The sequence below is a fragment of the Festucalex cinctus genome, chromosome 19, assembly GCF_051991245.1.
Source record: "Festucalex cinctus isolate MCC-2025b chromosome 19, RoL_Fcin_1.0, whole genome shotgun sequence".
Lineage (NCBI taxonomy): Eukaryota > Metazoa > Chordata > Actinopteri > Syngnathiformes > Syngnathidae > Festucalex > Festucalex cinctus.
The window spans coordinates 6797506-6941684 of NC_135429.1; the positions used below are offsets into that span (position 1 = coordinate 6797506).

At 39.6% G+C, this 144179-nt stretch overlaps 3 protein-coding genes across 3 annotated transcripts; 2 read left to right on the forward strand and 1 right to left on the reverse strand.

Annotated features, from left to right (window-relative positions):
• Positions 1–1345: 1345 nt before the first annotated feature.
• On the forward strand, positions 1346–57405 carry col16a1 (collagen, type XVI, alpha 1). The gene is made up of 70 exons (XM_077506686.1): positions 1346–1504; positions 7145–7254; positions 15430–15498; positions 16211–16328; positions 21268–21391; positions 23775–24056; positions 26073–26153; positions 27504–27569; positions 27989–28021; positions 30405–30455; positions 30604–30636; positions 30758–30793; positions 31201–31239; positions 31364–31426; positions 33979–34023; positions 34124–34219; positions 34341–34379; positions 34455–34499; positions 35773–35808; positions 35886–36008; positions 36455–36490; positions 36860–36886; positions 37441–37560; positions 37784–37828; positions 38245–38280; positions 38372–38425; positions 38884–38934; positions 39023–39166; positions 39275–39310; positions 39757–39864; positions 40030–40152; positions 40226–40279; positions 40360–40401; positions 40628–40663; positions 40733–40786; positions 40881–40949; positions 41534–41587; positions 41891–41917; positions 43036–43092; positions 43170–43214; positions 43292–43363; positions 44023–44076; positions 45697–45747; positions 45842–45961; positions 46052–46084; positions 46156–46227; positions 46304–46348; positions 47408–47452; positions 48563–48613; positions 48691–48747; positions 48887–48940; positions 49015–49059; positions 49152–49205; positions 49287–49322; positions 49410–49472; positions 49550–49621; positions 49715–49768; positions 49885–49929; positions 51462–51506; positions 51705–51758; positions 51856–51909; positions 51995–52045; positions 52207–52296; positions 53401–53436; positions 53508–53552; positions 54298–54495; positions 54600–54663; positions 55706–55882; positions 55968–56045; positions 56438–57405. Exons 2-70 carry the CDS (start codon positions 7179–7181, stop codon positions 56629–56631), a joined length of 4782 nt encoding a protein of 1593 aa, XP_077362812.1. The 5' UTR covers positions 1346–1504; positions 7145–7178; the 3' UTR covers positions 56632–57405.
• Positions 57406–57625: 220 nt separating this feature from the next.
• On the reverse strand, positions 57626–73144 carry col9a2 (procollagen, type IX, alpha 2). The gene is made up of 32 exons (XM_077506687.1): positions 72953–73144; positions 71739–71813; positions 71361–71396; positions 71201–71263; positions 70542–70595; positions 69920–69955; positions 68200–68223; positions 68079–68132; positions 67911–67964; positions 67268–67318; positions 67133–67189; positions 66572–66625; positions 65292–65345; positions 65128–65181; positions 64635–64688; positions 64494–64547; positions 64336–64389; positions 64201–64254; positions 64062–64115; positions 63208–63252; positions 63047–63100; positions 62914–62967; positions 62789–62842; positions 62646–62717; positions 62347–62382; positions 62219–62263; positions 61133–61165; positions 60891–61037; positions 60763–60817; positions 60498–60686; positions 60335–60412; positions 57626–58757 (listed from the first exon to the last, which is right to left on the reverse strand). The coding sequence occupies exons 1-32, from the start codon at positions 73022–73024 to the stop codon at positions 58552–58554; spliced, it is 2076 nt and encodes a 691-aa protein (XP_077362813.1). The 5' UTR covers positions 73025–73144; the 3' UTR covers positions 57626–58551.
• Positions 73145–84251: 11107 nt separating this feature from the next.
• Positions 84252–97031, forward strand: angpt2b (angiopoietin 2b). Its single transcript, XM_077507042.1, has 9 exons — positions 84252–84978; positions 87533–87688; positions 87923–88044; positions 89350–89582; positions 90011–90135; positions 92242–92343; positions 94384–94550; positions 96079–96209; positions 96558–97031. Exons 1-9 carry the CDS (start codon positions 84661–84663, stop codon positions 96716–96718), a joined length of 1515 nt encoding a protein of 504 aa, XP_077363168.1. The 5' UTR covers positions 84252–84660; the 3' UTR covers positions 96719–97031.
• Positions 97032–144179: the final 47148 nt, after the last annotated feature.

Genomic DNA, 144179 nt, shown 5'->3' on the forward strand with positions numbered 1-144179 from the left:
CATAATCATTTATTGTTGGAACCCAAGCCAGAATTCCTTATTTAGCATAAGGTGAATCAAACAGTGCAGTGGTTCTAATAAACCTGAGTTTGAGAGAACCCCAGGGGTTAAGCAGAGGTCAAGTTACACACCTGACAGAAATCACTCGTGATGATACGCCCCGCTTGGCCTGTCTGTGCTGAAGGGAATTCGGTTTGCTCAGTAGTTTATTTGTGTCTGTTGTAATGGTACGTCGTGTGATTTCTTTAGTATCGTAATCCCTTCATACTATGTCGAGCAAAAAACGAAAGTGGTCGGACTAACATGCCCAATATGAATTCACATGTATAACGGAACGTTTGGTGTTCCACAGGGCTCAGTTCTGGGGCCTCTGCTGTTTTCATTCTCGCTGCTTGCCGCTGGGTTCCATTGTAAGAAAACAGCTAAGGTTGTTTCAAAGTTCTCTTTAAATATCTTTAGCATCGTAATCTCTTCATACTATGTCAAGCAAAAAACGAAAGTGGTCGGACGAACACGTGCAATATGAATTCACATGTATAACGGAACGTTTGGTGTTCCACAGGGCTCAGTTCTGGGGCCTCTGCTGTTTTCATTCTCGCTGCTTGCCGCTGGGTTCCATTGTAAGAAAACAGCTAAGGTTGTTTTAAAGTTCTCTTTAAATATCTTTAGCATCGTAATCTCTTTAAATATCTTTAGTATCGTAATCTCTTCATACTATGTCGAGCAAAAAACGAAAGTGGTCGGACGAACATGTGCAATATGAATTCACATGTATAACGGGAACGTATGGTGTTCCACAGGGCTCAGTTCTGGAGCCTCTGCTGTTTTCATTCTAGCTGCTTGCCCATGGGTTCCATTGTAAGAAAACAGCTAAGGTTGTTTTAAAGTTCTCTTTAAATATAGAGTTGAGTGATGGGAGTCAGCGTTCTAACTTGCACTTACACAATACTTTCTGAAATCAAGTTGAAGAGAGACAGATTTGATGAAAAGACTACTCTCCCTGTTCATTGTATGTATGGAATTACAAAAAAAAAAAAAAAGGTGACTACACATAGGAAACTGGTTGGGTTCAGTACCTCCAAAACGTTTAAGAACCACTGAAATAGTGTGAGGGAGGGAGAGAGGTAAAGACAGGGCACAGGCCTGCAGGAAAGATGCTCAAAAGATTAGGGTTGCACGGACACAATGACGTCATCGAGGGATCTCCCTCCTGACAAACTTTGAAGAAAAAGAACCAGAGCCTCGCAGGGGAAGATTTAGAGACACAGAGGGGAAAAAAAAAGAGAGGCAGAGACTTGGGAATTAGCAGCGGTAAGAGAGGGGAGGGGAAAAGTTTGGACACCCACTCTCGCCGTGACTTTTCCTCTCTTCCTTTTCTCTGTGCAAGACGCCTCAAGATAATAAGTCAGCAAAAGGAACCCAAAACACTGGATTACTTTGGATTTATGCAAATACTCACAGATTCATGTAATTACAAGTTGGTGGATTTAATCAAAACTTCAAGGTATGTATTTAATACCCTGTTAACTGCATGACACTTGAACGGAGCAACAATGGAGTTGTTGGGGAACAACTGTTGTTGTCTGCAGTAAGTTTTCAACTCAGTCATCCAGCTCTAACTATGCAACTAATATGGAATAAATACACTCATTGTAAATTTAGAGGTGCATATACAGTATTAAATGAAGTCTTTCTGACCGTGTATTTTGTAGAACTGCTGGGTGAAGTGATGTGGGTGTATGCTTTTCTATTTCTCTCTCCTGAAAGACAAATTTGATGTAGCCAAGACGCATGTGGCTGTTGCTGACTAAGGTTTGCAACCAGGCCATGGAGGCATGGAAAAAAAAAGAAAAGAAAGAGAGACATTCACACTCACGCTGTGGTGTAGTAGTACGAGGCTGTGTGACGCATTCCAATGAACAAAGAGTATCGTCACATCTGTTTTTTTTTTCATTTGCTGCCGCCCTGCCTTGAACTTGCCCCAGGTGTTGAATTTTCAGCATTTGCAGTTTCTACTGCTAAATTATCCCTAAATATGAAAAAAAGTTCCTATATAATTCAGTATCATCAGAGATTGTTAACTCAACATGACACATGAAGTAGTACATTGAAGTCATGTGACTCGCTGTTGGCCATGTGCAAATGTGGAAATCGGTTCAGTAGCTTCTGTATATTGACTGTTTTATTTATTCGGGTCAATAGTGAACTGAATATATCATCAGAAATCAGTGCAGAAACACTTGATGAGGCTGACCTAACCATGCATATTATGGGGCTGTGGGCCAACCAGCTTATGTCATGAGAGTTTTGTTGTTTTTTCTCTCTCAAATTGTAAAGTGTCCATGTCTTTGGTAACTTGAGACGGTCTAGAGTAGACTCCCGCTGAGGATTGCCTGCGATTAACTGTCCTGCCTTCCCCCCCCCCTTCCTCTGCAACTGTTTCTCATTACTGAATATTCAAGCTCTTGGACACTGCCCAAAATGTAAGACTCGTGAAAACTTGCCTCGGCATAGCACACTTTGGGATATTGCCTCAGCTAGTTTGTAAGTTTCTATTGCTCCAACTTATTGCTTATGTAGAGGATCTATCATAGCTTGGAGGTATCTTCGCATTAGTTTATTCCACCTCCAGTGCATTGGAATTGGAAGTGTGCAACATGTGGTGAGTCTGGTCAAGGTCTGTTAGCATTAAGCCTGGCATTTTTTTTTTGTGAGACCCTCAAACGAGTACTTAAAAAGATGTCTTCTCAAGAAACAGCCCATAAAGTCAGATCCTTCTGCGAGACCGTGCAAAGAACTGCGATCCATCTGAAGTCGAGAAACAGCTGCAAAACACGTGGACCTGTTCAACTATTACCTATTGCTGAACCCTTGAATACGTGTCCAAACTGCTGGATACCAGTTCCTTGAGATTTACTATTGTAGCCTATGTTCCCCCCCCAGCCCCAGTGTGTTGACTCCTGTTATAAATCAGGAAAAATATTTAATTCTGCGTCTAAAATTGACAAAACACAGTGGTAGTGGATATTATTAGAGAACTGGAAGTGGGCTGTTGGTCTTGGGTCTAAAGAAATATGTCAATAGCAGGTGTCAGGTTTATTATTCATTATTCATTCTTCTTCATCCATCTCACTGTGGATGAACTCCTCCTGGGTGCCTTTCCTTACAGGGTGCTTCTGTGCCCCGCCATGTTGTGGTTTTCATGTGTTTGTTGGGTTTTGGGTGTGTCTGTGGGTACGATCATGGGGATGGGGGGGCTTTTTCTTTCTTTTATTTTATTGTATTATGGATGTCCAGCACTTTGAGTTGCATTTTAAATGTATGAAAGGTGCTATATAAATAAAGTTGATTGAAGTTGATTGATTGATTATTGGTCGTTGAGCTCCTTTTGACTTTGCCTCAAAATAGACATTTTTTTTTTTTACTCTCACTGTATTGACTTCTCCTGCAGTGACCTAAACATTTGGTTGCTTTCATAATGTGCTGAGGGACAGCTTGGCAGCCAAGTCCAGTGGCCCAAACTTTATCTCCTCTGGCCAGATTTGTGGCCCCGAAGCTGTGGCAGTCAAAGAGAAATAGATGTCATTTGCAACACATATCACGAAGCTTACAAAAAAAATTACAGCAATGAGCAGTTTCGTGTGCATCCGTCTCAATTCTCTGGAACATGATGCATTATGTATTCTGTGAACTTATTATTATGATTATGTGGTATCTGGCTGCCTATATGGCTGCAGGTTTCGAGTGCTCAAACAGCCCATCTGAGGCTTTGATTAACCTTATGCCCATCCAGCCGCAGGCGGGAATGCATTTTTGTGTTTCCCTCACTGTTATTTTACAATAAAATTGTTTTGCACAAGGATGGATTGCGCCTTAGGATCACTGTGGAAATAAAGCACAGCGACCAAACATTTCATTAGGCTTTAAAAAATGCAAAGCCGCCCTTTATAACGTATTAAGCAATAAAATAAACTTGAGTTAGCATCAGTCAAAACTGAACACGTAATTCAGAATGTGGGCCACGACAAGCTGGTGACATCACCATCGACTTAGTCAGTATTGAAGATATTGTTGAGGGTAGCAATATTCAGAGATGGGAGTAAGTACATATGTGCAAGTCTCAAGCATGTGAAATACAGTCGCCACAAAATTTCAAGCAAATTACGTAATTTAAGAAAGTCACAAGTCAAGAATTGGAGTGCTAAATGTATTTCAGTCATAACACAAAAAAAAGTACATTTATAGCTCTCAAAATGAGCACAAAAAGTAGAATTACATCGAATGTGGTGTCAAAAAAATGTGCATATTTCAAAGCTAAAACCACAAGCACTTTTTTTTTTTGCAGTAGCATTTCAAGATAACTTCCATAATGTCAAGTCTATCACTTTATTGTCTTCTCAAGTTCTCACATTATACTTGAATCGGAATGCATTTATCTTTGGAGCGTCCTCCGTGACACTTGCTTAACAAGGCGGCCCCAGCTCACACAAAAATATGTTTTTTTTCAAAAACAAAAAAGGGACACTATATTTAAAAAAACAAATATGTACACAAAGTCAAGTTGAGTCTCATAAAGGCTCAATCAAAGTCTACTCGAGTCTTTCAGAAGTTTTTGCCAAGTATGTCGCAAGTCATAAAACCAGCAACGAGTCGAATGACTCGAGCCCCCCCGCCCCACGTCTGATAATTTTGAATTTGAAGTTGGGCATTTGTTCCTCTTCGTGTTTACTTTTATAGCAGCAAACAGACTGATTGGTTCCACATAAAACATTATTGTATTGATTCTAATCTCGATCAAGCTTACTACGCAAAACACATTTGTATGACCGTTAGACTGGTCCAATTCTACACTTGCGCTGCACCGCATTGTCAGCAGCACACAGCCGCATTGCAGTAGGCGGGCAGGTCATGCTAAATGGTATTCACGTTGTACCCTCGGGGGAGGCACAGAGGTGGAGGTCATAGCTCCTGGAAGACAGGACAGGTGTGTCGACGGGAGGCAATTTGCTCACTCACCTGCCTGGAGGGCTCGGCTGGACTTGTAAACACTGCACCGCTATGAGCCTCTCGCACATGCTGAGGGCAAATGTGGGTCAGTCGGTGATGTGTTAATGTGAGTCAGCATGGACGGATGGGGTGTTTATGGGAGTGTGTTGTCATATGTTTATCTGAAAGAAAAGGTAAGGGAACTGTGGGTGATGAATATGAGTGGTTTTGTAGAAAATAGCATGAGCGGATATGGGCTGTTTGTTTGGTCGCAAGCAAGCATCTGGTGTAACAATTTCATGCCTCTTCCAGATGTGTTCTTTTTTTTGTGTGTGTGATTTGACTACAATGAGACTGGAACAACCAGTGCAAATAAATGTGCTCATTTTATGATATGAAATTTCGTCCACAAACATGCACGCTGAAAAAAAAACCCTGTAATATAACAGAACTTTACTTTTTATTTTAAGGTTTTTTCTGCATTTAAAAAATATTTAATTTACAAAAATAAACTCATTTTACATATTTCTATTTTACAAAAAACAAACTCAATTAAAATACAGTTTGTTTCTTGTTTTTTGTTTGTCAAAATACAGTGAAAATAACTAAAATTTGCATTCATTGTAATATTTTTTTGAAAGCACATCTAATGAAATATAGGTAAAGGGGAAATCTTGACAGGTTGAATAATGAATAATATACAAAGCAAAGAATTGGACTTAAAGATGCCACGTCTGCTGGTGTCAGCATTACCAAGTATACATTTTATGAGATCTAAAATTATAAACAACGGTGGCAGGGTGAATCAATGGGATAGTGGTCGCCTGGTATCCCTGAGCTTGTGGGTTCGATCCCCTTGAGGAAGATCTTGAAGTATCAGCAAAATACGAAACTCCATCAGAAGGTGAATGACTTGTCAACATGTGAAGTGGTTTGAGAGCCTTGTAAGGTGGAAAGATGCTATATAAATGAATCATCCTATAGCAGGGGTGTCCAAACTCTTTCCTCAGAGGGCCACATACAGAAAAATAGAAAGCTGCAACGGCCACTTTGATTTTTTTTTTTAAAGTTATTTATTAACACATTCATTGCCATACCAGCAAAAAATTTGACGTCTTTTTCCGTCAATGGCAGTGAATGAGTTAAACATGGTAAAAATCAATGAAGCAATTATAAATTGTTGATATAATATACAGATACTTGTTGAAAACTGCTAAAAGTCACAAGGCAAATAGTGACCCCTGTGTGCCACTATAATAGATACGCCTCTCCACTGAGCAGCAGCTGATCCCAACTTGACATTCTGAACCACAACAAGAACAATCGGTCGTCAACTGACCACATTTAAGAACCATTAATCTAATGTGATGTTTTCACAAATTGGACCTTGACACTAAGCAACAAGTGGATGAAATTATTTTTATTTCTGAAACAGAATTATTAGCTGCAAATTTGTGTCTTTGTATAGCTAGAAATGTTTAATCCACCCTCTTTTTTTAATTTTTTATTTTTTTTTTAAACAGCATTGAAAAATTATTTTTAGTATTGGCCGTCAAAAAATGTATGGCGGGCCGCAAATGGCCCCTGGGCCGTAGTTTGGACACCCCTGCCCTACAATAAAACAGTTGCTATTTTAAACCAATATCTATTTTTTTAACATTTATTGGCCATGTTTTGAAAGATTAATCACGTTATTTTTTGTCATAAATCTGTTATATTACATACACGTTAATTATGTGGATTTGTTTTTTTTTTCTGGCACCCAGAACCATTTTTTTTAAATGATTTTTTTTTTTTGTACGCAATTTCGTCCACAAACATGTTGTAGCTCTACAGATGCACGCTTATGTCATGTGTGTTTTTACGGCGCGCAAGCCCACTGAAAAGCCAACCAGGTGGATGGGATAATGATGATGATCAGACCTGATAGACTTACACTCCTTAATGAGCGACATTGCGGCTAATTCATATGCCACTAACAAAGCCTGCATCATAGTACATCATTAACACATTGACTCTGACTGGCTCATAAATAAACATCAACATCTATTCGAGACTGACAGACTGGAGCGTAATTTTGCAGCTGTAAACATGCAGAAGGGTGCGGAGGCGGAATACTGGGAGGAGTTTGACGGTTTTGTGTCCGTTCATCCATCAGGTGGTGGCTGAGGTGAGGCGAGCTGTGTGAAACCATGTGGCTTCTTTGCTCCTGCCTGACACTGCTGACCATCAGCCTCAGATCATGTGAAACGCTTCCATCGGAACAAGGTGAGCCTCCTATTATTTTTAAAGAATAATGTGGGACTGTGTTCGTAATTCTCTCGCCAGACACCTTGGGGCGGCATGGCTCAGGGGTAGAGCGGTCGTTTCCCATCCGTGAGTTTGTGGGGTTGATCCTCACCCCTGGTCATCAACCCTGATTTGCTCCCAGTGGACCTGACAGCATCCTGTATGGCAGAAGCCGACCACTGCTGTGTGAATGGGTGAATGCGAGGCTTCAATGGCAAAGCGCTTTGGTCATATGGTGAAAACAAAAGCGCTATATAAAAAAGCAGTCCATTCACCATTACCTCTGTCTTGAATAGTCTCTTGGGGTTAAAATGTAGGAAAATAATAATTAACACATTCATTGCCAGACCAGAAAAAAAATGCATCATTTGACGTCTTTTTCCGTCAATGGCAGTGAATGAGTTAAACATGGTAAAAATCAATGAAGCAATTATAAATTGTTGATATAATGTACAGCAGGGGTGTCCAAACTTTTTCCTCTGAGGGCCACATACAGGAAAAATAGAAAGCTGCAAGGGCCACTTTGATTTTTTTTTTTAAAGTTATTTGTTAACACATTCATTGCCAGACCAGCAAAAAATGCACCATTTGACGTCTTTTTCTGTCAATGGCAGTGAATGAGTTAAAAAGCACTGCATCAGCGCCGAAGAGGCCAGCCCACCGGGCATCTGCCCTGTATGCCAGATGGCCAGTCCAGCCCTGATGGAGTCCGACATGACCTGTCTTCAGGACCGGAATTTGTAGCCCATTTAAATTTAGATTTCCAAACAAATTATTGCCAAAAATATCTACACATCGTCATACTGAAATCAGATACAAGCCCCCTCAAACAAGATTCTCCTGTAGCAGCACATGGAACAAAAACAGTAATACAATATATTGACTGTCCCTACTGATTGTTTCTCTGCTAACTTCATTAAAAGACAAACTCACGACATTTTAACAAAAGTATCGCTTGAACTACTGGTTGATCTTTACGATCCCTGAGCCGATGCGGCTCAGTGCTTCCTGTTATATAGAGCGTAATTATGGCTTACTTTATTTCAGCTGCTGGCTCTTAGTGGCAGGGTGGTCAGTCTGTGGCTGAAATACGCGGTCGCCACTCTCCGCAGTAACCCTCAGTCATTCCCGCAGTGTGCTTGATTGACTGACATTTTTTCATACAATGAATGGAGTCTGTGATAGGATGTACATTTTCAAAATTAAAAACCTGGACAATTCATTTTTTGCTGAAAATGAATTATAAAATAAATTCTCAGTAGGAATGATCGTCATTCTGGTGACCGGCGGTTGTGTTTTTACTTTAGCTAATGCTAAAAGCTATCTAGGTTGACGATTCAACAACAGTCAACAATTCAATGCAATCACCATTATCCAACCATTTTTTTTTTTTGATAGGTCCCAGACCTTGCTGTTCCACATTGTAATATTGATAACGTGCTGCCGTAAACACTCAGCTCAAGTTTGGTCTGACTAAATTTCCCATGATACTTAACTCATTCACTCCCAGGACATTTTCACTATTTTACTGGATTTTGACTGATTTTGTAAGACCCATAGAATATTGTGTCCTATTACTATAAAAACATGGAATCTACCAAAAGAAAGATTAGAGCCTCTTCTTTCATCAAGTAAAAAAAAAAGTATATTTTTATATTTTTCCATTTTGCATCAATTAGCATTAAAATATGGTTATGTTTCATCATTATTTACAAATTTGTTTAAAACTACGGGGAAAAGAGCTTTTTGATCTCTTATACTCTGCTGCCATCTACTGGCCGTTTTTGTAATAACTACCATTGCTTCAAGCATTCTCTTCAGTTCAGAGGCTGCATCAAAGCCAAAACGTATAAATACATCTTTGGGGGCATGGTAATATTTAAAATAGAACATATTTATACGTTTTTGGGAGTAAATGAGTTAAACACGGAAGCAGGAAGTAGATCAAGTTCCGGTACGCAAATGTGAATGTGAGAATAAGGCTCCGATCTGAGACTGTCCCAGGTTTTCTGTTTGCGAGTGCATCGTATGCAGGCAAAGGGAAAGCTGTTAACATAATCACTTTATATTCCTCAATGTATTTATTTAGTTTCTAAACAGTCTCACTTCCTCTTTGTACTCTCTGCGACAAACTCGTGATATCACTCGGATGCAATGTCAGTCTCTCGTAGCTCCATAAGAAGTTTTGAGGAGACCCTCATCATTGGCTAGTCAGACAAGACTGTGCCAGCTTGCATGTCCCTTGAGTGTTTTGCCGCAGCGGTTTGTGAGAAAGTAATGTCTCAAGTGCTACAGCACGCTACACAAAAACATCGTCCCAACTGTTCCTCTGACTCATCCAAATCTCAATTTACTGGTAATTTGCTGACATTACATCTGGGGAGCAGGTTTAATTAAAACCGGTGTTGAGGAATCGTGCTGCAGAACTGCGGCGTATCAACCTAAGAGACTGGTCCTCTCGGGCAAATCAAATTGCTTTGCTAAGGTGATATGTTTTTTTTGTGCACCACAGACTCTCTGCAGTCCAAAGTTATGATTTATGTTGGAATTATCCCTTTTGTCAGTACCTAACCTACAATGCATTGTTTTCTGCTGCTGTGTGTGCCAAACATTGAATTACCAACACAGATATAAAACTAAAGTCTTAGTCATGATCTTCATAAAATGCTGCATTTACAACCCCTGAGGTGCTTTTACTGTCATTTTTTTTTCCAATAGCTGCTCCATACTGTGACTTTGTGCATTGTGAAATGTGAAAAGCTGCTTATTTGGAATCAGGATATTTGAAGAATGTTTAATTTCCGTGCATGAGGGGGTGACGGTTTGCTTTGGCGGCATTTCTCGGATCATTATCAGTCTTGTTATCAGCTTTTCAGCATTTGGCTGAATGTGAGCTCTGGACACTTTCACTATTCATTCTTGTACTTCCACCAGCATATATACTTCATCAATAGACAATGGTGATACAGTTATCCACTGGCAGTCGTACATACCTCAAGTCGGACGTGAAAACAATACTTTGAATGATCTTCTCCATAATCTTCTCTACCTCTTTTCGATGCCAGGTAATCATGGTTTTAGTTGTCCAAAGAATACAATAGCTTTGAAGGACATTACGCCAAATCTAATCCAGACTTTCCATTCTTGAGTGTGACCACTGACCAGTACTTTGAACTCTGTGGTAAATCGTGTTTATTTTAGTCATGAAGACACTTCTTGATTGCAAGCGTGATCTTGACCTGGTGAGATGATTACGATTCCTGACCATTTGAGTATTGTTGATCCCACCAGTAATGGATTTTTCAGCCAAATGCTTCCCTTTCACACATTTCTCCTCCGTTCTGATCGGATTGCGTTGAGCTTTCGTGACACCACAAGTTCACACAGAGGTACTGATCTGATGCTCAGTCGACTTCACAGAAATAGTAAATACTGTATGACTATAATCATCTTTTGTTTGTCAAGTACTGTAGTCGTCCACCTCAAGCATACACATAATCAATTTTGAAATATGCCTTTAGCTGTGCAAACTAGCAATATGTCCCAAAAATCACTGTCTCGACGCGTATTTAACTCATTCACTGCCACTGACGGCAAAAGACGTCAAATGAGGCATTTTTGCTGGGCTGGCAGTGAATGTGTTAAGAGCAAGTTGCATGGTGTGAATTGTTCAATTCGGCCTCTTTATAATTAGACAGGTGTCTTGAGCGAGGCCGTTGTGTTGCTGTGACCTGTCCTGGCTCGGAATCTTCCTACCTATGTGCACTCTGGCACACATATCTAGTTGAAAGCAGATATGATCATTGGGTCATAGGTTGAGAGTAGAAACCATTTTGGAAAAATTAGACCTTCTCCCGCAAAACAAAGAGAAAAAGGATCTCCAGCTGTGCACTTGATCTTTCTGGCATCCAATAAATAGTTCAACTTGAGAATATGTGGTCTTCTGTTTGTATAATATCACAACAAATGACCAGGTTAGGGGTTCCCAAAACTTTTTCAATTGGTGCCGTAACCCGGATAACTCTATAGTCAAACTACAATTTTCCAATTTTCCCATTTCCAACCTCCATACCATCTCTAAATCTTGATAGAAATGCAGACGAGAAGTCCCACATATCAACTAACATGTTTACAGAGCTCTCAAGGCTAATGTTTTGCATATCCTAATAACCGCATAATAAAATTAGGCCAGGGGCCCAAAACAAGGACGCTCACCCCTCCAAAAGGGCTGTTTTATGTCTTTACCTCTGTAAGGCAATTTTGTCTCTGGAAAACAACCAGGAATGTTCACTCGTTCTCATTTGCCTAGAAGCACAAGTGTGAGAAACTCCACACGATAGATTCCCATCCTAGTTCATCCTCCATTTTCTCTGTCTTTTTCGTCTAATGTAGGCTGTTGTATTAAATCAACGATAAATCAACGCATCAAACACCTCTTTTTCCTTCGCCCCATGTGTTGGATGACTTTAATGGCCCCGGGTACTGGAAGGCTCTTAGAGAGAAAGACTTTTTGCTGATCAGCAGCCCAGTCCAATTATCTGTGAATGCCACACTGTAAAGCTCATTCAATAACTCAGCACGCCCCCCCCCCCCCCCCCCCATTAAAAAAAAAAACACTGTGCGAGCACACTTCTGACCTCCTCTCCCTAATGAACACTTACTTACCAAGTGTATTATCTGAGAGAAGCTCACAGAACCAAGTGGGTTTCAGTGACCCCTGAGAAGAGAAGATAAGGCCACTCCTACACCTTTACAGTTGTTAAATGTCACACAAACCCAGACATAAAATGTGTCAGATTTGAATTTTTCGATATTGTTGTCCACGTGGTTAAGATGAATAGAACGCTTGTTTCATTTAAATTCTCAGTTTGTTGAACGCAATAGACATTCTAAAAAAAACTATTAAAAAAAAAATCGAAACAGAAAATAATACCCATCCATGCATTTGTGAATGGCAGACGTTCCATGTTCAGTAAAAAATCGGAAATAACAATTGTGTCTCTCCCCTAAAAGACCTCAAACACATTGTTGTGTTGCACGACTGTGAGTGTTTCAATACCCGCTTTGTCAAGACGTTGCCACAACTCTTTAAAAAGAAACAAGTCAAGTCTGTCCCATCCCTTCAAGGCTGCATGTTGATACTAGCAGAGGAGAGTGCCCTTCCTAATTTCCTCTATTAAGCTCGCAAACAGGCAACTGCTTTCCTTTGATTGCAGCTTGAATGGAAATTTAAGTTATGCCACATGTCCTCCAATTCTCAAATATGGTCTAATGGCAACTTCAAGAAGGTAAAACCAAAATAAAGAAATGAATTCAGATTTTGTACAATTTTGATAAATTTAAGTACAACTGTCAGGATCATAAGCATTGAGAAAATAAAACGTCGTTTCTAACGTTGTCTAAACTTGGAACTCAATTACAGAATTAACACTTGGTATGTAATGCCTGAGGACTTTGACTCATTCACTGCCAATGACAACTATAGACGTCAAAATCCAAGCAGAGCCAGTGTTTTGGAAAAAAAAAAGAAAAAAAAGAAAATTTCAAATTAAAATTTTAATTAAAAAAAATACATAAATAATTTAGTTTTAGTTATAGTCTTCTGACTAAATTTAATTAAAGCCTTAGTCATAACTCAGTCACCTGATTGTATTTTAGTTTTAATCCAATTTTAGTCAACAAAAATTGCATCCTCATTAGGATATGGAAGGAAGGCAAAATACCCATACAAACAGGAAAAAGCTCAAACCAGGTTTCAAAGCCTGAAGCTCACAACTGTGGCAATAGATGGAAAACATTTTGTTTAATGTTTGGAACATTGAAGGTGGATGGGCACGTAAGGCTTTGGAAAGCTCGGAGATTGGTGATCGGTCAGAAAATTATGATTGGTGTTAAGTGACAAAGAAGACAGGGATGCAAAAAAAGGAGCCACAAGCGCAATCATTATAGTAGAAAAATAGAATCACAATCTCAGTAAAGCTGGACAAAAGTCATGATAGAAAAACAGCTGAATTTCAGCATAGCTGGTAAAAACTAGGAACAAAAGCTACAGCAGAAGTTTTTCCTGCAAGCTGGAGGTAAAAACATACTCAGGAAGCACAATAAACAAAAGCATATATTCTTGGTAGGCAGATTTATAACAAATGCTGGTTCAGGACATGAGAGAAGGGCAAAACTGTCTGACAAAGGGGACGCCAGACCCAGACTATTAAAGATTGGGACACAGGTGGAGACAATCAGCATGACGAGGTCAATGGGCAGACAAACAAGGAAACAAGAGCAGGAAGTAAAGCTTTTTGAAAGGAGAGGAAACAATTACTACAAAATAAAAGTGAGCATGACAGCATTTAACAACATGAATTACAGATTACCAGAATTTTTACTGCGAGTGAATATTTTAGATTTCTCATCAATTATCTTTGTCCAATCACACCACATTTCAAGCGTAGCTTTATTTAGAAAATAAAGGTGGAGGCTCATCTCTTAAAAGTTAAAAGTTTGTATTTTTTTTTAAATTTTGACGCCAATATTTTTCCGTCAGTGAAAATGAATATTGGCTCTAAATACCGGTTATTGGCCTCCTTGATTACTAATAATCGGGCTTGGTATCAGCCCTGAAAAAAAAAAAAAAACACATCAGTCTATCTCTTGTGATCATCAACTCCACCTCGCGGTCTCTTCAGCTGTTATTCAGCTTTTTGTGGTTCCGCTTGCCTTGCTCGCCTCTAGTCATGATTTCTCCACAGCCGACAAGGCTTTCATCTTGACTCCGCGATGGGGGGTGAGCCGCTGATGAAAAACAAAAGAATAAAAAAAAAGGGAACTTCTTGACATCAAAATGCCAGAGAGGAGATGATACTGAATGAAGATATAGACTTGTGTTTATGTATGTTATTCTTTTTTTGATGACAGTGTTTGAAAGGCTGCGGAAATTTCAGTCGGCGCTGACGTTGCAGAAGCGTTTTGATTCTCTCTCTATCCATCCTTATGTGACATCTGTTCCCCTGCACCTTGATTTGCGCATGTCGACAACAACAACACAACACGCAGAGCATACAGACGCTACGTTTTGAATCATCGTCTTATGGCTTGGCACCGAGTCGCGCAGATGCTGCTGCAGGGTGTCAAGATGAATAGGTGATGACTTATTATATTTTCTTTCACCAGCGGGCTTCTGTGAAATTAAATTCCTCAATCTTAATTACGCTATCATTTCTGGAGTAACGTTTAGACCACTGGCGTGGCGTGGCATGCTTGAAAGCAGCCATGGCCCGCACTTGCTATTTCACCCAAACTCTCAATTACATTCAACTCCATTAAATTGGAGAAACAAGAAATCAAATGGGTGCGCATTTATTCACGGGGCCCAATAAAGCAAGTTATTTCTTAAGGCTCTACTCGGTCTTCTCGTGTTTATTAGTCCCTTAATAATAAGCCTCGGTCTCAGGCTTTCATTTGATTTAGCATCATAAAGAAAAACACATTTGGATACTTTTATTCAGTTAAATTCCCCACTGAGCGCCAATTTGTTAGCAGCTGTAACTACAGCAAGTTTGGACCATGGCTCCATTTTTAATCTTCATTTGAATTGAGAAGGTGGTTAACAAAATAGTTTTTTTCTCCCCCCCAAAAAATGAAAGTGTGCCTATGCTCAGTCATATGATCATCTGCCCCAATGAGATAAATTAAGTGCATATCACAGTGATTCACAGGATCCATGTCTCACTCTAATAGCCCAGTTTTTCCACATATCTCACATTACCTCCCACCCCAGCCCCTTTTTAGTCTGTCGGGCTGAATTGACAGGCACCAGTTTGCTTCTGTAACCCCCCCCTCCCTTGACAAGGTGAGAACATGTCCATCAAGCGCAGTGCGAGACAACCTGTCAGATCGAGCTGTGTTCCTCTCAGAGCGGCTTTGACCTCATTTCATCTGGCTCAGTGTGTTTTACTCTCTTTTGGATTTCATTTTGCACCCCCCCCCCCCCCCAACCCCTCTTATCCACTATTCTCTGGATCGATATTGTGTGTACTGTACATCATAGCTTTAGAACCAGGTGGACTAAGACAGCACTGTTGAGATGCATTATGTTCTCTTATGAATCATCAAACTGTCTCCCTTGTCTAACCTTCATCCTACTATTTGTCTCTCCAGATGTGCAGTGTCCAGCTTTGCAAGTAGAAGAATGGAAGTTTCCACATTCAGCTGGGGACAACATCACAGGTGAATCAAATTCTCTTTAACTCTTTGACTGCCAAAAACGTTTAATAACGTTTAGTAAAAACACGACGTATGCCGCCATAAACGTTAAGTGATGTCAACTACTTTTTTTTGTTGTTTTTTTTTGTGAATATATCAGTGGTCAGTGCAACGTCCAAGTGCAGCGCAGCCGGGTCAATGAGTTGTGAAATCAAAAACACCCACTAACTATGGCCAGCAGATGGCAGCGGTAGCTGCTCGGGCCCTAACTAGAGCTGCGAATTACAACGAAAAATGACACAATCTGATGAAATAGAACGTTTTCAAGGCTGACGTGAATGATCAAAGCCTTTGTAACATTAAACCTAATTTGACGGAGCGTCACTAAACAAAAAATATTAGTAGCAAAGTCACTGTTGTGGAGAAAATGTATTTTTTCTTTTCAATTTTCGCTCAATGTCACTCAAATGACATTTTCAAATAGTGATTACGAAAGAACGGAATAAGGTAGAAACATACTTTTTTCTAATGAAAGAATGGAATGCGATCTTTCATGTGGTAGCCATGTTGTTTATGTAGCAAAAGAACACAATATTCTGTTTGCTTCGAAAAATGAGTTAAAATGCTCGAAATCCGCTGGCATTGGGGGTTGTTTTTTTTAATAACATGTGGCAGTAAAAGAGTTCAAGTTTGTATTCTTTGTGAGGATGTTGACGAAGGCCATTGCCATTCGCAGGCTTTAATTTGCTGAGGCGGTTCTCCCTTCTCAAGAATCCAGACGTCAAGAAGATCCGCAACCCTCGCGGGCCCGCCATCCTCCGCCTGGGCAAGACTCCCCTCGTTCGGCCCACCGAGTACGTTTGTTTGTTGGTACCCTTATACTGATGAAAGAAAACACCAAGAAAAGAAAACTGTGAAGAAATATGGAGGTGGCTCCCAGTCTAGCAATCAGCTAGGAAGCATCTGAACCTTCTTTCAATGCAGAGACTTGGAAAAGCTTATATCCACAGGCCTGATTGTATTTCCAGATAGACCACTTCCTCTCCCTCACCGGGACCACTGCATTGTAAATCTGAACCCAGCAGCCACTTTGGCTTACTAGAGTCGGGGGCAGACATATTATTTTTCAGTTCACAACCCGGTTTTATTATGTCATTTTCTTTGAACTTCTGATTAGAACATGCTGCGTGTTTTTTTTTGGGGGGGGGGGGGGGGGGTAAAGCAGGTAGTGGTCCCCAACTTAATTCCCCTGTCTCAGTCACAATCACCCTTTGATTGACCTATGAGTTGTTCTCTGCTGAGATAGGGTCCACTCCCACACAGCATCGACCCAGAAAGTGCGCAAAATAGACAGCTCAGTTAATATTTGTGTGGTATTTGTTTTCGCTTTCTTGTGTTTTTGTATCCCTAGACAGCATTATGCATTCGAGCTTAAATAAATAATGAAAATAAAGGTGATATGCTGACTTGCCAGCGGAATATTGCTACACAGTAAATTCTGTAGATTAAATTCAACTCGAGTAAATTTGACTAGAGCGGAAGCAAATAGACCCAGTTTTAGAGTAATATTTACATTTGGAAGAGAGTAAAATAAAGAATTAAAAACACAATAAAAGTCACTCAAGGGTTGAGGAACAAACTACCGACCTTCAGCTTGGATGACTGCCACACTCGCCCCTGAGTTTGTTTGCCAAAATGTCTTTTTTAAAACTTGGCTTGTGGCCTTTTTGAACCTCTGAAAGTTTGTGGGTGAAACACTGTAAAATTAAATTAGGGGAAAAAAAGGTTGTCTTTTTGAATGATTTAATATGCTTTTTGGAGAGTCAAACCCACTTTTCAGGTTTGAGAACGTTCAGAGTTTACAGGTTTCAAAAATGGGAAACAAAATAAATGCCTAGGGAGAACAATGCCAAAATGCCATTTTTTAAACTTGGCTGGTGACCATTTTGAACCTCTGAAAATTTGTGGGTAAAACACTGTAAAGTCATACTTTAAAAAATGTCTCTTTTCTTGGCCTTTTTTTATTTTATTTTATTTTATTTTAAAACTTTTCAGTGATTTTTCAGTCATTCAAAAAATATTTTTGGAGATTCAAAGCAATTTTTTGGAGATTCAAAACAATTTTTTCAGTCATACAAAATGTTTTTGGAGATTCAAACCCAAGTTACGAGGTTTCGAGTATTGGCAGGATTCTGATTCCATTATAGATCAGCTGTCTGAAAGTTTGCTCCTCCACCCTTGAGTGACTTTTATCCAATTCTTTATTTTACTCTCTTCCCAGTATAAATATGAATCTTTTGGTCCCACTCTAATTAGAGTTAAATTTCCAGGATTTATTGCGTACAGCTGGCTCTCAGACAGTTCTGTCGTTGGATTGACGACGATCGACGGATGTTATAGTGACTTAACGTGCCTGTTAAAAGTTCCAATCCATGTAAAAAGTAAATACACCAAGGCTCGTTCGTTCCATGGCTTTCACTCCATGCATGCTTTTGCACGAATGTGCTAAATCCACCCCAGTGTGCTGAAACCATTTAAAACATGGCACGCTGTCACTCAAGCAGCTTTTTAATTCATCCGCAACGAGCCCGACTAAAGGCTGAGATGCGTGTACAGTGATTGGAGACTAATGGTTTGCTTTGTATTAGAGGCTAATCGACTCACAAATAAGTGACAGCCAAATGAAGCTACTTATTTCTTTGGCGGTCTCATTTTGTCTGTTGCCAGTGAAATGGGCAGCGCTCAGCAAAACAGGATTTGATTGCTTTCGGCCCGTTTCTTTTATGTCGCTGGAGTGCCTCAAAAAGAGGGGAATAAAAAAAGCCATTTTCTGATATCATGGCTCACAGTCCAGATTGCAATCAAAGAATTTCACATGTACTGTATTAGTCCTGCAATAAATGGTCCAATGTACAAGTCAGAACAGAAAACAAAAAAAAAAAAAAGCCTCGAGGCTAAACATCCTAACAAATCTAAAGCAGGATCAACTGACTAGCATGATGATTATGCTAATGTGTTATTCAGTAGTAGAGCTGTCAGAATTAATTGATTAATCAACAAGTAGTTGACTATCAAACTATTCAAAAAGTATGTTAATATCAAGTAATCGTTTGGAGCCATTTTTAAATATAAAATTGTCCAAATCATCTGATTTTAGCATATCAGCAGTAATTGTTCACCGATTTCTGTAGTCTTTGATGAAAGAAGACTGATTATCTTCTGTTTAATCAAAATAAGACATTTACAAACATCTATTTTTACTTTGGAAAACAATGAACTTGTCAGGGTTTTCGGGGGTGGGTTACATAAAAATAAGGTGGTGTACAAGGTGCAGACAGGAAACAATGAAAACAAAAGTCCTAAATCGAAGCAAACCGAAATAACATGGCAAAACAGCAAAACATGGAATTGACAATGGACCAAGAAGAACTGAGCTGAAAACAGGTGACTAAATACATACAAACTAATTACACAACAAGGGACACCTGGACAACACACACGTGGGTGAGGGAACTGATTGGCTGAACACAAGGTGTGTGGGATGACACGCACAGGTGAACATGATCACACTAAAACGAGACCGACCAACAACTGAAGTGATCAACAAAAAAAAAAAAAAACATAACAAAAACCCAACCCAAATCATGACAGAACAAACCGGATAACAACATCAATCCCCCCTTTATTTAATCACTATATGAATATGAAGTGCGAAATAAACACTGGTTAATAAACAACAATAATGCAAAATTAAAATAGTCGATTAATTTATTGAATAAAAGATAGATTAATCGATTCTAAAAATGTTTGATAGTGACAGCACTACTCAGTAGGACTAACTGTTGAATACATTTTTTGAGAGAGAGCCTGAATAGCAAAAGTCTGTGATTTGTTTGCTTTTTTTTTTTTTCAGAAGAGCAAGTTGTGAGAGTTTCTACAACTTTTATAAAACTCTTCCTCGATCCTTGCTTCCTTCTTTCAAACCCCCATTTTCTCCATCTCACCTTTGCTTTCTACTTCCATCGGATCTTCCTTCAGTCATAAATCACTTTATGATGTCGGAAACCAGCTGCCAGCTTGGCCATTCAGTGTGTATGCGCACCAAGAAAGACAGGATATAGGAATATTTCAAAGTATTTGCCATCTCAGTGAGCAGACTTTTCACCGGGATTGTATGTGAACCCTTCATCCCTCAGCACACCTTTATGCAGTGAATATTTGTCTGTATGAATTTATGTGTTTCGATGCCCTTGACCAAAACGGAGAGATGCAGCTTGCTGGGCTGTATCTGCTATGAAAATTAGTGCCAAAGGGTTACGGACTTATTGTGTGCTTTGCATTTTAATGCTGGCTGTATCCTCAATATGTGTGTGTGTATGTGGGGGGGGATAAACGGAAATAACAAAACAAGCATTGCATATCAAAAAGCTCACACAGGCACAAACCTTATCATTTTATCTTCAAGCATATCAGAGGACATTTGTACACAAAAATTTGTTTATTTGGGTTTTACAAATCTGTGAAAATGTATAGAAACAAGGGCTGGGAATCTTTGACTGTCTCAACGATTCGATTCGATTACGATTTTTGGGTCTCCGATTCAATTCAGAATCGATTCTCAATTCAAACGATTTTCGATTCAAAATGATTTGACTGACAAATGATTTCTGCTTCAATTTGCACAACATTGTCATGATCTACTCCAGTCTGCTTTGCAAGACAAAATGACAAATAGAGACATTAAAGTGTCTTTTTTTTTTTTTTTTGAAACATTTATTAATTTTGTATTGTAAGTGCCTTTTTCCACAAAAACAGCATGTTCTTCTTCTTCATTTCTAATTTAAATAAAATCGATTTTTGGATATTAATATCGGTTTGATTCGATTAATAAATGACAATCTCGATTCTTTTATGAATCGATTTTTTGGCACACCCCTAATAGAAACTCATTGTATTTTACCGTAGAACAAATTCATACCCAAAACCTGCTTGTTGATTTATCATGTGGTAACAGTAATTATTATTTATTTTTTTAATGCCATTTCTAAACTGCTTTTTGGAATTAAGTTACGAATGTATTTAGCGCATTTGATCCTCTCCTGACTCTTCCTTCTTTGCTGCTTCATTCAAGATAAGTTGTCTGCACTCTAAAGAAAGAGAAAAAAAACTGACATTTGAGTTTAACATGGTGCTGTTCAAAGGAGGCTTTGGCATTTTAATGGCGCTATGCTTGCAGAATAAAAGTGAACTAAATGTGAAAAGAGGTGCCGGTACGGGCAATTGTTTTTGATGGTTGGTGAATGTTTGGATTGTGCCAGGTTCATCTAATCATCATCATTGTAGGAGGAATGAACTTCAGTTATCGTCACAGATGTATTTAATTTCTTATTTTGTACCCTCAGGTTGTTTATGGAGTCCCGGACAATTGCAGACCTTTCACTTTGGACGATATTTCATACCTTTGTCTTCAGGATATAAATTCCCATGAGAATCAGCTTCATTTTGAATTATATATCCAGTCAAAACTTGTGTAGAAGTTTTCAGAAATAATAGCCTCACATTGTGAAAAAAAAAAACTGCACTCTTAGCTCAAAATAGCTCAAAATCTTCCAATCTCACATTGCAAAGTCGTGCCATGACACACGGTGCGTTGAAAAGCGACTTCTTCCTTGAATAGTAATTACTGTATCTTCCACTGAAAATGAATTTCACTCCATGGGATTTAATTTCACTTGTTGAGGTTATGCTGTGGCGGCACATCATCAAGCGTTGTGAACTTTTTCTGTGTTGTAGTGAGGTGTTTCCTGATGGCCTTCCCGAGGAGTTCACTCTGATTTTCACCTTGACATTAAAGAAACCTGCCCTGAGGGACACCACCTACCTCCTTCAGATATCTGATGAGCAGGGATACCCTCAGGTTTTTCCCTTCTGAGAGCGCCGTCTTTGTAGTCACTGGCTTACATCGTTCCTTCTTCTTCTTTCCCTCGACGTCCCCACCTCCGGATTCCCCTGTCGCTCTATCCCGCTTGCAATGTATATTTTCTCTTTTATCCAAGCATCCTTTCCTTTCATGATCATCACTTCTGTTCTGATACAGCTATGGAGCACTCTATCATGTAATCATTTCCTGAAAATGTAATGAGGCCTGAAAACGCTATGAAATTCGCACTAAACTCTAACTAACTAACCAACTAACGGTCTGATTCAGTGTTTGAGATATTTGACAGATTTGATTTATTTTGTGTTAAACCAACTCTGCAGGGATTTAATCGAAGTAAGCTCCGCCCACTTCATTAAAACTGCTCTGAACTGGACTTCTGGAGTGTTAACAGACTCATTCGCTCCCAGCCATTTTCACAGAAGCAATCCCGTTCGCTCCCGGCTGTTTTCCTGGATTTTGACTGATTTTGCAAGGCCCACAGAATATTGTGTTCTATTGCTGTAAAAGCACGGAAAGATTAAAGTATCTTCTTTCATCAGGAAAAAAAAGTATGTTTCTATCTGTTTCCGTTTTGCAGCAATTAGCATTAGAAGAGAGCTAAGTGTCATCAGTTTTCACAAATCTATTTAAAATTGTAAGTAATTGAGCTTTTTTTCTAGATGGCCCTGGTTGATCTCCTTTGATCTGCTGCCACCTGCTGGCCGTTTGTGTAATAACTACCATTTCTGCAACCGTTCTTTGCTGTTGAGAGGCTGCATCAAAGCCTTCTGTATGCTCTAGCATAAAAAAAAAAAACAGAAAAAAAAAACAGAAAAAACGTATAAATACGTCTTTGGGACACTTAAAACATTAAAAAAACGTATTTATACGTTATTGGGAGCAAATGAGTTAACCTTACCAGGATTTTATCCGAACACAGAGTGTTGTATTTTGGCATAATGTAGTAATTTCCTGACAAAGAGTTTTTATTTCGTTATTGGTTAAATTTTCACATTCTTGGGTTTGAGTACATTTTTTTTTTTTCAATCAAGTGCAATTTTATTACATTTTCAGGAAATTATTACATTATAAAATGGTAAATGGCACTTCATTCATAAAGTGCTTTTTTACTTATAGGGCACTACAAGCGAGCTTCTGCAGTCACTTTTTTAAAACTTTTAAGTCAAGTCAAGTTTATTTATGTAACCCTTACTCTCAAAAGGCTTCACATGCCCACAATTGACAAACATTAACGGCATCCCCTGATCGAACCACAAGAGGGCAAGGAAAAAAATGAATAAAACCATCCATCCATCCATTGTCTTGACCGCTTATTCCTCAAAAAGGGTCGCAGGGGGTGCTGGAGCCTATTAGGGATGTAACGATATCCAAATATCACGATACGATATCACGATATGAACCTCACGGTACGATAATTATCACGATATTGTGGGGAGGTTGGCGATATTTAAAAAAGGTCACAATATTGTAAAAAAAAAAAATGAGCTCATACTAATTATACATAACAGAAATACATATAAACTACCTCCAATCTCTAATAACACTTAATATTGAGGGACTTACTCGCTACACATTGAGTTCCTCCACATATTGGCTCACTTCTCAAGCAAATTACGTTCCCCTTAATCTGACACTTAGTGTATTTTAAACATAGAAGGGCCAAAACATCCCTAATGAAAATTAAACTGCACTAAAAAAACTAGCCACCAGAGGGTGCTACAACTGCACACATGTAAATCAACCCGACTTTTTTTAACAGATGTGTGTCATTTAAATATCGTGAACATGACGACGACGATATTGTGGTTTTAATATCACGATATTGCCGGTATCGTTACATCTCCAATCCCAGTAAATAAAACCAGTGGAGCGCAAATGTGGTAATCCCTCCTTCCTTTACAATTCTCACTTTCATTCCAGCCACCTTAACCCACCTTATTCCTTGTTCGAATGTCTTTCTCAACTTCTTTCTCATGCTCATCCATTCGACAGGGTTCCGTATTACTGTATTCCCCTTCATTGTTATTCATGCATGTGTGTTGCATGATGAAGCACAGTGGTTCCTCGGAGTACCTATAATCACTAGAAGCCAGATTTAAATACTCAATATGCATGATGAATGGAGGCCAGGGCCCCTCATTAGGAATGATTTATTGGCTCCACCGCTCGTGTGCGTAATTAATGTCTTCCTTTTTAAATCATCCCTGTGTGTGTGTGTGTTCTACACCTCTGCGAAGTGGCTGCCGCATGTACATATTGCTCGTTGTTGACACTGATTCCTGTCAGTGTCAGATTTAGTAGCCTCAAGTACTTTTGAATATTCATAATTGTGTGTTTTGCCGCCCACAATATCCCGTAGCTCTCTGTAGACCTCAACGGCCAAGATGGCACCTTGTCGCTGAGAGCCAGACGGGCAGACGTCACGGATGACCTCGTGAGCTGTGTGTTTGCAAACGAGGGTGCGGAATCTCTGCTGGACTTACGCTGGCACAAGGTGGCCCTCAGTGTGCAACGAGATTCTGCCTCCCTCCTGGTGGACTGCAGCCCCGTCGAGACTCAGCCCCTGGAGCCCCGTGGCAAATTGTCCACTGATGGACATACGCTGCTGGGGGTTCGAGCGACAGATGCTGGGCCTGTGCAGGTACATTCGAGATCAGGGGTGTCCAAACCTTTTCATTTGAGGGCCACATCCAGAAAATCAGAAGGACGCAAGGGCCACATAATGTTATGAAGAGAAATTGTGTTTAGCCTGAAAAATTGTACAAATAATTTAGTCGTACTTTTGCAGATTTAGAAAAATGCTACAGTATATAAACCAATTTATTTGTAATATGGCAGTAGGTGTTACGGATAGTCTGAGGTTGGACCCCGGAACGCAGAGGCAACAAGAAGTAAAAAACGGGTAACAGTTTATTTCGCTGAAATCAGGCACAAATCCCAAAACAAAAAAAACTCCGGAGGCAGGGAGAAGGTGGGCTGGCTGCAGAATCTTCATGAAGAAGAGCTATCACAAAAACACAAAGATCCAGGGCAAAAAGACCTCAAAAAAAGGCTCCGTGGTCACATGAGGCAAATTGCAAAAAAAAAACCACCAACGCTAAGAAAACTGCGTGTTACTAACACGTGCAATGGAATTCTCTGGCACCAGCCTGGTCGCAGACCAAGCTTCTTATTGAGGACGGTTGATGAAGTAACTGAGCCCAGGTGCGTCCATTCATGCCAGCCACACCCGCCTGCCTGACCTGCCAAGAGAAAAAAACAAACAAACAAACAAAGACCTCCCATGCAGGGTTATTAGAGTTTTGGAATTGTTCATTTTAGTTAGTTTTTATTAGTTTTCAGGGTGGTTCTGTTCGTTTTTATTAGTTTAATTCTTTAAAAATGCTTAGTTTTAGTTTAGTTTGTTAGTTTCAGTATTAATATTAGTAAAAAAAAAAAAAAAGTGTATTACTTGTGCGCAAAAAAAAACATCCATGGGAGTGATGCTTTTCTATTGGCTGCTGCTAGATGACATCACTTCTGTGTGACATATTTTCAAAGGTCATTATAACGGTTTATATTAAAAATAAATCTACTAAAAATCACATTTAAAATCATCCCGAAAGGCTCATGCATCAAATTAATTACCAGACTAAAACGAAGGACATGTTTGTTATAATTATAGTTAGTTTTAGTTAATTTTGTTAACATAAAATGTAGTTTCAGTTAGTTTTTGTTTATTAAAAAAACATTTTCATTTTTATTTTATTTCGGTAACAATATTGTTTTTTGAATTTTAGTTTTAGTTTTGTCATTAGTTTTATTTAAACTAAAATAACCTTTAGTGGCACCTGTTTTTCGATACCCTCCCTTCCTACTTTGACCATCTCCAAACATTTTTCTTTTGTTTATTTCATTTGAACTGAGTCGAATGCCATTTTTAGCATATGTCGAAATATGTCTGAAAAATGGACGGCGGGCCGTAGTTTGGACACCACTGCTTTAGATTGACAGTTTTAACATCTCTTGAGCTATTACCAACCTTGCTCTTAATTTGATCTTTATGTCTATCTTGTTATAAAGACGACTAAGACTTCTCTGCAATTGGACGTACAGAACATGAAGTGGCTTGGTAGTTCTTTGGAATAATAACATCTTGCTCTTTAAGTAGCATATTAGTCTGTTTGAAGACCCTCCACTGGCTGTGTGATGAGTGGGAATAAGAGAATATGTTTGCACTGAAATCCCTTTGTTCCGGAAAATCTTTCTCGGCGTTTGCACGTGTGTATATTAGTATTTGAGTGTGTGTTCTGGACCGTATCCTACGCTCCCGGGTGCTGTTTTTCGATGAGGCAATCTTGTTCAGTCGTGATTAAAAAGAAGCAGACTACCTGGGAGAATGAGCCTGCCGTGAGTCAGGCCTATTAACGTTGAATAGATCCAGTAATCCCGGCATTTATATTAGTTTAAAGATCAATTAACTTCATTAGTCTGAAAGCATGCAGGGTATTTGGTTAACACAGGAAATGGGTATTCATACACACACGCGCACAAAAACCTCCTGACAAAGTGTTTTGCCAACACTTAATATAAATGAGCGCTTAATTGGCTCTCAACTTTGTTTACCGCCTCATTTACGCTTAGATTATTTATCTTCCTCCCTCTGTTTCCCTCTCAGATGGACGTTCAGCAGGTGGTGCTCTATTGTGATCCATCCCTAGCCAGCCAGGAGACCTGCTGTGAAATACCAGGAGCTCGAGTAAGATTTGTAACCTTGCATTTTTGCGGGTTAAACATTATCCAACCTTTCGTTGTTGCCCTTCCCAACGAGCCAAGTAAGGCACCTGCTTCACTTCCTCATCCTAAATACTAGTGTTGTTCCGATACCGATACTGGTATCGGCAGAGGTGCCGATACTGCATTAAAACAGTGGTATCGGTATCGGTGACTACTCACAAGTAACATGCCGATACCATTAATTCCAAAGCTAATATAGGATTTTGGATGCAGCATCTTGTGTCTTGCTCGTGCACGACATTCACTGATATGTGACATGCTCACTGCATGCCGACCAAAGATATCCTATTGGCCCTTGAATGCTCTGAACTAATGGCAGGACAGCTTTTTCATGTTGAGGAAATAAACTCTAGGTATCGGTATCGGCCGATACTGCAAAGCTGGGTATCGGTATCGGTATCGGGGACCAAAAAACGGTATCGGAACAACACTACTAAATACTGACTAAACTTCATATACGCGCAATCAGATGTGACATCATCATGTACCGAAGTGTGGAACGACAAATGTGAAGTGAGCATTTTCAGCTGGGTTATGTCATTCGAACTTACTGCGAAGTCATTATTAATATAGTTTCTCCAACATATTGGTAAAGTCGTTCGAATGTATTGGTGAAACTTAGGCTCAATGGTAAAAACATTACATTTTCTGCTATTGACTCGTGTATGCACAATTGTGGGAAAATAGCCCATAACAATATGGGGAAAAATGTTGTGCTTTTAGCAAGTGGTGTTCGAATGACTTTATCAAAATGTTCAGATGACTTTATAAATACGTTTGAACGACTTTCCAGGACTTCAAATGACTCAATACTGTTTACTCCATATTGGCAGTTCAACGCTTCCGCACTCATGCACCATAAATATTAATTGCTCATGATCATGCTATTTATATTTTGCACTGAAAGCATTTTATCAAGATTTGACATGTTCTCTTCATTTGTTAAACTAACCATCTCTTTATTTTTATACAATTGTGCTAGAAGTCTTGCCTCATGATTGGTTTCAGATGCATTAAAATAACTGAGCAGAGAGAAATGTGGATAATGCGGCAGCATGGCGGGTTAGTAAATTTGCTATTTTGCATATTGTCGGAGTCAACTGGGATCCTCACTTCTGCAAAATCCTTACTTTGCTATCATATATCATTGTATAGTTTCAGTTATTCTCAAAAAAAAAAAAAGAGAGAATTTCAACCTTGAGGTGACATAATGCCGCATGGCTAAAGTTCGATAAGTTTACTACCTTAATGTGAATATCTGCTAGTCATGTTGTGTGATTATGTAAAATATTTTCATCTTGCATGGTTGCAGTGCCCACCAGATGCCTCCAAGAGTCGACGGGCCGCAGAGAATGACTTGGAAAACACTTTTGGCCAGGTAACAAATAGTGCATACAACGCCAACCGATAAAACCGAGTATTTTTTAAAGCATCTTACTCATATATATTAAATTCTGCCGTAGAAATTATTATTGGCTTTAAGTTGAAAGTAGCACTTGTTCAGTATCCGCAGGCCATGTAAAAACTGCAAAAAAAAAAAAAAAAGTGTCATATGCAACCTATGGGAGTTATTTTTCTCCTCTAATTTCCATGATGGATGTTATACCTGTCAAATGCTGATATAGCGTTTTTCCACAGCAACATAGGGGAAATTTATTTGTGTTGCACTCTCTCGAAGTTTCATCCCTCTTATTAATGGAATATTGAGTACCGGATAGTAAATTACAATTATCATTATTGACCATTAAAAAAAAAATGTTTTTGTGACTCATCTCCACTTTTTTTTTTCTCTGAAAGGAAATCTTCTCATCAAAAGATCTGGCAGAGAAAGTAAGTCTCTTTATTCATACATTTATCGCAGCCTTATCACTTCACTGAATTTTCATCTTGTGGTCTCATGGTATAATTTTACTAAACCTTTTTTTGTGGCTTCAGGTGATGTTTTCTTTTAGATATGCAGGTCATGCATTTGTATTTGTGCCTGCTTTTATGTTGTTTCTGTAGTTGATGCATGCGGTTGAAAAAACTAGTTTCTCTCTTCCTCCCCCACCCACCTTTTTGACTGACTGAGGACTGATTTTCACCTCATTATATGGCTCACTCGGGAGTTGCGCCTACTTGATAAATTTTGTCATTCACCTACAACAGGCATGTTCTTTTCACAAATAGAACACAAAACTCTAGATGCTTCATTATGTCGCTGCTGTGTGTGCTTACGAGTGCACCTGGCCAACTTCCCCCGACATCCTCAATCTAGGTTATTAGGGTTGGGCCACTGCCACTAAGGGGGAAAGTTGCAAAGACACATAAATGAACAAATGTGGACAAATTGCACAGGCAACTGTTTTTCGTGGCAAAAAATATGCATTGCACCCATAGGAAATCCTAGCATGGCATAGTATTTGATATAGGCTACTATAAAAGGCAAATACATAATATTATTTTTAATGAATCAAATCTGAGGGTCAATTTGGCTGCTGTTCAGCCGCCTTAACTAATGCTATACCTGAAACCAATTCTCATCATTGTGTTTTTGTGCTGCTAACTTTTAATACAATCGCCGACTTCATTATGTGAGGCAAATAGCTGAGGTTCAAAATTAACAACACATCTAATATGTTTGAAAGGAGAGACTAATACAGAAAGAGACAATTACCTTCACCGTCAAAAATATTGTTACTGATGTGCCTTGTAACACTGGTAACGCACGAGTGCACTGCGTCTTGTGACAAATGATCACCTGGAAGATGTTGCACATGTATGGGAATGCTTAGTCGTCTAATTCGCAGTTTTTTTAAACTGTTGCGCAATCAGTTAATGGTAGTGTTGTTCTGATACCGATACTGGTATCGGCAGAGTGTTATCGGTATCGGTGACTACTCACAAGTAACATGCCGATACCATTAATTCCAACGCTAATATAGGATTTTGGATGCAGCATCTTGTGTCTTGCTCGTGCACGGCATTCACTGATATGTGACACGTTCACTGCCTGCCGATCTAAGATATCCTATTGGCCCTTGAATGCTCTGAACCAATGGCAGGGCAGCTTTTTCATGTTGAGGAAAAAAAACCTTAAGTATCGGTATGGTATCGGTATCGGCCGATACTGCAAAGCTGGCTATCGGTAGCCAAAAAATGGTATCGGAACAACACTAGTTAATGGTAAATTGTACTTTATTTATATAACGCGTTTCCACTTAGCAAGGGCCTTTATATTTTGACTACTTATTTACCTACTGATGATGCAGCATCAGGAGCATCTGGGGGTGTTCAGTATCTTGCTCAGGGCTACTTCAACAAGGTCACAATGGCCTGGGATCAAACCCACAACCTCATGGTTGCTATGCGACCACTCTACCATAACGTTGCTGTTTTTAACTTATATGAAATGAAAAAGCCACAATTTGAGGAACAAGTAAATAGAGCAAACTTAAATAAGAAAGAACTCACATAAAACTACTCACTCTTTGAAGACGCATAACAGATAAGGGGTAGTTTTGCTATTTTATAACACATACAATGAACGTGGCATTGTTTACTACTCCCTGTAAACAACGCAGGAAAATCCTTTGCGGTTTTAACTGCAAAGGGCCTGACTAAGTCCACTATCAAAGACAAGAGCTTGGAAACAGTGAGTCATCACTGCCACTGGCTTTAGGTTTAGCTTTCGAAACAGCGTAAGGGGGAGGAGACAAGTAGTACTATGCGCCTGTGCAAACTGGCCTGCATGCAGAGACACAGTTGCAGCGTCAAGAAGCTGAGCACTTTATGGTGCACAAATAGCAGGAAGGGGGACTGGTGATTTAGTTACTTATTATTCAAAAAAGACTAGGTTTTTTAATGGCCATCCAGTTTGGGGTGTTGCAGAGCATCTGCTCCACTCCACTGAAGGAATCAAACATTCCTACTGATCCCTGTCTCCCATGGGTGCTATGGGGTAATGTGAGAGTCCGTGTGCACACCTCACATCCTTTTTTTTTTTTTTTAACTGTAAACTGCAGCAATGTAGGCATGTTTATTTTTATGAAATAGTGCCACCACCTGGTAACAGCAGAAACTGAAACATCCTCTTGAAGGTGTGTTCTGAAACGTACGTGTAACCGTTGCTGTTATATAGATCAATATAAGAATCATTCAGGTGTCTCTTTTGCTTTGATTATTGTTATGTTTTTGTTTTGGTGGTATTCATGTGTGTGTGTGATTGTTTCAGGTTATAAATCTTGCCCGAATTTCTGGCATCAAAGGGGAAAAAGGCAACCGGGTGAGTCATACTTTGTGCGTACATTAGGGTTAATATTAGCGGAATGTGTCGAGTCATTACGTGCCCTGACAGGTCTTGTGCTGTAAAATGGTACATGGAACCACAAAGGAAAAAATAAATAAAAAATTATGTTACCTTTCTTTCCCAGGGTGACGACTGTTCTGACTTCCAATCAAGTCCGGTAGGTAACGTCACCCACAGCTATGCTGAAAAATTATTTCCCGTTATTTGGCTGTGTTTGAAATCTGGCCAAAAGTAGCCTCCGATAATAAAACATGCCTACCGTGTGTCTCTCAACTCAGTGTGCGGGAGGAATCAAGGGAGAGAAGGGAGAGATGGTGAGTGGCAATCCTCGGCTACAGGTCAATGTGCCACCTCCTACTGCATCCCAAAACTCCTAACCCTTCAGCAGCTTACCTCAAAACGTCTTTGTATGCTTCATGTGTGTGTTTCACCCCCCAAAATTGGTGAGTCAGAGTGTCCCCCGCTGCAAGTGTCAGTCTGGTTAGGCTTGAGTAAGATTTTACTGCATCTAAATTGCAAAGTATACTTGAGTGTCATGCCTGTGTTTCATCTGCATTATGCATGCATCCTCTCAGGTCGTGTGTGCGTGCGCGTTTCTTGCCGGTTGTCCTCTTGGCTGGCTGACTAGTTGCAGTCTTGTTTTGCTTTGCACCAGTGGTGTGTGTGATATGCACTTTTTCGAATCAGGTCATTGATTTGAGAGTGTTTCTTCCCTCCACAGGCACTGCCTGCCAACTGGGGTGAAGCAGCTGAGTTGAAGGTGAAAGGTTTTAAAAAAACGAAGAAGGCCTGACCTTGCTCTGACCAGCTTGTTAATTTTTTGCCTCTTTATTTCCCCCTCGCTACCTCGTGAGTTTCTCATCGTTTTATCTGCCTCTTGCCAGGGACTCAAAGGTCAGAAGGGTGACATTGGTCCGCAGGGTCTGACAGGCACTCCAGGGAAGGATGTAGGTGTTTCTCATTTTCTTGTCAGAACGGAAATTGTGTACTAATTGAGACCAGACCAACATTACTGTGCAAAGGTACATTCAAATTGGTTTATTTTCCAACATGTGCACAAATCCTCCAAATGACTCTCAGCCATCACTGACATTGTAACTATATGCATGAATACAGTCTCCCGGTAATCAAACTTCGAAACTTCTGTAGGCTCAAAAAAATACCCAACTACAATAAAATCTCATGTTATAACAGGGATGTAATGATATCCAAACATCACGATACGATATTATCACGATATGAAGGTCTCGATACAATAATTATCACAATATTGTGGGGGTGGGTTGGCGATATTTAAAAAAAACAAAAACAAAAAAAAAGATCACAATATTGTAAAAAAAAACAAAAAAAAAAAAAAAACTACTTGCTATGAAGGGTTCCGGTGGAACCGGGGGGCGGATCCCAAAAATACAGAACACAGAGAGAAAATTTACAAATGTATTTAACAGGTACTAGAACAAAAAGCGCTGGACGAAGCCAGGAGGAAAAACTGTTAACAGAAAACGCTTGCAAAAGCTGCAACGAAGAGACAACGAGGGATATTAAAAAATAAAAAAAATAAAAAAATAAAGAAAATCGCACACCGCGGATAAACAAAACCAAAAATACAAAACACGCTGTAAAAAGCGGATAACTAAACGCGACGTAGAAAAACACGTGAATATCAAACACTCAAGCAAAAGCTGAGGAAACTCAAAACTACGGAGCAGAAAAAGGCTCAACGCGTGGATATAATAAACTCTCTAGCAAAAGCAGAGGAAATAACAGAAAACTATGAATCAAAGGGACTCACGAAACAAACTAGAAACAAGAGACGAGGCCATAGGTTTAACAAATTCACACGAGGTCAGAATAATGCACAAGGCGAAGACGTAGCAAAGTCAATACTCCGACGAGGAGTGTCGGCAGTCACCGTCCTTATGAAGGCTTGATTGAGGATGGGAAACAGGTGCGGCGCAGGAGGACACGCCCCATCCCTCAATCAGAGGCGAGTAGAAAAAACAAAAACAAGCCTGAGAGCACAATCACAACACTTGCTAATGCAAACACACATTGATCGCCAGACAAGCAAATTAGGTTCACCTTCATCTGACAATTAGCATAGATTTTAAATATAGAAGGCCAAAACATCCCTAATAAAAATTTAATTGCACTAATAAGCTAGCCACTAGAGGGTGCTCGAACTGCACAAATGGAAACCAACCTGACTTTTTTACCGATGTGTCCCTTGTTTTTTAAATTTTTTTCTTTTTTTTTTTTTCCGTACTTGTGTATAATACGGACGCCTGATTTGCCAATTATCTGAGTGAATACGATGAATGAGGAAAAAATTCACAACATAACCATAAATAGTAAATGGACTGATCTTATATAGGACTCCCACCAAGTGTAAATGCTTAAAAATCCAGGTTAGGTTTTCTCAAAATATTTTTAAAATCATGTTTTACAAAATTAAAAGCACTTTTTGTAATTTTAATAAGGTATTTTTTATTTATGTACTTTTCTTTATAATTCTCTAACTCAAGTTAAATTCAAGTGGAATTTTCAAAAAAAATAATAATTATATATATATATATATATATATATATATATATATATATATATATATATATATAATAAGCAATTTGAGTGCCTCTATAATTCCCCAAAACAAATAAATTCAGGCTGTTGACGTATGTGACCTTTTCCACCTGCACTAGCTAAGTCGGCATTTGATTTCAATTAGTTTTATTCACAGGATTTTACCGTTAATGCCAAATGCTGTAAATGCTCGTGGACAGATATCCACAGACACTGGGACTTTTATCAGACTCCGGGAATACATATATTCGCTCAACCTATATGGCGTTAATCTTCAAGCTCAGACTCGCATTAATATCTCATCCCCCTTCTCTGCCACAGCTTGAAGTCAGTCTAGTAATGCCAGTTAGATTAGACTAGAGCAACAAAGCTTGCACAATCAATGCCGCCTCATTGACCGGGCTCTCCGTCTGGCATGCAGACAGCTCCCTATTCTGGAAGATTTAAACCTTTTAATCTTCCCCCGTTCGGAGTGGTGATCCTGCAGTCGCAATGGAAAGTTTTGAGGAACAAATTACAACGCGTACGTCTGCTCTGAGATATTCCCCCGGTTCAAGCATCAGACACTCGTGTTCAGTCGTTCACCAGGCTAAGTGGTTTTTGCGACAGATGGATTTGGCAGAGGATAGATTCTTCTTAAGCCTCCATCCATCTGACGTGGCGAATATAAATGCGCTTGTTGATGTGACTGGAATTTGGCAGACAGAAATTGGTGCAAAAAGCTAAAGATAATGCCTCATACACAGTCGAATATTCAGCTCGTTCTGGTTTTAAGATGTCTAACACGTGGGAAATTAACAGACGTCTTTCACAAGAGAGAGAGTTGGAGATGTCGTTCCGTTACTCGGGCTGACATTGATTATGTCGCTGACCTGTACTGACGCCGTCACATTTCTTTCTGTCTGTCATCATTTCCCAGGGTCGGGCAGGCTCCATCTGTGTTGTCGGCCCCAAGGGACAGAAGGTCTGTGTGCATTAAATCCTAGCTACCTTTCTATCAACCTGCGTGTCACATCGTCACTGTCGCATCAGTACAGAACAGATCTGGATTGACCTTTTTACAGGGTACTTCAGGATTCGTGGGTCCGGAAGGCTTGGCTGGGGAGCCAGGGTTGCCCGGACCTCCAGGTCCACCCGGAGTTGGAAAGCCAGGTCCAGCTGTGAGTAAATCAAGTAAATCCACTAATCCGCAGGTGTCATTTTCCTGGATTGGATGGTAAACATTAAATTGAGAAGGTGGATTGAATTTGGTATGAGGAAAACATTTGTGTTCTTCTCAAGGGCCCTCCTGGTCAGCCTGGTGGTGCAAAAGGAGACATGGTAGGTTTATAATTGTGTTTATTCTGGTACAGTTTGTTGTTGTTTTTTCCCCACTTAATGCTCTGTCCTCAACAGGGTGAACCTGGACCTGTAGGAGCTGATGGATTACCTGGAGATCCAGTGAGATACATTTAATAAAGGCGTTGCAGCTACACGACTAGTTGTATTGTTTGTGTTTGAATTGGGCCAGTGGTTCTTCACCTTGTTGGAGGTCCTGAACCCCACCAGTTTCATATGTGCATTCACCGAACCCCTCTTTATTGAAAAACATTTTTTTTTTTTTTTTTTTTTTTTAAATTAAAGATGGAACCTAGGGACAGCAGATAGAATGAAACCAGCAGAGGCCTCAGAATTGAACCCTGTGGAACACCATACATTCCTTTATAAATGTGAATTCATGTTGCACATCCATCCAACCACTCTTTTTTTTTTTTGCTTGACATTATTAAGGGATTACAATAACAAAGAAATCACTGCCACAAGTCGACTACTGAGCGTACCAAATTTCCTGCAGCACAGATAGGCCAAGCAATGAAGCGCGATCACCTGCAGCCAATGATGGCCAAGCGGCGCTTATCATTGCGAATCGTTTTAGTCGGGGTGTTTATCTTGACCAAAGCCAAACCCTTGAGACTGACTCACCGAACCCCTGGGGTTCGATCAAACCCAGGTTAACTCATTCAGTGCCATTGACGGCTATACACGTCAAAGTAGGGCTGTGCAATTAATTGAAATTCAATTATAATTTCAATTATTACACTCCACAATTAAAAAATCAGTATAATCGCAAAGTAAAAAGATTGAGTTGTTTACATTTATACATTTGCACCTTTTTTAATTTTAAAATAACTTATTTGATCAATTTTGTTTCATCCAAAAGGAACTTGCATAAATATAGTGTTTCAAATAATTAGTTTTTTAGGTTTAAAAATTTTGTTTTGTACCAAAAAAATAATAATAATGCCCTACTTCACAGTGCATATGCTGCACTCCAACTTTCACGTTTTTGCCAACATAAATAAATATATATTATTATAAATTCTGTTTGGTCCAAAAAATAATTATAGTGTTTCTATTTTTTTTTTAATTTGGTCCTAATATTTTTAAACGCTGAAACATTTTCTTTTTTTTGCCAAAACATAAATAACCGTTTGAATAATTGTGATTTCAACTATTGCCAAAATAATCCTGATTATTATTTTTCCCATAATCGAGCAGCCCTACGTCAAAGATCCATTTTTACTGGGCTGGCAGTAAATGAGTGAAGAACTGCTGATCTAGACTAAATGTTAACTGAAGGAAAACCTTTTTTTTTTTTTTTGGTTGTCCATTTGTTTGTTAGTTTGCTTCTATCTAATTCATCAACTATATTTTTTCTTTGCTCAATTCTTAGGGGCCACGAGGACCACCAGGGCATAAAGGAGGAAAGGTATCACGGCTGGATAAAGGTTATCTTTAACCTTGTGTGATTTTGCTTCAGTGGAATGTGTTGACTTTCATTTTCAGGGTGACCCCTGCGAAGTGTGCCCAACACTGCCCGTCGATTTTGGCAACACGGTGGCTTTGCAAGGTATGAGGGGCCCGAAAGGAGAGCCCGGATTACCAGGAATTGGAGAGAGAGGTCAACCTGTAAGTTACAATGCAATGTTCTGAACCTGCCCTCTCTGATACGTTTGACGTTTTTTACAGCCTTGCTGCACTTTTTATTACACGTAATCTGAACGACTGAATCTTTGAAAAACAGTCTTTGCCGTATATGCATTGCGTTTTTCTTACAATTCCGCGGAAAGATATTGGCCTTGGGCTGGTACCTGTCGCTGTAACTTACCCCAAGTATTGCAGAGGCTCTAAGGAAAGCAGTTTCTCATTCTGCTCATTTAGTATCTTTTCAAATGGAATCAGAAATGATAGGTGTGTGGGAATATGAAATCCTCTGCAACAATTTTCCATGTTGCAAGTATCTGTCACCCATCGTCTGTTATTGAAGATGGATATGTTGCAGTAGCACAGAGTGACAAAGTGGGCTATGACCTCACTCTGACAAATAACATCTTCCTTATCTCAATATTCACCAGGGACTTCAAGGTGTGGATGGAAAGGGCGGACAGAAGGTATAGCGTTCTTACTTCTTCATTTACTGTTTACATCTAAGTCTCTTCTGTATTCAGCAGAAGTGCCGCACAAACACGCTCATCTGCATTCCAACACATTCGGATATGCACGAGCTTTTGCAGAGGGGCCTCGCCGAAAGCAGATGGAAATGGGAATGCATTTCCTTTGAGTGCTCTCACACATGGCCGACTTGCTCCATCTATGCCCGCACGTGTGCCAAGCACTTTGTGATGCTCACACATCGCACATCTGCCTAATTACAGTGACCCGTATGCTTCCGAAACCACGTCCAGACACGACATCTCCAAGCAAACATGTACGTCAGAGAACGTTGCGATTATGAATTATCTTCTTTTTTTTTTCTACAGGGAGAAGCAGGATCAGCAGGAGAAAAGGTCAGTTTGACATGAACTACCGCAAAATTCATATCTACAATACACACCCGTGTATAATGCGTCTCCCCAAGTCACCATTTTAAAGCATGTTTTTTCGTCTGTACTTGTATATAATACAGTCCCCCAATTTGCTGGTATCCTTTATCAGAGTGAATAATATGAATGAATAAAGATTCAAAACATCATTAAAGTGTAATTTAGTTTCAGGGAAATATCCAATTACCGTCAAATCTTGTGTATAATACATACCCGTATGCGGTATGCCACTCCAAAATCACCCTGAAAAAAAAAGTTGTTTTTTTTCTCTTTTTTTTTTTCCCTCGTTTTTTTTTTAACCACAAAAGGACAAGGAATAACTAAAAAAAATAAAAATAAAAATACAAATTTTAAAAAAATAATAAAATCTTGTTTAGCTCCATGGAGCTATACCTCCCCAAAGATATACAGTATATAGTACTATTCACAGGATTTTGACAGTATGTCACAGTTGAAACAACAGTTTGATGTTCATAAATATCCATGACGCACATATTGAACTTGTTCATGTTGTTCAGGGTGAGCCCTGTTCTGTGTGCCCCACCTTGGGCGACTTACCCCCAAACCTGGTCGGGACTCAAACTCTGCAAGTGAAGGGCCAAAAAGGGGAACCAGGCATTGGAATTCAGGGAGAACAAGTAGGTCTATTCGGAGAGTTCCATAATAATTACTCTTGCTTGTTTATAGAACTTTCCAGAAAAGGAAGCAGAGATATGGTAGCATGAAATTGATTGGGTAATTGTCTTTGACTATACGTGCATTTTTGTTTTTGTTTGCATCAGTGGTTTTCCTTGCATGTGTGAGCCGCGGATAAGAACCTTCATTAAAATGATGCATTGTTTCACTTTTTCTCCCCCACAGGGAGATGCTGGAAATGTAGGACCACCTGGCCCAAGAGGAGAGAAGGTAACATAACATAAATAAGAAACGGGACTCAGAGTAGGTGACCTCAATAGCAGGCTATGCTTAAGACTTGTATGCAGGGAATTCATTCAGTTGTTTTTTTAAAATGGATGTTTTAATGGACCACGGGACCGATATAATCACTGTGGTTCACTAATTTTCATTCTAGACTTTTATATAGGAATTTTAGTTAGTGGGGAGGCTGTTGGTGAAAATTGTAGATAGTGATGAATTAAACGGATTTGACACGCTTGCCTTCGAGGTGCATCAGAGGATGAACCATGAATTACCAATTCAAAAGACACATCCCTTTTTATTAATTTGAAATATTCAATTTTATATATATATATATATATATATATATATATATATATATATATATATATATATATATTCTTTTTTTGTGGGCTTATCTGCAGGGTAATGCAGGCAGAAGAGGAGCTGAGGGTAAGCCGGTGAGTTTGGATTAAGCTCTTTGAAACAGAATGTTCTGATACACATCATGATCCTGTCAAATCATGAAAAGATTATCATCCCAAAAAATAGGGAAAACTTGGTGCAAAAGGATCTGCTGGCAAGGATGGAGAAAAGGGTGAAAAGGTATGAAAAGTATATCGAGCTGCTTGGATAAAAACTACATTCCTGTTTGCTCATTAATTGTGTATATTTAGTTGTGAGTCATTAAGTGTTGTCTCCACAATGAGCAATGACACTTATTACAAACAAAACATATACGGTATTCCAATGTTTTAATAGTATGCTCTCACCTAGAGTTGTGCGGTATTCATTCAATTTTTTTACGCCATTTTACCGTCTCCTCATTATATCGGGTTCAAAGGTAACCATGTGGTGCCATCACTAATATCATGTTATATCATTTGATTTGTTTTTTACCTTTGTTTTTAAAATACCGTCTTTTTACCGTAATACGTCACAACCTTACTAACAACCTTATATATATATATATATATATATATATATATATATATATATATATATATATATATATATATATATATATTGTGGCACTGTCTTTTGTGAACTGCATTTCTTTACAGGGAGCGATTGGACTCCCTGGTCTCAGTCTTCCTGGCCAGAAAGGCGAGCCGGTATGAGAAGACATACGGACACATTCATTGTGTGCTTCAACAGGATTGTCATGCTAACTATCCTTCTTTAACCTCTACCGTTCAAAAGGGCAAGTGCGGCGTATGTCAGCCATACGAGGTTGGCAGCGGACCTGCCAGCATCAAAATACCCGAGGGAACAAGAGGCAACCCAGGTGAACCAGGCCCTCCGGGCAGCCCTGGACTTCCCGGGCTTGGAGTCGAAGGCAAACAGGTGCCGATACTAAACACAAAACTAAATCCAAATAGATTGCAACAAGATAAATTTGAGAGTTTTTCAGAGTGTTTCTCGGAACATGTTCACTGTGTTACACCCACACAGGGCCCCCCGGGTGCTGCTGGAGAGAAAGGAGATAAGGTAAGATTCGGAAAAAGCTGTGCTGTGTAATCTGAGCTATCCACCCAAGTCCTATCAACAACTTCACACAACATTAAGCAGGCCTTGTCGCAGCCGAAAACGAAAAAGGAAAATACATAAATAAAGCTGCTTTCTTCATAAGCTTCATAAAACAGCCCATGTAGGCTTAAATAGGTCGTTAGACCACCGTAACGGAATAGATGTAATTAAGGTTGAGTCCAGAAACTCTGTCCCAAAATAATTTAGCTAACAAATAATGAATAAATTAGCCATCAACCGAAAGACTTCATTAACGACCGGTGAATTCCTAAAAAAACATTTTGTGAATTTTAAAGTATGCATCAGAGCTTTAATTAGAGCCCATAGTGATACACAAATTTCACATTTTAACCACTAGCACCACCACAACAACAAATCCAGAAGCAGGAATATGCTTTTGTTATCAGGGTGACCAAGGTGACAAAGGGGATTCTGGAGATGATGGTGCTCCTGGAGTTCCAGGTCTGCCTGGAGAGCCTGGTCAAGATGGACAAACAGGCCTCAAGGGAGAGAAGGTGATTATCAATCTTCCATTATTGTGCCGTTGGATGCATTCGTGTAAAAATACTGAAATGTTAGCAGTTATAAGTTATTGCTAAAGGATGATTGGACTTGCTAACTGTTAACTACTTTTTCCTCAAGGTTTCAGCATCCAACTTTGATTATATCTGTTTTGCCAGGGTGATGCATGTACCAGCTGTTCATCTCTGGGCACTGCAGTGGGTGATGGTGTGGCTGTGCCCGGGCCAAAAGGAGAGAGGGGAGAGCCTGGCCCCCCAGGAGCAGGGAAAGCAGGCAAAAATGTGAGCAAATCACATTTTGGAGTTACTACTACTAAACAATAGGTTATAATTGCATCTCATACCTCATATTTAGGGGAAACCAGGCTTACCAGGTATTCAAGGTGCTCCTGGTCTTAAAGGGAGCAAGGTATGAGCGTCAATTTACTGGTTGTTGTTGCTATGATGTTTAAAAGTATTTAAATGATTATGTTGCTATGCTCCATGCAGGGAGAACCTGGACTTGCAGGAGTTGGCCTACCAGGTCCACAGGTAAGGAAGATGTTAGTTACACACAGTTTCTAACCTTCCTGCTGATATTTAATGAAGACCAAATTCCTCCGCTTTGTCTGTTTACATTTTTCGTACCTGCCAGATACAATATAATCAGGCTCTTGTAAATCAAGGCCAAATTCAGAAAGTCAATTCACTGTTTATTTGACCACGGCTTAATGCAGTGTGGGGAAAGCACTCGTTGACCACAGTAATTTTCTCAAAGGGCATCGAAGGACCAAGAGGACTTCCCGGTATTGATGTAAGTTTTAGCGTCAGTGCTATTGTATTTTTCAATACCTTATACTAAAGTCTAAAATTGTTTGTTCAGGGGCCTCCTGGATCCAAAGGAACACCTGGCCCTGCAGGTCCTATTGGGGAAAAGGTCAACTTTTTCATTATTTCTTCCGACTGCTGTCTCTGATGTATTCTATTTGTAGTCCTATAGTCAAACAGCATTGTTGTTTTCCGATTCACAGGGCCTGAGAGGAGATGTTGGACCTCCAGGACCGCAAGGGCCGATGGGCTTCGGCGTAACTGGGCCACCAGTATGACATAACTGCATTTTTTGTAAAACGATTACCGTATTTTTCATACTATATACGTCACACTTTTTTTTATTGTTTGGCTGCACATGCCACTTATACTCAGGTGCGACTTGGTTGGTGTATATTAAAATTAGAGCTGATCATGCTGCATCAGCGAATGGACTACTTTTGGTGCATTACCGTCAAGTTCTTTAGCATGCGGCATATACCACAACAAGGATTTACTAATTATAGCACTGAAAGATGCAATAACCAATCTAGATTCTACCTTTGGCTATAATGGAACGTGGGGTTCTAATTAAGGTAGGCCATTTTAAATTAAGGGAATAACTTTTCCGAATATAAAAAGAACTTGTTTCGAGCGGAGATTTGGGGTACGAGTCTGAGGTCCACTGTTCTTGTTTTCTGTTTTTGTAAAGTTAATACCCAAATTGTGACTTATTTCCGGAGCAACTTGTATATTTTTTCTTCTTCATCACACGTTTTTTGACTGGAGTGACTCATAGTCTGAAAAATACGGTCATTTAGCCATTGGGTGTGCAGTGCACGTATTGTTGCCAACCCTTTTGGCTTTTCTCCGACAGGGTAGAGACGGTACCCCCGGTTCCCGTGGCTCTCCTGGAGCTGATGGCAAACCTGTGAGTTTTCTTGTTAATTTATTTAGTTATTAAACACATTTTTTTTGTACATGTATCAAGTTAAAATCGCTTTGTTGCCTCCTTGTGTTAGCATCTGCCAAGAGTGTCATGTCATTTTTTGTTTATTTTTGAATTGCCCTTGATTTTAGGCAACATTGATAACCAAGGATGTCTGCCTCTATCTAGAACAGAGGCATTGTCTTCTGCCATCACATCCACGGTTCCCTGATCTGTGCTCAGCTCACGGCCCTAAGCTTTCTTCTTGATTAACAAGTGTGTGTGCATGTGTGTGTCCTCTTGCAGGGACTTGATGGAGCTACGGGGGACAAGGTAAGTCTACCATTTTGTTTGGATGAAGTGATCTCGGAGGGGTTAGAATATGAGAGGATGGAACAGATGGTAATCACACACACGCACACAACTGGCTGTGGGGCATAGATAGAGAAGCAGTAGAGGTGACAAGTGTATTGTGGCCTGTAAACAAGAGTAGTTTGAGTCTTTTGTCAGTAGTTGCCTAAGACTGTTACTTATCATATTCATCAGATTACACAACCACAAGTGTATGTGGAGTTGAGAAAGTATAGTATTAGTATGACTACCACCACTACTACTTGTAGTAGTACAACTACTATTACTTCGACAAGTGCTACAAGTACTGTTACTAATACAACTACTACTAAAAGTAGTAGTACTACAATTAGTAGTACTACTACAACAGCTAGTGATATGTAAGTGCCCCAAAATCAACAGGAAGTGACCCATATTGAACAGGAAGTGCTCCAAAATCAACAGGAAGTGGTCCAGAAGTGCCCCAAATTGAACAGGAAGTGCTCCAAAATCAACAGGAAGTGGTCCAGAAGTGCCCCAAATTGAACAGGAAGTGCCTCAAATTGAACAGGAAGTGCTCCAAAATCAACAGGAAGTGGTCCAGAAGTGCCCCAAATTGAACAGGAAGTGTCTCAAATTGAACAGGAAGTGCCTCAAGTCCTACAACTACTACTACTACTTCTATTACTACAAACACTACAAGTGCTACTACTTCCATTGTTACTACTATAGAGAATGGTAGAGATGTGCTTTTAATTTGCAAGATAGTATCTGTTAGGAAAAAGTTTGGTTCAAGGACAAATATTCAAGTCAACCAAACTCAGAGGAAATTATTAAATGTTTTCCGTTATTACATAGACTTGATGTTTCGTGAATACAATCAAGGGTTTGAGGGAATTACACCTGCTTTGGATTGCACATATAGTTCACTCTCTGCTTGCACAGCACAGTTTGAGGTGACAATTTCATCTTAATACAACTCTGGGAATTAATGGAGCGTTAACGATATTCAGAGCTTTTAATCTTGGGCTGGAATGAGTCACCTAATGCATAAAATGTCCGAATTAAAAACATAGAATGTATCTATTTTTGAAGGCTATATTTCACGTTGTGTTTTTTAGGGTGACCCTGGTGAGTGCAACTGCATAATGCCGATGCAGTCAGGTGTAGGAGGACCCGTGAGTACAGACAAATGAGAATTTTATTTGCATTCTGTGTGTGCAAGTGCTTGATGTTGATGGCTCTCTCCTTTCAGGGAGCTCCCGGGGCTGTGATAGGCACGTGGCAGCCTGGGCCTCAGGTCTGATCTATGTGCCGATAGTTGTCATTGTTTTGAATTATGAATGTGCAATGTTATGTTTTGGTTGTGTGTTGCAGGGACCCCCAGGCCCACCAGGCCCACCGGGCCCACCCGGACCTCATGGTGTCAATGGACTTCAAGGACTTCCAGTAAGAAACATGGGAATAGGGTGGTGGGGGATTCTCTCTAAACTTCAATTCAGCGGTAGATCTTTGGCGCTGAATTGAACTTCCAGCTACTTCCAGTTGAGGCTTTCAGCTTGCTTGGTTGGGCTCCTAAAATGAAATTGATGGTTAATAAAATGCATGCTGGAATGACTTCAGTGAATTGTAGGTATGCAACCCGAGTCATCAAGATGAAACTATAAAAGCGGACTAATGCTTCATGCTTTAATGCACATTGACCGCAGCTGAGCCAACTTTGGGGAATGTCAGTCAAGACATAAACTGTTATTTGAAGGTCTTCCTGTTAGATATTAGCATCAAGTGCATTGTTTGACTTCTTTTGAAAATACCTTCAAATAAAGTGTTACTGTGGTCTGTGTGCCAAGAGTCAAAGGTGTAAAGAAAAACATTGCACAGCCATCACTGACTAGTGTTTTTTTTTTTCACAAATAATTTCAAAATTGAAACTACTTTGTGATGGAAATTATTTAATTTTCTTAATGAGATTCAAACCCATAAGAGAAGGAACAGGTTTAATCAGTTTTGATCCTCACCCTTTGACTCTACCTTGACCTCTGGTGGAGATGGGAGTGGTTATCCCTTGATTGGCAACAAATCAGTTCAACCTCAGTTCCTTCTTTCAGGGTATCCCTGGAAACGACGGGATACCGGGAAAACCGGGTTTGCCTGGATACATTGTAAGTAAAATTAGAGAGAGAAGGAGTTGAGGTGCCATTCTTCTACTTACCGTACCCGAGAACCGTTATCCCACGAATGTATCTTTACGAGAGAAGACCATGTCACAATATGCATACCCCCTATATGAATGCTTTTTTTGAGTATGTAGTAGTAGGAGAGTTTTGTTTTTGTCATTTAATCTGATACTACATTCACACTATGTTCACTGCAGCCTTGTTTCACGCCACCATAGACAAAACGGGATGGTCATGAGAAAAACGCAGGGAGATGGGAGGGGGAAATGTGAAATCGGCAAGTTTACATTTGCCACGGCAGTCATAGGGCAGATGCGAAACCGAGTCGGCTTTAGTCGACGGAATGAACCGAACAAAAGTTGATATTATCTGTAAGTAAATTTGAGGCAACTTATTTGATTTGTTAGTCAGACAAAAAGATGAATTTGCAAATACGTTCAAACGTATTTAAATCTGTTTAAATTTGCAAACATTGTATTTGCCAGTCAAAAGTGTTTACTCCATGTTGGCAGTTCTATGCTTCTTTAGTAAAAAGCGTTGACAAAACGTCAGAAACGTGAGGGATCCCATCGGAATATGACGGACCAGGACGGAATATATTACGGAGAAAATAAAGCCAAAAATCTTGTGCGAAACTAAACGTTTCATGCAAGCGAGGCTACTTTGGCTGCAGACAGGGAATACACTGCAAAAATAGCATAAGCCAGAATTTCTGCCCAGTTAAATAGCGTGATAAAGATTATGAAATATGCTACTGAATCAGATGCATTTATTTATTTTACACTATATTTGCGGTATGATATAGAATTAATAAAAGCTATATAATGTATGCAAAGCTAGTATTAAATATGAGTAGGAAAATGGGAATATACTGTATTTTTAGGCTTCAAAAGAGGTATTTGATATTTTATATAAATAAAACTATTAATCATTTACATTCTCTATTTTTTAAGAAAGTTTGAATTTCTGCGGACATTTACTAAATTAAACTGACTAACAGTTAAAGTGAGTCGACTGTAAAATGAACACAAAGATTTGCATATTATCTGTCATTAATATTGAAGATTATGCTTACTAGCTTCTAGGCATATAAAAAGTCTGATTTCAGTGTGTATGTCAGGGAACAAAAAAAAAGCTCAGGCAAAAAAAAAAAAATGGTGCACAGAAAAAGTCTGAAAGTTTGAAAAGGTCGGTTTGACCTTCGTGTTGGTGAACACATCATCACAACATTTCCGCCTGTGCTTTTAAAAGTATCTGAAGCTGCACTATGCTGTACTTCTGAGTGGCCAGCATGTTTTTGTTAGATTTTTTTAGGTTTTATTTAATATATTACATTCTAGGGAATCAATCTTGTTTTTCAGTGCTGAGTATACTGTGTTCTATGCCGCCTTACAAATTACAAATAAGCAAACATTGATAATCCGAATAATATGTTAGAATTGATGCTGAACTAATCTATACGGCCAGGACATACACATTTAGCATTGTTTTAGAATAAAGGTGCTTTTTTTTTTTTTTTTTTGCTCATAATTTGTTTTCGTTTTTTTCAAAGTAAATTAATATTGAGTTCTAAAATGAAAACTCATCGAAAGTCAATGTTTGCAGAGGCCTGACTTGCAGCTGTTGCCTCAAGATGCTTCTGACGAAGAAAGTGAAGTGAGTTCATTTTATATCCCCTTGTGTTCACGCTCAGAAACCTTTTTTTTTTTTGGATTGTTTTGAAACCACTTCTACTCTTACCAAAATGCAGAAATCTTGTGTTGGGGACTGTTCCCAAGGGATGCCAGGGGTACCTGGTATGGCTGGTGCCAAAGGAGAAAAGGGAGACCAGGGCAAGCCTGGTGTAACCCCCGTGGATAACTGTGATAGCGTAAGAAAGATGATCAAAATATTTAAAAATGCTGCTTTTGCATTGTTGATGGGTAAACACTAATATATTTGACTTATTTCTTGCTTGCAGTGTTTGGAGAAACTTCAGGCAACAGACCCAAGGGTCAGACATTTGACACAAACACAATGGAATTGTGTGCAGTCTTCTTAGTTTTTGTTTCTTGGCCATTGTAGGATCCTTGCACCTGTACAGGAGCACCTGGAGTTCCAGGAGTGCCTGGTTCACAGGGCGTACGCGGGGAGCCTGTGAGTTTACATTTTCTAGCAAAATGTGTGTGTTTTTTTTACTTTTAGAAACATTCTGTCTTCATCTTTACAACAGGGATTACCAGGAGACAGAGGACATGCTGGACTTCCAGGAAATATGGTAAAGATTTACCACATTATAGATTGGACTTATTGAAAGTGTATTCAAATGTAATTTTCACATAGCAGTACGAGAGTACAGTAACAAGCCATCCAAGAGACATTCAAAAAACAATTGCCAGCAGAGGGAGACAGAACAGAGAGGCCTGACAGGTCGCCAAATGGTGCCCCAAAACATAAAGGAAGGCTAATAAAAAAAGAAAAAAGAAAAAAAAAAAGAAAAAAAAAATCCCAAACACATTGTCTCATTGCCAAGGAGACAACCTCACTGGATCCTGAACAGGAACGTGAAGCACAAGAGAATGAGGGGGTCGGATAAATGGGACTGCAGCATCCAGGAGATAAGAGTCCAAAATAGCAGTTATTTTGGGAACAGGCTTCACAGTAATTTCAGTCATCCTTGAATCTTTCATGGCTGGAATTTAAATGATCTGAAAACTTTTCAGAACAATTTTCCATCAGTACACACCTACTGGACTGAATTAAAATCATGTACAACAAATATGTTATGGATTGTCCGAGGTTGGACCCCGGAAAGGGGAGGCAACAAGTAGTAGAAAACGACAGTTTATTTTGCTGAGGTCTGGCAAAATCCCAAAACAAAAAAACTCAGGAGGCAGGGAGAGGGTGGGCTGGCTGCAGAATCTTAGCAAAGAAGACTAAAACAAACAAACAAAGATCCAGGACAAAACCGGTTAAAAAAGGCTTCTTGGTCACATAAGGCAAAAATTATTCACACAAGACAACATGCTAACACATGAGATGGAATTCTCTGGCACCAGCCTGTGTGCAGACCAGGCTTTTTATCCAGGACAGGTGATTGTCTGATTGAGCCCAGGTGTGTCCCTTCAGTGCAAGCCACACCCACCTGACCTGCCAAGAGGGAAAAAAAAAAGACCTGCCATGCACAAAACCCAATCATGACAAAAGACTGACAATTGTGGTGATTTATACGTTATATATTTTGAAAGTTTGAATGTGGTATACTTTTTTAAATGTTTTATTTTTTTTATATACATATTTTTTTTTTATATGTATGAATTTATTTCATAATCACCAGGGTCCTCCAGGTTTCCCAGGTCCTCCAGGCTCATCTGGCTCACCTGTAAGTTTCATTTACACCATCAATTGCATTTTTATCAGATGTTTATTTCACTTCATTCAGTCTATTTGGGCCATTCATTTGACATTACCTACATCTGTAGGATATATTTTGTGGTTCCATAACTTTAAAAAGTTCACAGATGATCGTACTCGGAATGTGAATGTGCGTACAATCTCTTAAAGATGAACCACCCCTTGATTATGGCAACCCTTCTGCCTTTGAGTGCACCTTTTTTTTTTTTAACTCATTTGCTCCCAATAACGTGTAAATACGTTTTTTTAATGTTCTAAGTGTCCAAAAGACGTATTTATACTTTTTTTTTTTTTTTTTTTTTTTTTTTTTTTACACAACCGGCCAGCAGGTGGAAGCAGAGCAAAGGAGATCAACCAGGGCCATCTAGAAAAAAAAGCTCAATTACTTACAATTTTGAATAGATTTGTGAAAACTGATGAAACTTAGCTCTCTTCTAATGCTAATTGCTGCAACACGGAAGCAGATAGAAACACTTTTTTTTCCTGATGAAAGAAGAGACTTTAATCTTTCTTTTGATAGGTTCCATGTTTTTATAGCAATTGAACACAATATTCTGTGGGCCTTGCAAAATTAGTCAAAATTCAGTAAAACAGCCGGGAGCGAACGGGATTGCTTCTGTGAAAATGGCTGCGAGTGAATGAGTTAATGAAAGTAATTTACGAGGACTGATTCTGTTGTTTCCTCCTGATGAGGGGTGAGACGCCCTCCTCTCGTCATGCAGATGTACAGTCTTGTTAACGTTGAGATGCTCGACGAGTGCAAGTCATTTGTGGTGGAGTAGCACTTCCCAGCAGGTGCTAGCGTCTCCTGTTATGCATTGTGTGTTGGCTAGTGCATCAAGGAGAAAAGCAGCAGCTGAATACATTAGTCGTCATCATTGTTGTGGAGATTTCTCACAATGGCCAGCTGCCAAATTAGTATTTCTCCTTCACAATCATTTAGTAATCACTAATTTAGGACCAATTGTAATCACATTGTGATGTTGTTGTTTTCAACAGGCATGCTTGTTTTCCTTTCAAAGTTCTATGCTTAGACTTCCAAACATATACATAAAATCGTTTCCCCGTACATCTTCAGGGTCAGCAAGGTGAGCAAGGGGCAGCTGGACTAGCTGGAATCAAGGGTGAACAGGAAAGTATCTGCCTAGCAATGTCTTCAAGTGACATTGTGTAGAATTGAAATCATTATTTCATTGATTTTTACCTCAGGGCCCTTCAGGGACACCAGGCTATCCTGGATCCATGGGGCCACCCGGAATGCCGGTAAGCGACTGTATAGCTTCAGCCTCAAAAGAAAAATGACACCGACAGTGTTCTGACTGCTTGCATGGAAACAAACCGTGGGTGGTTATTCTTACATGTGACCCAGAATTGACCGACTGCTCTTCTCTTTTTTTCTCAGGGGCTGAAGGGTGAACGTGGGAGCACGGGGATGCGTGGTGAGAAAGGAGAATCGGTACAGAACAATAATGATACTTTTCTAATATACACAATGAGTCTGCGAGATTTTCACATGACTTTCTGCTGTAGGGTCCTTCGGGTCTCCCTGGATACCAAGGACAGGCGGGCGCACCAGTCAGTGTTTGACTTTACATTGTTTTTAGAAACTGGCTCTGATTTACCTTTCAAGATCATAAGAAAAAATAAATAAAAATCTTTGTTTTTAGGGCGGTAAAGGAGACCCAGGATCAGCAGGACCTGTAGGACCAAAGGGTGATCAGGTAAATGACTACCAAATTCAAACTATTTTCCTGAAAGAAAAAAAAAAAAAATGATTTTTTTGTTATGTGTTACCTTTGAAGGGCTTTCAAGGACAACCCGGATTCCCAGGAACTCCAGTAGGATTTTACGCATTGCCTCTTCACTATGCATGTACTTTTTTTATTACATTCTGTGTAACTATTAAATAATGCATGTATATTCAGGGCCCACCCGGTCTTGCTGGCAAAAGTGGAAGGGAAGGACCCCCAGGACTCAAGGGTGAAAAGGTTAGCATATTGTATGTATTTAATTATGCATCGTACCAAGATGTGAATTGATTTGGTACTTTTTATTTCTCTCGCAGGGCAACGATGGTGCCCAAGGTTCTCAAGGACCAACTGGGCCCCCAGGCTCATCAGGCTCCCCGGGAATGATGGTAGAAACAATATTAAGAACTTCACATTTTTTTTTTGATTTGAGCGATTTAATTCCACTGTGAGATGTTAGCTGCTTGTATTTGCTATCAAAGGGTCCTCCTGGCATTGAGGGAGTTGATGGAAAAGATGGAAAACCGGGGCTTCGGGTAAGTTATATGTATGCTTTGGAGACATAAGAAGAAATAAAAGATATGGAAGATGTGGATTTGTGCCTGTTCTGGGAAGACTTTCTTTTATTGTTGTGTGTTTATTTTCTTGCCAGGGAGAGCTGGGCCCACCAGGACCAGCCGGACCACGAGGAATCCCAGTGAGTAGCACCTTCTAATAAGGCTATCTCGCTGTGTATACACTTAAATAGATTATTATTTTTTTTGTTAAGGCTCAGATTGCATCTGAGTAATAAAGTATGTTGACTACAAAAACAACCGATGAACTAAAAACAAAAGTATGCCAATCAAAAAAAAAAAACTTGATTGGATATGCACAACACATTGTTCAATTTCCTGCTTGCTAAAAACAAATGAAGCATGTTGAGTTGTGTACTAAATGCAAATAAGGGCAGTCTGGTGATTAGCACAATGTTTACAATTACGGTGGAATGGCGCACAATCTAATTCTCGTTAAACTGAAAACTTGTGTGTAGAACTTGCTGGTGTTAGAAAAACATGCATACATATAATCTTTCATATGTAAAAAAAAAAAAAAAAAAAAATCGAACTAGCCTCCCCTAACCTTGTTATAGATGTGACTGACAGACGCTTGCAATGTTTGAGTCCTTGACGTTTTTTTTTTTTAGTTAAAATGTTTTCTTTGCAAAACAAGCTAATCGTGTTTGTGCCGTAGCCAATGTTTTCTCACCAAATATTTACCGACCTAATGAGATTTCCATCAGCCCCAGCTGCAAGGTATTGTGTTTTATTAGCAGTTGAAAGCCTGCAAACACAATTGAGATGATCATCATGTGGACCATTATCTGCTAAGCATACAGTATGCATGTTAATAGTTGGATTGTATGACCATTACAGGGATGCTGCTATAAGTGCTTCTGGCAATTTGAGATTATCTTATTTTACCGTAATATAACTCATTTTACCGTATTTTATCTGACAGCCGCGCATATAAAATAAAGATTATTGTCTTCGGCCTCTTCCTCTACATTTGTAGATGTTCAAATTATTGATTCAAAACAGTTTTTTTTTTTTTAAATCAACCATTTACATGCTTGCTTCTGGCAAGATGTGATTATCGTATTTTACCGTAATATATCTCATTTTACCGTATTTTCCCTGATAGTCAAACATTAAAATAAAGATAATTGTCTTCAGCCTTTTCCTCTGCATTTGCAGATGTTTTAATGGTTGATTCCTAACAGGTTTTTCAAAAATCAACGATTTATATGTTTGCTTCTGGAAATTTATGATTAGTTCATTTTACCATCATAGAACTCATTTTACCGTGTTTTCCCTGACAGTCATGCATGCTTAATCCCTGAGCATCATAATAAAGATTATTGTCTTCAGCCTTCCTTTGTATTTGAATCTGCATTTCTGAGATGTTTTTAAATGGCCGTTTGGGATATTTGAAGCCATTCATCTCAGAATGAAGCATATAGCTTTTTACCGTTATTATAAGTCATTTTATCGTAATTTCCTTAGTCCCTGTGCAATATAATAAAGATAGTCACGTCATCTGCATTTGTAGAGGATTTTCAGAAACTTTCTTGATGTAAATTTCCATAGATTTATATTCCATATAATTCTATCAAGTTGCATATTTAGCTGCCACAATTTTTTTTTTTTTAAATACAGTACTGTACTAATTTTGTCTATTGCTCCATAGGGATTCAAAGGGAAAACTGGTCACACTGGATTTCCAGGACCGAAGGTTGGCCGATAATTTATTACTTTTCCCCATCTTTTTTCCTTACACCGGTAATAATTGAAAATGATGACAGAACTATAAAGTACATTTGATTACTAACATAGTGAATGAGCAATCTATGTTTTGATTTGTGTCTTTGTTTTTATTTTGTTGTGAATTCCACTCATACTTGCACTTTTTACGACCCTCTCACACCTCCAGGGAGAAGTTGGACTTTCAGGCCCACCTGGACCACCAGGTAGACCAGGACATGAGGTGAGCGTTTCTTTCTTCTTGAAGGAGAAATATCCCTTATCTATGCAGACAAAACCACATAGTAACGACTGTGATTTCAATCTGTGACCTTTTTTAGGGTGATCCCGGGACACCAGGAGCTCAGGGACGACCTGGACCATCTGGTCACATTGTAGGTTCATTTCTTTTTTGGACTCCTTTATTTGACTCCAAATTTATGCGGTTCTGCTATTATATTGTTTGATTCTTATCCAAAGGGTTCACCAGGTCCAGCCGGACCCCCAGGACCTCCCGGTCCAGCAGGATTGGTGAGGTTCACACAAACTTGTTATCATTATGATCTGGATAACTGAATTCAATGAACTGCATTTTGTTGCTGATGTTCTTTGGGAGAGGGAGAGTAAAATGACATGTGGCAAAATGTAATTGAAAGGTTCCGGGAATTAGTCTTCATTCTGTTTTTATGCAGGGTATAAAGGGTGATAAAGGTCAGAATGGAGAGAGAGGTCTCCCAGGAATGCCTGGGACGCCAGGTCCTCCTGGTCACCCAGGATTAATGGTCAGTACGCAACAGCCCACAATACGTTTGTCGAAAGCCATGTACATACAACATATGTCATATTATGACAATATGCATTTAACATTTTTGACATTTTGACACGTTGACATTTTAACATTTTTTGTTGTTCGTCTCTGTGTGCCCTGCGATTGGCTGGCAACCAGTCCAGGGTGCACCCCGCCTACTGCCCAAATCCAGCTGAGATAGGGTCCAGCACCCCCCCCCACGACACTTGTGAGGATTAAGCAGTCAAGAAAATGGATGGATGGATAGTTATTTTAGGCTAAATTAGATATTTAAAAAAAAAAATGTTTACTGAATTTTCAAACGTATTGGTAGGACAAATGATAAAGAAAAAATATATTTTTTTACTTGTGGATACAAGTCAATACCCCGTGGTATTATAGGAAAAAATGCTCAGGTTTTAGAAATTAGCGTAAAAGCACATATTTGCAAGTATGTTCAAACTTATTTCCAAGTACCGTATTTTCCGCACTATAAGGCGCACCTAAAAGCCTTCAATTTTTTCAAAAGCTGACCATGCGCCTCATAATCCAGTGCGCCTTATATATGGATCAATACTGAGCCGCAACAGGTCTCGCTGTCAAGACGCTATTGGTGACCCTGCACGATCGGTGACGCGCATGCACAGAAGATCCCGCTATCTTGGATCGCAAGCTAATACTAATAGTTTAGAGAAAATAATAAAACAGCTGTTTATTCATTTTGGGAGTGAATGGAGTTGTCAAAAAGGTGGCTTGTAATCTATTAATAAAGTTTGACTGACCTGACTGTTTTGTTGACATTCCCTTTAGCACAGCACCATCTAATGGATGCGTAACGTAACCCCAGCCTCTACTGTAGCGCCTTATATATGGAAAAAGTTTTAAAATATGTCATTCATTGAAGGTGCGCCTTATAATACGGTGTGCCGTATAGTGCAGAAAATACGGTAGCTTTGAATGTACTTGGAATTACACTTGCATATACGTTCGAACGTATTTATTTTTAACCGTACTTGCAAATACGTTTATACGTTCAAAAATGTTAACTCCACGCTTCCGCAGCGTAGAACATTTTCACTCTCTGTCTGTTGTTCTTTAGGGAGAGCCAGGAAGTGATGGTTCCGCTGGTAAAGATGTGAGTAATGGCCGGCGTTGAAATTCTTACGTTCAGTTCCTCTGTGGCTATTACATTTTCTTCCTCTTCAGGGGTTGGCAGGCCTTCCTGGTGAGAACGGGAAGCCAGGTCAAAAGGTAAGCGCCGTCTCAGCAAGTCCTCCTCAAAAAGCAGGACGATGCTCCTTTTTTTTTTTTTTTTACTACTTTTAGTTTTACCGAAGCTCAAGCCAATGTTTTGCACTGCTGAACATGCGCTCTCTCAGTATTTCTGCCCACTCTGCACCCGTGCCGTATATGGCGGCACTTTAACTCTCACATCCTCCTACCGAAATCATCTTCACTCCTGACCTCAGTTTACCCTTCCTCACACTGGCAGTCGGCCACCTACGTCCAACAATCTCGTATTAGACACGGGATTCCAGTCTGTGTGTACAGTGATATAGCTATTCCCTGCCTCTGGGATAATGCTATTAAGCATGAGAGGAGATGCTAGATGAGGCTATTTGTCACGCTGACAGGACGCCATTGTCAGGGTTTTAGTTGCACAGAAGAGAAAGACAAGAACGGCCTCCTCAATTCTTCTCCACACACTATTTCAAGAGACGCTTGTCTTCCCGTGGCACGTAAACATTGGTTGTCCATTACGGGCGGCTTTGTCCTCGATAAATCACGATCACTAATGTGGCAAGTCTGTTTTTCAGTGTTTTTATGCAATCAGAGTGAAGATAGAGATTGATATAGTTGTAGCCAAACGCTCGGCTTTTCTTTGAAATGACATCCAAACAGTTTGTGTTCAACGTGTTTTGAGCTGTTCATACAAGAATTGGAGTGGAGAACATTCGAGGGACACATTTAATGGATGTCTATCCATCTCTGGAAGGGTGAGCCTGGGGCTGCAGGCGAAAGAGGTGCTCCAGGGGAGAGAGGCAGACCAGGGCCCCCTGGTGGAGGCTTGGGATATCACTCCAAGGATGCACAGCCAATGATTGGCCCAGTTGGTCCCAGAGGGGAGAGGGGAAACCCTGGCCCAGCTGGCTCCGCTGGACTACCTGGAACTCCAGGGTCACCAGGACATGATGTGAGTTCCAATGACATCACGCCTGCTTACGCTTACAACTCAGATTGTTGAAATAATTCACATTTGTTTGAACTTTTTGATCAGTGCTGTCCATCATTTTGCAGGCTGTTGTCAATTACGATGAAATCAAGAGCTTCATCCGCCAGCAGGTCATCAAGATTTTTGATGGTGAGGAAAGATAACATATGACTGACTTGGGAGTTTATCAAAATCTGAGCCGTCACTAGGACGTTTTTTTCTTCTTTTTTTTTTGCTTTGACTTAGGAGCAAATATTATACACGCAAGCCAGATGTTGGCAGCTAACTCAACTCAGTACACTATGCATTATGCTAAAAACTCTGCTAATGCTATGCCATACCTATGATGAAGGTCTTTCAAAGTATATATTTTTTTTAAATGTTCCATACACCATACACTCTTTTAGTAACTTTTGTTAGTTTCTTTTTTTTTTTTAAACGCTTTTAATTCTCTAATTGCTTCTAAATGTTGTACTTTTGATTGCAGTATGTGAAACATTTTGAGTTGCGTTGTGCATGAAATGCACTATAAATCCATGATTTCTATTACAAAATAGAAAATAAATAATCTTAATAAGCCCCCTGTATAATACCCTCTCTTTGATTTGGGATTTCAAAAAACAAACACACACACACACAAAAAAAAACAACTATTATTATTTATTTTTTTACAGTATACATTGTGTATTTTGCCTTTGACTGCTCGCTTAATGCTAACACACAATCCAAAATTACATAGACAGGCTAACAGATAGCATTGATAGTTGCGATATATAACACTTTAAGCAATGGGTATTTAATCACATAATATATATGTATATATATATATATATATATATATATATATTACTGCAGACTTAGTTCTGAAATTCCTCTTCATGGGTCTATTTCTGTCTGTCTTATACTTCCTTGTGGTGGCCAAAGGCACGCAACCAGAAGGAGTACAATGTGGGTTGGAAATCATTAATGTCATTTTAATTCATTTTAATGGGGAAAGATAATTTGTGCAACAAACGTTTTGAGTTTCAACTATGGTTGCCTTGCTTTGCCTTGCCTATGGAACAAATTAAACTTGTTAAGTCAACAAATAAGCAAGTAAGTTTTTAGATGCACATCAACTTTTCTTGAACTCATTTTCCCCTTTTGGCTATATTGTTTATGTGAAATCATTGAATGCATCTCATCTCCCCAGAGAGAATGGCGTACTACATGTCGCGCATGCAGATGCCTGTAGAAATGGTGTCATCTCCTGGTCGGCCCGGGCCCCCCGGGAAAGACGGCATTCCCGGCAATCCCGGAGCCCCCGGGGCGCCTGGCATCCCGGGGCAGATCGGTCGAATCGGTCGGCATGGACCCCAAGGCCCAGCTGGTGAGAAGGGCAACGGACCAACTCATTTAAATGTCGTTAGTTGTTTGAAAGTTTCATGTGGTTAAAATAAGTCATTATTTTTTAGGACCAAGGGGACCTGTGGGTGCAAAGGGAGATAAGGGTGTCGGTGAAATGGGAGACGTGGGACCACCAGGAGCACCAGGTGATGTATAGGACTGATCCTCATGCTGTCTAAGAGATCATAGAGTTAATTCATTTTGTTGTTGGTATTCAAATCTGTTCCTCACAGCACCTGACACTTTAGTATGTTAATGCTGCAAATGTTTTAAGACTTTATGTCACTGATTAGAAATTGCCAGCGTGATTATGCTAGTCATCATTCCGCAAACAGTTTTAATTACCATCGTAACGATGTCAGAAATCAACATCTGGGCGACTTCGCAACTTCACTGAGCATTGGCTCCACTTACAAGTCACCATCTGTAATCAAATATTTGTCTTGTTTTATCAATTTCCACCCCATCGTTTTGTTTATAACATGAATTCATTGACTTTATTTGTAAAATCTATAATTGACTGCCTTTGACCTTTCAGGTATCCCAGGTTCCCCGGGCTACGGTAAAATGGGACCCCCGGGTTCCGTTGGCCAGCAAGGAGTTCCTGGAATTCCAGGTCCGCCCGGACCGGCTGGCTCCAAGGGAATCGACGGCCGGTGTAACCCTTCAGACTGCATGAGCCGCCAAGTAGAATATAGCCCCAAGGGCCCGTCTGTCAAGGGCCCCTGGTAAATGAGCGGAAGAGAGAGGGAGGGCAATTCAAGAGGACAGAAAACTTGGCCAAGACATAAGTAGTGAATTTTTATTGTCATTTTTCCCTATAAGTTCCACTTTCTTCCCATGTTTTTGCTTTCTCTTCGCCATGTTTCACTCCGAAAAACAAACCACAAGAACGGGAACAGAAAAAAATCCAGTTTTTTTTATTTTTCAATTTTCTTTATCGAAAGCAGCAACATGTTACTGTAGCACTTCGCTTGCTCCTCTTATATCACCCCCCCCCCCTTTTTTTTTCTCTCAAAATAACATCGCCTCCCAAACCTTTAAAATGGCTTCAATGCTTCATAGTTGAATTGGGTTTGCAAGAGAATGGATGCATCGGCAGACGCCCTTTTTGAGGACTTTACTGTTTTGTAAATATTTATATTTATATATAGCAGCTTTTTATACATTTTTGAAACATTTGATGAGCTACATATTTTCATAGCCATGAAAATACTGAATACCATGCAAGCTATTTCAAGTGAAGAATTCATACACGTTTTTAACATTCAAGCAACATTTGCAACCATTCGACTTAAAATGAAGCAAATAGTTTTGAATTCACAACCTATACAAAATGCAATTTTACTGCTTGGGGGCATTATTAGTCTTTAATATTACATTTGTTAGTCAAACTGAAAAAACGGACTGTGGTCTAACGGAATTAAACTGTGTTTAAAATGGCCGTACAATGTCACTCTATACATTCTTGCTGTGTATATGTTGTTTAAAGACATTCAAACTCGTGTTTCTTCCATATGTTGTTTTTATAAATCATTTGAGAGAAAAAAAAAAATCCAAAGCAAGGGTTGTTTTTCATTGCAGTGTGCAATTGGTGTCCCAAGTGTATAAATTACAGTATGTATGTGCACTCGTATTGAAACTTGCCAAACTAGAGTTGACAAATTGACTGAATTGATATAAATGATTATAGGGGAACAAAGTTTTTACATAATAATAAAGAACATTGGATTTTATAAAAGGTTCATTTTTATTGGTTTGGATTGACTTTAACAACCAGGGAAAAAAAAACAAAAAACATTTGATTATATTAATAAATAACTCGTGCTAATGAAAATCAATCATTCATTGAACTGTTGACACCCTGCGGAATGTTGACAGTGGTACAGGACTCACATGGGAACATTAGAGAATTATTTCTGAAACGTTCTTCGGGAGTCTTTGTTGGCGAATGGCGTAACCCGTTGCTTTTTCGCTACATAATAATCAACACACATTTACAAAGATTTACAGCACTGCATTGTGGGAGATGGGAGTGCCCGTTGGGATATGCCGTTGCCAGGCAACAAGGGGAAGAGATAAAGTAGTCGTTAGTTTCTAAAATGAGACTTGGGCAGAAAGCTGGTAATGGAGAATGGATAGGGGGGGGGGGGGGGGCACTGAGGGTAGGTGATTGAGGGATTTCACTCGAGCTTACAATTGGCAATAATACATGTTACAAAGGTATCGTACTGAGGGTACATTTCAGAATTATTTATTAGTCCTTTGCACAGTTTTTTTTTTTTTAAGTCATTTGCAGTGATGTCGCATGAGAGCCAGGACGTTTTAGCAAGCTAATCACAAAATGTTTAAAACAAATGGCGCAAATGTAATTTCTGAGGTCCCCTCAGCTCCTTGTTGCACATGATCTGAAATACTGGAAAAGGGATGTGGGTGGCTGTGACCTGCTGTCATTGTGAGGGATAAAGAAGAGAAAACGTCCCATCAGGTTGTCTGTCTCAAAAAAAAAAAAAAAAAAAAGGGAGAGGGAGGGGGGTTGTAATGTACATCCAATCACCCCATCTACCCCTTGTTCATGATGTTCAAGTGAGAAGAGTGGTCTCTGTCCTTCTCTCCCTCCCCATTGTCACGAACTGGTGAACGGAGACGACTCTAAATGTTGGGTCCTTTGATGGTTCCCGCCTCCTGTAGTCTCGGAGAGGTGTACGCTGACGCGGCCAGACACATGGCGGCTTCGCAGTAGCCTGGGAGGCCTGGCGGACCCGCTTTACCGGGGCGACCGGCCTCACCGGCCACTCCCTGAGGGCCTCTCTCGCCAGGCCGGCCGTCTCGAGCAACGCCGTCAACACCAGGAGGACCTGTGATGGCAACAATCAAGCAATTATCAACTACTACAAAGTCAACTACTGCTTTTTAACTCATTCACGCCCGACCATTTTCCTGGATTTTGACTGATTTTGCAAGGCCCGCGAAATATTATGTTCTATTGCTATAAAAAATATGGAACCTACCAAAAGAGAGATTAGAGTCTCTTCTTTTATCAGGAAAAAAGTATATTCCTATCGGTTTCCGCTGTGCAGCAATTTGCAATAGAACAGCTAAGTTTCATCATTATTCACAATTCTGCTTAGAACTGTGGGGAAATTAGCTCGTTTTAACATGGCCTGGTTGATCTCTTATACTCTGCTGCCACTCAAAGACTGCATGAAAGCCTTCTCTATGCTCTGGCATAAATGTTTTTTATAAACGTATAAATATGTCTTTGGGATGCTTAAAACATTTCAAATATGACGTATTTATAGGTTTTTGGGAGCTAATGAGTTAAAGAGGAAGTCAACCCAAAACATTTTTTGACAATATGTTATATGCAACCCCACTAGTCTAAATATCATATTCTGTTTAATATTGTGTTAGTGGAATATGGCGTTAAGCAGCAAAATCCAGCTCAGCTCTCAGGCAACAACCAAATACAGTGCAGCTTTACAAACAGGTGAGCTCTGATTGGCTGTTGCCTGAGCACTGTGCAACATTAAGGTCATCTTCAGTTGATGGCAAGTAGCAAAATGGCCGCCCCCCTGATTGGATTTTGCTTCATAACTCGTATTACAAAAATGTAGTATTAATCACAATGTCAAGTTTAGACTCGTGAGGTCACATATAACATTATTATCAAGAAATGTTTAAGGTCGACTTCCACTTTAAGGGTGATTTTGGAAGACCGTATATGGGATTTTACAGTAATTGGGTATTATTAACTCATTCACTGCCATTGACAGAAAAAGACGTCAATGTCAAATTTTTTGCTGGCTTGGCAGTGAATGTATTAATGCCAACAAATTGGAAGACTGTATTAAACCACAAGTGCAGGTGCTTTTTAAGGGTGATTATTGAGTGCTGTATTATACACGGGTGCATTTTCACAGGATTTTATAGTAATTCAGAAACCTACATGACACTTCGTTGATATGTTTTGAATCTTTAGTCATTCATATTCACTCTGATAATAAATTATACCAGGAAATCAGGGGGCTTTTTATCACAGAGAGAGAGAAAAAAAAATTAAGAGGGATTTTGGAAGGGCGCATTATACACGGGCGTGTTATACACACAATTTTACAGTAATTGGGTACTTTCCTGAACCTACAGTTGGAGTTTTGATTACACAGGGCCCGTATGTAGGCACATAGTTACATTGTGTGTGATGGTCGTGAGTATGTTCTCCACAGTTTCAATTAGATTCTGCTGTTGGAATCCTATTACATTATCACTCAAGAGCATCTGTTCAATGACTGAAGTTAATGATGCTTTTAAAATGCCTTTAAGTAGGCTCTCCTGTGGCGAGCCCCCCCCCCCCAGAGCAGTTTAACAGTTTTTTTTTTTTTTTTTTTCCCCACAGTGAAGCCTAAAGCATCTCAGGTGACCCCAACTTGCTTGCCTTGAATTCCTGGGGGTCCTGGTGGTCCTTGATGGGGTTTGCCAGGATCTCCTCTGTTACCCTTAGCCCCTCTCTTTCCTGACAATAAGAAAATAAAAAAATGACTTGGATGTTCCCTGGGAAATAATGTAATTCAATTATCAGGTTTTGTTATCTTTTCTACCTTTGAGCCCTGTATTTCCAATCTGCCCGGGTGCTCCAATCATGCCATGAATGCCCCGAGAACCAGGTATGCCATGTGTGCCCTGGGGACCAGGTGGTCCTGGAGATCCAGGAGGGCCTGGGGGTCCCATTACACCAGCTCCGCCAAGCACAGCCCTCTTGGCACTCACAGCCACTGCTGCTAGCTTCTCTGAGTTGCACCAAAAAACCAACAATTGTTTAATTTATAACTGGAAAACATTTTGGTTTCATCTCTGGATGCCTACCTTGCAACATCTTCAGCACTACTTCAATGATGTGCTGGTCAGATGCATCACGGCCCTGAGGAGAAGAAGAGGCAAATGTGTCCCATGTTTTCCGAGCATCCGTTAGAATTGAATTGAAGTTGACTCACTGGCGAACCCTGAATGCCCGGCATGCCAGGCACACCTCGGACTCCATTCAGTCCTCTGGGACCAGGCAGTCCAGCGGGTCCCTGGTCACCTAATTTACCGGGGTCTCCAGTTGGACCGTTGTGTCCGGAGTCCCCCCTCACTCCTTGCTGCATGAAGACCAACGTTTAGTGAGTGGGGCAAAAGCAGTACGGTAAGTATGATCTTTCGTTATTATTCTGAGAATACTTTACACAAAGCTCACCTGTCCTTTGGGTCCAGGCTCTCCAGACAAACCCTGCCAAAGCAAAAAGAAGCTTTTATGCAAAAAGTGGTATCAAACTACCGTATTTTCCGCATTATAAGGCGCACCTTCAATGAATGACATATTTTAAAACTGTTTCCATATATAAGGCGCTACAGTAGAGGCTGGGGTTACGTTATGCATCCATTAGATGGTGCTGCGCTAAAGGGAATGTCAACAAAACAGTCAGATAGGTCAGTCAAACTTTATTAATAGATTACAAACCATCTTTTTGACAACTCCATTCACTCCCAAAATGAATAAACAGCTGTTTTATTATTTTCTCTGAGGTAAAGTATTAGTATTAGCTAGCGATCCAAGATGGCGGGATCTTCTGCGCATGCGCGTCACCGATCGTGCAGGGTCAACGATAGCGTCTTGACAGCGAGACCTGTTGCGGCTCAGTATTGATCCATATATAAGGTGTGCTGGATTATAAGGCGCATGGTCAGCTTTGAAAAAAATTGAAGGCTTTTAGGTGCGCCTTATAGTGCGGAAAATACAGTAAGTTGAATTCAGGGGCCACTTCCGCCCAAATTTGATCTCAGGTGGGCTGGACAAGTAAGTTGATGGCCAAATGAACTATTCTTATTTGATTAATTTGAAATTTCTTAACAAAAATGGCGCAACATTTTTGCATCAAACCCTCACAGCCACATTTCAGAAAGTCATTTAAGTGGTCAGTGCGCCCTTCAGTGGACAAAATTAACAAAAACAGTTAATTTTAGGGAAAAATTGCAGTTTGTTTTCTGTCCTTGCGGGCCAGTTTGGACCCCTTGACAGGCCGGTTCTGGACCGCGAGCCGTATGTTTGCTATTGCTTTACAAATTGAACAGTGAACATATTGAAGTCTGAAATGTTCGCTCCCCACTAATTTTATTCTCCCAAACTTTGGTAGAGATGTGGCAATTTGTTATTTTCTTCTGTTGGCTACCTTCAGACATGCGTGACCTTTTTAGCAAACTCCTACAAGTGTTACTTCTGAATTCTTTTTTTTTTTTTTTCATCTTATAGCGTTGTTCAACTAAGCTCTAATTGTTTTCTTACCTTTTCACCTTTCTCGCCAGCCAACCCCTCAACACCTGGGTCACCCTATCATCAAAAAAAGAGGGACAGTAAATATTGACACATGCTACTTGTTTCCTAAGATCTAACTGAGCAAAACTGCTACTCACGATGTCTCCCTTTGGCCCACCTTTTCCTTGGAATCCCTGAAATACAAGATGTTAAGCGATTTGAATACATGTTTCTTAAATGTAAGTATTGATTGAAGCAAGCATCGCCGCACATACAGTAAGACAAAGTAAGAAGATGTGACGTGATCGTTAAGACAAGGACAATGAGGATGTTGAGGTGATGAATGGTGCTGCCTCATGCTCTCATTTCCTCTGGATTTATGACTTTACGCACGGGTAAACACTGCCCCCTAACGGACATGACTGGAACTACGTGATGCGGATGTTTCACAGCATACCTTGTCTCCTTTCGTTCCACTCAGTCCCTGAGCACCCGGAACACCCATTGGCCCCCTCTCTCCTTTGTTTCCCTGTCAATCGGATATAATGAGTTACTTTGCCATTTAAAAACATGCCATGCAAAGTAAACATGCAACTTTACAGGCTTTCCGAGGATTCCTTGAGGGCCCACTGGACCACGCTGGCCTCGGTCTCCCTATAATTGCAGATAAGATGAGTATCTTGACTGGCGTCTGAATTTTCAATATAATAAATGAGGGCATGTACCTTGGGACCAGTAACTCCCGCCATACCGGCCTCACCAGGAACACCGGGCTCACCCTAGCAACAAGTCATTTGAAGTGACATAAGAGCACCAGTGGAATGCATTAAAGTGTTTTGTGATGTATTTGTGTGGTACCAGAGGTCCAGAGGCACCAGGCATGCCAGCTTGACCCCTAGGTCCAGGCTCGCCCTAACAACAGACATACAATAAGATACGTTGAACGTACGTGAGTTTAAAATTGCAATCATTGATTTAATTTAAAAAAAAAAAACAAAAACAAAAAAAAAAACACTTACTTTAGCTCCAGGGCCACCTTTGGAACCTGGACTACCAGGCAGTCCCTATAGACATAAATGAGAAAATTCAACATTATATCAAAGGTTAACCAAGAGTTAGTTGTGCTGTAATGTCTTTCATTATGCAACAATGCACTGAGTTTTTTTCCAGGTTCATACTGTGCTCCCATCTAAGAGGCGCAGTTTGTCCTTTTTTTTTGGTTTGTTTTTAACCTCCATCAGGGCGCTAATTGGCAAACCAGCATGCTTTCTGTTCTGTCTTCCTCTGTCGGTCACTTTTCCCAGACAGATTGTGCGTGTTTTTACATACTTGGCCAATAAATCCGACTCTAGTCTATACATACTTCTATTTGCATTACCATCAACCGTCAAACAGGTTCCCGACAGTGTTTCTGCCGAATATTCCCGTTCATCTTATTATCATGATAAGCATCACGGCATTACATTACGGCGTTTGCGGCGGTGTCACTGCAATGACCACGCAGCAAAGCTTGCATCCCGTGCTCCATTACCCCCGAGTCAGAACGGCACGCACACAAATGTGAATAGCTACTGGTTTTATTGTGATAAATCACTATGTCACAGGAGGGAGAAGGCTGTCTCGAGGTAGTTTAGATTCTAGAACAACTCAGGTCATAGGGTCACTGTTCACCCTGGAGGAGAGCCCAGAAAACAAAATAGCAAAATATACCAGCTGCCTCCTGCTGCTGGTATCCCCTGCTTGCGCTCTGCCCTTGTTGATTTGGGGAGGAAACATTGCCACAATTGCCTACGTGTCCTGCATGACAATGGGCATTTGCAGACAATCTCGTTTGCATGTGCCTTTCATGACTTGGCTGCCATGAATCACTCACCGCTGTTCCCTGAGGCCCAGGGGGACCTGGCATCCCTGCCTGGCCGGGCCCACCCTGCCGAAAGACGAAAATGAGAACAGAAAAATCTCTCCCTGCACCAGAAAGCATCCTCTCATGATAACAGCAGGTCGGCCTTTACTTTGATTCCAGGAATGCCGGGTGTGCCATCTTTTCCATCAATACCGGGCAGGCCCTGAAAATGCAGGCGCATGAGCCGGTGGACTTCAATTGGCACAGTCTGACATTGTTCAAACTGAAAAAAAAAAAAACTCACATTGTCTCCTTTTTTGCCAACCGCGCCCTGTGGGCCCTGGATGCCTCGGCTGCCCTGCGGGAGAAAACCAAATGAATGTTAATGTATGCAAATCACACATCAGGATCACATTTTGTAACCAAAATATTCACTGGAAAAACACTGGAGAAGTCACTTACTTTATCTCCCTTGTCCCCTGCCTCTCCCGGTGCACCCCGAGGTCCCTCCTCGCCCTTAAAGTGAAACAGATTACCTAAAATGAGTGCATGTTCTTTTTCTGTGCTTTTTTTTTTTCTACGTTTCTATGTGTGGGTTCTTACTGGAGGTCCTGGAATCCCTACAGGTCCGTTGATGCCCTTGTAACCACGAGGTCCCTAAGGAAAAGCGCAAAAAGCGCTATTAACCGCTTGAGATCAAGGTCGCCTACTCTTCATTGTGATGAAGGGGCAATTAGCGCTTAGCTCAATCTACTAATGGGAGCTACAAAGAAAGCGAGGGGCCATTTTGGCTTTGGCGCTAACTTGGCTAGCGCGGCTAATGTTAACTGTAAGACAGATTGCTACAGAGGATCATTAACTACATATGGGGACACTGCGGACCCAGATAACCCCGACTCATTAGAGGAGGCGAGAGATGTGCAGTGGCATCATTTCCATATGTCCCCATTGCCGGTAATGGATGATGTTTGTATAGTGGGGGCAGGTCCTACTGTGCCTACTTGGAGCTCATCTAAAAATGAGAACAGCCTTGCCTTGAAAGATAAAGTGGACAATAAAGTTATGTGAACATGAGGGAAGAAGTTGTATTTCTCACCGCCTCTCCTTTGGGACCCATCATTCCTGGATAACCTCTCACGCCCATTGGACCCTTTAAGAAAAAAATAAAATAAAATAGATGGCCCTCGACGAGGAACAAAGGCAGCTACTCAAACTAATCAGTCCCAATAATCGAGAACATTACACAATATATCGTCATACCGAAGGTCCTGGTATGCCTTGCTCTCCAGAGATACCCACTTCTCCTTTGATTCCCTGGAGGATGAGAGATTCATTTTTTTTTCAAATCAGTGGTTTTAAAAAAAAAATGGTGCTGCTGTAATGCTAAATTGGCTTAAATTCTAGCTAGCATGATCGACAAGACGTACAGGCAACAGGAAGGCCCTCAAGTCAAGTCAGCTTTTGAAATGCCTCAAAATTATTCTCCAGAAGCATTTCTGAACATGAATCTATGAATGTCTTAAGAATGTCATCCATGACAAGCTCTCTTACGGCACGTGGCCACAACGCGAGCTCATGACAGAGACTGACTAACCGTTTATGCTAAGCTAACGGGAGCTTGCTCGAATTTCAGTAGCACTCGACAGACATGAACTTTTTCGTATTTACCACTAGGCTACCACTAACACTACGTATCACGATACAGAGGCCACGATACAATACGTATTGCGATACATATGTATCCCACATGAGACACGTGCCATATTAAGTTTATAAGTAAATAAATGTTAATATTCTTCCTCTGCTTTAATTTTTCTAAGCAAGACACGGTGTACAATCACTGGTGAGCTATTTTTGCATTAATTGAAGGCAATTAACTTCAAAGACGCTGCTGGTTTTTTATTTTTTTGGGTACAATGCAAGCTGCAATGGCAACCGTTAACTGCCTATTTAAAGTTAACAAGCAATATTGATTCTGATGCCTGCGTATCGATACGTGTATTGTAATGAGGCCTGCAACGATATATTGCCGTATCGATTTTTTGAGCACACCCCTAACTACCACTTCATCATTTTCTAAACCAGGGGTGTCAAACATATGGTCCACGGGCCGGATTAGGCCACCTGACAACCATCTTTTTGAAGACAGAGCAGAATCACAGTATGTTCCTTAGTCAAGACATCGTCTAAGATTAGTCTGCAAGATTGGTCATGTTCCTTCATTCCTGCGCAATCTCACGCGGCAATGTCACAGAATAATTCCTCGCGTCTCTGATTTCGCAGTATGCTCATTCGATCCGCTTAATACAGTGAGGTGAGGTGAGCACATGAACCCCGACGAGCACGTCCTCCCATTCAAGTACGTGGCTCCCCTATGCCCTCTCTTCTGCCGCTCACGCTGACTGCACCGCCAGGCCCGACTACCACAGCTAGATTAGCGGCACTCATGTGCCTCACGGGGCTTCATTAGAACTAATCCTTGCCTTTGCTGCTTCTGAATGTGAGACTGTGTCAGATGAACATGAGACGGTGTAGCGTACCTGTTTTCCAATGCTGCCGGGTTCTCCAAGTGCACCGGGTCGTCCTTTATGGCCCTAAAGAGCAACCGCAAAGTCTTCAAATCAGATCAGTCAGTATAATGTCATGAGGATTTAACACATTCACTGCCAGCCCAGCAAAAATGCATTATTTGACGTATTTTTCCGTCAATGGCAGTCAATGACTTAAGATGAGATGTAACCAAAATTGATGGATTTTTAAGCAACATTTGCCTTAAAAAAAAAAAAAAAAATGAAAAAAGGAGGCTGCAATATAATCACAAAATATATTGGCACATTGTGTTTAACACATTCACTGCCAGCCCAGCAAAAATGCATTATTTGACATCTTTTTCCGTCAATGGCAGTCAATGAGTTAATCACGGGTGGAAATATGACAAAGTGGATTGGAGGCAACTGGTGCAGTGACCAATTGTCACCAGTTGCACCTACGGGACTTGAATGTTGCACTACGGCCTTTCATGACAAACTGAATGTTTAGGAAGTTTGGACCTGGGCAGAGTTCTTTGCATTTTTTTGGAAAATCTGAAACAGAACACTCACTTTGACCCCCTGAAGTCCCACCGGGCCCTTAGGTCCTGCTGGACAGTTAAGAGGACACTGTTGTAGAGAGATGGACATTTGTAAATGATACAAAGTCAAGACATCGACAATTTAATTTGAGCTTCCAGGTTTTACCTGGAAATCGGCGCTTCCTTCTTCTCCACCAATGAACTTCCCTGGTGGGCCCTAGATAGACAACAAGCAGACAGAGGACTGTGGACTAACTGGTTCGTTGGCGACAGTTTCTCATGCAAGCTGAGAACTTTCACCATCTTTCCTTTTCTCTGTTTATAGATTGCATTAGGAGGGAAAATAACTCAACAGAGGTTTATGTATTTCTGCTACAGTCATAGGAGAGAGCCCACAGATCTAATATAGGGTGGGTGTTGGGGGAGATGGGATATTTACCCTAAGACAGCTCTAAAGCTACACTCCCCTGAGCCGGAAACATCACTCTCATTGAAGACATCCCCCCCCCCCCCCCCCCCCCGGTGGATGCATTCGGGAGAGTGCATCTACCGCTGGAAAATATACTTGAAAGCCTCCGACTCAAAATGTTGGTATTTCAGTGCTTTCTCTGTCGGGACATGTGCAAGATTCACGGCACTCTGCCTGTATGGTGCACACAGTGATTCTGCTTAAAGAGTATAACTTCAATTTGGAGATTTAGTTCTGGTCTACTTTTTGTTCTTACTGACAGTTTGGACCTCGACTATGATTCCACACATTAGCTAAATGGAATTCATTCATTTCGTCAAAACAAGGACTTAATTCTTACTGGCTTGCCTGGTGGCCCAGGAAATCCTGGAGGACCAGGTGGTCCCATCAAACCCTATAAACAAAGAAGTAGAAAAAAAAAAAACACAATCCCAAAGATGAACCTCATGTTTGTTCACTTCAAAGAAATCTGAACGTATTTTGTAGTCTACTCATCATAAGTGTTTACCTTTGGTCCGATTGGTCCAATTTCACCAGGAAGCCCAATTGGCCCCGGAGCTCCCTGAATAATTGACAAAATAAAATCTATGCTGTCCACCAAAAACAAAGCTATTCAACAATAAACTTACTGCAAGTCCTAGGAGGCCAGATCCCTGTATGAACAAGAGGAACAAGTGTCACCAAATGTTTGTAATATCCATTTTATCATCTCTTTACATACTAAAAGAACTTCCAATGAAGAAAAGCTGCTGCAATGTAATAAATTGGTAAAGTTTGTGCAGTGTCAGCGTGAAGACGACATACTGTAGTTCTTCATGAAGAACAAAGCTTCAATAAGTTTAAACTTGATGTTTATTTGGCTTTGTAATGAATTCTAAACAATATAATGAAGCATGTGAGCCTTCTTGCGGGAAGGACGGCCCACGGCGCAAAATCTTGTGTCTGTGTCATGCACCACTCGCCATCCACTCCCTCTTTTTTCCACCGTGACATTGAACGACTCCGGAACTGATGTTGCGCTGGTGCTGATAGTGTGAGCGAGATGGAGACGGAGGCCCCCCCGCCCCTTGCTGGTTATAAACCGGGTTACAGTTCAACCGGAGGAAAGCCTAGGATTTAAGTTACTACCAAGGACAGGGGTCTTAAAAATTCAATTTAAGTCAGGGCTGCTGGAGGTAGACTGGGTGTGCATGAGCCACATCAAATATATATATATATATATATATATATATATATATATATATATATATATATATATATATATATATATATATATATATATAATAAATAAATAAATAATCGGTATCGGTGACTACTCACAAGTAACATGCCGATACCATTAATTCCAACGCTAATATAGGATTTTGGATGCAGCATCTTGTGTCTTGCTCGTGCACGACATTCACTGATATGTGACATGTTCACTGCATGCCGATCTAAGATATCCTATTGGCCCTTGAGTGCTCTGAACCAATGGCAGGACAGCTTTTTCATTTTGAGCAAAAAAAAACAAAAAACTTAAGTATCGGTATGGTATCGGTATCGGCCGATACTGCAAAACTGAGTATCGGTATCGGGAGCCAAAAAACAGTATCGGAACAACACTACTTACTACATGTAATTTTTTTTAGCGCTGCAACTTTCTCTGTATATTCAAGACATGCCCCCTGTGCTAAAAAAACAAAAAGTGGTGTCACTTCTGAATTATGTTTTGACAAAAGCTGTCATGAACCTAAGCTATGGTAGCCCAAAAGTGATGATAAATAAACAAATAGATAAATAAATAAATAAAGTAAATAAATAAATAAATAAAACATCCAGGGCAATGACATCAAAAATTGTAAAAAACAAACAAACAAACAAAAACTAAACAAACAACAACAAAATATCATACTGAGGACTACAAATGTCCCCCAGGCCACATATTTGCTTTTTCTGAAACAATACATTTTCTACACACCGAGTGACTTTGACACTAATATTTTTTTTGGTTTAGTGACACTGTGAATTAGGTTTGATGCGACAAAGGCTTTGATCATTTACATCATCCTTAAAAACGCTCTATTTCATCAGATTTCATCCGTTTCATTAGAATTCCATACACCGACAGCACATTGAAAAGAGATACAATGCTGCCATCTGCTGGCCATAGTGGGTGTTATTGGTTTCACTACTAATTAACCCAGCAGCGCTGCACTTACACATTGCACTGTCCATTGATGATTTATAAAAAAAAAACAAAAAAAAAACGGATTTGACGTCATTTAACGTTTATGCCGGCATATGTAATGATTTTACTAAACATTATTAAACGTTTTTGGCAGCCAAAGACAATACATGCATACTTACAGGTCTGCCAGGCTCACCGCTTAACCCGGGCTGACCCTGAAACGATAGAAAGCAACACATTCAATAAAATGCCGTAAATATCAAGACGGAAACAAAACTTTCTTATGTCAGTATCATCAATTACGCGATTCTCTTGGACAATTAGGAGCTCCGATGCTAAAGTGGAGCCACAATCATAATGTAATCCTGCTGAAAATTAAAAGCCGGCATTACCATTTTCAATTTCCGTCCCGTAATGAATTACTTAAGCACAATGCGGCCACCGCTATTTCACTTTAATGCCACTTTATACTTCCACTCCATTACATTTCAGATGCTTTTTTTTTTTATGTTTCACAATGTACTTCGACTGATTAATGTGTCAGTTATTTCGGTTACTTTGCAGATTGGTGTTATATATGGATATGAGCTGCTATAAATCCAATAACCCAGCAGCAAAAGTTTCAAACACCTTAACGAGCATCATTAAAATGTAGTGCCCGTAAATCAGATCAGTAGTTATCATCAAATACTCCAAAAGGGACCCACTTCTATCGCGACTACTTTGACTTTACTGAAACTCATGAAAGACGTAAAGGAGTATATTTAAATCGTATTTTCAGCATTGTATGGCGACACTTGCCTTGGGGCCGGGGCTTCCCACCGCACCTCGGTCACCCTTTGCACCAATCAAACCCTTGAGATGGAGAGAAAAAGAGGAAGAGGTCAAAAAAGGTAAGCAACGTGAGGCTTGAATTCACATTGAAATAATCTGACAGTTGATTAAACTTGACACAGTTCCTGTAGGTAATTAGGAAACAAACAGGAGATTGGAGATTCCAAAGAGGATTACTGGGAAAAAAAAAAAAAAGCTCTCAAAGCCGTGTGTGCGCGCGTGCATGTACGTGTATGTGAGTGCACCTCGGTTAGCATGTGACTCCTCTCAAATTGCAACTTTCACTGCAAAATTATGTCACGTTAATCTGAATCTAAACTGAGCCGATTAATGCACTTTATTGGTATTTTATTGAAAAAAAAAATTGCAATGAATCATGTTGACTTTTCCTTAAAATCAACAGTTAGTACTTATAAAACATTTGTATTCATATATGTTGTTTTTATATGCACATTCAAATATTTTACTACCATTTTACTGAGGTCAACAACAAATACAACCATCTATTAAAATGTGGCTCTGCAGCATTATCAGTAGTCATAAATGCAAGTTTATGATCATAATCCCCCCTCAAAAAAAAAAAAAAAAAGCTTGAAACGGAATATGTATACGTTCCGTTTTCTCACATCAATCCCGTTCTCGCCCGGTGCACCATCAGGACCCGGCTGACCCGGCTCTCCCTTTTGGCCCTACATAAACAAAAAAAAACAAAAAAAAAACAGAGTGACTTAAACTCAATTGAAGTCATAATTTAATATGGACTGATGACATAAATATGACGCTTACTGGTGAACCAGGGGGACCAGGTGGGCCTTTGTCTCCCTGCAAAAAGATTATTTGTCATTAAGAAATGCAAACGAGCTAAACTCAACCCCAAATAAAACATTTCGTTGCAGAATAATTTGTAAACCCTAAAATATCAAATGTATCACATTACTGTGACACAAACCCAGACTTCTTTCCACATGTCTGCCAAGGGTCCATTCTCAAAGCGCACCTCTCTGCCTGGGAACAGAGCTCCTTTGTAGCACCGAATGTTTGCATTTACAGAGCCCTCTAGTGGTTCAACTTTAGGACTGCACTAAAGTGCTGGGTTGGTATTTTCTTAGCACAATGATGCTCTTTGTAGCAATACTGGTGGGCAAACTAGGGGGGGATACTCACATCAATGCCGTCTGACCCAGGAGTGCCAGAAGGACCTGCTGGGCCTGCCTGGCCCTGAGGTCCAGGTGGGCCTCTCTGAAGGTGAAGAAAAGTAGAGCAAAAAAATAGATATATATTAGGTAGATGTGTATGAATACACTTTATTGCAATATATAACTAAGATCATTTTCTTCCAGTGTAATGAATTTGTTGTCCAAAAACAAACAAACAAAAAAACATTTAAAATGTAAATTAACCTACTGCTATATGGTAAATGTTTTAAAGTAAAAAAAAAAAAAAAAAAAATCATACATGCCATCATAATCACGTTTTCCCCCTTCACCGTATAAATGACATGATACAATGAGAACACAATGCTAATAATTTTCCCAAGTTACATATTGTTAAAAAAAACACTGTGCAATTGTTAGTACGTTTTAAAAACACAAAAACCCTATGAATTCATTTCATATAGAAAACCAAATGACATAAAAATATGAATTCATAATAATAGGTGGTGGGGGAGACAAAAGGACAGAAAGAGGAAAGTGGAAGGAGGGGTCCCTCAAGGTTCCATCCCGGCACGCCTTATTTTATCTTCATGTATGAGGACATTCCAGATGAGAGGTTCTTTAAATGCAAAATTTTGATTCTTCAAGTATTTAAAAAGCCACCCCCCCAAAAAAATAAAATAAAAATAAATAAATTATATTCCTCCAATGTAAAAGCATCCAACAGACGGCAAGTGGGTGTCATTTCGAAACAGGCCTTTCACACCTTGTAGTCAAAGTGAGTTTTGATTGTGTGTGCCAATGCAAATAGATTTTCCATCCTCCATTGCTGGAGGCTTTTCCTTTGAAAATAAATTCTTCTTCGCTTGATACAATTAATTTTCCTTGTGGGAAAAATGTCACCCAGGAAACCTTAAATCCATCATGATCTCCATTTCAAACCACAGACGAGAAAAGCGTTCAAATAGTGAAAATGGCGATTACTAATCCAAAGAATTGAAGGCTGTTTCACTTTGTGTCCTCTGTAGAAAAGCAGTAAGTCCATTTCACGCTCATTTTTCTTTTGGACTCGAGTCAGGTGACTAACCCAACATACCAGCACAGCGTTTCAACTTCAGGTAACTCACCCACCAACTTAATACAACCCGACTAACTGACAAGCGCTGCACCCCCTGCCTCAGAATAAAGAACTTGCTTCAAACAGGTGTCCCCCTGTTGACTTACCACTTGGGCCAGAACTAAGCACAGCGTCTGCAGTATCACCCAGGACTTTAGCACGACCGAGAGAGAAGCCATGGTCCTTCTCCCCTTGGCTCAACTAAATCCTCTCTTCTCGCTCCCCCTATTCCTTCCCAGGCCAGCACAGTTAGGGACTGGTGAGGAAAAAAAAAAAAACAGCCTCAGAGAAGGCGTGGGGGTGGGGTGGGGGGTCGTGGGTATGTGCACACAAGAAAAAAAAAAAATCAACTCGGGAGGACAGGGTACAAAAAAGGTAGGCAGAGGTAAAAATGATGATGCTGATGACGATGACATCAAGAAATCACACATATTTCATGTACTGCTGTGATTGGTTACTTTCTGAATAATGTGCACATTCAAGCTCCTCCCAAATCCACAGAAGCTGCACTAGTGACTGAAAACAGCACCACATACCATTAAATGTAAATAGGCAAGAAAAAACATAAAATCAATCACATTTAACTGGCAATCTAATTTTTATTTTTGTTTCTTGAAATACAACAGTGACATCAAGTGGTCTTTTTGGCAACAAACATTCCATTGGAATGTCAAAATGATCTATACTGACCCCTAAAGTTGTCATGCAAAATAACATGGTGTTCTTTAGATATCCACTAGAGGGCAGCAAATCCAAGAGAAAAAAAAGAACATGCTTGCTGGCTGATTACAAGTGATGGGAGTGTCCATTTCTCCTCGTTACAGTATGTCATTTAGTCCAATGACAGTTTGGATTAAAAAGAAGCAAAACAAACAATTTAAAAGTGTTACCGTTTGGAGAATGAATACATTTTATTATGTTATTCTTGAACAAAAACTACTGTAGACTTAAAGCAAAACATTAAAATTTCCTAAAATGAATCTGAAACATCTTAATTCTTCCATTAATGTCTAGAACTCCATCTCAAAGAAAAAAATGTGACACCACATGACTGATTGTCTGACAGCATGGGCGTGGGAGACCATGCTGATTTGGATGTATTTGTGGTGGACATATATTCTCCATTCACACATTTGACAGTGTTTTTCAGTGGTTAGACAAGTCGCTCTTGTTTTTACCACTGGACTCAAGCCACAGATCATGAAAGCACAGGGATGATTTATGAGATTACACAATACCGGTTGAGTGAATGTCTGCAAACAAAAACATCAAAAAACCTCCTATATATGTAAGTGCTGCTACATTATGGAAAAAAAAAATGTCACTGTTGCATTGCATTTTTTGATGCAATTATTTCATATTTATAGACCAAACACCACATAGCTGCATCAACTGCAGTGAGCCGACTGAGCGGATCGTTATGTGGGTGACAACAGAAAATAATATCCATTGATTTTGTTGTTGCAATTCCACTGCCTCCCTAAATCTCTTTCACATTCTTCCTTTGGTCATTGCTGGTGCTTAAAAACATATTAAGTGCATGGAAGCAAGGCAGGAGTGCAGTTTCTACTTAAAGGATTTATTCCAAATAGGCAACAATGGTAAGAAAAAATCCCAACAATCATTAAACAAGCATGAGAAACAACAAAGACTACGTGTGACATGACAGCAAGAATGAGCCAAACAGACTGACAGAAAGCAGGGAAATAAATACAAACGAGCTGACAAGACAACGAGCCACACCTGGTCAGGACACCTGTGGCTGCAGGGCTGCTGATTGGCTGACACAAGTGCAGACAAAAACCTTAATGAGAAGACGTAACTTGAAAAAGGGACACAAGAAAACAAAATTAATCTAAATCAAAATGCAACTCAATTAAAAAAATAAAATAAAAAAAAAAACGTAAGTTGTAAAGTTGTTCATCCTGTTTGTACACGGAAGATGCATACACACATAAAAAAAAAAAAAACGCAAAAAAAAATTAAAAAAACAGGTGAATATTCAATGAGTCAACCAATAACATATCTATCGACCATGCAGACCTGAAGATGGAGCCCAAAAGTAAAGAACCACCTTTAAAGTCCATCAAGCGGCACACAATGGCAGTCTGATGACATACAGGTGGAGGATATTAGTCTGTCTGCTATGAAATATTCATTTGGGGTTTTCATGCTTTACAATTCTGGCATGAAAATCGCTGTCCGTTGAGGGCTGTGGCGTATTTGACATGCAAAATCAATAACGGATGAAAACATATGATTAGCTTGTCAGTCATGATTCTTGAAGCGGACTTCAGTTGTTTTCGTAATTGGGACAATTGATCACATATGTGTCTTCTATTTACCCATTTTTATGACGTTACTCTTCTAGTGTTTTTTTTTATTATTATTTTTTTATTTTTTACTATTGTGTTTTACTATTTACGTTTCGTCACACAACAATATAACGTAAAACAAGATTAAACACTCCTAAACAGTACAATATGCCTTGGTTAGGGTTCAGGGTTGAGATTAGGGTTAGGATTAGGGTTAGGGGTAACTCTAACCCTAACCCCCCAAAAAATCAATAAAGGAATATATCGGTAAACATTATTGGCACCCAGCATTAAAAAAATATCATTTGGGTATACATATGACTTTATTTTATTATTATTCTTTTAATAAAAATATATGCAATGTAAAATATCAGGATACGAATCGCCTTGAAATCGTGATACACGTGTATCGTGGTACGTATCGTATTGTGACCCCTGTATTGTGATACGCATGGTGAGATTGTTGTCAATACTCAGCCCTACTTGTCATGACTGGGGTCATGCCAGGGTTATGTTTGGGTCATGACTGTGCTTTGTTTGGGGTCTGATGCAATCAGCATATAACAGCAACTAGTTTCAACTGGTAATACGCTATGTGATGTCAGCAGCTATGTGATGTCAGGAATCTTTAATGTCTTTATCTAGTCAACAGCCAATCAGATAATTCCATGTCAGTCTTGTTACCCACATGTCTAGCCAATCAGATCGATTCACTGTCTATATAAACTTTTCAGAGAGGTGATTATTCCTCTGTCCAGCTGGCCACCTGCTCCTCTTTTCCTCGATGCCTTCTCAATGTTTTTGGTCAAGTCTACTTAGTTCCACGCCTCTTGATGTTATGCGAACAAAGTGTTGAACTCTTGTTCATCTTTGCTTCAATCAGAACCAGCTGTGCAGCTTCATCACACTGTGATGGTGTTTTGCTTTTTTTTTTTTTGTTTGTTTCCCCTCCAGAATTTGTACAGTTGCTAACTTGGTAACAAACCCTTCTACTGACATCACAAGTCTTCCTCATTCTCTCTCTTACCACCGCCATCAACCTCACAATTTGTACAGCCTCATTAAATGGTCATGAGACTCAATCGTTTCTGATGAATCGACTCTCCACTCGACAGAATGGAATGCAAAAAACTAGGCTGCAGGAAATACACTTTTTTTTTTTTTTTCTTATTTTACAAACTGACTACTTTGTCCAAGTGGAAATGGGCCTTCACCTGTAATTGCAAGTCAATTGTGTGCTTTAAAAAGCCTATAAACAATACTTGAACTTTTGTTATGGAGATTTTTTTATTTGATTTTTTGGCTTGGTTCTTGATGTCCATGAGTTTCAAACAGTGAGCTCTGAAAGGATTTTACAACCGCAGCTTTAAGCCAGACCACTTCAGAATTGTTTCTCTCTCTCTCTCTCTCTCTCTCTCACTCCAGATGAAATAAGCATTTGATGCCGTTAAAGAATTAAAGAAGAGGCATGCTAGAAAATTGTGATTGAAAAAGCAATAGCTATCTTATTTTATATTGTGTGTTATGTCATTTTTTTTCTGGCCGCACTGCATTTCCATTGTGTTGTATGTTTAATGGATGTATGCTGGTCTTGCCGCGAATATCCACTCGCTCCTTCCTGATTGGTGCCTCTTGTTTTGGACTTGACTTAATCAATGTAGAGGACAGTTAAAAAAACACCTTTGTCTTTAGTGAGGGCTGGCTGTAATCTAAAGTAAGCAGTCAGCCATTAAAACCCACTAACCCTAACCCTAACCCTAACCCCGGGTTTACACCGGTTGCGGTTGCGGTGCGGCTGCGGTGCGTCTTGACTGCGTGCTCCGGACGGGTCAATTTTTTGGCCAATCCACACCGGCTCCGCACAGCTGCGGTCCGGCAGCTCCGTCGCCGACCACTTCCCGCCGTGTCTCGCGTGACCGCGCGCGATCATGTGGCATTAAAAAACAACGACAAACACACAGAAAGTCTGTGCTCAACAGAGAAGCAGAAAGAGAGGTGGACTTTTATTATTTTGTGGCTTTCCACCTCTAATATAAACCTCTCCTCGTCCATGTTCGCTGGTGTCTGAACCGTGAATGAGCACCTCGCACGTTAACTCCAGGCCCGTCTACGCCCACATCACGTTTTGCTAAGCATGCTTGCGAAATAGGATCTGGCGAGTGTTTTATCTTGAAAGGTAACCGGAAATTTATTTTGAAACTGCGTCGGTCTTCCTGTCCCGCTCGATGTGTTTTGTGCTAGCTTGCCATTTGCCGGAGGCCTACCGCTGCGGCGTCCGGCAAAAATAGAAAATAGGCTATCCTTGCGGAAGGGCTGCGGCACGCCGCAGCTGAGACACAGTCGACACGCAACGCACCCGCAAGCGGTGTAAACTGCACCATTCGAATGAATGGAATCTAATTGCTTGCGTCGCCGCAACGCACCGCAACCGCACCGCAACCGAACCGCAACCGGTGTAAATCCGGGGTAACCCTGGACAAGTATTTAAAGTATAGAGTTCAGTGTCTTTAATTAATAATATGCACCACATATTGTGATTGTCACTCTTACTTCCCCCTTTGCTCTAGTGTGTGTCCCTCCAATAATGCGTTGCACCTGGACTTCGACTGCATCTTTTCAGTCGTCTTTTGAAACTCCAATACACTGTTTTTTTCTCCCTATAATGCCTGGCCTAGATTTTAGACAGATTTCCATTTGTGCTCCCCCCCCCCCCCACACACACACACACACTGTAATTTTTGACCTTTTTCTTGTAATGGATTAATCACTCCTTTGCTGAACGCTGACTTTAAGTTAATGATTTTTATCAGGGTTTTTTTTTTTCCCCCCCTGGGGCAAAGATTTATGCATTTTTGGTCCAATTCCGTCTTTATGACAGGCATATCTGGATATGACAGCATTATTTTCATTGTCATTATATTTTGGAATATGTTTTTGCTTATCTGTCGAAAACCATTTGGCAAATGCAAAAATAACGGCCCACGTAAATGATAGTAGAACATGTCAGTCCTGCCAAGGACACTCAGTTTCACTTAAGCCAGTAAGCAGACAAAAGGTTTAGTCATCCGAGTTGGCTGTAAACTGCTCTCATGTGTTCAATATGCTGATGATAAAGTAGTAACAATCAGCATTAGCTGTTAGTTTTGAAGAACTTTTGACAAATAACGGTCCCAGACGCAAACCATCAGGGTGAAATATGTCATATTCACACCCGCCTTGTAAAACACACATAAATCCGTCTTCAGAGCTTTTTGAGTCACATCAGAGCTCATGCCAACACGTAATTTTGAAGAAGATTTAAAACACATGCACTCACTCCACGACATGCTGTCCACAAATTGAGCAATACTAAAATATTAAGCTCACCATGGTTACTTTTTTCTTTCCATTCTTATGTAAACTAATATGGTCTGGTATTTATCTATCCGTGGTCTGTGGAAGGTTTCGTGAGCCAGGGATGTAACGATATCCAAACATCACGATACGATATTATCACGATATGAAGTTCACGATACGATAATTATCACGATATTGTGGGGTCGTTGGCGATATTTAAAAAAGATCACAATATTGTAAAAAAGAGCTTATACAAAAAAAAAAGCATGTTATTGTGCTTTTGTACATAACAGCAATGCAACCACCTACAATCTCTAATAACAATATTGAGGCACTTACTTGCTAATGCAAGCACACATTGATCGCTTACAAGCAAATTAGGTTCCCCTTCATCTGACAATTAGCATAGATTTTAAACATAGAAGGCCAAAACATCCCTAATGAAAATTAAATTGCACTAATAAACTAGCCACTAGAGGGTGCTAGAACTGCACAAATGGAAATCAACCTGACTTTTATTAACAAATGTGTTCCTTTTAAATATTGTGAACATGACGACGACGATATTGTGGCAGTTTTAATATCACGATATCACGATATTGCCCTTATCGTGATATCCCTAGTGCATATGTTATGCGGCATCCTCGCTGCTTCAAATTTCTCGCCTCGTTCCCTCCTGGCTACCTTCGAGAAGATTTTCACTCGATCCCTGAGGCTGATCTTGCACGACAACGCTTTCACACCTCAATGTTTTGGTGTTGTTACAAAATCGGCCCTGTCCAAGCCGGTTTTGTCCTCCTCGCACCCCCTGAACTCTTTCACTCGCCTCCCCAGCTTGTCTTTCGGTGACTTATCTCTGACCGTTCCCCTTCTGTGACTGCTGTCCGGCTTCATCCATCTCTTTATCTTCCAATTTTCATTCCGTGTCATTCCGCCCTTTTTCTCCTCAATAACCCTCAGAGGTCTTACGCTCAGCATTTGTCAGTGACACTTGGACACACCTTTTCCTCTCACACGACTGGCTTGATTGAGAACCTCGGTGCTAGTGATCCATACTGCAGACAGCATTACACTTGATCACATAAAGCAGTACACAACGCAGGTGGCTTGCTGCATCAGTGACTACGTTGATGTGAATTTACCTCGAGGTTGTTGGCGTTTGTATTCTGGCAGATTTAATATACTTGTTGGCACGGCCATATATGGACATTTTCAGTTTAAAGCGTGACAGTGATGTGTTTGTTTTGTATGAGTAATCCAAGATATTCCCTCTCTCTCTCTGCTCCTCGTTTGACGACCTTCATCCTCTGCGTTGTTCTGCACTCGACCGTTCTTGTCTTAAGACGTGCAAACCTGTGCTCCACATTAAACCCAGTTAAATACTGGCATTCAGAGACATGTGCCGTGGTAACCTTTAAGTTGCATGACACTGACATATTTTGTGGAATCGTAATGGCAACGTAAATCACACGGTATCTTCCTGACAGGGCAGCCTTCCTACAGGAACTCCCTTGCAGTGGCAAACACATCCAAGTGTATCATTTCTTTTATTCTCGAGCCAGGGCCCAGGCCCTATTTTTTGTTGTTGTAGAAATGTATTATTATTATTATTATTATTATTATTATTATTATTTGGAAAGAATCTGATTCTTTCAATTTTATGTTGAAATTTGCGGCCATTTTTTTAACCTTTTATAGAACATTTTCACATTTTAACTTATCTGTAAATAATCTGATTTTTTTAAATTTTACGTTGAAATTTGCGGCCATTTTTTTAATTTATTTTTTTTATCTTTTATAGAAGATTTTCACATTTTAACTAACTTCTCCCATGGAATGCATCTGATTGTCTTCAAACTTCAGGTGTTTCATCTAAATATGTTAAAAACGAAAAGTTATTGAAAGCTTTTTATTTCATCGAACACTGTTGCCGTGGTGACATGCTGCTCGCAAAGCAAAATGATGCTGTTGTGCAGGGTCTAAACCGAAGTGAATACTCATGAGATTCTGCACATACATAAGTCCTGTCAAAAACATTTATATTTTAGAGGGACGTTTGTCTGTACACCGACGTGCCAGTAAGTACGCCAATGTGGCCAGGATTGCGAGTCCCCTGTATAGCTGCTTGCAGCTCTAGTTCTCATTTGTTTCCTTGATAGCAACTATGATGAAACAAAAGGTCACCGGCAACAGGCAGTGATGAGCAGCTGCTTCCAATATGTCTATAATCCATTAAATGTGTTGTATTACCTAATCCCAGTGCACAACAAGCAAGGTACCTCCTAATCATTAACATACAGGCCCATCCTCACTCATTCACTATAGTTTGAAAACATGTGACACATTTTAAAAGCCTTTATAGTTGCTTTGCATTGGGCCACCTGGAAAAAGAATGAAAATAGACATACTGGAGGGCCAAAAGTGATATGAACTGTAACCATATGAAGAGGGCTTTTCTTGTTCATATTTTTCTTCATTGCGCAACCATTGCCAAGATCGCGATTGTTTAGAATCTGCACACCAGTGTGAGTCTATAATGAAGCAACAAGGTTGTTACGATACGTATCGCGATACATATGTATCCCAATACTAGATCTTCGAGGCAATACGTATCCTGATATATTACATTAATTTTCTTGCAGTCAAATGTATACCTAAAGGATATGTTTGTTATGCTTACTGACAAAAGTATTTTTGTGAGCAGCTCTACTGGTTTACCACCTGGCCTAAATGTGCACGCACTGCAGAGCAAGGAGCAGTTTTCACAGACACACCAGGAACATTTATTATTAGGCATGAGCCGATATGAGCAAAAATAAAGTATTAAAATTACAGCTCTAAAATGTTCTTATTTGAAATATTTGGGGAAATAAAAAAATTTTTTTTCATGTAACACATTCTATTTCATTTTTAAACAAAATATATGAAAATTGGTACATTAAGAAATGTGCCATGTTAAGTTTATAAGTAAATAAATGTTGATATTCTTCCTTGCTTTCATTTATCTTAGCAAGACACAGTGTCCAATCACTGGTGAGCTATTTTTGAATTAATTGAAGGCAATTAACTTCAAAGACGCTAATGTTTTTTTATTTTTTAGGTACAATGCAAGCTGCAAAGGCAAACGTTAACTGCCTATTTAAAGTTAAGGAGCAATATCGATTCTGACGCCTGCGTATCAATACGTGTATTGTAATGAGGCCCGCAGCGATATATTGCCGAATCGATTTTTTGAGCACACCCCAAATTTTAAAAAGGTGAGCAATTTCTCATAAAATTCACAACAAAAACCCTAACCCTAACCCTAACCCACAACAAAAATCCCAGAGCAGCATCCGTTGTGCTCATATTTCAGTCTCCAGCCCAGAATGTCGAGCTTTGTTTGTTTCGGACCTCTTCAACGGTGTCATCTTAACACACCTTGATTGGACCCCAGGGGGCCTGAACGCATGATGAGCTTAGTTGCCCTGCATGTCTTTAATGAGAATCACTAACTTCACTCACTCCGTAGGTTTACCAGGCTCGGATCACCCAAGGTCATCTTATTTGTAGCACAAATCAATGGAGCTACACTTTGTTTTCTCTCCAGAACACCCCACTGGGCTCGCTGTTGCCTCGTTGACTGGCTCAACGCAGCAGTGGAGCTATGCTAATATCATTCGTATTATCATAAATATCCTGCTGTAGACAAACACAGCCAGCTTGAGCTAAGGACTTTTTACATTCCTCTCCTCCTCAAGAAAACAGATTGCCTACTGTGTTCGTAGATGGTCGTTAATGAGGGTGTGAAGTGTTTTTAAGTTCCCAAGAAAAGAAAATTTGAAGAGAAACCTGCGGTAATTCTGCTCTCTTGTGTGTGACGTGAAATGTTGAGTCCCACTGCGTGACGCTGTACCACAAGGCGGATATTCCCGACCACTTGACAAGAATAGCAGATGTCTCCACTGTGAACAGTTGTAACATTTGTTTCTGCGAAAGTCAAGTAACTGACTCTCATTTGTTTTCATCCCACCGGGATACGTTGGATTTACGGCGCTCGTTCACCGTGTTTGCCGTGCAAAACTTATTTCAGCTTCCCCGTTAGACAGTGAGTGAGTAACAACACTTTAATTGCGCTTTCATCCACTCGCAGAAACGGAAAGCATGAGAAAATCCAGATGATGTCCAGTGGGATTGACTGTGGTCAACCATCTACAGTATTTCCAGTCTTATCTTTCAATTAGCTTTCTTCAGAAAATAATTAAAATTGTACCCCAATCCTCATAACCGTACAGCAGATATTCTAATCACTTATCCACCGTGCCATCTTTTCAAATTATATTCACCTCCATTTAACATGTTTAGCACCTCATCATCAGAGTTTATCTTCTATTTTATTCCATGCATGCTTAAAAAGCTCACATGTGGTTATGTTTCAAACATGAATGCACATAAATCATCTCTGTGCAGGTGTTTTTTTTTTTTTTGTGACGGTCATATTCAAGTTGCCAGATTTTTGCAGATTTTGCAGCATTTTTGTGAAAAGGTCAGATTTGATTACTATACTTGGCAATAATATTGCTTATAGTGGGAGGCTTTACTTGCTAAAGTATATCAAACGTTGCAGGACGTGACTGCAATAAATTATTAGACGTTTCATCGATGTCCACAGAGAGATATTTGAGATGATCAAATATCTCAATCCAATCAAATCCGGATTTGAAAATTTCTTCTGGGGCTTGACGAAGGTTAGAAGAAGGTGTTGCATACTAACACATACATTATCTGATGATATGGCAACACATCTGGGTTTCAAAGTCGCTGGGTCATTAAGTGTCCACACAACAATGGCCGTGTGGAATGTTCATCATCCTTGAGAGTTGACCGACGGCAGCTGAGGCATGACTGTAAATACGTGATGGAAACTTCCATACCGTACTCTTGCTATGTGATGTGCAATTAACATTAGCGAGAGCAAAGCAATGTTTGTTTGTTCTTCTTCGGAAAGGCTAATGACAGGATGCAAAAACGTGATGTGTGCCGGGCAACTCTCTCAACCATCAGTGGATTTGGAAAAAGCGTGTTATTTGACGTGAAAAACAAACACATCCCTTCCTTCAATGCTCCAAATGAAGCCCTAAAGGTAACTGTATCGCTAAGGCAACAATGCCAGCAAAGATAAAGAAGCAGATGAAAATAGTAAATTGCTTGTTTTAGATTCCTAATGTTTCTCATACCATCCAACATGCGGAAGAAAGCAATTTGAGATTATTTGCACTATAATGATCTCTGTTCTTCTTTCATCATCGGCACCATCGTAAATGTGATCCATATGAGCAGCTGTGTCTGGGTAGCTACTACAGTATCCTGCGACCAGAGGGCGAAAAGGTAGAATCCCTTCACTTCTTCTCATGGCTGAGGAGACGATGAGCAAGGAACCTAACTCAATCAAAAGTGCTTTCAAACTGCTGGAAAGCTAGACAGGGTGTCACTAATGACCCTAATGTGTTAAATGCACTGACCAAATTCAATATTAAGCTTTAAAATTGTGATGAGTCTCAACATAGCATAACTATGCAGAAATCTTTACTTTTTCAATCTATTGATATAAGTGTCAAAGCAGAGAGAGCAAGAGCAAGGGAGGGGGTAAAAACTTGACAAAGTTCTTACTGAAGCTCTGCTGGGTAGGCGTGTGTTCCTTTTTCCAACTTCTGTGAGCTCGAGTAGTGCAAGAGGGTGAAAGTACCAGAGGACGGGTCATTGAGTGAGTGTGCGTGTGCCTGAATGTGTGTAGAGAGGCAGAAAGAACCACTCTGAACAAGACTTTAAGAGCTTTACTGACAGGATCCTAAGAAGGGCTCTCAACTCTGCTCTTTTTTACACCAACGCAAGGACAGAAGCAACTTATTTTGTTTATTCTGGTTGGACTGAAAAACCGCCATTGGTGTTGGAATCGATCTTAGTGACTTGTGTTATGTGGTCCCCACCGAGAGGAAAAGCAGGAGCAGGAAACAAGCAGAGAATGAAAACTGGATGGAAGAGCAACCAGAAGAGAAGAGAAGAGCAGAAGAGAACAGGATAAAAGAGGTAGAGTGGACGGACATTTACGATCAAGAAGCAGAAACATGCCTGACAAGTGTGCTCTCTAAAGAGGACCAGCCACATTCCATCTCCTCCACCCCGAGATGGGACGCATGCTGGGCTTGACGCTGGCCTACCTGGCCCACCTGGCAGCTTGCGCATTGGACTCGGAGCGGCAGCAGCACCAGGTGCAGCACGGCCCCTGTAGATACACTTTCATCCTTCCTGAGGTGGAACATTGCCAGCCCCAGAAAAACTTTGAGGTCTCAAACACGCTCCAGGGGGACTCCCCAGCACAGGTCAAATCAGCTGTGAGTCAAACCACTCTCGGCAGGACCCATAAGAACAGATCTTCTTGGCAGAAAATTAAGCTGGAGAATCTGGAAAGTGCCACAGAGAACAATACCTTGTGGTTGCAGAAGGTACAGTCAATTAACTCCCATTGGATGTTCCAGGTTTTGTTATTTGTACTTAAATTTCATTCTCTCGGGTCAGTCTCAGATGCTGTATACACAAAGATCAACCCAGATGTGGATTATGCAATTTTAAATGTTCACATGGGATTGGAATAGGATCATATGGAATTCTGTAGACTCAGAAGCAGTTCCTTTTGATCACACTTGTTTCCTGACAATTTTCGCTCAAGACATATGCCTTGGCATTGGTCTGCACTTTCTCAGAGGTCTTTTTTTCCACGTTAAATATTATTTTAGAGCTCCAAACAAGAGCACAGTAAGTCTAAAGAAGATGGCATCTGTTGACAAGCTTTGATTATTGATAAGTTCTGAGCTTAACTGGGATTTCCTTGACGCTCGCTGCATGTACGATATATCTGACACAGTGTCAATGTCTGGAATAGGCCTGTATTCTTCTCCAAACCTTGCTGATGCCAGAACTCCCTGTTGTAGTTAAGGAAAAGACAAGCTTGCTAAACCTTGAATATTTCACCACCATGGGCAAATCAACCATCCAACTTGAATGTTCTTTTCCTGGTTTAGTAAGATCAGTGATTATCTACAGGGCGCGTAGCTATGCACATCCTCTTCCTGGGTGTTTGGGAAGTTCAGTTGCATTTCTCCTTGATTATGACCCCAATGAATTGAAGTGATTAGACGTTGCTGCACAATAGTGTTTGCATTTCTAAGGTCAACAAGCCACAGAACCAGCATTGAACTACTGTGCCTGATCGACGCCAATCCTCTCCACCCGTCTCTCTATTCTTGTCTGCAGTACTCTCAGTATTTATTGTATGCATTCATTCAACCCTCAGCCAGTCTTCAGTTTGATCCAAAGCAAACATGACCATATTTCTGAATTTCAAAATAGAATATTATGAATACCAAAGCTAAACATTCTCACCAGAAACTAGATTTTTTTTCTTCCTGCCCGCCCTCTCTGTCCGTCTCCATAAATTCTCCCATTATTGTTACATACTTTGGAGATTATATATGCTTCTCATCTCACCTTTACTTGTCAACCGTCAGATCTCCTATATTCTTTTTCTTTGCAAATACATACATGAAAACACAGAAACGCGCACACACACACACACAGTTCCCACAATTCCCCTGTGCACACTCGGTCTGAAGCTCAAGTCTGTGAACCGAGGACTGCGCTTCCACGGCAAGCATCTCCCTCGAGACGGTGCAGTGTGCATGAGTCTGAGAGATCGAAAACGGCATAGATAGAAATAAAGAGATTCTTCTGTGTGCTTTTGAGAAAATGGCTAAAAGGTAGAATACAAAAGCGCGACACGATACCTTGTGTCGTTGAGTAACATGTATTTCTGTCAATCAATCAGTTAAATCTGTGGATTATCACTTGGAGATCTCCAGAGATTTCATAACTCTTACAATGAACCGTCCAACCAAGAGACAATGCACAAAAACCATAGAGAGCAGATCGGGGTCAGAAAGTGACCAAGTGCAAGGGGCCGACATTAATTTTCCAAATTCCTTCTCTGTTGTTTTCAAAGAAGAAACTCATGTTTGTTTTCTTTTGTCCGAGCTCTGAACGCGACCTCCCGCCTGGTCTCCTTTTACTTGCTCCCTCTGCTGCCTAAGGGGGGTTGGCAGCGGAGATGTGAGCATACTTTTGTTTTGTTTTTTTCTATTAATAGCCTGAGCAGCTTATGCAAATGGTGAATACTGTAGAGATGTGGGAGGCCATGTGACACCCAGTGAACTCATGTCCTGGTGAAATCCTGCCAGCCCCAATTTGCTGCTTCACCTTGTTTATCCACTTCTACTTCTTTCAAATGTATTTGATCCAAAGAGGCTTAAACTGTTGCCACAAAACAATATTGATATTGATTGAGACATCAATTATAACCCACACACCCCTAATAACCACCCTGGTGTTTCCTCTGCTGCTGTAATTATGTGAACAAATGAGTGTAATGGCTCGACGTAACACACAGATTCATCTGCTTTCCCTTCATCTGTGCCTTTTAGATACATTAGAAGAGACGCTTCATCCCAAATGTGATTTTTCTGGGCGCAGTGTTACAAAGCAGCAATTAGCCCAACGAGCGTAGTGTAGTGTACCTTTGAATTGGGATCCATTACTGGTGGAGAGCTTCAATGCATGATCCAAGGATCTTAAGTTGTTCCGTCAGAGATTGGTTTAATCCGTGCTGTAATGGCTTCATGGACCAAGAGAGAGGAGTATTGTCTCCCAGTCAATACTTTGAGATTTCTCTCTTAGAGACACTCAGAGTCAGAAGGTTGAATGGACGGTTGAAAGGTTTTCATTCAAGAGTAAGGTTGATGGATCACATCCATTTAAGCCTGTTAAAAAATATCCTCAGATGACTAGTAGTGTGGATTACACAGCTTCAGGCCACTATCACCGTAAATCCAGTCCGAAGTGTCTGTCACGCACGTCATCAAATCCCCTCCCATTAAAATGCCAATCTGCATCGTGGCATTATTCTACATTCAACGTAAAGCGGCAATGCTTTTTTTTTTCCCTCAGCTGGAGAACTTCATCCAGGAGAATGTTCGCTCTGGCATGGAGGAAATAAAGAGGACGGCCGTGCACACCCAGACAGCCGCCATGCTGGAAATGGGGACCAACCTTCTCAGCCAGTCCGCAGAGCAGACTCGGAAACTGACTGATGTTGAAACTCAGGTGGGCCTAAGAAGACTCCGTGAGAGGCTTGAGATTGTATGAGAAACACTTCCATCACTACTAAAGTGCTGACAAATGCTAATGCTAATAACTAGTTAATGCTATTCAGGTATTGACACGTTGACAAGATGGCGATTAAAACAGAAATTAGTCGCACAATGCAAATATTTTTCAATGAATAGATTTCCAAGTTTCCATGGAGCAGCTAAACTTGACTTTCTCTACACACTGCAGGTATTAAACCAGACGAGTCGTCTGGAGATCCAGCTGCTGGAGTACTCCCTTTTTACCAACCGTCTGGAGAAGCACATACTCCTGCAGAATCAGGAGATCTCACGTCTTAGTGACAAAGACAGGTGAACACACTTGAGCATGTTTACTCTATGACCCTTTTAGGGTTTGGGATTTTTTCTTTAGTCCCGCATGTCAAGGAAGCCCATTCACTGAAACCCGTGTTTGTTTACAGATCCTGCATTAGTTTTGACTTACATAGGGTTTTATATTACATATAGTGTCTAATATGGTGAGAAAAAGGTTCTAAAGATCGTGTTCTGATTGATTCTTTTTCTCAAAGAAGGGCATATGAAATGATATGAACTCACTAACCTACAGAGCCTCTAAGGTGACATGGTAGGAAAAAAAACCCGAAAAACTTTGCGTTCCCTCGCAAAACTATTTGCGTTCCCTCGCAAAAAAACTTTGCGTACTGAGAGAACGCAATTTCTTTTGGCGAGGGAACGCAAAGGTTTTTTTCCCCCTACCATGTCACCTTAGGGGCTCCGTAAACACTTCCGGGTCATCTTCCGCGTGACCAAAAGCGACGAGGATGAAACGTGGAAACAAACCAGTGGGAAAATACACGCTCCATCCTCGTCGCTTCGGGAAAGCTTTCCCACTGCTTTGTTTCAAGTTTACACGCTCCAACCTCGTCGCTTTTGGTCACAAGGAAGATGACCCGGAAATACATTAACCCGTTTAAAAAAACAAAACAAAAAACTGCGTTCTTGGAATCTTTGCGAGGGAACGCAATCTCTTGCGAGAGAACGCAAAGTTTTTCTGTTTTTTTTCCCTACCATGTCACCTTAGGGGCTCTGTACTCACCACAACAGTCCTATGACTACAAGAGCTGTATCAAAAAGCTACATTGTGGCAAAGTGGTATTGATCATATAAGAACTGGGAAAGGCTATCTGAGAAAACATGGCATTCACAGTATAATAAGCATTGTGAAAGCAAGTGGAAGTATGTGCAGTAAAATGGCAGCGCTCGCTAGGAGGGGTTTCCTATTCTTCTTACCAGAATCACAGGAACATGAGGTCAGATTTTGGTCAGCACAGGTTCAACGCGGGTCAACAGTCAGCATGAAAAGAAGCGGGCGCTTTTGTCCAAGTGTGATGGTTGTTTTTCATTCCTTTCCATCATTTGCACCTAACGCCACAGCCGGATTCCGCCGCCTCCAGCTTTGCCACCTGTTACATCTGTTTCTGCTTGACACCGCTGCCTTAGGGGCCCCACCGGTTTATTACATGACAAATTAGGAAATACATACATGTTTATGAGTTACGGTAGGAAAAAAAGTGGTAATAGCTACTCGATTGTGACTGGTCTAATATTCAAACGATTTCTACAAACTGGCTATTTTTCTTTTCATTTTTTTTTCAGTTTTCTCGAACAGCGACTATTGGCACTGGAGGCTCGTTATGGGATGGAGCTGCAGGGCTTGCAAAGAGAAAAGCAGCAGTTGCAGGAAGTAATGCAAAGACAGAGTCGACTGGTCGGCCAGCTCCAGGGCGAACTGGCCGGCGCAACTTTCAACAACACGTTGCTGCAAAGACAGCAAGCTCAGCTCACGGACACAGTTGAGCAGCTGCTAGCTTTGGTCAACCACTGTAATGGTAAGACAGGTGAAAACAAACAAATTGTATATACTGTATATTTTATTTGGTATGCATTAGCATCTAAATAGATGTTTTGTATTTTATGCAAAATACGTGATTGGTTGTATGGTCATAATTTGCCGATCAATTATTAGTGTCATGTTCGTCCTGTCTGGGGGAAATCAGCGCCAAGATGGCACAGAATTTCTTGAGTTTCAGTGAATAAAAATAGAAAAAGATATTCTGTTTTTTTTTTTTATTAGTTTGAACTGTCTTTGTTATTGACTTGATTACAGAAATGTAATGTAATGTATGCAGCGATGGTTATAAAGTGCTCTATAAATAGAGTTATTTTTTCCCCCAAGGCATTTCAGTGGCCGTCAGTTGTACGTAGGATATCGAATACATACTGAAAACTTGCATTTGTGTTTTTTTTTTCCCTTCAGAAATCTCCCATGTGCCCATACAGTATTCACCTACTTTCAGGGACTGTGCAGAGATTCTACATTCTGGACAAACAGAGAGTGGGATATACAACATACGCCTCACTAACTCCACCCACTCCGTCAAGGTAGTGCAACTTTAAAGGTCGTTGATCGTCTCTAGTAAATATCACCTAAATGACTGTGACAGCATCTTTTTTAAGTATGTAATACGGAGTATATGTTGGTGGAAATGCCATGCTGTTTTTGTTTCTTGTTATAAGTCCCCAAAGGCCTTGTGGTGAGGATGTGTGTGTTTCTTTATGCAATGTCAGAATAACTTGGGAGCTAGCTGTCAATGCAGTGTAGTAACAAGCCCTTGTTAATTCGACCGTGGCCTCCTCCAGCGGCAAACCCGCTCCTGGTTAGGATTCAAGGCTGGTGTCCTCACCGTCTGCTCTCAAGATAGCAGCATTTTTTATTCATCACTTTTACTTAAGTTTGCTGGCTGGCACCTATTCCTCGGCTTGCTTTTTTTTTTTTTTTTATCGTGTGTGTGCCTATTGTTCGTCAACCCCTGTGGGCGAAGCAGCCAGGTGTTAAGTTGTTGTGCCATGTGTTTCCTGTCAACGGGGGCCAATGTTCGTTCCCAGTGATGCAAGTTATTACACCCCAAATCACTGCTGCTTTCAATCTATGCCTTGAATGGGGCTGGCAAGCCGGGTGGCTTCAATAAAGTGGGGCAGATGCGGTTTTGTTCTATTTTTCAGAGATTTTGAGTTCTCACTTGGACAAGCTTCCAAAAGTAATAAATGTGTCTCAGTCGCAGTGAGTAACTTCAGCAAAGGCCTACATTTTAATCACTAAAGCTGTGAACAATGGGAGCAATTTCAATCTAAATTAAACATTTTAGTGGAGCTGTTCATCAATAGTGGGGAAAGCTGGTATACGGTTTTGATTGACCGTTTAAAACCCTGGCATGTCAAATTACATGTTTTGTATTGTATAACAAACGGGCAAATAATAGCTGAAAATGCAATAATTGCTGAGTTGTCAAGTGTCAGTGAACACGTGATGGCTAAATGGAGGCACAAAATGTAAGTCTTGACAAAAATCACAAAACACCTACAATTTGTTAACCCAATTTCAGGGTTCTGTTAAAAAGGTATTGACTGAGAGTCATTTAAGGACGAGGGTGGTGGGCATACCAAAGTATTTTAACAGTCTGATGACTTTTTTGCATTGAATAGTCAAAGTTGCTATCACCAGTTATTACAAAAGTAAACAGAATTGGGCAATTTACAAATGGTTGCTGGTCTGTCATTCGTCATTTGTCAGCGCCTTGAGCACCGGGAATGTTTCAGTCATCACTTCGTCACCACTATTTTCGGACCGACAAGACAGAGGTGGGCATTCCATCAGTGCTGACTAGGGGTGGGAACCTTGAGCTACCGCACGATATGATACGATATGCGATACAAGGGTCACGTTAACGATTATCTCACGATATGATGATACCACGATTATCGATATATTGCTCAGGGAATAAATCCACGATAATCTACGATAAAACCAATCATAAAATAATAATAATAATAATAATAATAATAATAATAATAATAATAATAATAATAATAATATAAAAATAATTAATCAAATATCAATAATTAATACAAAATACAAAAATATAATAAAAATAATTCATAATATAATAGAAATATAAATAAATATAATATTTTTATACATGTAAATATAATAATATAATAATAATAATAATAATAATAATAAAAACTAAGCTCATGAGTCTTCTTCGCCTGAAGACTTCCGTCCATTTCCTCGCCACTCTTATGAGGTGCTCCGCCTAGTGGTCCCGCCAAGTAATTGCTCAATAATTCATGAACAACGGCGCCGTGAAAGTGGCTGGTTATTAACTACGACTATCACGATACTTGCGTAGAGATATCGATAATCTATTGGGAGACAAAGTATCACGATTTATCGCGATATCGATATATCGTCACACTCCAAGTGCTGACCGTCATTTGTCATCAAAACGGGCATGTGTCAGTAATGGACTTTACCCAGTTAGTGCCGCTTAAAAGGACAATCGAAAGCCCTGACAGAATTCTCACCTCTGAAAATAAATGATAGCCTTTAAATAATAATCAAAAAAAGACCTCTATTGTACTTCCGTTTGACCCTGTTGAAATATCTGCTGCATTTTTACTCCTAAAATCCCAATTTCATTTCTTGAGGTTTTCTGTGATATGGAGACCAGAGGTGGAGGATGGACCGTGTTTCAACATCGTCGAAACGGCTCAGTCGATTTCCATCGTGGATGGAAGGACTACAAATTGGTGGGTCCATCTGAGGGTTTTGCGCATCATTCACTAACTATTTGTATGTGTTTCAGCGTGACGGTGCGTGGGAGCGCCACCAAGCTGTATGATCCCAGGTGACCTGCTGTTGTTATGTTTGGCAGCCCTTGTGTTTTCCACCCCCCCCCCCCCCCCGTGTTATCGCACCTGCTCCTACTCACTCCCCCTGTCAGACTCCCACACATCCAAACATGACCCATAAAGAAAGATTACTTTCTAGCAGTTTTCAAGATCTCAATGCTTGATTGGATATGAAGCCACATTTTCACCAAGCAATTAATGTCTTAATTGCCACAGTTTTGGTTGGGAGAGCCTAACAGGGGAAGACCCTTCAGAGACGGAAAGAGGTTGAGGAAGTCAGTGGACAAAAAAAAAAAAGCCACGGAAATCCTTCAAGAACAATATTTTTACAAGTGGATGGTAAATATTTGGCTCGGTGCAGTTGAGGCATGGGAGCACAGAGGCCCTGTTGGTGGCAGATAACATATTTTATTTGATCCAGGTCCCCGCTCCTAATCCCGCTGACTGCAATCAATATCACTAAACTGTTGTGCCCAGGCCTGCGGGTCACATGATAAATGAAACTGGGCTCTTGGCTAATCCACTATATACTTGCCCTTGCCTCCAGAGCAATCTCTTGTGGGACACTCAGACAAAGTGACTCAAACATTCGGTGGCAAACAAGGATATTGTTTCTTTCGCTAAGACCGTTTATTTTCTTTGTTTCTATGGAAAACCAGGACACCTTTTGATTTTTTATGAGTTACATTTCCTGAGGTGAAAGGTCAAATCAGTACTTTGCTCTTATTGCCGTTTGTGAAAGGCGACATATCGATACGCCTCTGGAGAAGAATGTTTAAAAAAAAAAAAAAAAAAAAAAAAAAAGATTTTAGCTAACAAAATGTTCACTAAATTTTAACGATTAGCTTTTAGCTAATTTTAGCTTTAGCTGTTAATGTTTTAGAGTTTTGTCGAGGTACCGTTCCAGTACCGGTATCGAGGTATTTTATGCAGGTATAGTATCAATTTTGGCATCGTGACAACACTACTTTCCACTGAAAGTTACAAACAGCATAAAAGCAACACCAAATGAGTAAAACTAAACAAATAAACAGGGATGGGCAAGTACAGAAACTGTATCAACCGTCCTATTGTGGCTGTTTTACAATCGGGAACTACAAATTAGAAATGGAAAGCATAGAAAATTGCCATTTATTTCAGGTAAGTTTAAGCAACAAATGCTATTTTGGGATATAAAGGTCTTTCTTGAAAATGATCTGTCAGTTTTTTTTTTGGTATTAGTGGCTATTCAAGTGTTGAGTACTTGTATGCTACTGGTATTGGTGTGGGAAAAAAAGTGGTACTGAACATCCGTACAAATAACTGAAGCCAAAAGTAGACATTTCATACTGTTATTTTTTTTGTAAATCACGATTCAACTTGTGATTTTCAACTCCATCATTTTCATTAAATTTGTCTTACTATTTATGTGCAATTATTAATCATATTGAATTGACTATTCTAATTGTGTCCTGTGAGTGACCACTTGGGGCACAGTAGTAAAAACGGCAGAAAATGACTAGATGTATTTTTCATTACTACTGATTACACTGGGACTTTCTATCAGTGTTCGAGAGCTTTCATGCCTTCATACATCATGCAACAGTTTCTTCCGCAACATCATCATCATCATTATTATCTTCATTTGTTTCCCATTAAAAGTGAGTCAGATGTCCTTGTCCGGATCCACGCTGAATGCACCAATAAAGCAATTATTTAAGTGTCGAGAGTCAGGACGGTGCTTAAAAAGCATATTAAAGCAAATTTAAGCCTCAACTGACTCATCACTAGGTCGTCTTCCAGAACAGAGTATTTAGCTTCCCAAAGTGTCCTGCCATCTGAATGATAAATGCGACTCTTAAATTTGGTTACATTATCGTATTAACTGCAAACAAGCTTGGCAGGTCCTTGGCAAAAACGCCCGCTCATTAGCCTCTTTTGTCTTTGCGCCCCATCCAGGGATTTGGAGAGCCTTCTGGGGAACACTGGCTGGGAAATGACATCATCCATAAACTGACCACATCCGGAGAATATAGCCTGCATGTCCAGTTGATGGACAGAGACGGGAATGAGGCCTACTCGCAATATAAACACTTCTACATCGAGGAAGAGGCGCACAACTACAGGTGACATGAACCATATTTCATCATGACGCGTTCAGATAAACAAAGTAATACATGAAGAGCAACCACAACACAAAGCTTAACTGACTAACGAGATCGAGCGTGAGAGCACTGCGATTCCTTCCGTGCCGACGTCAAAGTTTATGTCACGTCAATTTCAAAGTGATTTGTTTCCGACTGTGGAGACGAATGCTATGTGGGACGACAAGTCATAATCACACGTGGGTGCGCGCTTTCCAAGATCTGAACGTAGTGCACATAATTCCATTTAGTTCGGTTTGTTCCACATAATTAGCGGGATAAAAGTGTGTGTTGAAGCTCCTGAGGCTAGATGCAAGTAATTCATTGAAAAGTAATCGATAAAATGTTTTTTCTTCCTTTCGTTTTGCTAGATGTACGGGACTAGAATTACTCAACTTAGCATTGCAAATAACGTAGCTAGGATGCTTACTCCCATCAATCAACTCTATATTTATAAAGCACTTTAAAAAAAAAACACTGCTGTTTTCTTAATCTGGAACCCAGGGGCAGCAAATACAATGAAAACAGCGAAGGCCCCAGAATTGAACCCTGTGGAACACCGTACGTTGTAATTGTAAATAGCACATATTAGTAAGGAGAGATTACAAAAATAAAGAAAGCCACAAGTCCACTACTGAGCGCAACAAAATTCCTGCAGCACAGAGAGGCCAAGCAATGTAGTGTGATCCATTACATTAATCGATGGAATAATCAACACTCAAACTAGTTGATAGTGATAGCCCTACTTTCCTTATAAACTTACACATTCAAAAGGAGCATTCTTCGTTTATACATCACAAATAGTTTTCTCTTGCTATGGTGTAGGTCACATAACTCTAATGAGAAGGAAGCCAACACAGCAGTATCACACGTAACTGCACAAAACCGTACATGCTGAATGAAAAATACTGTGTGACTTCATAGTGGTCAGTAGAATTTTATTTTTTATTTTTTTGCAGACAGCACTGCATGGAGGACAATTATGATAAATGGTTTGGATTCATGGTACTGTCAACAAAACTTTGAAACCTCTAAATTCCACCATGCCATCTACCTTGACCAAGTTTTGTTGCATCATGATCATGGGCTCGAAAAGTACACCCAAACTGTTTTTTTTTTTTTTTTAATCATTCTGTCATCACTGTTCTCAGCCCTCGCGACAGGCGTAAAAATCAGACAGACTGGCCACTGGAGGGGCTCTGTCTTGGGGGGATTATATCCTGCCAATGTTTTAAGACTTCTTTTGGACAACCAAAGGAGCCAGACGGAATTGTGAGTTGAGGCTGGAGACAAAAAAAAAATAAAAATACAAAAATATCAAATCTGGACAGAGCTGCTTGCATGAAAATGTAAAAACTCACTATTGAAACTGCAGCACTTGCTACAATACAGATTACAAGATGGGAGATAAAACATAAAAATGGTAGATTGAATATTGACAGGTTAACTAAAATAATTTCAGACTCCTGATTCCAATTTTCACTCTTCTTTCCAATGATTCCAAATGCAGCCTCCACGTGGAGGGCTTCAGCGGGACGGCTGGACGGACCAACAGCATGGCCCACAACGGCACCCAGTTCAGCACCAAGGACAGAGATAACGACCGCTGCACCTGCAAGTGTGCACAGCTGGCGTCTGGAGGTGCGACGCCGCCCAAACACCTGAAGATTGTTTCATTTTGTCTTGCTTGAGTGTAAACATCGCTAACAGTCTCGTTGGAAAGTGTAGCGATGGAAAAAGAATGCTTACTATGTATTTTTTTTTATTATTATTTATTTTTTTTACAAAATATGAAGTAGAACGTGTTTATATACGTTTTCAAATATACAAAGTAGAAGTAAAAACTCAATTTAAGTACGGGTATGGTACAAGAAAACGTAGTTATATATCGTTGTAGATTTTAAACACCATCTAATATCACCAGTGTAAGCTTCATTAAGTCATATTTTTTTTTTCTCTGACTCATTTTTTGCCACGTTTCCTCGCCAGGTTGGTGGTTCGAGGCATGCGGCCCGTCCAACCTGAATGGTGTGTATTACCCTGGCTCATCCAGCGTGGTGCGCTACAACGGCATTAAGTGGTACTATTGGAAAGGACCAAATCTGATGGCTACCATGGCAACCATGATGGTGCGCCCAGCAAACTTCTAATGACTGTTTAGTTTAGGTCATCCATCATGGACACCACAGTTTTAGAGAACGAGATATGGGGTCGAATCAGCCCTGACGTGAATTGACGCCCCACCAAACAAAAACAAAAAAAAACAAAAAAACAAAAAACGGTTTATATATTTTTTTTTATTGATAAACAAAATGGCAGCAAAGAATTACTACTCAACGCATTTATATAGAGGACCAAAACAGCCAAAATTAAAAATTAATAAATGAATGAATGAATGTATAAATAAATAAAAAATTAAATACATGAATAAATATCCATCAATTTTCTTGACCGCTTATTAAAACAAAAGAAATAACTCAACTACAAATAAAAACTATATATATATATATATATATATATATATATATATATATATATATATATATATATATATATATATGTATATATTTAAATTGTAAAATATATTTTTATATGTTTTTATTTATGTATGTATTTATTAATTTATTTATAATTTTGGCGGCTTTGGTCCTCCATACATTGAAACATATTGTAGTTCCTCAGTACTAAAGATGCCTCAAGATGCGGACTAAGCACACAAACAGCCAGGGATGGACTGGCAAGCAACTATTTCTTTGATTTAATGTCAATCAATACAACACCATGGGCTTCGTTAACATCGTTATACTGTTACCAAAACAAGGACTAATAAATGATTTTGCCCTTCCAAAAGTGAAACATTCCAGTTTTTTCCTGTCCTGCCTCTCATTAATGATTCATTTTGGAGTGATTTTTGCTCATAAAAGCACATTATACATCCTGACTAGTGTGATTTACTGCCGAAATAAAACATTTGTTATTACACCTTGGGACGGTTAAAAAGAATATAGCATGTTTATTTGCTGTTGTTTGGGCAGCCTCACTTGACTTGCACAGCTGTTGGGATGAATTATCCAGTAGAAGCAGTCCCCACGGTTGCTATTAGCGCACAAATGTTTTCCACCTGTATCGGCTGTGCACACTGAGCGTGCTCGCGGAGGAGGATAAGGTCTGGTCACTTTGACACCGACTGCTCATTGTGCTTCTCTGAGTGACATCTGGCAGTTTAACGAACCATACCGGTGATATCTTGATTTCACTCAGCGGAAGAAACATCTATTTGCTGATAATGTAAAAATATGTTGTGAGCGGTGAATTCCTCTGTTCTCTGCAAATTGCCTTTCTTTGAGAGGCTTCACTGAACCTGTGAAGAACTCAACCAGCCTTAACTGTCTTTGATTTACTACTCTATTAGGAAAGATGCAGGACATGCTCAACGCAGTCGAATTGCTCTGAACAATGCGGCTTTATTAAATCTTAATGTTCTATACGAGCGTAAATATGCAATGAAATTAAATCATAATATGTATGGGAAAGTGGATGTGGAAGCACAGATTGTGATAACAAACACACGTACACAGAGCCGCACACACATACAGCGTTAAGAGCAAGTGACCGCCTCGCTTTGTTAGTTTATTAGAGCCTCCAAGGACTGGACAGGCTATAGATCACATTGGGGCCAAGCTGGGAATGAATCCATCAAAGCGACTTTAATAAAGTTGAGATTTGGCCGACCAGCACAACAGATGAAATGGTTGCGTTCAGGTCCAGTGGAGAAGACCAAACTCCCGACTTTTCCCAATCTCTGTTTATTAGACAGTTATTTGAAGACGTGTGTTGCAATGGAAGCCGATCTTCCCCAATGAGGCTGAACACTATCCACGATCGATATCACAACTCACAAATAAATGATTTTGCCCTTCAAAAAGTGAAACACTCCAGTTCCGGCCTAAATACCGTATATATAAATGAGCTCGCCAGTTCATATTTTAAGTACAAGTTATATCATACATTACGGTACACTCGCTCTGTCTCTCTCAATATGTCTGGACTTAACAAACAAACTAACAAACATCCTCTCACAACCCATTGTTTCTGTAATTTGAGGACTACCTGTATAAAATTATACTAAATAAAATAAAATAAAAATAAAAAATTGTATTAAATTACCGTAAGTAATCAATAATAATTATAAATTAAAATCACAATTTTTTAGTTATGTTTAAGTTACACTCTGTTTATTGTTAAAAACAACAACAACAACTAATGTTTTGAAAAAACAAAGAATATCCATGACAAATTTTTGGAATTAATGATGTTACCCTAAAGCAGTGTTTCTCAATTCCGGATTGGAATCAGCTGATTCCAATGGCAGCTAATCAGCCAGGTCTGGAGAAGCCTGATAACGATCCTCACCTGCATTGCAATTGGGAGACATGGAAAAGGACCGGAATTGAGAAACACTGCTCGAAAGGAAGCAGCGACTTTATTAACTCTTTGACTGCCAAAAGTTTAATGACGGTTAGTAAAATCACGATGTATACCGCCATAAACGCTAAATGATGTCAGCTATGTTTGGATTATTTTTTTTTTATTTTTTTTTTTTAATCAATGTTAAATGCAACGTCTAAGTGCAGCGCTGCCTGGTCAATGGGTTGTGGAATCTAAAACACCAACTAACTATGGCCAACAGATGCCAGCATTTTCAATGGGCTGCCGGTGTATGGAATTACAATGAAACATAACGGAATCTGTTGAAATCTGATGAATGCTCGTAATTGGCGAAATTGTCTGCCGCTGTTTTTTTTTTTGTTTTTTTTTGATAACGTGTGGCAGTAAAAGAGTTAAATGTATTGTCAACCACATTGACACAATTTTACTTTTTTTTTTAAAGATTTTTTTAGGTAAACACAAAACCATTAAGGATGTATAATTATTGATCTAGATTCCATACACACTAGAGATGTAACAATATCCAAACATCACAATACAATATCATCACGATATGAAGGTCACGATATGATAATTATCACGATATTGTGGGGGTGTTGGTGATATTTAAAAAATATCACAATATTGTAAAAAAAAGAGGGTTCATACTAAAAAAAAAAAAAAAAAAAAAAAAGCACAATATTGTGCTTTTGTACATAACAGCAATGCATATAAACCACCTACAATCTCTAATAACAATATTGAGGCACTTACTTGCAAATGCAAGCACACATTGATCTCTTCACAAGCAAATTAGGTTCCCCTTCATCTATCAATTAGCATCGATTTTAAACATAGAAGGCCAAAACATCCCAAATGAAAGTTAAATTGCACTAATAAACGAGCCACTAGAGAGTGCTAGAACTGTACACATGGAACTCAATCTGACTTTTTTTTTTTAACAGATTTGCTCCTTTTAAATATTGTGAACATGACGACAACGATATTGTGGCAGTTTTAATATCACAATATCACGATATTGCCCTTATCGTTACATCCCTAATACACACCACAGTGTAAATGGTTGACAAAAGGCCTAAAACTAACCCAACTTCACAAATTGATCTTCCGGGTGAACTCTAAAATCAACAATATATTATAGAAATCCAGAGTTGACGTTTACTTATCCCCCACATAGAATATTTGTATGACATTGTATAGAATTTTTTTTTTTAGAAATCAATGAAATAAAACTAAAAACGATTTAAAAAAAAAAGTAGCAATAAAATAAATAAAACAGCCAGAGAGGAATGAGCTTGTGAGTGAATGCATGTACACCGTTACAATGTATGTTTATCCATTACTCGGCGGTTGCATGAGCAGTTCAGGCTTGACTGAGAAATGGTGCCGCCATAACACCGAGTGCTCATAAGTCTTTTTCTCTCCCCTCTTTTGCTTCCATGTCTTTGATTCATAATAGGCATTTTGGCCGGCCGGGGCTCGGCCCAGGTATGTGTTGGCAGGCGTGCAAAAGAGGAAGTGCTTGGGACTGATTTGTCCTAGTCATCTGTGCTGTGTGGTTTACTGTGTCAGCATGCAAAGCATTTACCTGTGGTCATCGAAAAAGCAATACCGGCCATATATCAGCCTGCCACTTGCAATAACATCAGCTACTATTTCTTATATTTTTTTTTTTCCCCCCCTTTAGACAAAAAGTAAAGCAGCACTCTGCCATTGTGGTGAATAAAGCAAGTACAAAACATGCCGCCACTTGGGGGCGCTGGTGCACAGATAATCTGTTTTCAAGACCCCCACAGAATTGAACTGTGCATTCATTAACGCCTCTTCCCCCATGCTCTTTCAACTTATATGTGGTAAACAAAGAACAGGATATAAAACAATATTACAACAGCATCACTTGAGAAAGAACAAAATATGTTCATTGGGGATTGTTTATTTTTAGTTTATCTTAGATTTAAAAAAAAGACACTCAAACATTAGAATAAAGACAGTTGGATACTACCTACCTACTTACCTATCTATCTAGCTGTCTATCTACCTACCTAAAATCTAAGCCAGGGGTGTCCAAACTTTTTCATTTGAGGGCCACATACAGAAAATCAGAAGGACACAAGGGCCACATAATGTTATGAAGAGAAATTGTGTTTAGTCTTAAAAATTGTGCAAATAATTTCTTTGTCCTTTTGCATGTTTACAAACATGGTACACATTATATAAATCAATTTATTTGTAATATGGCAAAAGGGTTATTGTAGTTTTGGAATTTTTCATTTGAGTTTTTATTTTCATTTGAGTTTTTTTTTTAATTTAGTTAGTTTTAATTAGTTTTCAGGGTGGTTCTGTTAGTTTTTTATTAGTTTTAGTTCTTTAATAAATGCTTAGTTTTTTTTTTTTTTTTAATGTGTATTACTTGTGCACAATATTTAAAAAACACCATGGTTGCAACATCATTATTCCGGTTTATATCAAAATAAATCTATTAAAAATCACATTTAAAAGGCTCATGCATAAAATTATTATTTTGCTATAATTATAGTTATTTTTATTTTTAGTCAGTTTTGTAAACATAAAATGTAGTTTCAGTTAGTTTTCTATTTTTAAAAAAGCATCTTCATTTTTATTTTATTTCGTCAACGAAATTGTAGTTTTGAATTTTATTTTTTTCCGTTAGTTTTAGTTAACTAAAATAAACTTTAATAGCACCTGTGTTTTTTTTTTGTTTTTTTTAACTGAGTCAAATGCCATTTTTAGCATATGTCGCGGGCCACTAAAAAAATGGATGGCGGGCCGCAAATGGCCCCCGGGCCATAGTTTGGACACCACTGATCTAAGCCATTTAAAATACGTTAAAGTCAAAAGACTTAATATTTAGTTGCAAAATACAGCTTAGAAATTACTTAGAGTGCCAGACAACAGGGAATGATAGCAACGCATGACATTGTGGCAACCCTTGATTCGGGTTAAGCTGAAAGGGAAATGAAATTATTTTGTTGCAAATCCTTTACTTACATTTAACAAGCCTGTGATATTCTTTGTGATAATCATTTGCAACAGTTTTCCATGTTTTTTGTTGTTGTACATCTAATTGTTTGCAGGTTAAAACCTGGGGTTTAAATCTGGGGATTGACTTTGCAAGTCTAAAAATGCTTTGTCTATCGCCAAATACATAAATAAATAAAATAATTAATTGGCCTCAATTTTGGAGTTCAAAAGTTAGTCATTCAATACTGATGAAATGTGGAATGTATAAATGACCGACCCACAAATAAACATATCTGAAATTGTTTACTTTCTCCAGTGCTGCTGTTGTGTGTCCTGTTTAAATGTCTGTCAACAATCCTGCTGTCATAGCAGCTCGCTTGCACCAACAACCGCTGATTCATGCATCATGTTGATGTGTGCAGTTTACCCTCGGAGACTAAGTGGCGTGTAAACAAGATGTAAAGCAGCCAGACAGAGCTGAGAGGCTCACTTGATGTTCAAGTCAATGTTGGAACAGGTGCAACATGAGATTTAAGTCACTCTGGATGTGTGGTGATCATCACAGGTGTGCTAGTTCCAGTATGCAAAAAAGAAAAAAAACATGACACTGGGGTTTTCCCCATTAAGGAGAAATAGCACACCAAATATAGCCCACCCTGACTACAGCAATTCTGACGATGGATAATGTAGATATGCAACCTTGACAAAAGTCGTCACAGGAGATGTGATGAAATGGAAACTCGGGATATAAAAGATTTACACAGAAAAAGACTTCACAGCCGGATCTACAACTATTACTGATGTAATTGGTAGTACCAGGAAGGGAAAAAAAATGTCAAAAATATCACTGTGCACAACAAATCCCCATCAAACAATAGAGTGTCATACAATTCCACAGTAAAGGCGGTTTTCATCACAGTGTAGCCTTTTTTATGGATGCACCCAGCAGGATAATGGTCCATCAAATGCATTAATACCCAAGTTAATATTTGCTGGAACTGCAAGATGCTATCAAACTCAGAATGGGCCAAGATCCCTGAGGGAGGTTGAATCAGTACTTGAAGTAAACCACGGTAATTTTGAGGGAAACAGCCTTGACAATTCAGGAAGTAGTGGCAATTCTAAACGCACTCTCCTCCAGCAGGAAACAAACAGTATGTTGTAAAATGTATTTGATTATTATATGTTTATATTGGGGTAAAAAAAACAAAACAATTGAAGTAAGCAAAGAGCAAAGAGTTTGGGTCCCAAGACTGACCCCTGTGGAACACCACTGGTGATGTTTAAGCAATCAGACTTGTGATTACCCAACTATTCAAATGGTCTCCTATTACTAATGTAAATTAGCCAGTCAAATGCCACCCCTCTAACACCATACCTCTTCAACTTTGAGTAAAATCTCATGATCAGCTGTATCAAGGCTTTCATTCCCGCTGCTAAAAATCAGGACTATTGCCCACCGATTGAAAAATGTGGGCAAAAGTGCTATGCAAGTTGTAGTATTTTCGTTGATTAATGGAAAACGAAATATTATAACTGCTTCCACAAGAAAAAAAAATGAATAAAAACAATGTGAGATCAATTGCCTTATACAGTAGCTTTTCAAGTCCTCGGATATCAGTAAAACAAGTACGTCTTGGCTATGGTCGGTCTTGGTCTGGAGACCGATCCCTAGACCACATTTTAAGATTCTTGTGTCAGAATCAAAGGCATTTTGACTTGGTTTCGGACAGGGTGGACTCGGGATTTTTGATGAAGACCTGTCAAGACTAGGCCAGTACGACTGTGCTGCACCATCATTTTGTTCTGTGATATACAGTCTTGGTATTGTCAGAGTCTCGACCTAGAAAAGTCTTGGTCTTTTCTCAGTCTCAATTTTCGCTCATCTCGATAATCACTCGTTTGGTGTGATCTTGACTATAACACTCCTAGTCACTAATTTGATTCCATTATTAATTAAAACATCATTTTATCACTGGAGCACGAAACAATTACCGTATTTTCCGCACTAAGGCGCACCTAAAAGCCTTCAATTTTTTCAAACGCTGACCATGCGCCTTATAATCCAGTGCGCCTTATATATGGATCAATATTGAGCCGCATTGAGACGCGCATGCGCAGAAGATCCCGCCATCTTGGATCGCTAGCTAATACTAATACTTTACCTCAGAGAAAATAATAAAACGGCTATTTATTCATTTTGGGAGTGAAAGTAGCTGGTTTGTAATCTATTCATACAGTTTGACTGACCTATCTGACTGTTTTGTTGACATTCCCTTTAGCGCAGCACCATCTAATGGATGCACAACGTAATCCCAGCCTCTAGTATAGCGCCATATATGTGGAAAAAGTTTTAAAATATGTCATTCATTGAAGGTGCGCCTTATAGTACGGTACTAATAATGCAAATACTACTGTATGTTTCGACAACAGAGATAAGATTAGCATGGGTCTGTTCCACATCTAGCAAAAGAAACCATCACAGCTAAAAAAAAATAATAAAATAAAAACCTTAATATAGATCATACAAATTTATTCTGTAGGGTTGTTTGAACACACCTCACTTTATTGCTCGGTTTTGTCTCCCTCTTCCCTCCCTTTATCACATTCTCATACACTTGGCCTCATTAATAGCAATACATAGTTTGCTCCAAGCTTTGCAATGGGATTCATCTATAAATGATCAAAGGAATACTTCTTGCCATGAAGATGGTGTCATGCAAATCTGGAGGGATGTGTTCCCACAATACATACTGTAGTTCATAACATTCATGCAAAGGAGAAGCTGTGCTAGCTGGTCACAACACATGGTCAACCCAATGTCGTGTCCGATGAGTGTACATCAAGATGAAAACATCTGGATACTTGTCCTTACCTATACAACCGTCAGACCTCCCAGATTATATACATCCAAGCAAACAACGGGCCAAGGTTACCTGTCATCTCCTGAGCTCCGAAATGTCGTAAGAGCTGCGCTCTAAAATGTCACGGCCCCAGGGTTCAAGTGCTTTCTGATGAGCAATTTTACTGAAGAAATCTGTCGAGGTTCAACGACTGTGCCACTGCCACTTGACAACTATATTTTCTGGCCCGTGAAAAGGACATGTCACGTTGTCTCGGTCAATCAGGCTTCCCCTTTCCGAGGTGCGTTTGGATGCAAAAGTGATGCGCAAGCTAGCAGAAAGTTTATTTTCCGGCTCATGGTAGGCAGAAACCTTTCTTTGCTAACACTCCCCAGCAGAACGCGTTCATTTGCCCTTTCTCAACAAAACCAGACCCGAGGGGACCCAAGTGCAGACTGAAGAAACAAACACATACTGCAAACACTGGAAAGTTGAATACCAAGAATCGGTGGCGAGGAGCTTCTTAATCTGTCTTCAGGCTACATGGATGCGTGTTCGTGTGTGGGTGTTTGCCTTGCTTCCGTCTGCCTGTGAAGGTAAAAGGTGTGCAGACTGAGCGGGAGACAATATGTGTCAGTGAGAGAGGGAGATGACTACTGAGGGAGAGTTGGTGGAAGGGAAGTGAATGAAAAATTCATACGGCTGCAGGTCCCAAAAGCCCTTCTGTCTTTGCCAGGAGTGCTCGGTTTCAAACAGCCGGGCAGGAGCTGTGGGACTGTGCCAAAGAGATAGTAGGCATACACACACATGCATTCAAAGGGAAGAGGGCCAGAGGATGTTCTTATCTTGGAATCAGGAGTCAACAGCACAACAACATCAGTACTTAGCAGCGCAGTGTTCCAAACAGCTTTGCGATACTCCCCTGGATCTCTTTCTCATGTAGCCCATCACAGCTTGTCTTCAGTCACTCCAAAAAGTGATGCAAAATTAATGCGATGTTTGGTCCTTGGCCTTTACACTGTACTGAATAATGCGGATTAATGATTGAAATGTGTACTGCAGGCAAACCCCGGGGGAAGGAACTGTAAATAAATAGGATGCTCATTTTATGTAATATTTAAAACAAAATGAAGTTGCAAACAGCCTTGAGATGAAAACAACGCTAAGTGAACAACCGCAGTGTTGCCATAGCCACAGCTACATACTCACGATGCCAAGGCAGAAGGGTAGAGTTGGCTGAGTGAATAAAAAAAAAGAAGGCAACAGAACTTTAACAGCTCTCTTGCACTGCGCAAAAGTGGGTCAGCAACACATACTCAGTACCCAAACGTCTCAGCTCAACTCGTCTGCATGCTGGGATCAAGCGCTTTGGTGAAATGACGTCGTCAAAAATGGTGGCTTTCGCCCAGGGCCCAAACAAACCACCAGGGAGACCAAAAACAGACACTGCCTGTTTGAGTTGGACTGCCAAACGATTATGAGATCTACAAACCACAGTCAATCCAATCAAGCTTGTCAACACACTGCGCATGTGAAATGTTTGGTAATTTAATTTCCATCTACTGAACTGTGCTTCCACTTTGGAACGCTATCAGGAAACCGTAGCTCACTGAAGCAGTGGTAGAATTTTCCTAATTGAAACAAATATTTCTGTCTTAGATATTTAATTTACAAAACTTCCAACAAAAGTGTGCCAATGTGGAGTAAACATTTTTGATTTGAAAATATATTAAACATATTCAAATATGTTCAAACGTGCATCCTATCATGTCACTCATCATGTGTTGACTTATTATTTTTTTTTAGCATTTGGTCTGTATTATACCAATATGTTCGAAAAATTTAGTAGGTCAACTATGTTTAAAAATAACTTTTATGATATATTATCATGTCTGCAGTGGATGATTTCCAGTTTGCATTTTTTTTTTTCTATAATAGCACAGGGTATGTGCATGCGCAAATGAGTACCCTATACTTATAAATATGTGTAAACGTGTTCAATATGTTCAAACGTACTTACCGGTAAATACTTTCAAACGCACTTGCAAAAACATTTGAGCGTATTTGCCAGTCGAAACTAACGTAACTTCCCGTGTTCTCATACCTGTCATTTTGTATGATATTAGTCAAACATTTTGTCAATTAATTGTTAGAAAATGCCCATCAAGTCAACCCATATTGCATATTTCAACAATGTTAACCATTATGAAGCAATTACTGCATTACATTCCACAATTCTCTTGTTTTCCTTAAATGTGGAACCAAAAGTTATTTTATTCACACGTAATCTCTGGAAATAGATTAGTGGTAACATTTTAGGATTAAAGTGGCACCAAATGTAATCCTTATGATTTGTTTTTCATCTAGGATTAAAGCAGAACAGAGGCAGATGTGTTAAGCAAGATAGGTAATTCCCTCAAGATGCTAACTACACGAACACGCTCGTCATTGGCTTTACATTTCTAAAAAGCTCAAAATGTATAGAGTATTTACTGGCAGATTTTGTGTCAAAGTTCCAAAACTTTGAGGCACACTACAGTTATAATTTGAGTGTAGGCTTCTTTATGACTTTAGTTTAGTTTAGTTAGTTTAGTTTATTCATTTTTTCCTTTCGGACACATTACAGTTTACATCAATCACATCACATCATTTGCAACATTGACTTTTACCGTCCTCCCGTGTATACAACGCAATACAGATACTTTAGTTTTGACTGGAACCTTTAAAGGTTATACCCATCTACACCCTTTGTTGACATCTCACCCCCTTTGGCGTTGAAGAAGTTGTCAATAAAGCTTTTTCATCACCAGGATTACAGGCATCATGTATAAGTAAGGGTAAGTTTTAGTTTATCTTCACAGTCAAGACGGTCATTTCTCTGACAGGGTAGAGAATCGGGCCCCAAAAGATTTGGGAGGATCATTTGCCAAGAGCATGGCGCAGACACAGATAAGATACACACCTGACACATGCGGAAGCACCTACACCATTTACCAACATGACGTTAACACAAGAGTGATGTGAGTATACCGCATATCAAGGAAAAAATCACATATAGCAATGGACGTGTGTATGTGTGTGAGACCACATCCTGTTCAGTGGCGATGATGGGAGCTTCAGACTGACTCATGGTCTCCAGGGGCCACGTGTGATGACTTTGGGAGATGGACTGAAGCGTTACCTAAACAACCCCCCCTATTCTTTCTCAGAGCCATTTCATTCACCATAGACAAACCAAAACCATAAATCTATGGACCCCGTCACTGAGGACCCACAACCCTCAAGTACCGTATTTTCCGCACTATAAGGCGCACCTCATTATAAGGCGCACCTTCAATGTATGACATATTTGCAAACTTTTTCCATATATAAGGCGCACCTTCAATGAATGACATTTTACAAATGTTTCCATATATAAGGCGCTACATTAGAGGCTGTGGTTACGTTATGCATCCATTAGATGGTGCTGCGCTAAAGGGAATGTCAACAAAACAATCAAATAGGTCAGTCAAACTTTATTAATAGATTACAAACCAGCTTTCTGACAACTCCATTCACTCCCAAAATGAATAAACAGCTGTTTTATTATTTTCTCTGAGGTAAAGTATTAGTACTAGCTAGCGATCCAAGATGGCGGGATCTTCTGCACATGTGCGTCACCGATCGTGCAGGGTCACCGATAACGTCTTGACAGCGAGACCTGTTGTGGCTCAACATTGATCCATATATAAGGCGCACTGGATTATAAGGCGCATGGTCAGCTTTTGAAAAAAATCGAAGGCTTTTAGGTGCGCCTTATAGTGCGGAAAATACGGTACGTTAAAAAGTAAAAAGTTCTCATCACCGAGTGCAGCTCCATTCATCCATTTTGCTTCTCCACCACACCTGATGCGGTGGTGTTCCACATTCACTGCAATAAGAACTTCTCATCTCTTGACTGACCCTCTGTGGACTGTCCAGAGTTGAAGCCTTAAGCATCGCCGGGAGGTACCACGACAGCAGCTGTGCTTGACACATGTTCCCCAGAATCACCCTTCTTTGCTTCATTTCATTCTCCTCACCCTTCATTTCACTGCAGCTCTGCCTTCCCACCATCCTCATCCCCATTTGTCCCAAGTACCAAACCACTCCAAACAGGTAAACCACCAGGGGGTCAATTTTACACCCTTCGCTTCCTGTAATTCTACAGCTGCTTCCTCCTCCACATGGCTAAACCTGCACTGAGTCAATGTGTACCTGACCACCGGAGACATCTGTCCCAAAAGCCGTAAGCACAAAAAGAGGAAAGGACCCAGCTAATCAAAGAAGGCGAGTTTGAGTAAGACTTCTCAAACTTCTCAGCAAAGAAACTTTTATATTGTGTGTAGGGGAAGAAACAAGCACATTACACCCACACTTGTAACTGCTTGTAACTTCAAATTCAAAGAAGAAATTGTCAAGTGTTTTCACAGCCAAAATGTTTCTTTCAAGGTAGACAAATATGAGATGAGATCATGGCCATTGCCTCGAAAGGATCTAATAAAACAATTACAACTATATCTTCCATTGACTATTCATTTTGAAAAATATAACGCTATCACTATCAGCAACCGTGACCTTTTAATTGAACCCGAGCATGCGTGTTGAATTAATTCCCTTCCAAATACACTTCTGTGTTTGCTTGTGTCTGTTTGATGACCTCTGCCTTTGCTTTTAGGCTGGTAGCACATCACTTCTGTGTCCATATTGCCTTGGCTGCATTCCACAAAATCCCAGTCACACACATGTTTTGTATCTATTATGAACCTATTCAACAAGCTCTCTATAAAAGGACAAGTATGTAATGCAGGGGTGTCCAAACTACGGCCCGGGGACCATTTGCGGCCCGCCATACATTTTTTGGCGGCCCGCGGCCAAAACTAAAAATAATTTTTCAATGCTGTTTAAAAACAAACAAACAAACAAACAAAAACAAAAAAAAGATTGTTCTTGTGGTTCAGAATGTTAAGTTGGGATTCAGCTGCTGCTCAGTGGAGAGGCGTATCTATTATAGTGGCACACAGGGGTCACTATTTACCTTGTGACTGTAAGCAGTTTTCAATAAGTAACTGCACATTATATCAACAATTTATAATTGCTTCATTGATTTTTACCATGTTTAACTCATTCACTGCCATTGACGGAAAAAGACGTCAAATGATGCATTTTTTTGCTGGTCTGGTAATGTATGTGTAAATAAATAACTTTAAAAAAAAATCACAGTGTCCCTTGCATCTTTCTGTTTTTCTGTATGTGGCCCTCAGAGGAAAAAGTTTGGACACCCCTGATGTAATGCATTTCAGAAATATATTAGAAATAACACATTTCTATGTTAGTGCAAAATCGTACATCTCTATCCCACACACAATTTTTGATTTATACCGACTAACATAATAAGTGCTACGGGGAAGGTTGGGTCAAATGCAACAACAAGGATCTTCGTCACCCAAAGGTGCACAGGAATCAAATCTGTCAGGTTTAAATTTAGCACCACCTTTCCCTCCGTATCCATCTAAGCAGTTTGTTCCATTACCATTCTGCTGGGTTTATCTAGAATATTCCTTTTCCAGCTCATTATACCCACTTTAGGATCCCCGCAAGGTCATTAATCCCAATCACTGTGTTCATTATCACACATGCCAAGCCATTATTCCACACTTGGTGTATCGTTTCACCCGGATGCATGTTTCACCACGATCAGTCTCTCCTTCTCAACTTAGACATTCCGTTTGTACCACACTGTGCTTGCATCAAATATTGCCACATACTTTTAGGGCCCGAACTGCAGGAAAACCTTCAACGGTCTGGATCAAAAGTGTCAAACAATGCTGTACTGGGCCGTTTTCGACTGCTTTGGCCTTTACAAAGGACCCTGCCACTATCGATAAAATGTACTGCTTCAGAAAATGAAATAATCAGCACTTAAAATATGGAAAACCTACAATTTTGTCTGACCTCAAACCATTAATTTCGGTCCTCAGCGACTGTTGAGTTTTACTCAAGATTCATACTTAGGTCTTTGTTCTTTCTCGCTTGCCAGGCCTGCAGATTTCACAGGTCAAGCAACCGTTCAGACTGCTTTAATTAGCTTTGTGAAGCTAATGAGTTCCGAAGAACGATACAAATTGTTCTGTCAACGCTGACTTTGAGCCTGCTTCAATTGTTTGGGTGTGAAGTCAAGAGAAAAGAAAAGGACTTTTTAATCATGTTCAAATTCATTACCCCCACCAAATGACTCGTGTTTCAGCGTTCACACTCATTTTGCCCAAAATGGCGGACTGGAAGCCACCTCTCTGCTCAAGAAAGACCTTGTTATGTCAGAACTTTCATCAACATTAAACTATATGATGTTATCCCTAAAGCTAAAAGGTCGCTGGTCAAAACGAACGCAAGCTAAGCTTTTCTGGTGGCATATAACCGATGTTACAATGCAGGACCGGTGCAAGATAAAAGGCATAGCAAGCTTCTAATAGCTGCAGTGACCGAGCAAAAAGGTTGGATAATGGTGAGTGCATTGTTTTGTTTAGCACCCTTGAACAACCAAGATAGCATTTAGCATTAGCTAAAGCAATAACACAAACATTGTTGTAATGAGAATTTATTGTATATTTGATTTTCAGCGATATTGTAGTGTGAAAATCTGGTCACCCTAGTTATGCTTAATAATTATAGAAAATACGTAAGTAAAATGGAGCCCACATTGTCTCAAACTGAAACAAAGAAGCTAAATGAAAACATGAGCTTTGTTTTTAAGATTAACTGCAACCACATTTTCTCCCCCCAACCCTGGAAATGTTCAGCTCACTGCGACTGGGAATGGGTGTTGCATAAACCGATAAGGTGTTGTGCTGTAAGTGCTATTTTCAAACCAGTTTCTGGGGGAATTGAATTTCCGTGGAAGCAAATGAGAAGAGGGTTTACGGCGCTGTGCATAAGAAGAGGGGCAGCAGGACAGTTTGTCACATTCACAAAAGACTGTATTAAGTCTTTGACCCACTTCAAGCTGAGCCACAATGATGTGGCTGCTGGTCGCTTAATACTCACATTATTGCCACTGTCAACTTCATTCTCACCGGCATTGTCAGAATATCTGTGGTTAAATTTAGCTCCTCTATTATTACGGTGTGAATCGCGTGAATGTTTAAAGTATGTAAACCACCACCCGCTGCCCAACTCCTCACGATATATATATATATATATATTAGTGTTGTTCCGATACCGATACTGGTATCGGCAGAGGTGCCGATACTGCATTAAAACAGTGGTATCGGTATCGGTGACTACTCACAAGTAACATGCCGATACCATTAATTCCAACGCTAATATAGGATTTTGGATGCAGCATCTTGTGTCTTGCTGGTGCACAAAATTCACTGATATGATATGTTCACTGCATGCTGATCTAAGATATCCTATTGGCTCTTGAATGCTCTGAACCAATGGCAGGACAGCTTTTTCATGTTGAGGAAAAAAAACCTTAAGTATCGGTATCGGCCGATACTGCAAAGCTGGGTATCGGTATCGGGAGCCAAAAACCGGTATCAGAACAACACTAATATATAGACATACATATACATATATATATACATATATATATATATATATATATATATATATATATATATATGAACACGTAACAAATATGACAAAGTTAGCTCAAAAGACAGACTGTGGATGGAAAAGTCAAATGTGGACGTTACTGGTTCAGGGAACAAAGTTAAAAATTAATTTAGGATCTTGTGTTTGAGTAGTAAAATATACAACAGACCTCAGTCTGGGACACGTACCTTTCGCTGGGCAGACCACAAGCAGGCAGACGTGAAGATGTTCCGCGCTCACGCACAGCATGGTTTTGTTAGAGGTCTCCAGTTCTCTACAAAAGACAATTGGAAATGGTTTTCAATACGTGGGGTGCGAAACAATTCAAGCACGGTTCAATTTTAAAGCGGGATGATTCGATTTGGTGCGACCCAGTGGGATTAAGTTTCGATTTGATATGGCTCCGTTCGAGAGGGTACGATGCAATGACTTTTTTTGTTGTCATTTTACATACATTTGAATGAACTTGTCAGGACTGTAAATAAGATATTTACACGGATCTCAGTATATTTATAAACAATAGGTTTGACATATGGAATGTACAATGTGTGAATTTGGTTTGTCTTTTTGTACAATACATACAATAATAAATGCATCATTTTACATAAAATTATGTCATACGTCTCCCTCCTGCTGCCAGAATTCTTGAGAACGACATTCTGCGCCACTTTTGGTGGTCCAATCTCATTTTCACATAATGGATAGCACTTGTCTTGTTTGCAGCTCATTTGGAGACAGATGTACAACACCCATTTTCAAAGTCTGATTTGATTTACACGGAACCAAGTGTTTCCTAATTTGACTGTGTCAGACTTTGGTGGCGTTACCAAGCTCCACTAGGCGCGATCATCTATATGCCTCTGGATAAAGACAACGAGAATAAGTGATTCAAAAAGAGCGTTGTGTGCAAACAGCTGTGCTCGAAAAGCAACTCCACGTGATTAAAATTCCAAATGTATATGCAAACAGAAAATCTGCATCCTGCCTCAGTCTTCATGCGCCTTACGAACTGCAGATCAGACAGTCAAGAGTGCCGGAGAATAATTTAGGGACGCTTATGAGATTGCAAAAAAAAATAAAAAATGTGACCCACTTCTAAGTTATGCTGACTGCAAGGTGCGAAAGTCTAATAATATTTCAGGAGATGCATCATAAATCTTAAATAATGCCCCGCAATGCTTCACTTGGAATGTTTGTCTTGGTTGGTGAATGCTGAGGCATGGCTGTGCTCTGTTGTCTGTCGTTGTTCAGCAAGTGTTGCAGAGAGGAAAAACACAACAGAAATGACAGATCCACCGTGCTCAGCAGTACATCCCTCACTACACAGTCATGCAGTCCACCTCTCAGCAAAAGCATCCGTCCTCCGGCTCGCTGACGCAATGTAATTTTCGCTGTTTACTTTGCTTTGACACATAAATGGGACGTCTGACGGACGAGCGATCTGATGCAACAAGATTGCGCAGGGGCTGTTGGGTTAATTTGATTTTGACAGAAAAAAAAGGAAAAGGTCCGCCTCTCAAGATTCACCTGATATTTGTGTGTTTTTACTAAGACTCATTCTTCTTTCATTTCTGACATTGTGTTATTTGTTTTCATCTCCCAAGTGGCAGAATTGACCACATTTATCCTGGCATTTTCCCCGCTCTCCTCTTACAACTTCTTCCAAAGAGTTCTCTCAGAGATACCTGCTGGGGAAATTGCAACAATTAATTTAGAACCTCCTGCAAGGCACCTGAAGTGTCCTTGAGTTTTCTTAAGTTTCCGGACCGCGGTGGGGGAAGTCAGAAATCGGAGAGAAAAACAACAAAACAACCCAACTTAGAACCTTATGAAAGAGCCTCAAACCGTGAAGGTGCTTAGCGCAACATCCTTTAACACAAAAAAATATCCAAATCACTGCTGCATCCAAGATTCTTGACGTGTTGAAGCACGACAAAATATAACTGTTAAACTCATATTGAATGGGGATTTCAAACCACTTTCATGGTAAAGGTATTTTCAAGTGGTAACCATCTTCATGCTCAGCCAAATCAAGTCCCATTTTCGTAGCTCTAGATAGATCTTGCTACTTTAAAGTAATTCTAAAAGAACAATCAACACTCAGGTTCATACGACAGGCGAACTCAATGAGTTCATCAGGCAAAATGGCTGCCAACGAGGTGCAGTTGGCAAAAAGTCTGTTTTATACAAATATATTATTCAAATAGACATTAATTACATTTACATTATAACATAAAACAGACGTTCCCACCCACAATTTTTTCAATTTTTATCTGCAATAGAGATATTATGAAAAATGTTTTTATGTAGTTGTACGGCTCCCACACTCTTTCCATCCATCCATATTCTTGACCGCTTATTCCTCACAAGGGTCGCGGGGGGTGCTGGCGCCTATCTCAGCTGGCTCTAGGCAGTAGGCGGGGGGACACCCTGGACTGGTTGCGACACCCTGGCCTGGTTGCCAGCCAATCGCAAGGGCACACAGAGACCAACAACCATCCACACGCACAAGCATACCTAGGGACGATTCGGAGCACCCAATCAACCTGCCATGCATGTCTTTGGAATGTGGGAGGAGACCGGAGTACCCGGAGAAGACCCACGCGGGCACGGGGAGAACATGCAAACTCCACCCATGAAGGCCGGAGCCTGGACTCGAACCGGAGTCCTCAGAACTGGGAGGCGGATGCAAATAGGCTTGTAAATATTTGAATTGATAGATAGCATAAACATGTACCAATTTGTTGCCCATTCATAGCATGAATTACCTCACGGCATGCGCCCCAAGTGTCAAGCAAGACAAAATCTGCCAATCACCAAGCGGCGTCGTTTATCAAAGCTGAAATGCAAGACATGAGAGGAAATTGAGCTTGTAGTTTTCTGCCACTTCTTAATTATCACTCGGCTTATTTATTTAGCATCCAAGCCTTTAAAGCTGCAGGGCCTTTCCCACCCTTAATCAACCTCGCTCCTCAGCAGGGTGCAGATCCGGCATTTTTCCCTCACCCACGTAATTGACTCCTGGTGTTTGTGAGGCAATAAAAGTTTATGACGATTAAACATATCATCAAGCTGGCAGACTTTTTTTTATCCTAAGGTTTTTGTTTAGTTTTTTTTCCCCCCCATCAAACGATTAGTAAGGGGATGCACGTTGTGAACCAATAAGGAACTGCTTAGTCTAGGGATGCCTAATTACAGACTGATTAGTGTTTGAATGTGATAACTTGCAGGCTGTCAGTTGATGAAAGAGACAAGTGGGCATCTATTGGTGTTCAAAGATACTGACATAATTACATTTTTTTTTTATTCATCAAGTAGGTAGTTCACAAAGTTTAACAGCAGGTAGTGTGCAATCGTTTTAGTTGATTTAACCAGCGGCCCTCAGCAAACAGTCAAAATATCATTTGACATGACCCTCAAGGCTAGTTAAAAATAAATAATAATAATAATAATGTTCACAACAATAATAATAAAATGGGTACCACTTTTAATCATGAATTGGTTTGTAGTCCGGAGAGCTTTTCTAGATATGCAAAGATACAAATAACTATGACTAAAATAATGTATCTTCAAAGAACGGTGGCGAATAAAGTTAATTCAATTTTCAATTCAAAATTCATCCATCCATCCATTTTCTTGACCGCTTATTCCTCACAAGGGTCGCGGGGGCTGCTGGCGCCTATCTCAGCTGGCTCTGGGCAGTAGGCGGGGGACACCCTGGACTGGTTGCCAACCAATCGCAGCAATTCAAAATTGTTTCATTCAATTTCTGCTTTGTTTGATTTATGAGAATTAATAATCGTCAGCTTGCTGTGGTTTACTCTTGTTTTGGTTCTGAATGTGGAGATGGGATTTGGTCAGTGTTCAATGCAGGGGTGGTTGTCGTCAAGTGAAATACAGGCCCAAGCCACTCCAAAATCTTGACAATCCTGAATTATATTTGTCTTATCCCCTTTAACCAAAAGCTGTTAAGTACCAGTTTTTCAGAAATAACTAGAAAATATAAAAACTATATAATTGTTTCATTGGTGTATTTCAGTTTCTCATTTGACCTTATTCATAGACCAAAGATGTTGAATTTTCTGGAACTAATGTTAACTCCTATTTTTGTTTTTTATGGAACACAATGTCACATTGAAGTCAAACAGATATATGTTCTGTAGAAACCAACAATATCCTCATTCTGCTTCTCTGTAGAATTGTGTATATTTTTAGGGTTTGGGGAAAATTGATATGGGAGATAGGGGCGCTGCTCAGTGATCCATCCATTGGTGTCAAGCATGGTGGCTGTAGTGACAAATTTAGACAAACTGTTCCTATAAGCCAATTTAGATCAGGCCGATGGGCCATGAAAAACTTGTCAGATTCTCGGGGAGTAAGATGTTAAAGCAATTACAGTAACCCAAATAATGATGCTCACATTTGACGAACAAGGTATTCTCATCTCTTACACTCGTTTGCCTCATTAAGAGTGCAAATCACTAAACTGCAAATGTTTTTAATACTATGTGGGGAGGTGCCATTGTGGAGTAAACATGCAAATACATTTGAACATAATTGCAAGAATATAAGAAGAATCTTTAAAAATATTTGTAAGTACGTCCAAACGTACAATACAATATGGAGCAATCATTTTTAACTGGTAAGTACATTCTAACGTACCGTATTTTCCGCACTATAAGGTGCTCCTTATATATGGCTCAATATTGAGCCGCAACAGGTCTCGCTGTCAAGACGCTATCGGTGACCCTGCACGATCGGTGACGCGCATGAGCAGAAGATCCCGCCATCTTGGATCGCTAGCTAATACTAATACTTTACCTCAGAGAAAATAATAAAACAGGTGTTTATTCATTTTGGGAGTGAATGGAGTTGTCAGAAAGCTGGTTTGTAATCTATTAATAAAGTTTGACTGACCTATCTGACTGTTTTGTTGACATTCCCTTTAGCGCAGCACCATCTAATGGATGCATAACGTAACCACAGCCTCTACTGTAGCGCCTTATATATGGAAATAGTTTGAAAATATGTCATACATTGAAGGTGCGTCTTATAATGCGGAAAATACGGTACTTGCAAATATATTTGAAGGTACTTGCAATTTAGACATATTTGCCAATAAAATTCGCTCCAGTTCCATGCTTCCGTATGAGACAGAGGATGATGTAAAATGATTTTTTTAATTTATTTTTTTAATTACATATTGGCACATCTTTGGGCAAAGAAATAGTTGACTCAATCTTGCAAAGCTACACACATACAGTAAGTAATGATGCGAAAACAGCAGCTACTGTATAAGCAGAGATGCAGAACAGGCAAGGCAAAGAAACCCTTAACTTAAGATAAATAAGGTGGCAGAAGACTCATGAGTGCAACTTGGCTGCCTCCATTTTTGAGAAAGAAAATAGAATTCTCCTTGTCCTCACACAGGCAGGTCAATTTCATCAATAACTCTTAACAATACCCCCAAATGAAAAAGAAGTCGAGGTACGATAGCTCAGGTGGTTTTACCTGCCCGATTTTATTGTACCATGATGTTCTGCCAAGTTTGCTTTTTTTTACACTACTTTCACAGCCTTCCTGCAATTTTTGTGGCAGGCAGAATCTGGCGGCGTGGCAGCTTTACAGGACTGGCTCAACTTGGCGTATCACGGGAAGATGGAATCTCTGTCGAAAGCTTGTCAGTTAGTGAGACATACCCTGTCTCACAAATGGTGTGTTGGGGGTGTGCGCAGTTGCACTTGCCAGGCAAGCCTCGCAAAACTGGCGTGAGTTACAGATGTGGCGCTGAAGCCGAGAGCGTTGGGAGGTCACGATTTTGGAGGAACGAGTTGATGCTTCTGGAGGGAATTAAAAGTGGGTGTGTTGATGTTGGAGGTGAGAGGCATGGTATGTCAAAGCAAACACATCTATGGGCGCACATGTGCCGCACACATCAATCACGAGGAGCACTACTGTTTTGTCGCTGTCATCCGTGTTTTTATAGAACCTGTTGTGAATAGTTTCACACAGTATACATATGTTGAGATTAAAATAAGCAGAAAGATGAGCAATTACTGACTACTGTATGTTTACAAAAAATCAAATAAGGCAGTATTTGAAAGGCCACGTAAACACACACAAATCCTGATTATGACTCGAATAAGACCCATGGGTTACCCGAATATTTGGTCATATAAATCCATATTGGGGTATCTCCTTCGAAGGGAACTTTGGTTTGTGTTCTGCGCATGCTCTAGCCCAGTGGTGTCCAAACTATGGCCCGGGGGCCATTTCCGGCCCGCCATCCATTTTTTAGTGGCCCGCGACATATGCTAAAAATGGCATTTGACTCAGTTCAAATAAAATAAACAAAACAAAAATGTTTGGAGATGGTCAAAGTAAGAAGGGAGGGTATCGAAAAACACAGGTGCTATTATAGGTTATTTTAGTTAACTAAAACTAACAAAAAAACAAAAATTCAAAAAACAATTTCATTAACGAAATAAAACTAAAACGAAGATTTAAAAAAAAAAAGAAAACTAACTGAAACTACATTTTATGTTTACAAAACATTTGTAAAGTCTTTGTCAATTAATTTAATGCATGAGCCTTTTAGTAGATTTATTTTGATATAATCCGGAATAATGACGTCGCGCCCATGGTGTTTTTTTTTAAATGTTGCGCACGAGTAATAAACATAAAAAAAAAAAAAAAAAAACTAAAACTAATACTGAACCTAACTAAACTAAAACTAAGCATTTATTAAATAACTAAAACTAATTAAAAAAAAACCTAACAGAACCACCCTGAAAACTAATTAAAACTAACTAAATTTAAAAAAACAAAACTCAAAATAAAAACTAAAATTAAAAATTCCCAAACTATAACCCTATTGCCATATTACAAATAAATTGGTTTATATACTGTAGCATTTTTCTAAATATGCAAAAGCACAAATAAATTATTTGTACAATTTTTAGGACTAAACACAATTTCTCTTCATAACATTATGTAGCCCTTGCGTCCTTCTGATTTTCTGTATGTGGCCCTCAAATGAAAAAGTTTGGACACCCCTGCTCTCGTCACAAGTAATCTTAGTCTCAACTATGTGTATGTGTGGCGGCCATCTTACGTTGCTCGCTAAACCAGCTTAACTTCAATATATTGATTTCTCTGCTGCATTTTGATATTTTCTATCTCTATGGCAAAAATGCCAAAGCGTGCATATGAACACACGTAAATGTGTAAAGTAGAAGTAGAAGGTAAAAAAAAAAAAACAACAACGGCGAAACATTTTGGAGTAAGTCGACTACTTCATTAGTGTGGTGAGTGACATGAATATAACTGTATTGACCTTAGAAAATTAAAAGCAGAAATGCCATCTATTTGCATAACGATGTTGCACATGCAACGTGGTTTAGCTCGGGTTATGTATGTAAACAGGATATCCCAAATTTTCCAGAAACCGGAATTTTGACCCGAATACTGACTGAATATAAATATAGTTATTGTCGCGGTCCTACAACTAAACAGCATTAAAACCCAGCAAGCAGTTTTACGCAGTGGGCGTGTGACACACGGAGCAATTATTAGCGACCTGGCAATGACAAGAAACAGATCGCAGAGGCGAATAACTATTTTTTTTTTTCCCCTCACAGCAAGATGAACATGAGCCATCATTTATCGGAGATACAGCAAGTAATTTCGTGCCGTACTTTCTATTCCCTTCCCCTCCCATTGCTTCTCATTTGAAGCTGTTCGCCTCTTTTTTTATTTATTTATTTATTTTTATTTGTGTTCCTTTCCACCATCCCTTCATAGGGGCAGTCAGATGGAGCTCAGAGAACCATATGCATAACTTGCAAACTAATTGGGCTGCATGGCGCGCTACCAGACACGTAACTTGTTTGGCTCATGTGTGGCATGTCCGCATTGATAAAATCGTGTCGTTTTTTTTTTTTTTCCTCAGATCACAGCGAGACTTTGCAAATGCCATTGGTTGGAGTCAATGAAAGGGTGATAAAAGAACCCAAAAGGACAAGACAAATCCCTCAAGGAAGGCCCTTTCATTAAATACCCTCCAAATGTCTTTAATTGTGTGTGTTGACTGTGGCCCCATCATCCCTTGCGATTTGCAAAGTACCGCTGCTTGATGTCTTCCGTCGGGATAACGAGGAGCTTTCTACCAGCGCAGCACCTTTGATATGTTAAAGCACTCTGACAAACCTACTGGCAGCCACAATTGAATTACATTAACGTTGCCTTGTAGAGAGTGAACGAACGACAGAGGGGAGAGTAATCAACAGAGGCAGAAAGAGTAGGAGGAAAAGATGGGGGAGGAAGATGGAGTAAGACGGGTATCAGAAGAGGAAAAACTGATGAAACGGAGACGACAGGGAGCTCGACATATGCATATACTAAATCAGACCTATAAGGCTGTCAGTGCCAGCAGCGAGCACATTTGAAGGCATAGGTTGAGTAATTGAAATGGGTGCATTGCGATCCTTCCCACTACCTTAACTTTGTAAAATATGACTTGAGTTATTTTGTTATTTATTTAAGTCTACTTCTCAGCGACTGCACCATGACTTTCCTCAATTGTAGGAAGAGCCAGGTATCACTCAATTGGGAAACCATTTCCTTTCAATTATTATTTTTTGTTTATTTTTTGTCGTTTGCAGGACATAGAACGTATTCATCAAGGTGTGCAGAATATAAAACTCGGGAACGATCTCACAATGTAGATATTCCAAGTTTAAAAACTGCATACGTTCAGATTTAGATGACTTTATTGATCCCTTAAAGCAGTGGCCCGCGACATATGCTAAAAATGGCATTTGACTCAGTTCAAATAAAATAAAACAAAAATGTTTGGAGGTGGTCAATGTAAGAAGGGAGGGTATTGAAAAACAGGTGCCATTAAAGGTTATTTTAGTTAACTAAAACTAATGAAAAAAAATAAAAATAAAATTCAAAAAACAATATTGTTACCGAAATAAAATAAAAACGAAAATGCTTTTTCGAAAACTAACTGGTTTACATTTACTACATTTTATGTTTACAAAACTAACTATAATTATAGCCAACATTTTTCGTTTTACTCTTTGGTAATTAATTGAATGCATGAGCCTTTGGGGATGATTTTAAATGTGATTTTTAGTAGATTTATTTTGATATAAACTGGAATAATAACGTTTGAAATTATGTCACACAGAAGTGACATCATCTAGCGGCAGCCAATAGAAAAGCACCTTCAGATGACGTTGCGCCCATGTTTTTTAAATATTGCGCACAAGTAATACACATTTTTAAAAAAAAATTAAAAAAACTAATACTAATACTGAAACTAACAAACTAAACTAAAACTAAGCATTTTTTTCAAGAACTAAACTAATAAAAACCAACAGAACCACCCTGAAAATGAATAAAAAAACTAACTAAAATTCCAAAACTATAATAACCCTTACTGCCATATTACAAATAAAGTGGTTTATATACTGTAGCATTTTTCTAAATATGCAAAAGCACAAATACATTATTTGTACAATTTTTAAGATTAAACACAATTTCTCCTTATAACATTATGTGGCCCTTGCGTCCTTCTGATTTTCTGTATGTGGCCCTCAAATGAAAAAGTTTGGACACCCCTGCCTTAAAGGGTAATTCATTCCCGAGGGAGACAGAACGGGACGGAGATGGTCACAAGTCTTTGACCCAAAAATCAAAGTCAAATTCAAGTCTTTCGGCTCCAGTTCAAGTTTCAAGTGTTTGACCCACAAGTCCAAGTCAAATCCAAGTCTTTGGGTTCCAAGTCTCAAATCTTTGACCCAAGTTAAACCTGTGTTAAAAAGTCAGCAAAATTGCATGTATTGTAGTGAGCTACTGTAGAGTTAGTAAAAAAAAAAAAAAAAAACGTAAAGTTGGTACATTCACAATTTCTGAGTGACTGGGCAAGTATGTTAACATTTCAATTCACTGGATAGAGAATAAAATTAGTAGAACTTGACATCTTGTTTAGGTTTAGTCCCAAAATCTTAAAACACACACCATGACCACAAGTCCGAGTGTTTTTTTTTGTTTTTTGTTTGTTTTTTTTTTGCTTGAGAAGATAAGTTTTTGTATTCTAAAGTTTTTGTTGTAGACTTGAAAGATATATTTTTTTTTTGTAATTGAAGAAGAAGAAAATGCATTAGTTTGTGAATGACGTTTTGTGTGCGTAAATCCCGTTTTGTGTGCGTAGATCACACATTTTATGTACATAGATCACATTTTTGTGTGTTTACGGGGTTTTGGCATGATTGTAACTTCATACAGCCTGCTCCAGATTACGGTTGTTTGGGGACAGGCTGACTATATTTCCGGTCAGCCTTGAGTCTTTGTTGTGTCTCTCAAAGGGACATCAATTGGCCAATTGGCAATCAATTCTTAAGACAAGATGTCAACTTCTCCACATTGGTAAGCATTATGCCACGTGACCCAAGAGTCACATCCAATACGTGTTAAAAGTTCTACAGCATCAACTGTGTACTAACGGAGATGTAATGTCACAGGTTTACGTGTTCTCATTTCTTTAATAATAAACAATAAGTTAAAGAATAAACCAGGGAGTCATTGTAGCTGTGAAAGAAAAATATATTTACATTTTTCTCTGTGGAATAGTCTGCCTTTGTTCTTCCAAAGATTTGAGAACACTGACAACATCACCTACTGGGGATTGTAGGCTGTTTGAAGATGACGCTCGCTATTTCCATTGACGGATAGTGGTTCACACACACATGCAAAGACAACAGCAGATCTTCTATCCATCCATCCATTTTCTGAACCGCTTGCCCCTCACAAGGGTCGCCGGGGTGCTGGAGCCTATCCCAGCTGGCTATGGGAAGCAGGCGGATTACACCCTCAACTGGTTGCCAGCCAATCGCAGGGCAACAATAGATCTGAAAAGACAAAAAGGTCTTCAAGTGATCTTCCGAAACCCTTTCACCTTTCTTTGCTAATATTTGAGCTGGGAAAAAAAGTAGGAGATGTAATAAATGATAGCAGAGGCAGTCGCCCATCTGTTGGCTGATGCATTATTGATCCCAGGCTGTCGCCAGGGCAACAAGTAGAGCTTTCTGTGGGTGGAGTATGCTGACCATCACAGTGACACATGGGCAGACCAATACCAGCTTGCTTCTCCATCATGAGCTTGCAAACAAAATTTTTTTTTTTCTGCGATGCCTATTGCCACGTTTCATTTTTGCAAGGCTCAATTCCGGCCACTTTAGTACCAAATCTGACACCAAAGTGTTGATGTGTCCGGAAATCCAGACAACTTGAAAAGTAAAAAATGGAGCTCTCGAGAGCCGCCTTTGAGGACAAGTGATGAGATGGTAGGAAACGACAATGCGCCAGGAGCACTGGGGGCAAATTAGACAGCAGATTAATTACGTCGACGATGTGGCCATACCGTAAGACACTAGAAATGTGCTCATTTCCAGGCTGCCTGTGGCAAACAGATGACTTCATAAAAAGACACCAGAGGACAGTGTGTGCATGTGTAAGAGAGAGAAAGCCAGATAGAAGAACTTGTATACAAAAATGAAATGAAAATGGATGGATTGATGGATGTACAATATAAAATATGTACAGTTCTAGACGCCACAGACTCGGTTTTGGACGATTATGTACCTCTCAAAAAGTTAATTAGTTTTGTGAAAACGCCACAGTACCTAGATGGTTGAAGTTGTGACACGAATTTAAAGGGATAGTTTGGCTTTTTTGACATGAATCTCTATTTCATCCTCACCTCCAGTGTGTGCGATAAGCACTGACTTACCCCTAACAGCGTTCTTTTGAACACAAATTGTTTTTAGAAGAAAAACGCTCTTATTTCCGTGACCCCAGCCAACTTGCTGGACTATTTTCCTCTCGTCCAACACCGGACCAGAACTCGTGTCACAGAACGCTGTCAGGGGTAAGTCAGTGCTGATCGCACACACTAGAGGTGAGGATGAAATAGAGATTCATGTCAAAAAAGCCAAACTATCTCTTTAAAATGTTAATGATAAGCCATATACAGTAATAATGAACATTTTCTCAAGCAAGAAAATAATATATGTTCATGAAAAACTGGTGGGAAAAATATCTGTGACATGCATGGCGATAGCCGACATCGTAAAAACTAAAGATTTGGAATTTTGGATAAACAAGATCATTCGAATGCAGCCACATTTGCCATTAATTACAATACAGACAACAAGCCCTTTAAAGATATTATGAATCAGCCTCGGGCTTCACTACAAGATTCTTCCACAGTCACTCTCTGCCCTTCTTTTCATGGGCGATAATAGCCGGGGTGGACCAAGTCATTGCAGTCATTTAATTAAAAACGTCTTGGAATTGAGTCCCTGTGAAACATCCACACATACACGCATCCACACACACACACACACACACACACACACCTGCAGCTCACACCATCACTCTCCCTTCTTTAATGGAACTCTGTAAATAGGGCTATTTTGAGTTGAACACGCTTCAAGACGAATAACACAATATGGGCTCCACGAGTCAAAGTGCCGATGTAATGGATTGGAGTTTCAGCTTTTCATTTTTCTCGCTTCCTCTTCCTGTCTCACTATGCTATGTAATCTGACAGCGGTGGGTTGGAGTGCAGCAAGGAAGGATTAGATGGAGAAAATGGGCCCCGTGCTGTGAAGGCTAATAAACGGTGTTTCTGTTGGCCAGAGGAGAGATAATTTTGTCCTTGGCTCACTCATAACCTCATCAGAATCGTTCAATGAAACACAGAGTGTCATAACTCATGCTGGGGGACAGCTGTGGTGCAGTTACGAAATAGGGATGGGATTGGGTCAGACCAGTGCTAGGCAAATTAAGTCCAAAACATAACTAGTTATAGCTATTACTCAGCTCAAATTCATTAGCAACCCAATTACTGTTTTATAAAAGTAATTATTCTGTTAATTTTGTAAAAACCTTCAAATATGCAAAATAATTTAGATTTCGTAGATTAGCCATTCTTTTAACACATTCATTGCCAGACCAGCAAAAAAATGCATCATTTGACGTCTTTTTCCGTCAATGGCAGTGAATGAGTTAAACGTGGTAAAAATTAATGGAGCAATTCTAAATTGTTGATATAATGTACAGCAGGGGTGTCCAAACTTTTTCCTCTGAGGGCCACAGACAGAAAAATAGAAAGCTGCAAGGGCCACTTTGATTTTATTTTTTTTTTAAGTTATTTATTAACACATTCATAGCCAGACGGGCAAAAAAATGCATCATTTGACGTCTTTTTCCGTCAATGGCAGTGAATGAGTTAATATTTATTGGCCCTTCAGACCCACAGCTGGTAGACATAAACTAGCCAAATTAAAATCATTTTCTCCAGGACTTAATGTCCACTTCACATGGACTTCATGTTCTTGCCTTTTACGGCAATGACATTGAAGTAGTGCCTGTGCTTTCCTAATGATAGAGCACAATGACAACAAAGAAAAAGTAACATGATGAACTACTCAAGCGTGAGAGTCACCGGGAGGTCCACTTAAACCAGGGTGAAAAGGGGCTTGATCTCTCACTCTGCAGGGAACGGTCATTTTACCATCACCTGCTCTCTGTCGCTCTCCTGGACCAAAGTTGGGAGGGGCAAGTCTCGTGTGTACATAGAAGAGGTCTGAGATCTTTGAGTTCAGCTAGTGAAAAATGCAAGCAAAAAGAAAATGTTGCGTTTATTTTTTTCAGTCTATTCCAGTTAACTTTTTTTTTCAGTGTAACTACGGTATAAACAAATTAAGTTAGCTTGGGTTTAACAGCACCCGCGCCGTGCCTGAAGTCCTCTGGCGCCCCACAGGGGACATGCGCCTTACACTTTGAAAACTGCTGGTTTATTTATTTATATTTCTCATACTGATTACGATCCCTCAAGGGGAAATTCAATTTACGCACGGCTGAATATTTTGGTTGCATGCCGCAGAGAGAAGCAGACCTCTCAAACGCAGGCATCTTAGGAGAGATGTCACCGCTGATGGAGCGCATGGGGTGACTGCACCCTTGAGATGAATTTCGGGAGGGTTCAGTGCCATTGAGTACAAGGCACTAGAGAAATTGAGGACAATTGTTTTTGTCTTTGATAAGACTCAAATTGTGACCTAAGCCACAATGTCTTTGGATGAACCCCAATCAATACTATTTTGGATCTTCTTATTCAAAGACAGGAAGTGACCTGAAAATGCCCCCAAATCAACAGAAACTCACCCAGCAATGTCCTAAAATCAACAACAAGTGCACCAAATTGAATAGGAACTGATCTGGAAGGCCCCAAAATTAACAGGAAGTGCCTCAAAATCAGCAGGAAGTGACCCAGAAGTGTCCCTAAATCAACAGGAAGTCCTCAAATTACCGTATTTTCCGCACTATAAGGTGCACCGCATTATAAGGCGCACCTTCAATGAATGACACATTTTCAAACTTTTTCCATATATAAGGCGCTACAGTAGAAGCTGGGGTTACGTTATGCATCCATTAGACGGTGCTGCGCTAAAGAGAAAATAGTCAGATAGGTCAGTCAAACTTTATTAATAGATTACAAACCAGCTTTCTGACAACTCCATTTAATCCCAAAATGAATAAACAGCTGTTTTATTATTTTCTCTGAGGTAAAGTATTAGTATTAGCTAGCGATCCAAGATGGCGGGATCTTCTGCGCATGTGCGTCACCGATCGTGCAGGGTTACAGATCGCGTCTTGACAGCAAGACCTGTTGCGGCTCAATATTGATCCATATATAAGGCGCACTGGATTATAAGGGACAGGGTCAGCTTTTGAAAAAAATGAAGGCTTTTAGGTGCGCCTTATAGTGCGGAAAATACGGTACTTCCTTCCTTCTTTGTTTCCTACCTCTTAAGATATCAAATCACCCAACTGCATCATTGTCAAGTCAATGTGAAGTATGAAACCATTTCCAACTCAGCATGTTGCATACAAACTCCAAGAAGGATGAACTTGTAGTTGTAGATGAGAAATGTGCAAACAGATTTACATTGTGAATTAACCGGATTAAGTCCTTAAGAGGCTTTTACAGGTGAACCTGCCTGCCGACAGACTGAGGCTGCTGGTGAACTACTTTCTCCCACTTTGAAGTCACAGACTGCCTCATCCAGAGTGGCAAAGCAAAGAGACTCTACAACAAGACTAACAATAGTGCATGGAAATGATTTGCATGCGGCAAAAGTTCTGGTAGGTGACATTTGACATCTTCAAGGAAAATCTTCTGTACAGCAGGTGTGTCTTGTACAACACAATACAAGTATTTACAACTGTATGTAACAACACATATTTTGCCAATGATGCAAACCAATGTTACATATTTAAAATAATAATAATAACTATTTTTCAACAATTTTGAGCCTCAGAAAATTAAAATATATGACTTGTTCTCTTTCATCTCAGAAAATTGAGGCGCTATTTTGCAACCCATCAGGCTTCTCCATTCTTTTCCCCTCCACTTCGTTAGTTCTGAGCTTTTTTCTCGTGCCTGTCCATGCCATCCACTCCTTAATATTGCCTAATCGAATTTAAATGTGTCAAATATTCTTTCTTTCATAATGTAACATTTGTTGCAATAGGTAAAAACAAAATTGTACAATTCAAGGTTTTGTTCAAATATCATCGCTTACCAAAGCTTTCATGTGTAGGCCCCACCGGAGGCGTTGTCACCGGAGCTTTTTAATAAAAGGAAGACATGCATATGCTCGATGTACTTATTATTTTATCGGCTGAATAACGCCTTTTGAGATTATTTTCTGTGCCATGAGGGAACCACTATAAAAGGTGATACTCAGTACAACATTGCTGTAAAATATTTTAAATTTATGAGTACAATCATAGTGAAACTTCTTCAGGTTTGCACTTGAGCTGCACTCACGGTTCAAATATAAAACACCGTATTAAATCTGCATAACAGCCTGTGAATAACTCCAAGAACTGTAGCGGACCTTTCATAAATAGTGACAAATTAAGATTTATGCATCAAGTTGACAGAATGACAAAGCTAATTTTAACATGTCAATCATATAATCAAATGTATGTTGATTGTATGCCCTCATCCAGTCCACTCGATATGGCATAGAGAGCATGACGGTTTAATATGAATTTGAGATCTTATCAAACTTTATCCATCATAGTCAAATCCTACATCCAAACCACATTTGAAACCAGTCTGCGCTCAAATGTAAGCATGCCTACAGAGGCATCCGTTCATGATGTCAGGCCTCCAAGGTGACCTATACATTAAATCATGCTCATATGTGCATCTAGATCTACACAAGTATTGTCACACAATCATCAGCACCCCACCCCCCACCAAGTGAGTCAGTCTTGACAATGACAAATACCACAATCAGTGCACATATGGACTTTCATTTCCCCATAGATGATGGCTTGAAAAACGGTTGACTGTTAAAATGGGGTTATTGATGGATCATTGTAATAACAGAATTAGAGCTTGATTTATTGATTTTTTTTTTTTTTTAATTACATCTAGCCCCAAAGAGCCAATCTGGTCAATCACTATAATTTGTAATGCTTTGGTAAAATAAACATATTGAAAATGTATATTTTGTTTGTTGCTATACAAAAGTGTTATTAGCGGCCATTTGGGAGTTGGGAGAAGGTTATACATACTCATATTAGAAGTATTGTTTAATTTCTGAGTTACAATACATTTAACTGGAGTTGACCATTTTCCATCCCATATATACAGAAGTAAAGAAAAAAAGACGATTCACTATGTTTCCTCGTAATAAATTGACTTTTGGATACATTTACTGTGGCGAAAAGCGCATAACCTTTTCTGCGATTTATTCAGTTCTATGTTTTGGTCTGCGGTTCAACTGTACTCTCCTCATTTGGAAAACAACATGTAGGTACAGCAACAGAATGAAGATCAACTAGACGATGGGGACCATTGTCCACTTTGAGGACAACCTCATTAGTCACAGGCCGTGTTTCTCCAGATCGTATCGGTAGCCTAATCTCAATCATAGACTTTTTACCCCACATCGGAGCTTGTTATCGGCAACACTGTCGGTCACACAAAGACCAAGGAAAGGATCGGTGGCATCTGCTTTGAGGGATGCGTGTGGCTATGTGTCACAAGCTGCATGTGTTCATACAGGAAATAATAATACATTCCTGCAGTGGTAAACGTTCTTAATGGATTGACTGTTCTATATACCAAATCAAAAAGTAAATGTTCTTGGATCTTCATCAACATACTAGCACTTCTATCAAAATTTGGCATTGTTTTTTGTTTTCCTATTTTTGTGGGGCCAAAAATAATTTCCAATCAGACGAGACAGAAATAAAAGGGAAGATGATCTAAATCTAAATAGTCCCCCATCTACTACCAGATGGGCACTTAAAGTAAACATTCTGTTCATTTCATCAGTGCATTTTAGTCATCTATGCAAAGCAGGCTAATTATATGCTGCTGCACTTCCATTGTTGGCAAAATAAAAAAATGGTCATCTGCTGTCTATGTTGCATTTCAACTTTTATACGCAAAAATGAACACTGAATCAGCATCTGTTTGTTCTGATTCTCGTTATATAAAAGCCACTATGCTTTGATTCTACTGAGGAGTCTGGGGCCAAAATTTTGAATGCCCAAATTGACTGTTTATCCTTTACAAATGCTCAGCTATTTCAATTGAACACTCAGACAGTGCTGCCAAACTGGACGACAAAAGCATATAATTTTCACATGAGATTTCACCCAAAAAAAAAAAAAAAAAATGCAATTCTTGGAATTAATAGTCAATGGTATGACCAATTTCAGTTATTTAATTAGACTTGTTGACTTGGTACTGCAAGTTTAAACGTATTCTTTGATATACAGATTGCACCGTTTTCACATCCAGTGTCGCATTGATGGGCTGTGTGTAACGAGGTAACAGATAAATAATCTGAAATGATCGGAGTTGATATCAGGAAATATTGATCGGAGGAGACCATATTGTTTAGAGAGTCCTTAAGGCCCCATCAGCATGCTGCTTTATCTACCGATTATCACAGCAGACTTGGGACACACAACTGTTATTATATTATAGTGTTGGGGGCATGATGGGTAGATGTATGTCAACATCACTATATAGGTGCAGAATGACCAAATAAAATAAAATAAAATAAAATACTAGAGCGCATTGTATACCGAGACTGCATGCGTCCGACCGATGGAAAGTTTTTTTTTTTTTTTGTGTGTGTTTTTTTTTAAGTTTAAAATATCCATCCATCCATCAATTTTCTTGACCGCTTATTCCTCATAAGGGTCGTGGGGGTTGCTGGAGCCTATCTCAGCTGGGTTTGGGCCGTAGGCGGGGTACACCCTGGACTGGTTACCAGACAATCGCAGAGCACACAGAGACGAACAACCATCCACACTCACAAGCACAGCGAGGGAAAATTCGGAGCGCCCAATTAACTCATTCGCTCCCAGCCATTTTCTGTTTTACTGGATTTTGACTGATTTTCCAAGGCCCACAAAAATATTGTGTTCTACTGAAATAAAAACATGGAACTTATCAAAAGAAAGATTAAAGTCTCTTCTTTCATCAGGAAAAAAAAAAGTATATTTCTATCTGCTTCCGTTTTGCAGCAATTAGCATTAGAATATAGCTAAGTTTCATCAATTTTCACAAATCTGAACTTGTGAGTAATTGAGATTTTTTTTTCAACATGGCCTGGGTTGATCTCTTATACTCTACTGCCACCTTGTAGCCGGATTTAATTACTACATTTTTTCACCCATTCTCTGCAGTTGAGAGGCTGCATCAAAGCCTTCTGTATGCTCTAGCATAAAAAAACAAAAAAAAACAAAAAAACGTATAAATACATATTTGGGACACTTAAAATATTAAAAAAAACGTATTTATATGTTATTGAGACGAAATGTTAACCTGCCATGCATGTCTTTGGAATGTGGGAGGAGACCGGAGTACCCGGAGAAGACCCACGCAGGCACGGGGAGAACATGCAAACTCCACCGAGAAAGGCTGGAGCCTGGACTCGAACCCGAGTCATCAGTACTGGGAGGCGGACATGCTAACCAGTCAGGCACCGTTCCGCAAGTTTAAAATAATTTACTTTAAAAAAAAAAAAAAAGTGAGAGTGTGCGATGATGTTAGGATGCCGAATGAATAATGCTGAGCTCTCAAAAAATAAAATATCTCCAGGATTCCTCGTCGAACACTGGCCAATGGCAAACCCTGTGTTTTTTCGCTTTTAATAAAGTTTTAAATCTATATTCCCTTTGTACCAGCTAGCTAGCGTGAAGATAACCTGGAAGTGTTCATCTCAGTGGTCTAATGTCCACTGTTGAACTCCCTTTGTGCTAGGATATGGCATCAGAAGGCAACAGCAAAGTAACGTCAAAGGCGTTGACACACAGTCTTTGTTGGCTGAATTCTATACAATTTTACATATTGATCCTAATTAGAATAGATGTTTTTCACAAAAGAAGTACAGAAAAGAAGAGTTGAGTGACTTCAGAGTAGAGTGAAAGCCCATCTGCCTAGGTTGATATTCTTGCCCTTAGTCTTGTGGTTCCTGCAGAGAGATAACCAGGCGTAGCTCTAAACACTCCCAGACTGACTCTTATCCCTCTGGCTTAATGTCCTTGCAGGCTGAGAGTAATGCCAGAGATGGATGGCCCACACCTCTTCCTTCACACCAGGGTCCCAGCTTGTGAGATTGCACGATACTATATGATACTATCTCTCGGTCTGTGACATTCAAATGGCCTAGCAAACCCACCCTCTCAAACACACGTCCTATGAAACCCTTTGGATCGATTTATCTCACCAATGTGGCGTCTGTCAAAAAAAACAAAAAACAAAAACAAAACACCGCCTACCCATCGGAGCATCGAGGCTAGGGATGTGTACATATACACTTACTAATTAGTGAAACACACCACTTTATCTAGTGCCAAACGATGGACATTTACCGCATGCCAACCTTCGCTCCAGCTCACACTCCTTCTCCGTCTGCACACACATCCTTGACATGTGATGATCAAATGGGTGCTTTTAGAGTTCAGCAGTTGACCCAGACTTCAATAGGCACCCATTCCAAAACATCCTCTCCTTCATCCTTTAATCAATCCATCCCTCCATCACATCAACCCCTTTCCTCCATCAACAAAATCGAATCACTTCTCTTCCGCTCTGAGCAGACTTAAATGTGCAGACCCCCACCAATCCTCCTGATGACAAATGACGGGCCGAAGGCGCAACGTCGAGAGGGTATGTACAAAAAAACTTGGAATTAAAACGTCAACTGATGTGAATGTTTCCATTCTTCCACATGATTCGCAGATGATCTGGCACTTGTAAAGCTGAGTTTTAAAAAAAGTGCTACCAGACAGAGGTCAGGAAGCTGCATTTTAGCTGTCAGTAAAATACATTTTGGTGTAGCAGGCCTACTAGTCTTTGAGTTGAAACAAATAAAATACATTATATTGCTTCTTTACGGAAGCGTATCACATTCACTTAAAATAAAGGGGGGTGATTTTTTTTTTTTAGATTCTTTTTTTTTCCCGTTTTATGGAATAATTTGTTTTTTCTTTTTTCCGGAATTATTATTTTTTTTTTAATGTTTTTAGGAATATTTTTTAAACACATTTTTGAAAATCCGTAAACAGAAAACCAATAGAAAAGCAGAAAATATGTTGAAAAAACAGGAAAACAAATATATTTTGAAAAACAACATCCATTCCCGTTTTTCAGAATTAAAAAGTAAATTTAAAATGGAAAAATAGTTATGCGTTAACAATACTTATTTAACTCTTTTACTGCCACATGTTAACAAAACGTTATCATTCACGTCATCCTTGAAAACGTTCTATTTCATCAGATTTCGTCATCTTTCATTGTAACTTGATCCACGGGCAGCCCATTGAAGAGATACAATGCTGCCATCTGGTGGCCATAGTTAGTGAGTGTTTTTGATTCCACAACCCATTGACCAGGCAACGCTGCACTTAGATGTTGCAGTGCCCATTGATTAAAAAAAAATGAAAATACAAAAAATGTCGTTGACGTCATTTAACGTTTATGGCGGCATACATTGTGATTTTATTAATCGTGATTAAACGTTTTTGGCAGTCAAAGAGTTAATGAGTGATACAGTATGGATGAGGTGATGTAATTGTAACAGCCTGCATTTCCTGCCATTTGCTGGTGGCCTGTGGTATCAGAGAAGACTGGTGCAGTGGCGTAAAAATTCAGCGCTCAGTGTTAGCAGTAAAAGAGATATTCATTGTAAATCTTCACCAGCCAATGAAGCAATAAACATCCCAAACACAGTCAGCTGGTACTTTGACGCTGCCTGCACATCTGCTTTTCTCTTGGAGCAAGACGTGGTCAAACGGGAATTACTTCCGTGTTGTTAGATGCCTTCGCCAACACATCAAACCGCAGTTTAGATTCATGTCTTCCCAAGTCCATAATATATGTACTGAGGACTTTGAAGGAATGTAATTACATGAATTAAATATCACCCTTCTGTTCGCCTTGTAATGTATATCAGAACATTTTAGCCTATGTAAATATAGATTAGGGTAGGTGTGGGTTAGGCTTAGTCCTACCATGCTGTTTTGGTGATTTATTTTTCCAATGAACACATGCACGTCTGTTTTTGCCTCTCCAATGAACAATTGTAATTTCTCTATATGGAAACGACGGATGAAGAAATGAAGATCATACATCCTGTAATACAGCAACAGTGCCATTAAAAGAAGACAGATGAAGTGAGAACTTGATGAAGGTGAGTGTGTGCCATCTGTGCCGCCTGCAATTTCTCACCTCACTGATCCACAACGCGTTGACCCTACAACTCCTTTTCTTCTCTCCTACCTACGACTTTCTCTCAGACTGGTCACACAAATCTGTAACACGTACTTCACATGCTACGGAAGATTGAGACGAGATAATTTGTGGTTTGCTGAAATAACATGCTGGAGAAGCCATATTTGAAATCATGACGGCTGGATTGAGAGGAAGGAGGACTTCGAAGCGAATTCGACAAACAGGTGATTTTCACGATTTCCGTCTGCAGAAAATGTCTAAATTGTGACCCTCCAGTTCATAAGCCAAGAGCCTCAGAAGAAACTATTGCCACAAATCAGTAACAGTAAATTATCACAAATTTTCAGTCTGCGGGTTGTTTCATTATCATCTGTATGCACATATCACCAGGCAGCTCAATATTTACAACCATAGTCCAACAATTGCACAGATATCAATTCCAACTGCTTTTCTTGATTTAGTTGAGTTAGTATTTTACAGTTTAACATTGTTAATCTGTTTTTTGACAGTTAAGGACATGATTGAAAGATGCTGTACATTGTTCTCGTGTTGTAGCCAACCGAGACCAAGACTAGAACAAGTCGAGACCGTATCAAGACCGAAACAAGGCCAAGATTTTTGGAGGTTAAGACCAAGGCAAGACCACGACTGTATAGTATCAAGCAAAAATCACAAAAAAAACAAAAAAAAACAGAAGGAAATGACCAGTATATATTTGTTTCATTACATTTCACAATGAAACAAATCTCAAATCTACAGGGGACGTGACACACCAGGTGACACCAGGAAGGCAGCGCAGCACCTGCATTCTGCGTTTCATACTGATCACAGTAGTACTGGCCTGGTCTCAACCGGTCTTGAACAAAAATCCTGAGTCCAATCCTTAGTCCAAGAAAAAAAAAAAATGCCTTTGATTCCGAGACGAGACCGAAATACTTAAAAAGTGGTCTTGAGACTTGTAAGGGCAAAATGCAACAAATGTAGTGCAATACATGATGTTTTTGAAATGCAGATGCAAGTTTTATCACAAGCCCTTCACAAAGTAAGTTGCCCTCATCAGGACATAAAATACTGATGAATTATTAATGGGAACCGATGATCAAAGGAAAATAAATACTTGTACATCTGACCCAGTTATATTCAATTAAGTTTTACTAGCTTGTTTTGAAAATCGATATAAAGAAAACCTTCACAAATGCAGAAAACGCAAAAAATGAATTGCTATCTTAGTGGGTAGCTAAATCTGCTCGGCTATTCCCAAGCCTTGTTTTTCCTTGAGTACAATAATTGACTCTTAAATGAGGTATGACCATGATTCATGTTGGAAGAGAATACATAATCCTCTCCATCTCAGGAGAGATTTATAGCGCGATGTGGCCCAACTGATGGCCATTTTATCTGATTGAATGTCATGCAAAGTACTCCATCAAGTCAAGCCCAATCAGTCACAGACTGTCTGAGCGGCGATGACAGCAGCTTTGTCCGTCTAAAACTCTTCACGGGAAGTTATGACATGCCAAGCCGGGTAAACGATGGGCAACTAAATTTCACCCGCTTCTCATCATGCATTAAACAGATGGAGAGAATCATCATGTGAATAGAAATAACGTGTTATTTAAAAAATTGGGATATACATCAGTCTTGCTGTTATGCTAATTTTTAATAGTCCTGCAGGCTTTCTATTGGCTCCTATAGTCCGCTGTAGAATAGATTTTCAAAGTCTGCTACTAGTCTATAAATCACTGAAAGATTTCGGTCCTGGATAAATGAAATACATTCTAATTGAATATAACCCCATTAGGGCTCTGAGGTCAATTAGTAAATCCCACGTTTCCAAGTAAACATGGTGAAGCAGCATTGAGTGGTTATGCTGCACACAAATAGAATAAGCTGCAAAAGTGAAGTCGGACCTAAGTGTATTTTGTGTTGAAACTGTACGCTTCTACATGTTGATCAGATTGGCCAATGTTGACTGAAGGACAGAAGGAGTGAAAATAAAAGGGAGGGGCATATTTGTCATGTACTTTCAATCACAAATTAGTACCGTATTTTCCGCACTATAAGGCACACCGCATTATAAGGCGCACCTTCAATGAATGACATATTTTAAAACTTTTTCCATATATAATGCGCTACCGTAGAGGCTGGGGTTACGTTATGCATCCATTAGATGGTGCTGCGCTAAAGGGAATGTCAACAAAACAGTCAGATAGGTCAGTCAAACTTTATTAATAGATTACAAACCAGCTTTCTGACAAATCCATTCACTCCCAAAATGAATAAACAGCCTTTTTATTATTTTCTCTGAGGTAAAGTATTAGCTAGCGATCCAAGATGGCGGGATCTTCTGCGCATGCGCGTGACCGATCGTGCAGGGTCACCGATAGCGTCTTGACAGCGAGACCTGTTGCGGCTCAATATTGATCCATATATAAGGCGTGCTGGATTATAAGGCGCATGGTCAGCTTTTGAGAAAATTGAAGGCTTTTAGGTGCGCCTTATAGTGCGGAAAATATGGTACTTGTTAAAACGTCTTGTCTGATTCTTGTGCACATAACATGAGTGCGTGGGTGTTCTCCCTGTGTCTAACGGGCTATGGCTCCATCCATTATTAATCCTCCATATCTAATTCAGGATGGTGTCTCTCATAGTCCAGGGACTGTGTGTTTTTCGTGTTGGCAAAGCAATGCAACTGCATCTTCAATATTCTAATCTGTGTTGTAGCTGAAATGATTTTCTTTCAATTTCAGGACCTCCTACCTCTAATCGAACTCCAGTTTCACACCGAGCAGACATAACACTTGCTGCGGCTCGACTTCTCCACAGTTACGTATTGGTCATAATAATTTGGTGGCCTCGCCCAGTCTCCTTATCTCCTCACTTCACTGGAGCTTGTATGTTTTTTTTCAGGACATATGAATCCCAAAACCGTGAATAATGCATCTAGCCCCTCAGAACTAAATTCCACCTTCTATCAGGGTGGGAATTATCATACCAAACCGATGTGATCTTCACTGATGAAAATCATTTGAATAAATCTTCAGGTTACTTTTAAAAAGCTGACACTACCTGGGGGTGAGTAGTGCACATACAGTTTTTGCCTTTAGTGGATTATGCGCAAAAGTGGAGGAATGTGATGAGAGTGGACTGGGGGCTTTAATTGGATTTTTGAAAATGCTGACCATAGGAGGAGTCTGATCTCAACATGGATTCAGACAAGTTGTTTTTTTTGCCTCTAGCCACAGGTTCTTGGTGAGAGTCATGTATTACAAATACCTGTAAATCCTTTACTACAAGGTGAGTAATAATGAATGGTGTTGCACTAAAACAAAAAAAACAAAAAAGGAAAATAATGGATACAATTTGAAGGGATAGCATATTTAGACTAGCATTGCTAGCAATTACAATATGCTTATTTTGGCAGTTTTAGCTTGTGGTTTAGAACAGCCTTGCATCATAAGGTAAAGCCGCTCTCATGTTTTATGTCGGCTTATAAAAAAAAAATACAAACATCTCAGTATGATGCAATTAGAAACAAAGCATGAAACGTTTACCATTACCCCCTAGAAAAGTTGCATTAAACCTCCATGTCAGGCAGAAATGAACAGCAGGAAGTGATAGCATATATCAAATTATATATTGGTTGTATTTTCGATAAATCTAAAATTTAGGAGCAATACAGCTAAGCGTCCAAATCTAAAGCCATCAATTTTAGATGCTGTCCGAATTAATGCTTGACACTCTACCGCAGGGGTGTCCAAACTTTTTCATTTGAGGGCCACATACAGAAAATCAGAAGGACGCGAGGGCCACATAATGTTATGAAGAGAAATTGTGTTTAGTCTTAAAAAATGTATAAATAATTTATTTGTCCTTTTGCATATTTATAAAAATGGTACAGTATATAAACCAATTTATTTGTAATATGGCAATAGGGTTATTGCAGTTTTGGAATTTTTCATTTTAGTTTTTAATTTGTTTTGAGTTTTTTTTTTTTTTTTAATTTAGTTTTCAGGGTGGTTCTGTTTTTTATTAGTTTTAGTTCTTTAATAAATGCTTAGTTTTAGTTTAGTTAGTTTAAGTATAAGTTTTTATTTTTTATTTTTTTTATTTTATTTTTTTTTTTAATGTGTATTACTTGTGCACAATATTTAAAAAACACCATGGTTGCAACGTTTATTATTCCGATTTATGTCAAAGTAAACCTACAAAAATCACATTTAAAATCATCCCCAAAGGCTCATGCATTAAATTAATTACCAAAGACTAAAACGAAGGACATTTTTGCTATAATTATAGTTAGTTTTATTTTTTAGTTTTATCAGCATACAAAAAATGTAGTTTCAGTTAGTTTTCTTTTTTTAAAAAAAAGCATCTTCATTTTTATTTTATTTCGTCAACAAAATTGTAGTTTTGAATTTTATTTTTTTCGTTAGTTTTAGTTAACTAAAATAAACTTTAATAGCATCTGTGTTTTTTTGTTTTGTTTTGTTTTTTTAACTGAGTCAAATGCCATTTTTAGCATATGTCGCGGGCCACTAAAAAATGGATGGTGGACCGCAAATGGCCCCCGGGCCGTAGTTTGGACACCACTGCTCTCCCGCTTGAGCTTTTTTTTTTTTTTTTTTTTTTTTCCCCTCTTTCACTGTCCATGATTGAAGGGAGACATGATAATATCCCCCTTCTCATGCCCTGCTGGGGACAAGTGTGCTTGGTGAGACACATGACTACTGCTATAAAAGAAGTATTACACGCTAAGAGTGGTGTGCCTTCATCTTCAGTAACATCTCCTGAAACATCAGTCAAGTCATGACTACCTTTTATTTCATTCAATAGACTGGCTGCTGTTTGCTAGCAGATGGATGGAAAATGGAGCCAAAGGAAGCCAGACCTTTTTTTGGTTTGGACAAATCAGCATTTGTATTCATTGCCAATATTCTGTTACTATTCAAAAAAGCTATTCAAAAATGCTTCCAATTGCACAAATACGCATGGTTGACTAAGCATGGTATACAACAGTGGTCCCCAATCACCCGGTACCGGTCCGCGGGCCACTTTGGACCGGGTTGCACAGTTGAAAGAATTTAAAAAAATTAAAATGTACTACACTAGGTGTTTATTTGAATCTGTCTGAATCTAAAAAAATGTTTTATTTTGAAAAGTGTCCAGATTATCTCTGTGACAACAGTGAAGCATGTCAACATGATAATGATCTTTGCCGCATAGCACTGGTATTAAATCCACAATTCGTTCAGTCATCCCTCAACCTTGAGTTTTTAGCTACACTTTCTTTTGCAGTTAACTCATTCACTCCCAAAAACGTATAAATACGTTCTATTTTAAATATTGCCATGCTCCCAAAGATGTATTTATGCATTTTGGGTTAGATGCAGCCTCTGAACTGAAGAGAATGCTTGAACTAATGGTAGTATTACAAAAACGGCCAGCAGATGGCAGCAGAGTATAAGAGATCAAAAAGCTATTTTCCCCACAGTTTTAAACAGATTTGTAATAATGATGAAACTTAACCATACTCTCATGCTAACTGATGCAAAATGGAAAAAGATAGAAATATACTTTTTTTTCTGATGAAAGAAGAGGCTCTAATCTTTCTTTTGGTAGATTCCATGTTTTTATATCAATAGGACACAATATTATATGGGCCTTGCAAAAATCAGTCAAAATCCAGTAAAATAGCGAAAATGTACTCCAATAAAATACTCATCCAGACATAGTGAACACTTATCACTGCCTCAAAATATCTCAGTGAGGTTTCCATTTTTGCCATTGCTCCAATCCGCCCCTCCTCCACCGAAGTTGACACCGAGCCATCAATTCCATTAAGGACTGGCCAGAATCACAAAACCAAAGCTTTCCTTTAGAATATGTCTTTGACGATGATAAGATGGAACTCAGAAATAATCTTGTAAACCACGATCTGTCACCGGTTCAAACTTTGCCTGCTCACCTTTTCTTTCAGCGATAACTCTTGACAGTTATGCTTTGGCACTGAATTATAGGCCATGTTACTGCTGAGATAAAGTAATCTCTTATGGAAAATTAAGCTTGTCATCATAATAAAATGCAAAAATGGGAAGTGGGCAACAAACCAGAATGATTTCTTAAAATGCTGGCAGAACATTTGCACAACTGCTTTCGATTATAGTTCTTTGATGATTTCCCAGGTGTCCCTTCTAAACTTATCTAACAGTTCCTGTTTTATTACCTTCCATACAAGGCAGCAGGTTCTTGCTTGCATGTTTGAATCTTATCAGCATAACCGTAAATCTAGATATCGGAATTTATTTGTCCAGGCATTTGGCATTGGCTATGAGAAAATCAATGAACTTGTGTACAGATCCAGTCATTCCCTTCAGTTATGGCTGCTGCATTATAATGTGGAAGAACCAGGAAGGCCTGAGACAGGATTCAAAGATTCAAACACAGTACCAGAAGGCTGTGAAGAAGACGCGCTAATCACTAAGCAACCGACACGGTTTTGGTAAATTAATCGGGTTGCACGCACACCTCTTTTTTTTTTTTGAAAGGATCAAGTACGTTGACATATTTCACCGCATACGTGAGAATCTCTTCTCTGCTATTGAGTTGAATTTAAGAAAGTAAGATGATAAGTTAATTAGGTCACATCCCTTTGGGATAACTGATGCTAATACCAACTTGCGTGTTAATTTTTAAAATTGCTTCTGGCTCATGTAATTGAAAAGATAATGCTAACATTTAACATTTCCAAAGGGAAAGTCAGAGAGCCACAAACACAGTATAGTGTATCCTCTAAGGACCACAAACTCTTGTCTGCAGTTAAATTGCAATCAAATTATTGAGAAAAGCACTCCGGAAAACAGCTATGGATTTCGGTTTAAATATGCAAATTGGATAAATAGCAGTTAGCGTAGGAATAATAGTCAAATTGCAGTCATAAAATTACAAGTGTGGTAGACATAGTTAGTTGCTTGCTCCACTCTACAAGAGGATTCAGGTTTGTTTTCAAATTATATAGGGAGAGGAGAGAAAACGGCATGGTGAATGTGGAGCAGTGTTGCAAATGTGCACACAATGCACCTGCACTATTCCAATGCAACATTCTATTTTAAACACGACAGCCTTGTATACAGAACGGAGTGTATAACCAACCATAATATTTTCAGATTTAGTTGTCACAAACTCAACATAAGGACGGCATTTCCAGTTTGAAAACATGATACGTACATTGTCCTAAAACACGGCAAAGTATCCCGTTTCCCTGAATATTGTTCACAAACAGCTCCAACCTGCATTTTTTTTTTTTAAATATATATTTTGATTATTTTTACGTTTTACATTCCCAGCATTTTGAAGCAGGTGATTCCATCGTCACTCATCAGGGGAAATTGAAATCGTGAGGCGGCAAGGGGAAAAATAGCAAACAAACTTTTAATTATGTCTGACTGAATTATGTTAGCCAGATTCAGTGCCGTGTCTCTTGTTGATGGATTCCACTCACACTCTCACGCTACCATTCTCTCGTTTGTCAAATCTCTAGTGCCCCTTGGCTCTGATTGTATTACTCATTCTTGTGGATCATCTGTCATTTCCAGTCACTATGAAACATGGCCACATATCACAACAAGAGCGAGGTAAGAAGGTTCCATATACAGTCACCAGTCAAAAGATTAGGCACAACTGTTTTGCCTTTAAAACCAAGCTCAGTTCTTAACTCTTTGACTGCCAAAAACGTTTAATAACGTTTAGTAAAATCACGATGTATGCCGCCATAAACGTTAAGTGACGTCAACTACTGCAATATATCAGTGGTCAGTGCAACGTCCAAGTGCAGCGCAGCCGGGTCAATGAGTTGTGAAATCAAAAACACTGACTAGCTATGGCCAGCAGATGGCAGAATTGTATCTCTTGTCAATGGGCTGCTGGTGTACGGAACTACTCAACTCAACTGGAGTTATTGAACCTCGCGGCGGTAGCTGCTCGGGCCCTAACTAGAGCTGCGAATTACAATGAAACATGACACAATCTGATGAAATAGAACGTTTTCAAGGCTGACGTGAATGATCAAAGCCTTTGTAACATTAAACCTAATTTGATGGAGTGTCACTAAACAAAAAATATTAGTATCAAAGTCACTGTTGTGGAGAAAATGTATCTTTTCTTTTCAATTTTCGCTCAATGTCACTCAACTTACCTATTTTCAAATGGTGATTACTAAAGAACAGAATAAGGTAGAAACATAATTTTTTTTTCTAATGAAAGAATGGAATGCGATCTTTCATGTGGTACCCATGTTGTTTATGTGGCAAAAGAACATAATATTCTGTGTGCTTCGAAAAATGAGTTAGAATGCTCAAAATCCACTGGCATCGGGGGTTGTTTTTTGATAACGTGTGGCAGTAAAAGAGTTAAAAATAAAATAAAATAATGAACACATCAGTCCTTAGTAGTCAAGCCCTGCTAGGACTCAAGAGTCTAAATATCTGACGAATAATAATCATTTGTGAATTTGTCATCCACCGTGTTGATGAGCGTTGGGCTTTGGCAAGGACAGTGAAATGTTGTTTTAAACAGACTGTTTGCCACAGACTTTGGGTCATCAGTGTGGTCATTAAGCAGACCGTAATGGGCCATGAGAGAGGCTGTTTTGCTCTGGCTTGGAGCCGGATGACCTGCGGATCAGACCGCTATTACCAGCTAACGGATCGCACCATTATGTCTCTGATGGAGGGGAACATGAACAAATTCTGGAGGAGAGGGGAAAAATGGTTACTGTTCTGCAAAGTAGCATATGTCATGCAAAACGTTTTCATGCAGAAGTTTTTACCATAAATTATATTAGATGTCAATAATAAATGCATTAATAGAAAACAAATATGTTTAATTATTTGATGCAATAGAATCAAGTGAACTTAAGCGTAAGCTACTTAAGCTAATTTTCTACTGAGCATTCAATTAATGACAGTGGCAAAATATGATAAACTATTCACGTTCATCTTCGGTAGCAGGGCAACATTCATCTTGTGTTCTATTTTAAAATTAAGTCAACATGACTAATGGCATGTCAACGGCGGAGACATACTGAGGTGAAATGATCTTTCACCAGGACAGGCCCACCATGACCTTGCATGGTGACCTTTTGTCCAATTCATCAATAATGCCAGTGTTGTTTTTTTCTCAAACTCATTTATACTGTAGGATAGGCGACGTCATAAGGGCACTCGGTACATGCATATCGTGTTTTCAGGCACATCCACACATTTTTGTACAAAATGATTAATGATCAGGTTGGTGTGGGTTCACCCTTCGACATTATATGATGCAATTCAACCTTGTGCTGGCAGACCACACACACATAAGGCAAGTTATGTTTCCTCAGAGCAAGAAAGTTAGATTCTTGATGGCTGCTCTTAACATCTCTAACACTGGTCAATTGGTAGATAGGGTGCTGAGACTTGGCGAGCGGCTACTTGCTCTGACAAATCCAAGAGTCTAAACAGAAAAGCTCACCTCCAGAAAGATGACATAAAATCAGAATTTGGATTTTTGTACTTTGGCCGTCACTTGAAAGTGACAAGTCTTAGCTGGAACTAACTTCCTAGTCATGGTGGGGGAAAGTCAGAGTGGCGGTGGTAGGATCTAAAATTCCCAACGGTTCGCCTATATGTACATTTTCAGACAGACAGCTAAGAAAAAATTGTGAAGGGTGGGCACAAGTGTCCCAACTATTTGCGTATTGTAGAAGTAATTAACTCATTCACTGCCATTGACGGAAAAAGACGTCAAATAATGCATTTTTTGCTGGTCTGGCAGTGAATGTGTTAATAAGTTAATTTTTCAATTACAATAAACACATGCCACTAAATAAGG

What these genes read in the sequence shown, in the direction of transcription:
- col16a1 (XM_077506686.1), top strand. Translation starts at nt 7,179, where the DNA reads ATGTGGCTTCTTTGCTCCTGCCTGACACTGCTGACCATCAGCCTCAGA. An exon ending in CCCCTCGTTCGGCCCACCGA is followed by an intron (nt 16,329 to 21,267) that starts GTACGTTTGTTT and finishes TCTGTGTTGTAG; the next exon opens with TGAGGTGTTTCCTGATGGCC. An exon ending in CTTCTGACGAAGAAAGTGAA is followed by an intron (nt 45,748 to 45,841) that starts GTGAGTTCATTT and finishes ACCAAAATGCAG; the next exon opens with AAATCTTGTGTTGGGGACTG.
- col9a2 (XM_077506687.1), bottom strand. Translation starts at nt 73,024, where the DNA reads ATGGCTTCTCTCTCGGTCGTGCTAAAGTCCTGGGTGATACTGCAGACG. An exon ending in CTGGGTCAGACGGCATTGAT is followed by an intron (nt 71,397 to 71,738) that starts GTGAGTATCCCC and finishes ATCTTTTTGCAG; the next exon opens with GGAGACAAAGGCCCACCTGG. An exon ending in CGGGCATTCAGGGTTCGCCA is followed by an intron (nt 60,818 to 60,890) that starts GTGAGTCAACTT and finishes TCTTCTCCTCAG; the next exon opens with GGCCGTGATGCATCTGACCA.
- angpt2b (XM_077507042.1), top strand. Translation starts at nt 84,661, where the DNA reads ATGGGACGCATGCTGGGCTTGACGCTGGCCTACCTGGCCCACCTGGCA. An exon ending in ATACCTTGTGGTTGCAGAAG is followed by an intron (nt 84,979 to 87,532) that starts GTACAGTCAATT and finishes TTTTTCCCTCAG; the next exon opens with CTGGAGAACTTCATCCAGGA. An exon ending in TTTGGTCAACCACTGTAATG is followed by an intron (nt 89,583 to 90,010) that starts GTAAGACAGGTG and finishes TTTTCCCTTCAG; the next exon opens with AAATCTCCCATGTGCCCATA.